We start from the raw sequence: 144,179 nt of genomic DNA, 5'->3' as shown, positions 1-144,179 counted from the left end.
TGTTAATCTTGATCTTGGTAATCATTCTACAATGTATACATTTACCTAATCATCACATTGTACACCGTAATATATACAATTATATCTGTCAATTACTTGTCAGTAAAATTAAAAAAAAATTCACCAAGAATTGGAATACATGGGGAAAATCAGCATTGAGGAATAAGTACAGTTTCAGATAAGATGACATTTAGGTGCAGATATCTAGCATAAAGTTACACATTGAGGCTAGAACTTGGGAAATTGTTAAACTGTAGAGATTCATTATAAGTCAGTAGCTTAGAAATAGAAGTAAAGTCTGATGAAGTTTGATGAGGAAGCCCCCCATTTTACCAGCAATTTCTCAAAACGGTCAAACAGAGAAGGTAGAACAAACTTTGCACAAATTATGCGGACTTGTCCAAGATTTTTTCTTACTCAGGGAAACGTTAGATAGAAATATATATATATAGATATGTGCATGTTTACAAACATGCACACAGATGTAAATGATCAATGAAGACCAAATGACTATGTTTAATTTATTGCACCATGTTCAACATGACAAATGATTAACTATAGTTTTAGTGTGCCCTCATTAAAAGCATTTCAACTGGTCTATAATAGATCCCTTCTCTCATTCTTCCATAGAGACACGGTGTTCTAAAAGCAATGCAAGTTATTGTAACCTCTAAATCTTTTTCTAGAAATTTAGGTTTCCAGTGAGATTTATTATAAATTCCCTTGGAATCACCTAACTCTCTTTTATAGCATTTACTACCCTGTAATTTTACTTTTTAAAAATTGTTGATGAATATTTGTCTCTCCCACTAACCCATAAGCTCTGAGTGAACAAGACCACGTCTGCTTTTATGCAGCATATTTCCCAAGTTCATAGAACATGGATTGGCACAATGTCAGCTCTCAGTGAGTGAGTGTTAATGAATAAATAAGCTTTTCAGGAATGCATTCATTCCATTATTAGTTGACAATAAAGATCTAAGAAAGTTACATTCATATAGTTCAGTTTTTAAAATTTAATTTTAAGAGGTAGCCACATGCCTATTTGTGATGCACAAAACATCACCATTCAAATTTCTTTCAGCCCAGTGACTTCTGTCACCTACAAGATAATTCTACTTATTTTTCTTCACCATGAAGCATTTCTTTAACTAACCTTAACTTGCTACCATTTTTATCATTGATGCCACCATATGTCAGCACCCAGGTGGTGGGTGGAGAGAAAAGATGAGAAGCTGGCTGGTACTGTTGAATCAGAGAAACAATCTAAACCTCGGGGCCCAAACCCACATCAGATGCTCTGCTTTAACATATTAATAATGATAATGATCACAACATTTATTAATGCCTTCCTGTGGCAGGAATGCCATTGAGTGATTTATATGTATTCTTAGAATTAATCCAAAAGAAAGCACTACAATTTGGAGTTGAGGGGGAGAGACTGAGTAAATGTTCAAGGTCAGAACTTGTTCAAGGTCAGCTAGCAAATTGCTGCCTTCCTGCACACTCACATCTGTTTGACTCCAAAGCTCTTGCTTTTTTTTTTTTTTAACATCTTTATTTGAGTAAAATTGCTTTACACTAGTGTGTTAGTTTCTGCTTTATAACAAAGTGAATCAGCTATACATATACATATATCTCCTCCCTCTTGCGTCTCCCTCCCACCCTCCCTATCCCACCCCTCTAGGTGGTCACAAAGCACCAAGCTGATCTCCCTGTGCTATAAGGCTGCTTCCCACTAGTTATCTATTTTACATTTTGTAGTATATATAAGTACATGCCACTCTCTCACTTCGTCCCAGCTTACCCTTCCCTCTCCCCATGTCCTCAAGTCCATTCTCTACATCTGCATCTTTATTCCTCTCCTTCCCCTAGGATCTTCAAAACCAATTTTTTTTTTTAGATTCCATATATATGTGTTAGCATACGGTATTTCTCTCTTTCTGACTTACTTCACTCTGTATGACAGTCTCTAGGTCCATCCACCTCACTACAAATAACTCAATTTCGTTTCTTTTTTATGGCTGAGTAATATTTCATTGTATATATGTGCCACATCCTCTTTAACCATTCATCTGTTGATGGACACTTAGGTTGCTTCCATGTCATGGCTATTGTAAATAGAGCTGCAATGAACATTTTGGTACATGACTCTTTTTGAATTATGGTTTTCTCAGGGTATATGCCCAGTAGTGGGATTGATGGGTCATATGGTAGTTCTATTTTTAGTTTTTTAAGGAACCTCCATACTGTTCTCCTTAGTGGCTGTATCAATTTACATTCCCACCAACAGTGCAGGAGGGTTCCCTTTTCTCCACACCCCAAAGCTCTTGCTTTTAACATTTTGTTCCAAGCGCCAATTTGGAAAAACACATGGGATGCCAGATACTACATATGAGGCTTTATTCTGAGACTGACACCTAATTGTTTAGGTGTTTTTACTGCTATATACAAGTCATTCATCAACGCATACAATGGGTCAAATCTGAACTCAGCCTGTAAATTAAGGCCTGCCCCACCTACTCCATAACCCCCCTCCCTCTCCAGTCATGTTTCTCTCTTGACCTTTCTGGAACATCCCAGCTCATCTCTCAAATGCAATTATAATGTGGCAATAAACTGCTCTTCCCTCACAAGGACAAAGCCCTTGCTTCATGAGCAGATGTGAGTCACCCCTTACAGGAATCCCTAACTGACCTGTGTTGCTCCACAGTCATCGTCCCTCTCCCTTTCTTTTCTTCTCTCCACATTTCTGAAGATATCTGTACCTTACCCTCACACAATTCATTCCCTTTTATCTATTCATTCATGTTTTTTTCGTTCTACGGACCTAGTTGGTCCCTGATGGTGATACAGATGCTGTTGAATAGAGAGGTGAGCAACCGAATGAGGACCCTTTACTCATGAAATATGGAGAGTGATCTGATTAGGAGGACCTGGATAGCAACTTCAGATAGAGTATTAGGAAAGCCTCAGAGAGGAGGGTATGCTTGAACTGAGACATAAATAACAAGAAGAAACCAACCTATGCAGGTGCAGAGAAAAAGTATTTCAAATGTCAATTATAAAGATTCTAAAGGGAGGAGGGACTTGACATGTTTGAGGTCCATCAAGAGATGCCTATAGCTGGAACACAGTGGGGAAAACAGTGGTAGAAGATGAGGTTAGAGATAGAAGCTATGACAAGGAGTTATTTAATTGCAGTGAAAGTCGCTGGAAGATTTTTGAAAGGGAAGAATCATGATCTAGTTTCTCTTTTAGAAAGATCACTAGGGCTGCTAAGTAGAGAATGTCTTGTATAGAAGCAAGAATGGAAGAAGAAAGACCCTAAGGGAGAAGTGATACAGGCTTAGATCATCAGCAAACAATGAAGATGGAGAGAGTAGACACATTAGCAATGTACGTTGACTGAGTGGGCCACATGGCTTGATGCTGAACTTAATAAGACTGAGGTTCTAGAGCAACTGGTTGGAAAAGTAGGCTATTTAAAGACTTGGAAAAAAGGCTAAAAAATAAATAGTTGGGAGCCTCGAGACTCTCAATTTAACTGTGATAGATTTGACACGTCAGTTTAACACAGAGACGGGAAGTGGAAAGTAGGATATAAGACTTTGAAGTTCAGAAGAGCAGCCAAGGCTAGAAAAACAAATTTAGGAGAAATCAGCATCTGGCTGAAGATGAAGCCATGGGACCTGTTATTGGGAAGGAATGAATGTAGTGATCCCAGTAGAGGACCTATAGAATAAAGTTCCTCAATTTTCTCAGCTTCAACATTTATATTTTCAACTATTTCCAATTACTTCAAAAGTATATCATGATATGCAGTGATGGGTAAGTTTGTTTCATGTATGGATTTTTCCTCCCCAGCGACTCTATATAAACTCTTAAAGGGAAGTGAGCTGTATTTGTTTGTTTTGGTGTTGTCCACTGTGCCTTGTTTGAATGAAAATCTGAATTGAAATGAATTAAAGTGAACTGAGAAAAGGAGTCCACGGAGTGGGAGAATTTTTGTGAGTCATTTAACAAGAACATTTTTCACTTTTATTTTTAAACCCAGTTGAAAGGATAATAAGTTTTACATTCCTAAGATGCTACTGCTTCTGCTTAGTTTAAAACAACATTTTTCTTTTTTTCTGAATCACTCTTCTCAGGATGTTCACATAAAGAGCTCTGTAATGAGAATCTTTTCCTGACTGTCTTCACTTATGAAAATGCTATTTCACCATTTCCGTAAGTACTTGGAATGAGACAGCATGAGACCCTGGCTAGTTTGAGCTCCCCCAGAAGTAGAGCCGGAGCTAATATTTGAGTGGAAGTAGTTTGTTTGGAGACACTCTCTAGAAATATGGGGGAGTCGGGAAGTGAGACAGGAAATGGGAAGAGGAAATCAAATGCTATATTATCAAGAAAAATACTACTGTGGGCAACTAGAATTTGATCTCTCTGGGAAACTTGAGGAGCAAGTGTAGAACATAGAGCTCAAGGATGAGAGAGCTCCGTTTGGCTGGCTTTGCCCAGAACTATTATCCCAGCCCTTCGCTCAGGGCTGGATGCAGGCTGCATGCTCTCCTGTGCCAAGGAGAGCCTGGGACCGAGTGATACTGGATCCCGGAAGCTGGAAATTGGGGTGTCCTGTCCTGAAAGGTTAAGTGTGAGAGGGGCATGCATGAGGCACTGACCATATTTGCTACAGTGATATATTACAGGGAATGACAGCAATCTGGTTAAATAAGATTTCAAAGAGCCAATTGATTATAAAGTTCTCTTTACAACTTAGTTTGCAAAGAACTTCTGTGCATCTTCAGCCTGGACTAGTTGTCCTTGAAAAATAAATAGCAATGGATTTCTATAAGTCATACTTTTAAACCCCTTAAAACAAATAATAATGAGAGAGAGACAGAGGAGGTGAATACTTACGGTTATAAAATTGTAACCTAATATTTGCATTTAAAATAAAACAGAAGGCAAAGCATCTATCTGGCCATTTCTTCATTTCAAGATGTAAAGATGTTAGAAAAATCTTGTGTAACAAAAATAATTAGGGAAAATAAAGTGGTAGAAGAAGAAAAATTGCAGAAGATTTGTGTTTATTTATTAATGGGTAGGGGGGATGCCATGCTCTAAATAATAAATAAAAAATACATAACTATTCTTCTTTATCTTTTCTACCACATGGCCTTTCCTTTGATCTTTGACATTCAATGTAAAGTATAGTTAGGATAATTTGTGTTTTCTTAGGAAGGAAGCACAAAATCAATGAAATGCTGCAGACAGGAGGGTTATATTAAGTGCTAGAATGGGCTCTTCAGACAGATGGGCTCATCGAATAAGGGCCAGCCACGTGGTGATCATCAAACAGAACTCATTTCCAGTCACCCTTCCTGTAATATGGGTGTGTCCATATGATGACTCAGAAGACCCATACAAAAGAGGCCCTGTACCTAGACACTGAGATTCTGATCATATGGCCAGTTGCTTCATTTATTGTATATGTGTCTCAATGACAATGATGTGATAATATTTTTAACCATGGACATTAGAAACAAGAAGGAACTATGTGGAAAGAAAGCACTATGTATATTAGTTAATAGAATTTTTGCATAACAATTAGCTGAACACTTATGCCCACTGAATAACCATGGGTAGATCACAGGTGAAGTCTTGCTGAATAAGTAGTGCTTCCACAGTCAAGGACTGGGGAGCCCTTTCTTCACAGATGACTAGAGACAAAATCTCAGCTTAGTGCTGGTTTCTTTCAGTGACCTGTGGTTTAAGTTTCTTGGGTTTCTTACAGATTCTTGCCCACCTGATGGCTTGGGCTTGCAGATTTCTTGTGTACTGTTCCCGGTCTCAGATTTGTTTCCATCACAAAATGATCTCTCCTATTACTGACAACACACAGCCTCCACTGCAAATGATATGTGAACAATTTGAGGTTACATTATCCTATGCTGACTTCAGGTTTTAATGTCCTTTGCTTATTTTTTGCACCTCGTTCTCTGGTCCAATAATGTCAATGTTCACATATCATTTTTTGCCCCACATCTTTTATTTATTTACTGTCATGTTGACCAATTCAGGTACTGCTACTACAATATTCAGTGCTACACACTGAATACACAAATTTCATACTCTGTACTGCCTTTATTCTTTCTGTTCCAACTAATACCTGAGCTATTATATTTATTATGACAATTATCAACATAAAGCCACCAGCTATATCTCAATAATAAGTATCCATTGTGTTCTGCTCTGCTTGTAACTGGAGATGTAGCCTTTATAACAAAGAAGTATCTATTTTTATTGTCCCTGTCATTTTTTTAGAGTTAGCCACAAATTTCAACATTAATACCCTTTTCTCTGTGAAACTTTTTTCCTTCCCTCTTCAAATTTCCTCTTTGCCATATTTGACTAGCAGAGAATAATTCTGAGTCTCTGCACACAGACATAAAATCTAGTCCATTTGGAAGGAGTAGGATGGAGAGAGAAACTAACAAAACCTTTTATTTTTAATTCTTCAACTCTGCATCATCATTTCTGGTCACACATAGGTATATTTTATATGTTTCTTAGACTTCTGGGCCAAATATAGGCTTTTGGAGAAAAAATTTAAATGTAAGAAAAAATATCAAAGTGTTTATCATGCACCTGATTTTGCATTTTACTTTTACAAGTGAGCAGCCTGAAATTTTCTTGCACTATATTACCATCACATTAGAGACCTGAGTAAGTACTAACTGCATGGCAGTACATTATTGCTGGAGATCTGTCTGAAGGTATTTCTTTGAATCTCCCACTTTCTTTAAGAAAAAGACTAATACATAAATCAATTTCTTAACTGGACAGCTACATGTAAAAGAATGACATTAGAACACTCCCTAACACCATACACAAAAATAAACTCAAAATGGATTAGAGACCTAAATGTAAGACTGGACACTTTAAAACTCTTAGAGGAAAATATAGGAAGAACACTGTTTGACATAAATCATAGCAAGATCTTTTTTGATCCACCTCCTAGAGTAATGGAAATAAAAACAAAAATAAATAAATGGGACTTAATGAAACTTAAAAGCTTTTGCAAAGCAAAGGAAACTACAAACAAGACAAAAAGACAACCCTCAGAATGGGAGAAAATATTTGCAAATGAATCAATGGACAAAGGATTAATCTCCAAAATATATAAAGAGCTCATGCATCTCAATATTAAAAAAACAAACAACCCAATCAAAAAATGGGCAGAAGACCTAAATAGACATTTCTCCAAAGAAGACATACATATGGCCAAGAAGCACATGAAAAGCTGCTCAACACCACTAATTATTAGAGAAATGCAAATCAAAACTACAATGAGGTATCACCTCACACCAGTTAGAATGGGCATCATTCCATCATCTTATGGAAAAACCCAAATGAACTTTTCGGCCAACCCAATACTATCTCTGTGGTTTTTGCCTTTGCCAGAATGTTATCAATATATATTGGAATCATATAGTAAGTAGCCTTTTCAGATTGACTTCTTTCACTTAGTAATATGCGTTTAAGTTTTCTCCATATCTTTTCATGGCTTAATAGCTCATTTATTTTTGTCACTGAATAATTTCCATTACATACAAGTACAACATCATCAACTGAAGGATATCTTGGTTGCTTCCAAGATTTGGCAAGTGTAATAAAACTCCTATAAATATTTCTAATGATATAAATTATCATTCTAACATCTTTTTTTCATCCTAAACTCCAGTAGATACACATATAGAAAGTCTAAGAGATCCCTATGAATAAATAAACACCAGAAGCTGGTTAATAAAAAACATATTTTTGGTACTAACCCATTTGAAAACATTTTATTTCTTTTTCATCAGAGTGAAAAAATTGGTAGTAAAAGTATTCTCTAATTTCATTTCAAATTCCAGATAACTGAGTATTTAATATATAATTATATAATATTATTTAAAGACTAAAATCAATCAAAACAATTCAAATCATAATAAACATAGTTCACCCTCTTTAATTTAGGAAACTACCCAAAGCACAATTTGCTCTATAAATTAGTTTACAGTGTACAACATGTGTGTTTTTCTAAAGGACTTTTAAAATTTTGTGATAGCATACCATGATATGTAAATTTTTTAAAAAAAATCTTTCATAAAACAATGATGGTTTGTAGAGTAAACAAAACAAAGCAAATCATCAGATCACCAATAATCTTTAAAAATATCCACAGTGAACGCTTACATAGTGTTTACTATGTACAGGTTCTGTTTTAAGTGCTTTTATAAACATTTTATTTCTTACAATAATGCAATGTGTTGATACTATTTTGAACTCGATTTCACAAACAAAATGTTGTGGTCACTCTGAAGAGATAGGATGGATCCTCCCCACCCCAAATTTGGTTCAGATGTTAAGGATGACACCACACATGCACAGAAGGTATGAAAATGGCTATAACTCACATAATGAGACTTTTTGGAAAGGAGAGAGCAGACTCCCAAGCAGCCCAGAAGGCTTGAGGGAGCAGGGAAAGGAGACTGGCTTGATGTCCTGGTGGCTGGGGTGGGAGTTGAGCTGAGGACTCTGAACAGGATTTCAGCTTCCTACCAGAGCCAAAAGAGGGGGCGTCCAGACTTTCTCATCACATTTTCTAGACATAGGGCAGAAAGAGAGTAGGGACTGGTAGGAGTTGAAAGCTGTCAGTGGTCAACAAAAATGGACTCTAATATTTTATTACAGAAAGAAACAGACTCAGTGTAGATAGCTTACTCTGGTCATAGAGCTTATAAATTGCAGATCTGGGATTAAAACTCAAACGGTAGATTCCAGCATCCATGTTGTTAACTAAGATACAAATTTTCTTCCTATATAAATAACACTTACTTACTGTAGAAAATATGGAATGTATAGATAAATTGGGAAGAGAAAAATAAAAATTATTCACACAACTCTTGGAAAACCATAGTTCTATTTAGTTTATTTCTATATTGTCCTTTAATAGTTATCCTATTTTAATACCTGTAATCTGCTTTGAATATTCCTAAATTAAATATCATAAGTTGAACCTTTTTCAGATAATTAAATATTCCCCTATGTAGTAGACAGAATTCAAAGAAGCCCCTTATGATCTCCTGCTCTTGGCTTTATGTCCTGTATTGTAGTCTCCCCCTTGAATGTGGGCACAGCCTGTGACTTGATTCTAATTAATAGAATATGACAAGGGTGATAGTATGTCACCTCCATAATTATGTTACCTTATACAGCAAGGTGCAGGTATTCTATAGATGTGGTTAAAGCATCTTGAGTTCATCAAAAGGGGTATTATCCTAGGTAGCATGATGTGGCCTCGGCCTTCCCCAAAGAGAGACACTCTTCTGCGGTCTTAGAGAAGTAAGGTGCCATGTTGAGAGGGCCTATAAGACAGCCACATGTCAAGGAAATGCAACAGCCTCTAGGAGCAAAGAGTGAACCTGGATGACAGTCAACAAGAAAACAGGGACATCTGTCCTACAATCACAAAAAACTGAATTCTGCAAATAACCCCATGAGCTTGGAAGAAGAGCCCGAGAACGGAACTTAGCCCAGACAACACCTGTAGGCAGCTTTGAGGTACGCTGAGAAGAGAATCCAGTCAAGCCGTGTGTGGACTCCTGACCCATGGAAACTATGAGATAATAAATAAATGTTGTTTTACGCTTCTAAGTCTATGGATTTGGGGTCATTTGTTATGTAGCAATAGAAAAGTAGTACATCTAAATATGTGTTTTCAAACTGTGGCACAAAATTGTATCAGATGCATTACCCTTATGTTATTTAAGTGTTTTCTATATAAATCTCAGTTTAAATTTGTGATTTTTTTTTTTTTTTGGTATAAATTCAAAGAAGTCAACCCATAGAGTTCACTGCACATATGTGATTTTTTTGTTTCCTTAAATTCAGAACACTTTATTTTAATAACAGAACTCAATTGTCCAAGGCTTGTGGTCTTGATGGAACTGTCAGTCTATGTCCCTAGTCCTTGCCTGGCCAGGGGAGAGTAACATGAGTTCACAAGACCCATCAGACTCTTTCCCTGCAATCTGAATCTCAACAAGAGAGGCACTGAAAGCCAGTGGATCTGATTCATACTTACGGTGACATTCTGATGAGACTTTTTGTGCTTCCCTCCTAACTAGATCCCCATGTGCTTGGTTTCATATTTTTTCTTAGACCTCATTGTTCAGCTCCTTCTTTGATTCCGTAAGTGCAAACTCATATCCTTCCTATCTATCTATCTATCTATCTATCTATCTATCTATCTATCATCACCTATCCAAACATACACACAGCATCAATTCTCATTATATTGGAGTTCCACTTTTGTGAATTTGCATACTTGTTAAAACTTATATGTAACCCCAGAATCAGCTCTCCCCAGCTTTTGTGGTCATTCACACACATGTGTAGAATGTTGGAAACTTCAAGTGGCCCAGTATAAATTCCCAGCTGAGATCAAACAAGGCAACACTCTTCCTTCTTCAGTTCTTATACTGTAAACAGCCTTTTCAGAGACTATATATGTTTCATGTTTTTGCATTTCTGTGCATTTTGGGCTGATTTTGGTTTAAAATGGCTTCCAACCATTAGGTTGAAGTATACTGTCTAGTATTCCCAAGCACAAAAAAAGCTCTAACGTGCCTTATGGAGAAAATGCCTGTGTTCGACAAACTTTGTTCAGGCATTAGTTATAGTGCTGTGCACCATGAGTTTAATGTTATTGAATCAATAATATAGTACATCCGAAAAAGAAAGAGGAAATTCAGTGTTCTCTATAGGAGGCTGCTCCAGAAAGTACTAAAGTAACATCTATAGTGTGTGATAAAACTATGGAAAAGTGGTTAAATATATGGATTCATGAGATGATTATGGATTACAAAAAAGCATAGTGGTCAGATTGTGTGATGCTGAAAAAATCAAAGAAATTTACGGTAACATTACACAGAGTCAGGAAAATGTTAAACCCTTCTCAGCTAGTGGTGGTTGGCTCACACATTTCAAAAGGCAATAACTGTGTGAGAAATGCTAATCTGGCAGGAGAGGCAACTAAAAAATACCTGGTAAGTGTCATACAGGAAAGGGTCATATGGAAAAAGAGGTATGCAATGGTCAGGAGACTGGCTTGTTTTATAAGAACTTTGGTAAACTAGCCTATATAATGCAAATAACATTTCAGTTGATGAAAATGTGACCAAAGTCTCACAAGAATCTTACCCTGTATTTCTCCTTGGAGCAATAGTTCAGTATTTGTTAATTTAGTATTCATATGACTTTATACAACATCACTAACATGACTAACCAGAGTCTACTGTGTGTATGTGTGTGTATATATACATGCAAATACACAAATATAATATATATACACACCTGATACATACACAGTCACATATATTATAAACCAGTGTTTTGGTTGCTGGCAACTAAAGAATTCTATGAATGCACTGGATCAAAGGCTAAACTTTAATCACTTTATACAGTTTGTCAAAGTTGTCCTTCAGAAATGAAAAAAAGTTAAGACTTTCTCAAGTGAATAAGAGTTGGGTGAATATATCACCAGTAGGTCTGTCTTACAAGAAATGTTAAACAGACTTCCTCTGCATCACTTTGAGAGTAATAATTTTATCCATTCTAAAATCTCATCCCTTGTACTCTAGTCATACCATTCCATTAGGTTCTGGTTCTGTTTCTTGAGATTCATATCTCTTTTTCATGGGATTACTTTTCTTGCATGACCGGAGATCTTTCCTTGTGTGCTAATTTTACTGGGCATACTGGTTAGGGGCAGGGTTATGTAGGAAGGACTTAATTAGGAGCTAATTTTCTGGTCACAGAATTTTCCATTTCCTCCTGGGTGTCTCCAGCTACTCAGGACATTGTCATGCCTCTCTGGCCCACAGGCCCAATCTCACTGCTTCTGCCAGACCACAAAGACCTCTACTTGGTCTTAAGCAGGGGGAGGGAGGGGAGAACTGCATGCCTCCTGGGGCAGCTCCATCCACTAAGATTCTTATCAGTTGACTCATGGTCCCTTCTTCTTTGACAGATATTGATATATCACACCTAAGCCCAGAACACCTTCTCCCACTCCACACCTCATCCCCCACAACTACTGTCTTTTTTTACCCTGTGCTGGTTTTCCTTGTAACTTGCTTTTAATCTGTGACTTCCCCCATTAATCTTATTCCATCATGTGCCACATTCCAATAATTAATTTCTGGTCTACTGAGAGAATGGCTTTTCTATTTCCAGTTCTGTTATAGGTTTTTAAAAATATACTGTTGAAAGTGAGACTACATCAAACTAAAAAACACCTGTAAGGCAAATGAAAGCATCTACCAAATGAAAAGTCCACCTATGGAATGGGAGAAAATATTTGCAAATAATGCATCTGATAAGGGATTAATATCCAAAATATATAAATAACTCATACAACTCAACAGCAAGTAATAACAATAACCTGATTAAAACATGAGCAGAAGATCTGGATAGACATTTTTCCATAGAAAACATACAGATAGCCAACAGGTACATCACTAATCATTAGGGAAATGCAAATCAAAACTGCAATGAGATATCACCACACACCAGTTAGAATGGCTATTATCAAAAGACAAGAAATAACAAGTGATGGCAAGGATGTGCACTATTGGTGAGAATGTAAATTGGTGCAGCAGTAATGGAAAATTGTATGGAAGTTCCTTAAGAAATTATAAATAGCACTACCTTATGATCCAGCAATTATTCTTCTGGGTATGTATCCAAAGAAAATGAAAATACTAACTTGAAAAGATATATGAGCCCCCATGTTTATTGCAGCATTATTTACAATAAGCAAGATATGGAAGCGACCTAAGTGTCCATTCATAGATGAGTGGATAAAGAACATGCTACCACATGGTATATTTATATATATATACCAAAAACAATGGAATATTATTCCATTTTATATATATATATATATATATATATATATATATATATATATATATATATATAATGTAATACTATTTCAGCCATAAAAAAGAAGAAAATCTTGCCATCTGGGATAACATGGATAGACTTTGGAGGAATTATGCTAAATGAAATAAGTCAGACAAAGAAAGACATATACCATATAATCTCAATTATATGTGGAATGTAAACAAACAAACAACAACAAGAACAACAAATGTCTAAAGATAGGATACAGAGAACAGGTTGTTGGTTACCAGCAGCAGAGGTGGGGGGCAAAATGGGAAGAGGGAGTTAAAATATACAAACTCCCAATTATAAAATAAATAAGTCATGGGGATGTAATATACAGCATGGGAGATATAGTTTATAATATCATATTGTACATTTGAAAGTCCCTAAGAGAGTAAATTTTAAAAGTTTTCATCACAAGAAAAATAAAATCTGTAACTATGCATAGTGAAGGATGTTAACCAGATGTATTGTGATAATCATTTTGCAACATATTCAAATATTGAATCATTAAGTTGAACACCTGAAAATAATATAATGTTATTTGTCAATTATATTTAAATTTTAAAAAATACAATACTAAGCATTTGATAAGGGGTTGTTGTCTAGAATGTATATTGAGTCAGCCATCTTAAGGCAATCCTGAAACAACTTTCTAAGTTTAAAACCATCTGAAAAAATTACAAATAAAATCAGTTTTAGATTTGACTTTTTAAAAAATATAAAACTGCTCTACATAAAAACTGAATATCTGAATAAAGTTAAAGTAATACAAGAGAGACATTTGGAATAAACTTTATAAAAAGAATTCATACAAATCTCTAAGAAACATGTTAAGTCCCAAGAGATAAATAGAGAAAACATATTAACTGGAAATTTTAATGACAAAAATAAGCATGAATAAACATAAAATACATTAAATAAAATATAAATTTAAAAGCTAAGAAATGGTTTTATATTTGCCAAATTCATAGAAAAAATGAATTTTAATGAGAATTTTAACACACTGTGTTCTAAGATAAACATTTTTATATACTACTAGTGATTATTGAAATTGAATTATTTGCCAATACACTTCAAATGTTCTAAATCTTTTTCCATTTGATTCAAATATGGAACTAGATCTTTAAAATATATTTAAATGAGGATGTTGTTTTACACAAAATTTGTAATGTAAGAAAAAAGTAAATGTCTAAAGATAGAAAAACAGTTAAGCATATTATAGTTCAACCACATTATAGTCTATTATGTAAGCATTTAAAGTTGATGTTTATGAAGACTTATTTTATGGAGACAAGCTTACAATAAGTTAAGTTTTAAAAGTACAGCATAATTATGTATATAGTTCATTTTCAACTTAAAAAATATACATGTGAATAAACCAGAAACTAAAAGGAAATTTGTGAATATATCAAAGATTTTATATTATTGATAAATGTATTTTTAATTTTAAATATTTTTTTCTGTATTTTCTAAAGCATCTGCGGTGAGGAAATAATACCCCAATGGATAGTAAGAAAAGCTATTTTAAAAATTAATCACTTGAAAAGTACTTGATTTCTCAGCATCTTTCCCTTTTATTTCATGTCTAGTAATTTCCCCCCTTTGTATTAGTTTTCTAGGGCTGCTGTGACAAAGTACCAATAACTGGGTGGCTTAAAATAACAGGAATTTATTGTGTCCCAATTCTGGAGCCCAGAAGACCAAACCACAGTGCCAACAGGTGCTCCTTCTGAATGAAGCCTGTAGGGGAGAATCCTTCCTTGCCTCTTCCCAGCTTTTGGCTGTGCCCATCCATCCTTGATGTTTATTGGCTTTTGACAGCCCAACTCTAGACTCTGGGTCCATCTTCTTATGACATTCTCCCTGTGTCTTCACATTGTCTTCCTTCTGTGCACGTCTGTCTCTATATTCAGATTTCTTCTTATAAGGACACCAGTCATATTGGGTTAGGGCTCACCCTAATAACTTTATTTTAACTTGATTATCTCTGTAAAGACTCTATTTCCAAACAAAGTCACATTCTGAGGTACCAGGGGTTAGGACTTCAACATATGTTTTGTGGGGGGGTACACAATTCAACTCATAATATTCCTGCTTGGCAAGTTACGATGCCCTGCCTATTTCTGTCTTCAAAGAAAGTATCTCTTAGCTCTGAGTATCCCTCTTAACCCTCTAGATTATCACATTGTGCTGAAATAGTATGCCGTTGCTTAGAGGCTTCTTCTCAATTAGTTGGAAAAGTCCTAATAGGAAAGGGCCTGATTCAGGGTTGGGTTAATACCCAGTAATGGCTTATGGAGTCAGGCACTAATGACAGCCTGGAAGATATGTTTCAGCACCTCGCCGATCATGTCACATAAGAAAAGTGACAAACTACTTCACCTAAAGGCAAAAGAGGAACCTGGCTCACTGGAGACAACTAAGGAAGAAAATGTTCAGTTTCACTGAGAAGTGGCAGAAATGTCATGTTGGATAATATGCCTGGTGACCCTTTAAATCGCTTCCTTAATTTCCTTCTGTGGTATTTTCCTTAGAGAAACCTCTCTTGGAAGCGGGAGTAACTGTTTCAAAGCAGAAAATAATAGCATGAAGCTACAGCCAGCTTCCTTGCTTTCTTTTCATTGTCTGCATTCAAAATATAAGACGGGAAAATACATAATAAACATGGCAATTTAGGTAATCTAATTCTCAGTAAGACATATTGAATAAGGTATCAATTAAGTACTCAAGAAATACTAAGCACTACTTATTCATGGAGTGGGTTATAGATTCAATCCTCAAGGCATCCTTCTTTATTTAGTCTTGAAAATAGTAAGGAGGAAATCTGGGAACATTGAACTGTTAATATTTTTTTTGGTTCCCCCCAAACCCCCATTCCTTTGGCAGCCCATATAAAAAGTAATGTTCTGGTATGCATTATGAATTACATTCAGGGGAGATTTTTTTATTTTAAAGCTAATATGGATTCAGTGTCGGCATATATTATTTAGATCTATATATTAAATTACATGGTAATTTATTCTCATTTATTCCCACATTTAAAATGTGTGTGCTACATGCTATTGCATCCATAGGCAGACTTGCAGGAACTAATTCCAGTTGCAATCCTCTAACAGAATCAGTCCTAAACCATTATCCCAGCATGAATTCGTGGCACCATACTAAAAGAAAATACCATCTCTTTTAGGGACGGTAATTTGGGAATGGGAGCTCTGTCCATTCAGGATCGCTATAGCAAAATGAGTGGTTTTGACATAGTGAAGATTATTCAAGTCAATCCCAAATTACAGACTTGTGTCCTGCCTCTGTAGAAACTTGTCCAAATGAAGAGCTCATGTTTGAAAATTTCCATACGTGAATTTAAGCACTATTATTATATTCAAGCCCAGATTGTATTAAAATATCATTTTTTGGTTGTTATTCTGACTGAAATATATCAAAAAATCTTAGCTCTAAGTATGATTCCAGCAAACCTGGCATTTCAAAAAGATGGTCTCAAATTCATCTGCAGGCAATCATTAAAGCTGTAAGGCAAAATTAGTGCTACATTATTCTCAAAAGACTTGTTTGTTTGTTTTTCAAAAGAATTTGTTTTGTCTTTGTTTTTCTTCCTTATTCCATATATGCCTTAATCTCTATACTGAATTCAGAGAAATGCTGCAAAATTCCAGACAGATGTCTTGCATACCTGAATTGGCCACAATTCCTAAATTGGTTCCTAGGAAACCAGCTAGGCATCTGCTGGTTTATAGGCCCAGCTTCCTCCAAGATTATTTTTCTGGTATACAATACTCTACTATCTTGAATTTCTCAGTACTTGATCGTTACTGGGATAAATAAGAATGCAGAATTTCATTTTATATTTATCTAAGAGAAGGGCTATTTAGTAGTTGTTGGCAATTTCTCTTTCTTGTGGTAGAGATATCAAATCCTAAATTTTTAAAGTTTCAGCAGCATGTACTCCCCAGATATTACCCCAAAATAAAGCAAGTAAATCACTATCTATGTTTTGTCTTTGGCTTAGGTATGGGTGCTGGTGATGGTATATTATTAATGCAATGCTTTCCCCCCGGTACATCTTTGCATCCAGGAATTTGCTTAAAGGAGAAATCTGAAAGGATCAGGAGTAGAACATACACTCCTTCCCTTTGAAGTATAAATCTTTAGAAAGGTTGGACAGACTACAGGTTGCCCCCATGAAATGAGAGCAGGGTTCCTCAAAAGAAAACTGTTTTGAGAGGAGAGGTCTGGTCCATGACCCCATATTGCCATCGAGTCCTGTGAACTGTGTGACAGATGCTGGGTTCCCTCCTTCCAAGAAACTTGGGTAGCATGAGTGGATGAGTCTCAGGATAAGAGGTTGTAGATATGAATGAAAGAGCTTCTTTATAAGAACTGAGCCTAACCCTAGAGCCAAAAGTATTTCTTCTTGGAGCTCTTGTTATTTGAATATGAAAATAAATATAATTTGTTTCCTACCCCAGTAGAAAAATGCAGCACACTAGTAATATTTAAAATAATGATATTTTCTTGCACTTTCGTAAATTGTTTCTGCATAGGAGTTTTATTTCTTTAAAGAGATTATTATCTCCCTGAGAACAAGAACCATATCTTCTACATGTTTTTGTGTTTTATGGTAGCATCATTAATTGCTGTAATTTATGAATAGTGAACACCTGATATGTAGGAGGGGGTTTGACTAAATTATATTTTCTCTTTATATGGCTTTATGGTTCATGATGTGCTTTCACACACACACACACACACACACATACACACACAATTACCTGACAACCACACAGAGAGCAGATTGGGCCAGATAAAATTGTTTCCCTGAAACTTAGGGAAATAAGGGATTTGTTCACGGATAAAGGCTTATAGCTAAGAACTGGGAGAACCAAAATTCAAACACAGATGTATAGAATCTAAATACATTGCTATTCCACTTACCACAACTGGTGGCACTCTGGTGGCCCTCAAGCCAACTTTCAGCCACAGATTTCTTTTCTCCTTTTTCTACTGACCGCTAGGTGAGACACTCTCTCCCCAGCTGACCACACTGCTCAGCACTGGAGGCTGAGCCATGTCTGGCACCCCTCAGTGACTTAGTTACTTGTCTGACCCCTAAAGACTTGACATCTGAAACTTCACCATCAACTATACAACATGGAAAACGTCTGTGTCTGCTTAGAGCCTTCCCTCAAAACAGAATATATTAAATGTTAAAAGGAAGCAAAGTAAGCAGAAAGTGAGAAGAAAGGAGAGTTATTGAGAAAGACATTTGTTATGGGAGATCCTCACAAAAGTCTCCGTAAGCCTTGATACCTCTGTGTTGTAATGCTCTTCCCTTTTTATAGAATGCAAAGGAATTACAAACTGTGATTTTGTTTTTAAACAAATAAAAAGCCTCTTAATACCCCTTTTTGAAATATAAGTAGCTTATAAAACAAGGGAAATAATTATGTAAGTCTACAATTTTACTATTATAATCTCTATTTTTTTAAAACAAGGTTATTTTTGTTTGATTTATTATATTTTTATTAGAAATTAGAAAATAACTTGCTCTTCGATGATATAAATCAAGGGAGTTATGATGGAAAATCAACAAGGATCCACAAAGTGCCAAAAGAAGGTAATGGGAAAAATGAGGATGAATTCACAACTTAGAAAGAGAGCCCACTGGCCCTGCAGGTCACACCTAGCAACAGCTACAGGGTCTAAACAGGTCTCGGTGTCTCCATCCCCAATCACTGCAAAAGCGACATCAGCCTGAGGGTTAGAATTAACTGCACAAGTAAAACCCCAATTCAGGCCAAAGCTGGAAGCAATCCCATGATAGCTTCCTATGGCTTAGCATCATACTCAATAGGGAATTAAAGAACAGGATGTCCCTTTTAGTCATTCTATATCTCTAATTTTCCTGACATTTCCCCCCTCTTCATGCTCCTTAAAGAATCAAACAAAGCTTAAGTCCAGAGAAGGGAATCACCCTTAATTTTGACAGATCTTAAAAAACAATTAATTCTCTGATTTATACTGAGGGCCTTTTAATCATTGAATTGCCTTAAATTACATCCTTTTTATTAAAAATCTGTTCCTCTGTCCTTGTCCATTCTCTCTAATTCTTATGGCATTTCTCAAGACCAGGTAAGAAGGGTCTATAAGCTTCTTAAAGAGTTCTCTGGATAAAACCTTCTTCATGTGGAAAATAGGTTGTTAAGATCTAAGATCTTTTCCTCTTCTGATGTATTCATAGTAGTTTGCTATAGTAGTGAGTTAAGAAGAGCTGTGAGGCTATGCCTGGCTCAGAAAAAGTTTTAAGATCAGTTTCAGGTCTTTTCCTTGGCTTCACAAAAAGAGTGAAGATGGGAAGGCCAGATTATTTGCCATGATCTATCACTCTGATAATCTCTCCACGTGTTTAATTCAGATGACTATGACTCAGGCTTGCTGGTATCTCGGTAAGAAACAAAGGCTAAGTGCTTGACCAGCTCTCTTACAAAGCTGACTAGCTTAGCCAGTGCTTAAGACTACAACTGTAGCATGTAAAGGGCTAGCAAGACTGAGGCTTAACCAGTTCCATCCTCCAAAGGTCTGATTTGGCAACTATAGCCCAGCAAGTCAAATCCCAATACAGAAAATTACTTAAGGGAGGCAAATGACTTTGCTGGTCATCTGACTGCTCTGTCTTGTTTTTATTCCCCCCTGGACATGATTTACATATAGGGGACAGGACACAGTGCTTGGGTAGCATCAAATGTCAGCTAGGTAGGGGCTGAGCCTAGAAGGGAAGTGGGTTGTGAAGTAGAAATTGAGGTTAAAAGGCAGTAACAGAAATTGGGAAAATCTGGACACACAAAGTAGGGGACATTTGCACTTTGGTGAGCTGAGCACACCAAATCCTGGGTATAATAAATACATTTGCCCCAAGATCAGCTCAACACAGTCCCAGACTTTCTCCTGCCAGCCCTCTGTCTCCTACCTCACACTGGATCACAGGGTTGGAGATCCTACCTTGAGCCCCAGAAGGTCCATCTAAGCCCCTGAGAGCAGCATGTTGACAACACTGAGAGAAGATATGCTTTTCTGAGCTGACCACGTGATGCTACCTCACAGATCTAAACTTGGAGTAACTGCTTTGATGGAATCTTCACTTTTAACTGTGGTAGAGAAAGAGTTTCAAGACACACACTTTGCCTACATATTTCATTCCACTTAGTACATCTCCTACTCACATCAATACATAAGAGTCCTTGCTGAATTCATTTTGATTTCCTTTTATTATTTCATAAGTATGGTTTTAAAGAGAGCAGTTTATAGGCTACAGATCCAGTACAAGACCCTGCCAACTGTTGTGGAACCCACTTTATGTGAAGCAGGGCTCTTAATATATTTGTCAGAACAAGTTTCTTGTGTCTATTTCTTAGACGATCGTGTCCAACACTATTGGAACAATGTCTATAAAATAAGTGAAGTAATGCAGATGCTGATTTACCAAGGAAAAGTAGATATGCTTTATGGTCAAATAAAATATGAGAGAGGGAGAGTGAACCAAGATGGTGACATGGTGGCACCTGAGCGCCTCTACTCCTATGGACACATTGAATGTACAGCTACACACAGAACAATCTAGGAACCAGCTGAGCAGATCCTATACATCAGACAAATGAGAAAATACCCACATTGGAACAGACAGGAAAGGTTGAGACACACTCTTGCCTTAAGCCCCCTACCCAGCCCAGCACAGCGCAGCGCCATATGACTGGGAGGGAACCCCCAACCCCCAGATTCTCCCTGAAGAGCACAGAATGTGGATTCCACATCTAGCACTCCCAACTTTTAAGACTCTCACTGGAGGGAAGGGCTCCCCAAACACCTAGCTCTGACTGCCAAGGAGGCTCACGTTGGAGAGACCCACAAGATAAGAGCAAATACACAGGAAGTTCCTCAAGGTGCTCAAGCACCTGCCACCCCTCAGGGTTCAGGGAGCAGGCAAAATCGCCTGTCACTCAGTCCTTCTTGGAAAGAGGTTCATCTGCTTACTTTAAAAGCCTGAAGGCCAGGCTTCTAATTTAGCAGGCATTTGGGGCTGACTAGGAACCTCCTTAGAGACCTGGGAAGTCAACGGACACTTCTGCCTTCCCCTGCCAGCCCACTCCTAGTCACCAGTATCTCCCTGGAAGGACTTTGAACACAAAACTGCACCCCAGCTTTTAAGGCTGCTGCCTAAGGGACGGGTCCCCAGATTGCTTCACTCTGATAGCCAACAAGACTTAATTCCCAAATCCTCCAGGACTGAGGCAAACAAAGGAGCAGTACTTACTGGGTAACTGAGCCCTCCTCATAGCTATTCCCAACCTCCCAGGGCTCAATGAAGAGACAGCAGGTAATAAACGCCCGTCTCCCAGGGGTTTCCTGAAAGGGGTGTATCTACATTCTTTAAAAGTTGCTGCCTAAGGGCTGGTTTCTAATTTAGCAGGCATCTAATTTAGGGACTGGCTGCCATCCTCCCTAATAACCAGGAAGCCAGTGGATACCTCTCCCACCTTCTCCCTGCAGCCTGCTTCAATAATAAAACCAAGTCTCCAGTATCTCCCTGGAAGATGCTTCACAGATGCATCTAACACCCCAGCTTTTGTGGCTGCCCCCTGAGGGATGGGCCCCAGGTCCCCTGACCATTCTCCCACTCATCTCCCCATACACCTAGGGCCAGCACAGAGGAAACAGGCAAAAAACACCCATCTCCCAATTTCTCATTGGAAGGAGCTTAATTAATTACATGCTTTCCCTTCTGCTGCCTGAGGGTCCAGTTTCTAATCAGCCTGCAATCAATATAGGAAAATTAGCTGCATTTCTATACATCAACAACAAACTATCAGAACCATTTACAATAGCATCAAAAAGAATAAAATACTTAGAAATAAATTCAGTCAAGAAGGTGAAAGATTTCTACACTGACGGCATTCGTGAAAGAAATTAAAGAAGACACAAATAAATGGAAAGATATTTCATGTTCAAGAATTGGAGGAAATAATATTGCTAAAATGTCCACACTACCCAAATGATCTATAGATTCAATGTAATCCGTATCAAATTCCAATGACATTTTTCACAGAAATTGGAAAAAAAAGCCCTAAATTTTGTATGGAACCCCAAAGACCTCAAACAGCCAAAGCAATCTTGAGAAAGAAGAACAAAGCTGGAGATATCATACTTCCTGATTTCAGACTATATTTCAAGCTATGATAATCAAAACAGTATAGTACTGGCATAAAAACAGACACAAAGATCAATGGAACAGAATCAAGTGCCCCCAAAATTAACACACAACTAATGGTCAACTAATCTTTGACAAGGGCACAAAGAACACAGAATGAGAGAAGGATAGTCTCTGCAATAAATACTGTTGGGAAAACTTGATATCCACATACAAATTGATTAATTCAAAATGGATTAAAGACATAAAGTTAAGACCTGAAATCGTAAAACTTCTAGAAGAAAATATGGGCGGGGGGGTAAGTTCCTTGACATTGGTCTTGGTAACGATTTCTTTGAATTTTATACAAAAAAGCAAAGGCAACAAAAGCAAAAGTAAACAAGTAGAACTACATCAAACTAAAAAGCTTCTGCACAGCAAAGGAAACACAATAAAAAGTAGCCTATGGAATGGAAGAAAATATTTTCAAACCCCATATCTGATAAGGAAATAATATCCAAAATATATAAGGAGCTCATATAATTTAATAGAAAAAACACAAATAACCCAATAAAAAAGAAGTCAAAATATCTAAATATATATTTTTCCAAAGAAGAAAATCAAATGGCTAACATGCATATGGAAAGGTGCTCGACATCACTAATCATCAGGGAAATGCAAGTCAAACAAAGAAGACAAATGCTGGTGAGGAAGTAAATAAAAGGGAATGCTGGTGCACTCTTGGAGGGAATGTAAACTGGTACAGCCTCTATGGAAAACAGTATGAAGATTCCTCAAGAAATTATAAATAGAACTACCATATAATCCAGTAATCCCACTTCTGGGTATATATCCAAAGGAAACAAAATCATTATCTTGATGAGATAGTTGTACTCTCATGTTCACAGCAGCATTATTCACAATAGCCAAAGTATGCAAACAACCTAAGTGTCTTCCTACAGATGAATGAATAAAGAAAATGTGTTATATGTATGATAAAACATTACTCAACCTTAAAAAGAAGGAAATCCTGTCATTTGCAACAGCATGGATGAACCTTGAGGACATTATGCTAAGTAAATTAAGTCAGACAGAGAAAGACAAACACCACATGACAACACTTCTATGTGAAATTAAAAAAAAATAAAATAAAAATTCAAACTCATAGAAGAAGAGGGTAGAAACATGCCTTATTTTTTGTTTTTCCCTTGCTGCTTTTAATATTTTGTCATTGAATTTAATTTTTGTTAATTTGATTAATATGTGTCTTGGTGTGTTTTTCCTAGGGTTTATCCTGTATGGGACTCTCTGTGCTTCCTGGACTTGGGTGACTATTTCCTTTCCCATTTTAGGGAAGTTTTTAACTATAATCTCTTCAAATATTTTCTCAGACCCTTTCTTTTTCTCTTCTTCTTCTGGGACCCCTATAATTCAAATGTCAGTGCATTAGTATTGCCCCAGAGGTCTCTGAGCTTGTCTTCAATTCTTTTCATTCTTTTTTCTTTACTCTGCTCCTCAGCAGTTATTTCTACCATTTTGTCTTCCAGCTCACTTATTCGTTCTTCCACCTCAGTTATTCTGTTACTGATTCCTTCTAGTGTATTTGTCATTTCAGTTATTGTGTTGTTCATCTCTGTTTGTTTGTTCTTTAGTTCTTCTAGATCTTTGTTAAACATTTCTTGTATTTTCTCAATCTGTGCCTCTATTCTATTTCTGAGATTCTGGATCATCTTTACTATCATTTCTCTGAATTCTTTTTCAGGTAGATTGCCTATTTCCTCTTCATTTATTTGGTCTTGTAGGTTTTTACCTTGCTCCTTCATCTGTGACATATATTTTTTGCCATCTCAAAAGATATCACAAATAAAGAAAATTGTAGACCTATATCACTGATGAACATAGATGCAAAAATACTGAACAAAGTACTAGCAAACAGAATCCAAAAGCACATTAAAAGGATCATATACCATGATCAAGTGGGATTTATCCCAAGGATGCAAGGATTCTTCAATATACACAATTCAATCAATGTGATACACCATATTAACAAATTGAAGAGTAAAATCCATATGATCATCTCAATAGATGCAGAAAAAGCTTTTGACAAAATTCAACACCCATTTATGATAAAAACTCTCCAGAAAACGGGTGTAGACAGAACCTACCTCAACATAATAAAGGCCATATATGACAAACTCACAGCAAGCATCATACTCAATGGTGAAAAACTGAAAGCATTTCCACTAAGATCAGGAACAAGACAAGGATGTCCACTTTTGCCCCTCTTATTCAACATAGTTTTGGAAGTCCTAGCCACAGCAATCAGAGAAGAAAAAGAAATAAAACGAATAGAAATTGGAAAAGAAAATGTAAAACTGTCACTGTTTGCCGATGACATGATACTATACATAGAAAATCCTAATGATGCCAACAGAAAACTACTAGAACTAATGAATGAATTTGGTAAGGTTTCAGGATACAAAATTAATGCACAGATATCTCTGGCATTCCTATACACCAACAATAAAAAATCAGAAAGAGGAAACACTTTTAAGGAAACACTCCCATTTACCATTGCAACAAAAAGAATAAAACACCTAGGAATAAACCTACCAAAGGAGGTGAAAGACTTGTACTCAGAAAACTACAAAACACTGATAAAAGAAATCAAAGATGACATAAACAGATGGAGAAATATACGATGATCTTGGATTGGAAGAATCAATATTGTGAAGATGACTATACTACCCAAAGCAATCTACAGATACAATGTAATCCTCATCAAACTACCAATGGCATTCTTCACAGAAGTAGAACAAAAAATTTTACAATTCGTATGGAGACACAAAAGACCCCAAATAGCAAAAGCAATCTTGAGAAAGAAAAATGGAGCTGGAGGATTCAGGCTCCCAGACTTCAAACTATAACACAAAGCTACAGTAATCAAGACAGTATGGTACTGGCACAAAAACAGAAATATAGATCAATGGTACAGGATAGAATGCCCAGAGATAAACCCACGCACATATCGGCACCTAATTTATGACAAAGGAGGCAAGAATATACAATGGAGAAAAGACAGCCCTTCAATAAGTGGTGCTGGGAAAACTGGACAGCTACATGTAAAAGAATGAAATTAGAACACTCCCTAACACCATACAGAAAAATAAACTCCAAATGGATTACAGACTTAAATGTAAGACCAGACACTATAAAACTCTTAGAGGAAAAACACTCTTTGACATAAACCGCAGCAAGATTTTTTTTGACCCACCTTCTAGAGTAATGGAAATAAAAACAAAAATAAACAAATGGGACTTAATTAAACTTAAAACCTTTTGCACAGCAAAGAAAACCATAAACAAGACAAAAAGACAACCCTCAGAATGGGAGAAAATATTTGCAAATGAAACAACAAAGGATTTATCTCCAAAATATACAAACAGCTCATGGAGCTCAATATCAAAAAGACAAACAATCCAGTTAAAAAATGGGTGGAAGACCTAAATAGACATTTCACCAAGGAAGACATTCAGGTGGCCATAAGGCACATGAAAAGATGCTCAACATCATTAATTATTAGAGAAATACAAATCAAAACTACAATGAGGTATCACCTCACACCAGTTAGAATGGCCATTATCAAAAAATCTAGAAACAATAAATGCTGGAAAGGGTGTGGTGAAAAGGGAAACACTCCTGCACTATTGGGAATGTAAATTGATACAACCACTATGGAAAACAGTATGGAGGTTCCTTAAAAAGAGAAAAATAGAACTGCCATATGACCAGCAATCCCACTACTGGTCATATACCCCGAGAAAACCATAATTCAGAAAGAGTCATGTACCACATGTTCATTGCAGCTCTATTTACAATAACCAGGACATGGAACCAACCTAAATGCCCATCAACAGATGAATGGATAAAGAAGATGTGGCCCATATATACAATGGACTATTACTCAGTCATAAAAAGAAATGAAATTGAGTTATTTGTAGTGAGGTGGATGGACCTAGAGTCTGTCATACAGAGTGAAGTAAGTCAGAAAGAGAAAAACAAATACCATATGCTAACGCATATATATGGACTCTAAAAAAAAAAAAAAATGGTACTGATGAACCTTGTTGCAGGGCAGTAATAAAGAGGTAGACATAGAGAATGGACTTGAGGACATGGAGTGAGAGGCGGAAGCTGGGGCGAAGTGAGAGTAGCATCGACATATATACACTACCGAACGTACAATAGTTGGCTGGTAGGAAGCAGCAGCACAGCACAGGGAGATTGGCTCAGTGCTTTGTGATGACCTACAGGGGTGGGATAGGGAAGATGGGAGGGAGGCTCAAGAGGGAGGGGATATGGGGACATGTGCATGCATATGGCTGATTCGCTTTTTTGTGCAACAGAAACTAACACAGTATTGTGAAGCAATTATACTCCAAACATGATCTATTTTAAAAAAATTTAGTTGTATGAGAACCACCTGGAGATCTCTCTCTTTTGAGTCATACCATAGTTTGAGAATTGCAGATTTATTAAATTTTAAAAGTTACCTTAGGTGAGATAATTTCCCTGATTGATTCTTAGAGACCTAATTATGAATATCAAATGCAAACTATGTAGAGAAAGAAATTATAAAAAATATTTTAAATAATGTATTATAACTTTATTCCATATTTCAAAGAAATAGTTATCTATATCTTTGAAAATTGAATTGCTTTTTGTAAAAATAAATGAGAAAATGCCCAAGAGTAAAACATTTTCAATGTTCTTCAACAGGGGGATACTGGTTTGGTTTTCTTGTGTTTTGTTTATTTGTTTGTTATATGTGTACATTCTTCTAAGCCATTAAAATATGAAAACTGGGGAGTTCCTCGGTGGTCCAGTGGTTAAGAATCTGCCTTCCAGTGCAAGGGACGCAGGTTCGATCCCTGGTTGGGGAAGTAAGATCCCATGTCACGGGGCAACTAAGCCCATGTTCCGCAACTACCGAGCCTGTGCACTCTAGAGTCCAAGTGCCACAACTAGAGAGCCTGTGTGCCACAACTACTGAGCCCGCCCACTCTGGTGCCTGCATGCCACAACTAGAGAAACCCGCGCACCACAATGAAAAGATCATGCATGCTGTAACTGAGACCCAACGCAGCCAAATAAATTAAAAAAAAAAAAAAAAAGAAAACTGTCTCTTTATATTTTTCAATTTACTGGAAAAATTGTGTGGCAAATTATGTAACTACTGGAAGATATGCAACTTCTAAAAGAAATTGATATGTTAATTCAATATACTGAAATATATTTTTAACAAGTAGTTATGCACTACAGAAAAAAATCATTCAAACATGCGATATGCACTAGTGATATAACACTAGTTCTGAGATATTTGTTTATTTTGTACAAATGCAAGTGTGAGAGTTTTATTCAACCACTCGAAAAGAATGTGGTTTTTTAATCATTAAGTATTAATTCAGACATATAATTTTAAACAAAATAAAATTGAATATTACTTCTTCTGTATATAATGCAGGGCTGAGCTTCTTTGTTCTTTTATATTTCAAGCTCTACTTTAACAAAGCATAGGAGGAAAGTTAGATTTAAGGATTTCTTGAATTTATAAAATAGTTTTCTTCCCAGGAACTCAAAATTACTTACATTCGTTCTTAGAAGATGTTTGTCAGGCTGATGGTTTTATTGTATCATCTTATGACTAAGATGTGCCTGGCAGAATGAACACCAACTCCTCTTGCCTTCTAATCAAAGGCACTGAGCAGAACCAAGTAGATGTCTATGGGTTGAGTCTGATTTAGTTTTAGACACAGTGAAGCTCATACATCCATATATGGAATTTTGTTTTGTGGGAACCCTGTCAAAGTAGACACCATGGAAGGATAAACATTCCATGAAGTTGAGTCTGAATCCTATATATTTAGTACTCTCCTGGGTAAACAGTTGGGTTGCCTTCAGAACTAGTGGATGGACCACTTTAGTGCCACACGAGACTCAAGGAACACATTTCACTTTCATCAAACACAATTCCATCTTATTTTTATTGTCTTATTGTTTTCATCTGTTAAGTTACCCCCAGTAGGAAGATTTTGTCACCAATGTAAATTTCCAAAGAATGAGACAGCAAACTAGTCCGTGCCTTTCATAGATCTGTTCAATAAAAATAAGTTTGATAAACACTAGATTAGCTAACATTGAAATTCTCCTGTAAACCAGAAACTATTCCAGCATAAATTCATTTAATGCTCAATACAACTCATATTATAGATTCTTAAAAAGTAGATATTGAGAGATCACACAGCTTGCCCATGGCCATAGGCAGTAAAATGCTTTCCATATGCAAGTTCAACATTGCCCATTTCCGAGTCATTTATGACCAAGGAAAAGAATACATGGGCAATTGACACAAACACCACTCTCAATGCACAGAGTGAGAAACAAAATATTTATGATGAAAAAATTAAAGAGAGTAGACATGATGTCTATGTATCAGAGAAGCAGTCTTGGACTGGGCACCTTCCATGCCAAAAGAGGGACCTCACCCTTGGCTGATTCAGGTTTTGTGGTACCTGAAGCATATTCAATTTTGGGACCCCCACTTTAAGGAAAAGATTATATGAGTATAAATAAAAATATGGGATAAAAGTACATATTTATTATGAATTAGAAAGGAAATCTCAACAAATTTAAAAAAAGTTAAACTACCAAGTACCACAAATATCACAAAATGCAGAAAAATAACACATCGGTATTATTAATGAACAACCTGATACACCTGTCTAATATTTTATATCCTACAATTTTTAGTGCATTTTCTTTGACTGACTCCTCCCATGACAACAATTTTATAATATAATTTTCTAAAAAGAGAATAGAAAGGTAATATTTAATTGCTCCTCTGGCATGGTTGATGGAAAGTTGAGTGTGTTTTTCAAAATTATTGATTCAAAAGTGTCTCCTCTGTGCTCCATTTCTTTATTGGTAATGTCACATCTGCTCCAAAAGTGCTTCTTGCCTGGAGGCAAGGTATCAGAAAACTGCAACAGCTGCTAGTTCAGCTTGGCCACATCCTCCCTGTACCATGATTCCTCCTCATGCCATCCCTCACCAGGCCATTGGTGTATAGGACATGATGTAGCCATGAAGCCTCTTCACGGTAACTTCTGAGCAGGGAGCAATGGAACAGACTCTAAACTGATTCCTTCTTCTTTAAGTCAAATATGGCGTCTGGATGCATGATGAGGTCTACCATGCAGAGATCTAATTATTGGAGGTAAAGTTGGCAGTCTGTTGAACTGGCCTCAGCCCCAGGGACACCATCATGGGACAGAGGGTGTTATCCAAGCTGGGCAGTATGTCATGCTCCCAACACCTCTTCACATCCACTGTGGAGAGGGCTCCAAGCCATGATTCATTAGCTTCCTGAGAAAGCTACCACTGACTGTAATACTTTACCTATTTATAGAGAAGTAGGAGTTGGCAAGTAACATCCCATGGATTTTGCAACAATAGAAGTTTCCTAAGCAGGGAAATGGCTTGTTAGAAAACAAGAAAATCCATGTGAGTCTGAATACAGCACTACCTTCATCCTAGAGAACTTGGGTTCTTCCACTGAACAAGCTCAGTTCTGCTAGCCGACTTTTTGCTAGGTTATCAAAACTTTAAGAGAGAGAGTTAACAGGGACATTTAGGAGGAAAAAAAAAAATCTCTCCTTAATGCTATAACAGAGAATGGGATTTGGATTCAAATAGACCATATCTGGCTCTACCACTTAACTTTCTATAAAATGGGAGTAGTACATACTATGAACAGTTGAGTGGAGATTTACTGAGATATTATATGTGCAATGACAGTGCACTGCTTGGCCTACACATTTTTAATGTTAAATCCCTACAATCTCTCCTGAACCAATCAATACCAATAATGCTTCACCTTGACCCATCAGGACCAATATTCTCCACCAGTGGAATAAGTTTTACTGCTGTAAACTTGGCAGGCAGGGTACATTGTTGAGCACTGGAAACTCAAATATGTATCATCATAGCCAACATTAAACTCTGTCCTCTTTGTCTAATACTTCATTTTTGAGCTTAAGCATGTAGATTCCCACTGGATTTGCATCCTTGCTGTAAATCTCTGCTCACTAGACTAATTCTTAATGTATTCATAATGAGGAAACTTTGTATCGATGACTTACTGACTTGGACACTTCTTGATGTGTGTGACCCCTGCTACCTTGTTCAACCCACTAAACTGGATTTCCTCAGCATTGTTGCTGGCCTGTCTGAAACCTGGAATTAGCCAAGCACTATAGCATCAAGGGGCTGGCTACCAAACTAAGCCACTTGATTTCATCTGATGCATTTGTGCTCTCCTTCCTGCTGGCTCCTGCTGCCAAGTTCTCAGCAAGTAGGAGGGTCTAATGCAGGCTCTTAAGCCACTTCTCAAAGAGGTACACAAAACCAATATGAGTAACAACAGGGTTGAAAAATATACATTAACTCTCAGCATGACTAGTTTCTACAAATCATACTTACTTGAAGAAAAATTGTAAAGGCCAAAATAGTGCAAAGAACTTTACCTTCATTATCTCTCTTATTCTTCATCAGAACTCCATAAGGGAACTAGTAAAATTATTCCCATTTTATAGATCAGGATTTGGCAAACTATGGCCCATGGGTCTGACCTGTCATCTGTTTTTGTGTGACCCATGAACTAAGGATGGCTTTTAAATTTTTAAGTGGTTGAAACATAATAAAAGTAAGAATAATATTTTGTGACATGTGAAAATTACATGAAATTCAAATTGCATACCCATAAATGAAATTTCATTGGAACAGAGCAACATCCATTTGTTTGCATTCTGTCTATGAGTAATTTTGCTCTACAAGGCAAAGTTGAGTAGTTGCAACAGAGACCCTATGGCCAGCAAAGCCTGAAATATTTACTATCTGACCCCTTATAAAGAAACTTTGCTGACCCCATTTACAGGTAATGAAGCTAAAGATCAGAGCATTCAGTAACTTACCCAAGCTTACTCTGAAAGAAAGTAGTGATGGTAAGATAAAAACTGGGTCTGATTGATCCAAGAGATCATATCTTAACAACTCTACAATGTTGTTATAATTTTCATTGTTATGGAATTTACTGAATCTCACACACAGAAAGGAAATTACATTTTAATGACTCTATAGTCATACTTTCTATCTTGACCACTGCAGATAGGTTTGGCAGAAGATGACTGCTACCACATCTATAAAATGGTATGCTGCCGAATTTATAAGGAGAGCATTTCACTTTGCTGACATCTGCATGGCACAATGAAGTTCTGGTCCTATTTCAAGTGGAATAATTGCCAATCCCCATATTATAAACACTTCTACTTCTAACCTAACTTGAAAAGCACAGCACATATGCTAGGCTTTTGGAATTGGATGGAAGTTATGGGACCATGCCCAAGAAATAATTACAAATGATTATTCAAAATTACACATTCAGTTAATTGCCAGTAAAGAGAAAAAATACTCCCTTCCTGGTTTCAGAAGCCAGAAATAGTGGCAAAAGATTCAATCCATTAAATAAATGAAAAAAAATTACATCATCATAATCATTATCTCAGAGCAACATTTTAATATCCAATATTCATTTTAAGGTCAACTTTGAAATATATTTATAATTTTATTTTATTTGCACCTTGACAACTACTAAATTTTAGATATATAATGCTAATTTTCAAGGCTGCTATTTTGTACATGTTAGAGTGCACAAGGAAGGGCATCAAGGATTAAGGGATACTGTTTTTAGGTCTTTGCAGAGATGCATAGACTGCATCTGTCCATATACTGGGGCACAGTGGCACACTGATAATTAGTATTGTGATGATACATTGACTTATGAATTAACGCATTCATAATCAGTATCACAGGCTATTATCATTGTCAGTGGTATTAGGATCTTTGGACTGAAACACTTAATCTGCATTTGTGCCACAGCTACACATTCTGGAAGGCTTCATCTTCCACTTATTATGTTGGATCTTAAGATATCTATTTTTGTGACTTGGCTGTAAAGGTAAATGGCACATCTCGGAAGAGCACTGATTTTAATAGGCTAGTGCCGACCTTAAGTGGGGAAGTAAAAAAGACAAGGCATTTTTTTTTCTAGGTAAGAAGAAAAGACATATGTATTAGAAAATTATAATGGGTAAAGTAATATTCTAAAAATTAAAGCTGTGCGTCCTACTTCCAATTTGATTTTCAAGGAGCTTAGAAGTTGCCACTCCATCCTAAAAACAGATAAAAATCTTCATCGATTGATGGGAGTGAGATGGGGAGGGATTAAATTGGGAGATTAAGACTGACATATACACAATACTATATATAAAATAGATAACCAGCATGGACCTACTGTATAACACAGGGAATTCTACTCAATACTCTGTAATGACCTATATGGGAAAAGAATCTAAAAAAGAGTGGATATATGTATATGTATAACTGATTCACTTTGTTGTATAGCAGAAACTAACACAACCTTGTAAATCAACTCTACTCCAATAAAAAATTTAAAAAATAAATAACTTTTTAAAAAAGGATAAAGTCACAAACTCTCTTGAACAGTAAGGGGAAGATGCTGGAAAAACCACTGCCCCTAGGGTTAGAGACACACACAGGTGCACACCATGTGAAGAAGCCATGCCTCAGGGGAGCAGAGATCACCATGGCAACTAGGGCCCGAGTAGGAAAACCTGAACTGGAATTGAAGACTTGCTGAAGCCTCAGTGTGGACACCTGTGAGAGTTAAAATCCAGGGGCACCCAGTCACAGGGGAGACCTGACAATATTGGAAGATTTTCCTAGAGGAGCTCAGCCAGATTCCCACAGGGAGAGTGGAAAATGAACCATTTAGAAATACTCCAGAGCACTCTGTTCTTCTTAACAAGGTTGCCCTCAGGGCAAATGAGGTCAGGAGCCCAACCTCCTGGGGTATTATGAGAGCCTAAAAAACTTGTGTAAGGGATTTACCCAAATCCAGCCCACTCTAGCCATCCTGTCTCACCTTCGGGGGAGAGAAAAACTGAGAAACACTTATGAAGTTTACAGTCCCGAGGTACAGTCTAACTAAAACACTCAGACCTGATCACAGGACTATAGAATATTTCCCTTCCCTACAACTTAACACCATGTTACTAAAGGTCTATTTACAACACTTCCTTTTACCCAGTACATTATGTCCCTTATCAAGAAAAAAAAAAATTGCAAGGTGTACAAAAGGCAAAAAACACAGTTTGAAGAAACTGAGCAAGCATCATAACCAGACATGACAGGGATGCTGGAACTATCAGACTGAACATTTAAAATAACCATGATTAATATGCTCAGGGCTCTAACGGATAAAGTACACAACATGCAAGAACAGACGGGCAATGTAAACAGGGAGATGGAAATCCTAAAAAAGAATCAAAAAGAAATGCTAGAAATAAAAAAACACTAACAGAAGAGAAGAATGCCTCTGAGGGGCTTATTAGCAGACAGGACAAGCTGAGGAAGGTATCTCTCAGCTAGAGGATCTATCAATAGAATCCTAGAAAGCTGAAAAGCAAAGAAAATAAAGATTACAAAAAAGAAAGCAAAATATCCAAGGACTGTGGAACAACTACAAAAAGTATAACATATGCATAATGAGATTACCAGAAGGAGAATAATGAGAGGAAGAAACAGAAGAAATATTTGAAACAATGATTACTGGGAATTTGCCAAAATTAATGTCAGAAACCCAACCATAGATCCAGGAAGCTCAGAAAAAACACCAAGCAGGAGAAATGCCAATAAAACTACACCTCAGTATATCATTTTCAAACTAGAGAAAATCAAAGTTAAAGAAAAAATTCTGATAAAAAGCCAGAAAAAAAAAAAACACCTTATCTACAGAGGAATAAAGATAAGAATTACATCCAATTTTACCTCAGAAACTATGCAAACAAGAAGAGAGTGGGCTGAAATAATTAACGTGTTGAGAGGAGAAACCTCAGGAGACTAGAATTCTGTTCCCTGTGAAATTATCCTTTAAAAGTGAAGAGAATAAAGATTTCCTCAAACAAACAAACAAACAAAAAAACCTTGACGGAATCTGTTGCCAGTAGGTCTGCCTTGCCTTGCAAACCTTAAAAGAAGTTCTTCAGAGAGAAGAAAAAATAATAAGTCAGAAACTTCGGTCTACTTAAAAAAGGAAGAGTATCAAAGAAGGAATAAGTAAAAGTATAATAAAAATATTTTTCTTATTCTTAATTGATCTAACAGATAGCAGTTTGTTCAAAATAATAGCAATAATGTATTCAATTACAGATGCACATATATGTCGATATATATGTGAAATGAATGACAGCAATTGTACAAAGGACAAGAGGAAGGAATTAGAATTATTTTGTTATTATAAGGTATTCACACTACATGTGAAGTGATATAATGTTGTTTGAAAGTGGATTTGAACTAGTTAGTTGTAAAGGCATTTTGTAAACTCTAGGGCAACCACTAAAAAAAGAGGAAGAAAAGAAGTATAATTGATATGCTAAGAAATGAGAGAAAATGCAATAATATAAAATGCTACATTAAAACCACAAAAGGGAGGGGAATTCCCTGGAAGTACAGTGGTTAGGACTCGGTGCTTTTACTGCCAGGCCCAGGTTCGATCCCTGGTCAGGGAACTAAGATCCTGCAAGCCATGTGGCACAGCCAAAAAAAAAAAAGAGAAAAGAGTGAAGGACAAAAATAGGAACAAAGAATAAGGGCAACAAAGAGAAAATAGTGGTAAATATGGTAGATATTAGTCCAACTGTATCAATAACCACCTTGAATATAAATGCTCTAAGTGAATCAATTAAAAGACAGAGATTGTCAGAGTGAATCAAAAAAAATGACCCAACTATACGTTATCTACTAGAAACTCCCTTTAAATACAAAGAAACATATAGATTAGAAATAAATGCATGGAGAGAAATACACCATGTTAACACTAATCAAAAGAAAGTAGAAGTAGCTATATTAATTTTAAGACAGAACAGACTTCAAAGTAAGGAAAGTTTTCAGGGATAAAGAAAGGCATTACATGATGTTAAAGAAGTCAGTTATCCAAGAAAACAAATTCTTAATGTGTATGCAGCTAACAATGGAGAATCAAACTACACCAGACAAAAACTGATAGGGGACTTCCCTGGTGGTCCCGGGGATGAGAATCCACCTTCCAATGCAGGGGACGTGGGTTAGATCCCTGGTAGGAGAACTAAGATCCCACATGCCGCAGGGCTACTAAGTCCACACGCTGCAACTACTGAGAACGTGGGCCACAATTAGAGAGCCCGCATGCCACAACTAGAGAGAAGCCTGTGCACCTCAGTGGAGGATCCCACATACCGCAACAAAGATCCCAATGAAAATCCCACGTGCCAGAGCTGGGACCCTACACAACCAAAAATAAAATAAATAAATAAGTATATATTTTAAAAAACTGGTAGAATTGCAAGGATAAACAGATGAATCCACTATCATAACTTGAGACTTCAACACCGATCAGAAACAGGCAGATCCAGCAGGCAGAAAATCAGTAAGGACATAGGTAAACAACGACATCATAGATTAACTGAATATAATTGACATTTATAGATTACTTTATCCAACAACAGCAGAATACACATTTTTATCAAGCTCACATGAAACATTCACCAAGATAGACCACATTCTGGGCTGTAAACCACACCTTAACAAATTTAAAAGAGAAATTGTACAATGTCTGCTCTCAGACCACAATGAACTAAACTAGAAATCAATAACAGAAAGATAATTGGAAAATCCCCAAACATTTCAAGATTAAACAGTACACTTCTAAATAACACATGCATCAGAGAAGAAATCCTAAGAGAAATTTTAAAATATTTAAACTAAAATAAAATGAAAACAGAACTTATCAAAATTTGTGGGATACAGCAAAAACAGTGCTTAGAGGGAAATTTATAACATTAAATGCATATATTATTAGAGAAGAAAAAAGATCAAAAATCAATCATCTATTTTCCATCATTGGAAACTAGAGAAAGAAGAACAAATTAAATGCAAAGTAAGCTGAAGACAAGAAATCATAAGAAGATAAGAAATCATAAGAATGAGAGCAGAAATCAATGAAATTGACTACAGAAAATCAATGAAATTGAAAACAGGAAATCAATAGAGAAAAATCAACAAAACCAAAGCTGGTTCTTTGAAAAGATCAATAAAACTGATATTCAAATTAAAACAAAATGCTGTACCACTACACTCCTATTAGAAAGGGCAAAATCCAGAACACTGGCAAAACCAAATGCTGATGAGGATGCAAAATGGTACAGTCACTTTGGAAGACAGTTTGGCATTTTCTTACAAAATTAAACTTACTTTTTCCATATAATCCAGGCTTTGCACCCCTTGGTGTTTACCCAGAGGAGTTGAAAACTTATGTCCACACAAAAACTTGCACATGAATGTTTATAGAAGCTTTATTCATCGTTGCCAAAACTTGGAGGCTACCAAGATATCCTTCAGTTTGTAAATGGTTAAGTTAAATAAACTACAGTACATCCAGGAAATTGAATTTTATTTAGTGCTAAAATGAAATGAACTATCAAAGCCATGAAAAGACACAGAGAAGCTTAAATGCTTATTATCAAGTGAAAGAAGCCAATCTGAAAATGCTACATACTGTATAATTCCAACAAAATGGCATTCTGGGAAAAGCAAAACTATGGAGACAGTAAAAAAGATTAGTGTTTGCAGTGATGGTGGTGAGACTGTAGAGATGAATAGGTAAAGGACAAAGGATATTTAGGGCAGTAACGTACTCTGATGATATTATAATGTTTGATATATATCATTATTCTTTTATCCAATCCCATAGAGTGTGCAACACCAAGAGTGAACTCTAATGGGATGGAATTCGGGTGGATGTCAATGTAGGTTCATCCTTGGTAAAAAAAAAACTGGTGAGTGATGTTGATAATGGGGGAGGATATGCACGTGTGAGGGCAGGGAGTATGTGAGAAATATCTGTAACTTTTGTATACACTACTATATTTAAAATAGATAACCAACTAGATATACCTACTGTATAGCACAGGAACTCTGCTCAATACTCTGTAATAACCTAAATGGGAAAATCATTTGAAAAAGAATAGATACATATATATGTATAACTGAATCACTTTGCTGTACACCTGAAACTAACACCACATTGTTAATCAACTATACTGCAATATAAAATAAAAATTAAAAAAGAAATCTCTGTAACTTTTAATGTTATAAACCTAAAACTACTCTAAAAAACTAAAGTTTTTTAAATAAGAAAAAATAAAATAAATACATATTCCTAAACTGTGCTTACTTTTAGTATATTTATCTCATTTTCTGGACAAAACTTGTTTCAAAATTAAGCTGTCTTTATATAGTAAGTAAAGCATGTGAGTCTTTGCCTCATTATACTTCCCCTCTCTTCTGAGTCTTCTTAATACTTTTCTGCATGCCTCTTTTGTGCTTTTATTATCACTCTATTTACTTGAGTCATTCTGCTGGTTCCATATATTGTAAACTCTTTGAAGTCAGGTACTGAATCTTAAAAAGGTATTTGCATTTACTGCCATAGGGGATTAATGAAAAATCATTGACTTAAATTGAATAAAATATGTACTTGTGGAAAAGTACATTATGAGGAAAGATGTGTGCTTTTGTTTGACAGGCACAGAGAGATTTTTATGTGCTACACAGTTTCTTGCGTTAAACTAATGAAAACCTGTCCACTTTTAATGTCTGATTTGCTTTCATCATTTGCAAAGACAAATATTAAATACATATGAAGTGGAGAGGAGAATTTATTTTTATGAGAGGGTAAATAAGAAGAAGGGTGAACTCCAGAGAGAAGGAAGATTAGACCTGAAAAGGACTTGCAATTCCCATGCAAGGAAGGTACAAGATACCATATTAGGAGAGTTGGAGAGAGTGCCCAATCTGAGTAGAGATTTTAGTATTATCTTCCTTCTAGGTCCAGTCACAGCATCCAAGCCTGTTCATCTCTTTCTTCTTTGTCTCTAATACTTACTAAACATTTAGTATAGGTAGAGCATTATTCTAGAAACCATAATATTTTGTATTCTAAGTGCCCTGAATTAATTTTGCTGAAGCTGATAGATAAACATGATTCTTTATTCTAATTGATGATACTAAATCTGGCCTGAACAGACTTTGTGGTTCAGACACTAATGGACATGCAATGAGTTTTGAACCATAATCAATTCATCTAGTGACAGATGAGTCAGTTCTGAAACATAGTATATTTTTCTTTCATAGGCTTTGAAAGCTAATTGTTTCAGTTCAAATTCTGATTCTACCATTTACTAGCTTCTTGTCCTTTGAGATGATTAAGAAAGTCCTGTAAGCTTCAGTATCCACATTGGGTAAAGAGGGATGATAGTAGAATTTAGCACAAAAATTTCTGTGAGGATCAGTTGAAATAATGCATTTAAAATCCCCACACATTATAAGCACTCAATAAATACTAGCTATTAATACTATTAGAATTAGTGTTGATCTATTGTGCAGCTGTCCCTATTATGGATCTCTTGACCTCTGGGGCAGACATTTTTGAATGGATAATTAATGTTGATAAGGTTTGAATTAACCGGACTTCAGTAAGCTAGTATTTGTCCATTCAGGATGCATTAAATACAGAGAACTCTGCCAAGCTCATGAGTCTTCAGTACTCTGTCTCCATACTTAACAAAGCACAGAATCACCAATTTTATGGTTTTTCTACTTTTATTTTAATTTTTTATCTAGCTCTAAATAGCAAGATGTATTCAAGTGTATTTTATATCAATAATTCATTCCTTATTTAAATTTAATCTGAATAGAATATATAAACCAACAGTACATTTTAAAAATCTAGTTCTTATCTAGTGTTAAGTCTTATAATGTCTTATAATGGTGTCAACACACCATTATATATAATATTTATTTATTTATTTATTTATATAGACAACCAGGCTATTTAATGATGTCTTTCTTTCTGTAAGGTAGTCAGATCAAAATGATCACAGTCACAGAACTCCAGAGCAATAGCAAATGAGCTCCCTTGTTATTGAATATAGTAAAACAGAAAAAGTTTCCTTTCTCAAATGGCAAAATAAATTATATTTTGATGACCTATAAATGATATGGATTACATAATTCCAAATTTTTTATTAAAAATAATATACAAATAACATTTGTCCCAATAAGACAAAGTAGTGTAGATCCGATTCCTCTCCCCTTCTAATATATACAGATAAAAATATCTCTTAACAGCTGAGCAAGCAAACCTACAAATTTGGCTTAGGTGGATATTAACTAACTTTCAACAGGTTGAAGAGAGAACCATTTTAGTGGAAAACTATTTAAGCTTAAAGATGGAGCAAGCATGATTTCTCTCTAACATAATGTCATTCATCAAACATAGGTCCTAGAAAGCGTGTGAGCATGTGTGTGCACCGAGGTGAAGGAGGCAAAACAATCCTAAAGAAACAAGTTTTAATATTTTATTTTGGTAGAATATACTATAGTTAAATGTTGTGATTTCAACATTAAATTCTGGCAGTGTAAACGTCCCTGAAATTACTGAGGCTTAAGAACCTTCTTAGAAGCACAGAAATTTAGCTTCAGTGGTTCTCATATTTCTATCCCTAGGCTAGCAGCACGAACATCATATGGGGACTCAGAAATGCACATTTTAGGCCCCCTTCCAGACCTACTAATGTAGAAACTCTAGGGGTAAAATCCAGACATCTATGTTTTCATGAACTCTCTAAGAGATTTAGATGCACATGAACATTTGAGCATCTCTTGTCTAAATCAATTCCTCACAAACGGGAGCAATTTGACATATGTGCCAAGAAATCTGGAGCAAACAAAAGTCATTAGTTTAAGTAGAATGTTTGCCATTGATGCCTTTTCTAGAGCCTTTCAAGTCCTGTCTAGTTATGTTACTCCTTTGACTCAGTTAGGGAACATTTTGTACACCGCCATGCCTCCTCCCCATTCTCTCTTTAACAAGCTCAAGCTCAGCTTCATTTTGGTCTTTAAGATGGATCTTGATTCTGGTCAGTGATATTCAGCTAACTCCAGACCCTCCCTTTGAGGTTCAGTGTCATGACGCTCATTGCCAATCTGACTCACCCTACTGGCTAGTTCTACTTTATCTGGTTATCAAATCATTTCCCTATTTCTGGAAAACAGTTTAATATTTATGCACCTCTTCTTATATTTCCACCTCTTATCCCAGAGGACAGAATGTCCATCCTAGCATGTTCTTCTGACCCCCCTTCTTATTAGCTACTCTTCAAGGCTGCATTGATTAGTAAGAAGACTAATCAGAGATAAAGCCAATAAACAGGCCACTTTTCACCAGCATGCATAAAACTGTGTGCTTGTATGAGGATGAAACATGGTGGGGCAGGAAAGGGGGGCAAAGAGAGGCAGGAGGACTGTGGGAAGCAAACAACATCCCCCTGGATGTAAGCCTTAGCCCTGCTTCTTAGCCGAGCCCTGAGTGTGGTACAGAACCAAGGCCAGCATGTCAGGTATTTCCTTATCAAAGAACCCTAGAAGGCACAAGGAATAAAACACAGAATTCAAACACTAAAATTTCACTCCCCTAAATCCTAATTTCTCAGAGCCAGCCACTGTTTTCCTATTTTGTTCTCTGAATCCAGAGTTTTGCTTGGATACTCACCAAATAGCTCCAGTTTTAGAGGAACTTAGTTGTTTTAATAAGTCCCAAAGTTGCTGGAAATTTCTATGGAGGAGCCCCCTTAGCTAGCCATAACTCTCTATGCCAACTACTTCCAGCTAAATCGGCAGTTTATATGCTTTATATGGTTCACATACCAACCTATGGGGGCCTCATCATACTCCTTGTTAGTACCACAAAACACTGAGTTCTGTGTTGGACTATCTGTTGTGGTCCCTTGTTACACCTCCAATATTCTAAGTTCTACCTCCCTCTCCTCTTTCCAGCTGGAGTAGCTACACTCTCCCCATGCCTCATTAGAAACGATTCTAGTTTATAGCTCTAGGCAGATCTTTCTTTTACAATTCTGCTATAGTTACTCAGTCCATGTCTGTTTATATTTTGAAATATAATGACTTTACTTGGCAAATAATATCAGGACAGAAGAGATCCTTCGTGAAAATGCTTCATCACCGAGCTTGTGTTTCTATCATGAAAAACCATCTGGATAAAGAGAAATTCAAGAGATGACATACTTAGGAAGTCATCAAAGCCTTCTTTTGTTGTTACATTTAGCCTAAGGCAGTTTTCTGGTTGCTACCATCTTGAGAAATTTTGGTGTGTATTATACACATTTATATCCTCATCATAAATGTGGAGGAAGTATTTAAGATACACAGACAGAATCTTGGATTTAAATAAGGGGTTTCCAGGAAAGTGCTCGGGAAAGCTCTTGACTATTTAAAACATGCAATAAACAGCAAAATAAACATATTTTCAGCAGGGGAGATTCATTTGTTTTGTGGTCACTGGTGAAAAAAAATAAGGCTAAAATCACTGCCATTTGCTCTTCTTTCCTCTCTCTCTTCTCTTGATTTCTTTTCTCTTCTCTTTTCTAGCTGTCCCTGGACAATCTTACTCACTGTAATTATCCACTTTGATTATCCACTTCAATGCAGATTACTTCCACAACTATCTGACTCTTCTCCCCTGAGCCCCAGATATACACCATTAATGGCTGCCTACAACTTAGTGTCTGAAACATAACAACTACAAATGACTCAGCATCCTTCCCTCCACACACCACCGCACACCACGCCTGCCCCTTCTTCTATATACCTTACCTCAGGTAAGGAAACTCTGCAGCCTTCCAAGCTAAAAAACTCAAATGATCAAAACTCATCCCTTTCCTTTAAGAAAAATCATATTTTTAGTTATCAACTATTTTATTCTAATTCCAAAACCTTTTCAATTTTGTTCCCTCTTCTTCATCCCCCAAGGACACTGCATTTGTTCATCACCCATTAAAAATTTCTTAGATTTCCACAGTAGCTTCCTAGTTGGACTCTGGATCTCCACGTTTCCTCCTCATCCATTTTTAGTAGCACTTCCTAAGATTAATTTTTACAAAAACAATTTTAAAGGTCATTCCAAGCTCAAGAGCCTTCAAAGATTTCTCACTGCTTCCAAGATACAGTCTAGACTTTAGCTTGGCACATAGGATGCCTTATAATTTGGCTCTAAAGCTTCTTTTCTGACATTTACTGTTTCTTCTTTGCACCCCCATAAACGCTAAAATCAAACCACACAAACCTCTCCATTGTTTTAGAAAAACACCACACCTTTTATACATTTCTATCTTTGCATATGCTTTTCCTCTGCCTAGAGTAGATCCTCCACTTTATCTTACTAGCATACAGAGACTCCACTGTGGCTTTTCACATGGGATATTAATTGTTTATTTGTGACCCCATCACTAAATTATGCTTCTGGAAGGAGAAGATTGTGCGTACACCATAGATATCCAGCAAATAATAGACATTTAATTTCAGTGAATGAATACTTAAATAAATCCAAGGCAACATCCATAGTAATTACATCCATAAATAATGATCTTAGTGATGTTAGGATAAGGTCAACAAATCAGTGAGTAGTAAATTGTTCAGGAGATACACATTTTAGGGAGGATGAAAAATCTGGAAAGACACCATTTTCCTCTTCTCTTTTTACTTGCAGAATGAAGGAAAATTTGACTCCACATTTAAAAGCAGCCCGGTGAATTCTACTTTACATCCCTATCAAAAACTAATTCAGAAATGATGTCATAAATTTCCCACACCTAATACTGAGTCAATTCCCCACGTGTAGTGTTAGGGACATTACTTCTTCTAAAGGAAATGCAGATGGTGGTCATGAATGACACAAAGAAACACATTTCGGATCTTTGATGATATTAAGGAATAATTGATAAAGGTATTATAGAAAATATCCTTAAATATTAAGGATATTATAGAAAATATCCTTAAATGTTAAGGATATTTAGAAAATATCCTTAACTTTTAGTGATACATAATGAAAACACAGAAGTGACATCTGATATTGCTTCAAAATAATATGAAATGGTGAAACAGTTAAGAGTGTGGATGATACATTTATCCATGAGTTGATGGGTGATGGGTATTCATTAAAATATTTGTCCAGGTGTGTATATGTTTGAAATTTTCTCAATAAGTTAAAAAAAATACATTTTCCATCTTGACCAATGCCTCCACAATTGTGAACAATTAAAGTGACATCAAATATTTGTTCTTGCTATTTGTGAGGCACTCTGATATTTTCTATTCTAGTCTCTCCTATTCTATTTTTAAAAATATAATTATGGACCACTAAATTTATTTGTTTTGATAGTGGGTAATGGCAAACACTCTGTTACACAGTGGAATAATTTTTCATATGTTAGTCTCCCCCTGTCCAATGCTCCCTCTAAGAGTTTTCTATATTCCACATTAATTAGTAACCACCTCATAAATCGCCCAGCATCTTAAACATCGTATCTTCTTGATGTTGCTCTAATTCTGACACATGGTTCTTGTCACGAAGTCTGCTGTAGAAAATTTTTCTAGAATTGGTCTAAACAGATGAAGATTAAGGCAGGCCATGGATAAAGCTAAGGCAACCTAGGAAAGACAATTCATGACATCATAAAATCGTTTTCCTGACTCAGAACAGGCATTTTTTTTTTTTTTTTTTGTGATATATGGCCTTTACTATGTTGAGGTAAGATCCTTCTATACCTACTTTCTGGCGAGTTTTTATCATAAATGGGTGTTGAATTTTGTCTAAAGCTTTTTCTGCATCTATTGAGATGATCATATGGTTTTTATTCTTCAATTTGTTAATGTGGTGTATCAAAATGATTGATTTGCATATATTGAAGTATCCTTGCATCCCCGGGATAAATCCCACTTGATCATTGTGTATGATCTTTTTAATGTGCTGTTGGATTCTGTTTGCTAGTATTTTGTTGAGGATTTTTACATCTATGTTCATCAGTGATATTGGCCTGTAGTTTTCTTTTTTTGTGACATCTTTGTCTGGTTTTGGTATCAGGGTGATGGTGGCCTCATAGAATGAGTTTGGGAGTGTTCCTCCTTCTGCTGTATTTTGGAAGAGTTTGAGAAGGATAGGTGTTAGCTCTTCTCTAAATGTTGGATAGAATTCTCCTGTGAAGCCATCTGGTCCTGGGCTTTTGTTTGTTGGAAGATTTTTAATCACAGTTTCAATTTCAGTGCTTGTGATTGTAGACAGGCATAACTCATTTTATTGGACTTTGTCAAATTTGGGGTTCACTGGAGAGAACTACTAAGAAATTAAAAGTTATTACTGACTTTATCCAAGTAAAAAGTATTCAAAGCAATGCTAGTGGAATGATAATCGTATTATGCTAATATTTACCTGTGCTCTTCTTTCGAGGGGACCAAATTACAAAGTAGATGTGTTTGATATTTACATACTCCTATGAAGTACAAAATATTACCATTTTCATTTAATATGAAAGAAATCAAGCACAGACAGTGTTTCTTAAAACACTCATGAAAACTTGTTGCACCTCCTGATGATCCAGACATTCTTTCTTCTTACATCAAAAGTCTACTGTAACCTGCACACCTGGAACAAAGTAGGTTCCCAGTACGAGTGGTGAATAAATAAATGAGCTAGATTATTGAAACAGTTATGGGAGAAATGTCCAATCAGACGTGTTATACTTTTCTTTGTTAACTCAAGAGTATTCCTCTGCATAGTTCTCTTTTCTGTTTTTAATGCTTTCAGCTCAGGTAATCCTACCTCAGGTAATTCTTTTCCTCAGGCAGGATACAAACTTAATTCTTTTAAGGTCGTTCTATTTTTTTCTAGTTCAATTACCTCAGGATGGTCTTTGGCTCCTCAAATCAACTGAGCCTATTCATAAGTTTCCTTTAGGATGGCCACAAAAGTAAAACCTCATCTATGTCTCATACTATCCCATTGAACCAGAATTTTCTTAAACATCGACATTTATGGTGAATGTAAAAAAAGTCAAAGTTTGCTTTTACTTAACTATTTAAAATTTTTGTTACCTACTTAAAAGTCACATTTGCCTTTAAAAGACCACTATTTAATTCAATGGCATCTTAATCTGTGATATAAGGGACATTTTTTTTCCCCTAAGGAAAATGCATTTTGAGTTATAAGTAACTTTCAGATTCCAGGTTGTATAATGTCACTAACTGATGTAATACAAATGCACCTTCAGAATATTTTACTCAAACTAAACGTTACAAAATTCTAAAAAAGTCAGCTATCAATATTTTAATAAAATAGTCTCTGTTTTTCAAAGTCACAAGTTATTTAAAATAACTACTATATTCCAGTAGAAATAGAAAGAGAGTGAGTGTATGTGATACTGTTAAGGGAAGAATACTGTCACTGGATATCAAATGTGGATAAATTATTAAATGAAATGTAATTGTTAATCCAAAAAAGTTAAGCATTTAAGAGATTATTTCAAAATTTATGGAGAAATATTTTAAAATGTGTAAAAATCTAAATTCATTATATAATAACTAAGTGAAAAACATCAGTATCAGTGGTGAAATCCAGGGTATGAAGATAAAAAATAAACAGCTTGATGCATAGATTTTGTACAAAATTATTTAATATTCACTTATTAAATCTAGTAACAAAAGTGAATTTGGAAGAATATTTGCTAACATTGCACGTATATAAAAAGTTGACTCTCTTTGGTTTATAATTTCATCTTTTTCTTTTTAAATATTCTAGAACCAAATGAATCTTATGATAAACTTTTTTTTAAAAAGACAGCATCACACATAGGTCACACATTATGTAAAACAATGATTCTAATTTATATCTCTTAGCCATAGGCACATTAAGAATCAACAGATATCCACAAAAGACAAATATCTGTGGGATAACAGTTGAATAATTGGAAAATCTTGAGTAAAGTTATAGTTGAGTGCAGCCATAGTTCAACCTCATCTGGGTCACACTAGATGCCATCTAGATTAAATAAGATATTTGTTTCCACAAATGTAGATGGCCACCATATACCCAGACCTCAACACATCGCATCAGAATTGTGGCCAATCCCAATCCCTGAAACAGAGGGACAGCAGCGTGTTCAGGATACAGGCACTTAAACTATTCTGAAAGTGTCAAGAACTACTTTGAAATCGTACCTAATTTTCTGAGTTTCTGCTTACAAACTAATGTCCTATATAGAGAGTAAAAATTGCCTCACCAAATTTTAATATAAAATTGCATCTAAGTGACATTATCTTTCCACCAAAATTAACATGGGGAGAAAAAGAAAACATATTGCTTGAAATGATTACATCCATGAAGCTTGGGTGTGTCTGTTGAAAATTCAAAACCCTGAGTAAATTATCTGAAGCATTGTATGCTTGCTCAGTCTTAACCCTGTGGAGTTTCTCAGCCTCAGAAACTTTGGAAAGTTACTGTGTATAGATGCTGACATATAGATATTTCTGGAGGAAAAAAATAGAAGGAAAATAAGAAAAGAAAAGAGGGGAATAAATCTGCCGTGAAAAAGCCCAAGCTACCTGTCACAGGTGGATGGAATGAAGCCTTAGGTTTCCAACTCTACCAGGGAGAGGAGGAACTCAGGAACTACTTAAAAGCTATCTGTGTTTCCAGAAATGATGGCAGCTGCTGTACAAAAAGGCAACAGGCTTTTGCATATAATTAAACTGATTAAAATTCTATAGTCTTTATGTAATTTCAGCTTTATGCATTTTCAGTTGCATTGCTGTAAATTTCAGGACTTCCAATTTCAGAGCTGCCTAACGACAGCCCATTAGCCCCTTCACTCTGAAAGATGCCTTATCTCACTATAACAAAGAATGGGTAATATTAAAATCAATCTGGTTTGGTTAACTCCAGATTCTCCTTTGATAAATCAGTAAATGACTATGGCCCAGAATCACAGAAGTGAATTTTTCTAAGAGCAAAATGAAAAATCTCTCTCACTCATTAAACCTCAATTCTAATGCTTTTTAATAATCTGATACTAATCTGTGAATATCATACAATTGCCAGATGACTCTAAAATTTAAAACGCTAACAATTAGAAACACTTTTCTTATTGTAACTGAATTCCTTATTTGATTATAAGGAACTACACATTCCAAAGGCCGTTTTCTTAAAAAATTCAAATTTTTTTGTAAATATATTTGGCTACTTTTCCTGTGAAAAATGACTGTTCACTCTTAATGTTTATTTTTATGTTGTTAAATTATTAGGAAGTGTGCAAATTTTCCAATCTTTTATACTCAGCTTTCCAAAACGAACAAATCCCATGTCGTAGTACTTGGAAATTCCCTATGTTATAACAGGAGTTTTAAAACCTACTTTTATGAATGATGTGAAATTGAGTACTATATTCTGGATTTGTGTATTAAAATGCTATTGCTGTACAGTTAGTTGTATATTTCTGCAACTCTTAAAGAGAGAGCAAAAGAGAAAGACAACGAAACCTTTCTTAGTTGATTGTTGTTGAGTCAGGAAATATAAACGTTGTCTCATTTAATTCTCAACAGTTTGGGTGAGGCAGGTGTTGAACACATTGGGGAGGTAATAGGATGTGACAGAGTGTTATAGACACTTTAGTACCATGACTCACTGGTGATGTGGTTTGGGTCATTACCTCTATGAGTCTCAGTGTCGCAATTATCACCTGTAAATAATGAGGACAATGGTAGCTGCAAAATAGTGCCATGGGGACTTTAGATTCTAGCTCAGGACCTGGTCTATGAATGTTAGGTTTTCTTCTTCTGCTGTCATGTATTTTCCTGTCATGTTTCTTATCATGGTTTTAAAATACTGTGGAAAATTATTTTAATGACATAGATATTTCAATGTCATTATTTTAATTACTTAGTAATGACATAGATATTAATATTTGACTGAATCTTGAATTTTGAAAACAACATGCTGCCTCATATAGCAACTTAGAAGGTGTTAAACGATATATTTAAAGTGTCATAGGGGATTTCCTTGGTGGTCCAGTGGTTAAGACTCTGCTGCAGGGGGCATGGGTTCAATCCCTGGTCGGGGAACTAAAACAAAAAAGTTTCATAGAAACACTTTCCACTTCTCAAATGATGCATTGTTTCTTTCTTTTTTTTTTTTTTTTTAATTTATTTATTTATTTTTGGCTGTGTTGGGTCTTCGTTTCTGTGCAAGGGCCTTCTCCAGTTGCGGCAAGTGGGGGCCACTCTTCATCACGGTGCGCGGGCCTCTCATTATCGCGGCCTCCCCCGTTGCGAAGCACAGGCTCCAGACGCGCAGGCTCAGTAATTGTGGCTCACGGGCCCAGTAGCTCCGCGGCACGTGGGATCTTCCCAGACCAGGGCTCGAACCCGTGTCCCCTGCATCGGCAGGCAGACTCTCAACCACTGCGCCACCAGGGAAGCCCCGATGCATTGTTTCTTGAATTCTGTTCTTTGTGGATGAAGTAAAGCCAACTTAATGTCTCTGTAATGGATATGGAGCTTTTATTTCATTACTCTAAGAAAGGCAAAGTGTATCTTATGAACTGCATATCATCATCAAATTAAGATATAGAAAGATTTAAAACTTTCAATGAGGCCCCAAGGTCATTGAAGAACCAAGCCAGGTAGCACTTCTCCTCATTTTCATCAGGGTTCTCTCAAGAAAACACTATGCAGTCAGAGTGTATTTGACACAGTATAAAAAAGAGCAAAGACTTTCACAAGCAAAACACCTAAGCACTGTCGTACTAATCTAAGATAAAAATTTATGTAGAAGTTTACATTTCCTAAAACCTTCTTTGTATTAGAAAAAAGAGAGGAATAATTCAGGTTTTCCAAATTCCTGCTGGCTTGCTATAAGTTTGAAGGAAAGAATGACAATAAAAGTTCAGCAGCTGATGAGTGGAGTGCAGTACAGGCTCCCTTTGTCCAGAGTGGAAATAAGAACATCCTGAAAATAAATTTCTATGGTGTACTTGAACTACCTGAGGCTAATACTTTGCAAACACCTCAGATAAAATAAAAAATGTGCTGTGCTATATGGTTTAAATTGTACTGTTGCTGCCCAACCAGTTCCACAGAAAAATTAATAAAACATTTATAAAATACAAGTTATCTCGTAGAATTTAAAGGTAATTAAAAACCACAAAGGCTTTGTCCTATTTTCTCATAATTTGAAGATATGAAAACCCCATAAAGACGTACTATAAAGGACTGTTGACAGCGTTATGATCCATTTTAATAAGGAAAGCATTTGCAATGAATGGTTAAAATCCATATACCATCTCTCCACCAAAGTTTCCATTTAAGACTTAAGAAGATCTTCAGTCTGAAGAAAACAATTTCATTACATTTGTCTTACCATTACCATTTAAAAATCATGTATTTATAGACATTCCATCTATAGTGTAATTAAGCACAACTAAATTTATCACACAGAACAATAACTTTACTATACATTAGTAAGTTGGTAAACACATACTTCACACCCAAAATTCCTCCCCCATAGAAATCTATTAGGATATTACAAAAAAAATCTACAATGTTCTTTGGACAAATATTTATAGCCACATTCATTTTGTATTTTAAAGTCTATTTGTAGTTACAGTATTTCATTTATTTTTGTGTATGAAGTTTCCAAACTTCTGTATAAATCCTCGAAACTTGTTTTCATTTGGCTGATATGAGTGGTAAACACCAGTGTTGTAATTAAGCATTGGGCTGGACCTGCCATAACTATTGCCCATAGTTGAGGATTTCATTTCTGGGTGGTGTGTACTGGTATTTGGCATGTTGCTTGCTGGCTGAACAGAGCTTTCAATCTTACAAAATGGCTCATAACGACTGTAAACACGCCGGTCAATTGAATGAGTTCTTATAAGCTCATCATTGGGCTTTGGTCTTGGAGAAGAAGCTGGTTTTCTTTCAGGAACAACAACTGCTTTAATCTCCTTTGAATCTCGGTACTGGATCTGCTCAGTGTTGAATCTCGGGGCAGAGGCATCTCCTGCTCTTTCCAAGAACTTGCTTTCAACTGGACCTGAAGAAGGTATAGTTTTGTTACTTTCATCAGGTGAAGAATGTATCCCCTGAGATGAACAAACTGCTACATCTTCCTTACCCTTGTGGATGCTGCCTGGAGAGCTGGATGAAGAGGAATGTTTTCTTCTAGGAGATGAATCAATTTTGGGTTCTGATTTTTTTTGTTTTTGATTCTCTTCAGCCTCAGAAACTAAAGTGTCAGAACTACTACACATTCTATAAAAGGCAGGTGCTTTATTTTTGGATAGATTTTCTTTCTTTTCTGGGGTAAGGCTAAGTAATGTCCTTAACTTCTGAGATCCCTTTTTCAAAAAACTTGGGGAACCCTTCACTTCTTTCTTGGAAGTGAGTTCTTTGTTGGGTTCTTCTTTATTCACATCAAGCAAAGCAGCAATGGAAATCGACTTGATAGCAGTGCCACTCGGAGGGTCTCTCTTGGTAACCTCCTCTTCCTCATCCTCTTCCATGGCATGGGTCACATTATGAACGCTTTTAGAACTTTTTAACAAATCCTCTTTAGGTTTTTCTGGTTGCCTAATTGGATTCCTGGTAAATGTACTATACACATAATGCTTATTATTTCCATGATTTAAATTGGCTTTCGAGTGGTCAACGAATGGGAAACTTCGCCTTTTAAGCAGATTCTCATTTTGTTGATTCTTTAGGTTTTCTGTCTGCTTATTTACAGACAAGGTTGTATATAAATAGTTGTTTGAGTCCGTGGGGCCATTTGTAGTTGGGGCTAAAACTGCCAGGTGGCTTTCGGGAACCTGTAGGGTGTGCGTTTTTGATGCCTCCGACTGCAACGGGAGCTTGGGGGTTGATTCCTGCGAGGGTTTGTCTGTCAGATGCTGTGCGCCTGTTGGGGTGTCTGGGATCTTTTTAGGCATGTCACTTCCCTGGGAACCAATGACTGTTGAATTTGAGGAATCAGTTGTACAACTGTTAACTTCCTGTTGCTCAGGTAAAGTGGGTTTAAACACAAAAGAAGAACGAAGCCGAGAGTGAGTATAAACGGTATTGGCTTTCAAATTCTCAGGACCGTCGTAGCCCTCAAACCGGTCACCTAGAGCCGATCCATTGGAATCAGGGGAAGCTTCTGAATGATCATTTAAGTAGGATTCAATTCTCCAGTTACGCAAGAATGACTTGGTGGTATGTTCAAGGGTTGGCATGCGTTGTTGCAAAAAGCGAATATGATTATCTGTCCCGTTAAAAGACCTCCGCACGTTGGAATTCCTTTCTGGAAGGTTTGTCGTCTTCCTCTGGGCAAGTCGGTCAGCAAAACTCTGGGCAGGTGTGTTCTGGTGGCCTGCATAGCCTCCCCGTGATGAGGATGCCACACTGAGACTATCTGAAGGCCTTTTCCAATTACAGGGAGCATTAGTGGTTCGATTCAGAGCCCTGTTAAGCAGCAGGTATGGTGTTGTTTCTGGCTGTTCCCCAGCATAACTATGCCTCTTCCAGTTTTCATTTATCTGACTGTGTTGATGCTGATGGATTGGACCATTAAAGTTGGGGATAAAATGAGGTTTGTATGCATGATTTCTTATGCTATATTTGTCACGTTCATTGAGAGTATATATCCCTCTGTTTTTGAAGTAGCTAGAATCTAGTTTATGAATTTTGTCTTGTCTACCAAAAAGGTTTCTTTGGCTGGAAATGGAAGCTAAGGAAGACACTGAACGCTGGAAAGTGCCATTCTCCCAGAGCGCTTTGTTGTGTTTCACCCTTGCTGACTCTTCCCGTGCAAATGAGCTGGGGACACAGGACCTGGCATAGAGAGTCCTAAATTCTTCATCAAAGGACTCAACAAGTTGTCCTGTGATTATCTGAACCATGCTGAGGTGCGCTTTTTCAAATGACCACATGTAGCTGGGAAAAAAAAAAAACAATCAAAATAGGCAAATTTTAATTGTGCTGACAATATTTAGCTCTATTAAGAAAAATGTGTCATTTAATGTCGACAAAAGAGTATTTTTGTTTATTTTCCTTAACTACCATAATTTAGAACATCTTCAGTCATTACATGCTTGCAGTACATGTCTCCCCACTCCCATATTCATATGTTAAATAACAAAGCAACACAAGTCCTGGCTTTCAATCCATCCATAATCTCAAGAAGTACAAAGAAAAGCCTGGTGTGCATTTTGCATCTCTGCCTACTAAGATTTTATGGAGTAAAATATGACATTATATTCCATATACAGCATCCTGGCAGGGTGCAGGCAAGCTGGTATTGGAGGAAAAGTTGAGAGACCTGGCCTCTGCCAAGCTGTCTATTCCACATGAACTTGGACCTCAGTTTCCTCCCGGACAGAATGAGGATAAGGACAGCATAATCCCTACAGTTCCTTATGGTCCTAGCATGTCATGATGCAAGATCGTCTGTGCTAATGCATGTATTCCATCTCTGTGGCTTAAGTGTAAGTGTAATTTAGGTGCCAGGGTTTGGAAACAGACAGGATTTGTGGCAGCAGCTTCAGCCACTAAGGGCATCCTTCACTTCACTCAGTATATACAGTAAATTCAGTCCTTACAAACCATGCCAATCAGAATGCCAATTAAGACCTTTCCATGTAGAATACAATTGCTAGGGGATTGAAGTTTGCAATTACTTTATAGTACTTTGTGGAACTTCAAATCCCTCTCCTGGAGTTTAGAGGCAACAGTTATCTTGAAGTTTCATATATAATTTTAAATCTTATTTTAGAAAATCTTGATAATGTAACATACAGAGTAACTGAGCTAAAAGGCCATTGCTAATATGTTATGTCTCAAAAAATGTACGTGATATAATGGGGGTTAATAGGAAACAAAAAGGAGACAGAGCCATTCTCCACAATAAAGGAGCTTACTGTTTATACAGGGAAGATAATAACAGAGGCAGATGGAAATATTAAAAGAATGTGCAGAACAATAATCTAAGATACATAAAATACCATAAACAGCAGTGTATAACTTAAAAATCTTCTTATTCTGATATGCTTAATTTTATCAGTATGCTTACTGAATGCATAGTATGAGAAGAATATTTTTATGTACAGATGTGTGGACCACCAGGATGACTTACAAGAAATAGTACAAAAGTGAATCATTCGAGGAATTTTCAATCCAACTGAAGGTATGAATATAAAATTTGTTAAAAACAGTAAGTAAAGGAATAAATAATCAGCTATCAAATAGAAGAAAATCCCCAGAGATGGTAAGAGTTTAGCAGTATTTTGACAGAGACTAGAAGCCTAGAAGTTCAAACTTGAAAAGTGTGGGAAAACAATTTGTGTCGAAGAAGAAATGTATGGAAAAGGAAGGAAGCAATAGTGGCTATGTTTTGGTTGAACACAGAAAACAAATTATATTTAGCTGAAATAAGAAACTATATAAGAGACTGATGAACTAGTGGGGGAAATCTTGAAAGCAAAGCAGGGAGATCACAGGATTTTTAAAAAACGTACAAAATTCTCTCTTAGTCAAATCTGTGGACAATACTTAGTATCTTCCAGGTTTTCCTATGACAATTTCAAATGAGGGTATCCAATTCAAAATTTGATTTACACACATGGATAAAAAAGTATATGTGTTTTATCTCCTCATTGTTAGTATCATGGTGTAGCAAAACACCTGTTGTGTTTTCCTGATAAAACTGTCCTTGTGACATGTGAGCTGTCACACAGTGTGTGACGTGGTGAGTACAGATGCCAGACCTCTCTAGAAATGATGGGCATTTAGCATTTCAAGAAGTTTTATGGCTAAGAAATTTGAACTAAAGAAGAAGGCATTCTGAATTTGCCTACAAGGAAAACAATGGCAATACCAGAACAGGAGAGATGAAGGCCAAAACTCCTTTACCCAAAAGGGAGTACATTTTTAACCAGTTTCTACAAAGACTGGTTCATAACAGTTCCACCAGATCCTCTTACATTTGGTAACAATAAGAAAAAGCCATAATTATTAGTCAGAAAAAAGCAAAAATGACAAGGGCTGAAAACCATCAATTTTTTTAAAAGAAGTATATTTAAAATTAACATGAAATAATAAAGAGAGTAGAGTTGTTAGATAATTGTTTTGATGAATTTTAATAATCTGTGGTCCTATGTATTCCATATTCACTTACACAAACAGTAACTTAAATTTTGCCTCTGGCTTATGATATAGATAAGATAAAGAGTTTCTGTTGCTGTTTGTTTGTTTGTTTTTTCCAACACCAATTTTAAAGTAGCTCAGTTACAGTCATCTCAACAGATATCACCTGTTAATACCTAGTAAGACAAAGTTGGTGTGAATTTATTGTTGAAGATAATCTTCAAAGTCAAGTTAAATAATAAAAATAGAAAGTACTCATTATGATGAGATTAATAAACACCATTCTATAAGTCAAGTGAACTCCCATTTTAATTAAAATTTCAATTAAAACCCCTCTAAAAACAAGTGGGTCTGACTAAATAGAAACACAAATAATGAGTCTTTAAAAGAATTCATTAATTTCAAGCACTACTTGTAATTTCTGCTCTTAACACATTTTCCTTTAAAATTCCAAAGAGGATTTTCAATATAGGGTCCCTGAGCTCAAAGAGAAATTTAGCAAATATTAACAGTTAAAACAGGCCTAAAATAGAAGCTGACATTAGGGGCTTTGGATGAATTAACTCATTTAATTCTCATGAAACAAGGTAGGTTCTATTATTATCCTCCTTTCAGAGAGGAGGAGACTAAAGGGTAACCAAGTTAAGTAACTTGTCCGTGGCCACCCCATTCAATGTGTTGCCTCCTTCTTGTGGACTTTTTAAGTTCTTAAGAGAAGAGGCAAAATTTGCCCTCACATTGTCCTGTTGACATCCACAGCTCTCCTGGCTTCCTCCTGCAGTCTTTAGTATTGAGTGACCTAGGAGTTCACGTGTTTTTGGTGTTTTTATCTGCCTATTGATATAGCCTTACTGTGTATCCCATTCAGGACCAATGCCTGGAATTTATAAGGGAGTTTGAAGGCAGCACTTATACTCTGGAGTCAGCTGGACCTAGACTGGGTTGCCAGACCTGAACTGTCTTTTGGCCCTTAGCTGTGATGTTTTGGGCAAGTCACTGAAACTTCTAGAACTTCCGTTTCATCATTTATAAAATGTAGATAAAAACAACTGCCTTGCAGAGAAGTTGTAAGGACTGGGAATGAAACGTAAGAGCCAAGCTAGAACAGAAGTAGATATATTCCACCAGTGGTACCCTAGAAAGATGCCAGAGAGTAGATCTGGGGCTGAAAAACCTTGCCTAGTGTCTACCATGGCATTTTAACAGCCAGACTCTTCAATGATTTTTCAGTAGTCCTATGATGACAACATGATAATCATCAGAGTCTCAATAATACTAAAATAAGAGCAATCCATTAGGCAGGTTCTTCAAGGTGACACACACCTTCTATTTTTATGAACAATTATTATGCTTCATACCGTTTTCATAAGGAACAAAAACACTTTTAGCATTATAGAGCTTTAGGAAACCTGAGATATTAGTCAACTCTCTCATTTTGGGGAGGAAGAACTTGAAGCCCAAGGAAGTTATGTGACTTGCACAACTACTTCACAGCCAGAACTGAAATTCAAGTTTCCAAGCTTTTCATGCAAGGGTTCTTCTTTTATTTTTAAGAAATAACTAAACAGATTACATTAAAACTTGAAACTCATAAATTCTATAAATGATTGATAATACTGGAGGTAAACACAATGATCTTACCTGTAGGAACCATACATAACTTTCTGGCAGTCAATTAACAAAAATTTCTGTTCCATTTTTCCATGAAATTTTGCTCCTGTTTTGGAAAGATAATCTTGGCCTTTTACTGTCCGCACTCGGATATTCTAGAATTGCATGTAAGTATAAAGTAAAAATTATGGCTAGAAAGGGGATATTTTGAAAAGTAAAATATGTCATCATAAAAACTTAGTAACCAAAAAAGTACACATGAAATAATTTTTTAAAACATATAACAACAACAACAAAAATAGTGAAAAGCACATTTTAAAACACCACCCAAAAAAGAAGTACTCAAGGAAAATGGTCACTTAAAATAATGTATTTTAACATAACTTATATCATTTACACCGGATGGTTCTATAAGTCACTTAGGGTCCTACTGCAAGAGCCCTTCTCAGGTTATAGTAGCATGATAACAAAATAACTAAGATTAAAATCCACCTGTCTTTTAATAAGTCAAACATCACTGAAAACACTATGCTAAATGATTGTGACAAGCAATATCCGCTGAATGAAAGAATCACTCAAGCCAGTCGTTTCAAGGTTGTAAATTAATTATGACTGGCAGCAAAGTTAACTCAGAAGCTTAAGTGCCCCACCATCAAGAAAAGCATCCTATAAAACCATCACGAAGATGGTGAAGTCACAGTCTGAAAAGTACAAGGGACCCCTTCTGTGGTCACCACCTTAAATATATGGTGTACATTTAGAGTAATATAACTTAACATGCCTTACATTCAATGACTGAGATAAAGATAAAATAGTTGAAGAAAACAAAACAAAGCATGAAATACTTACTCTGAGACGTTGAACTTGACAGCCTTGTTTCTCGGTCATACATAGGAAATGATTAAAGTTTGACTCATCAAGCAGAATGTACACAGATATCCTTCGAGTTGATGCCTCCACTATTTCTTTGAAAATGTCCACGTCTGTAAATATATCCATCACTAAAGCAATGACCTGTTAAAGATAAGAAAATGAAACAATTTTAGGTACCCAATAGAGAAAGATCTAGAAATTGCTTGCTTTCAGGAAAAATTAGACAAAACAGAAAATAGTTCAATGCATAATATATATATATATATATATATATATATATATATAAATGTATACACAAATATTTGTGCAGTTTTCTAAAATAGAAGATAGAAAAGTATATTGAAAATAAACTATATACATATTTGTAACACTAAGTAATTTCATACTAGCTTTAAGTCAAAGAGAATCTTCATTTCAGTAGAATGTTGAGTGAAGGGCAGATCCAAATCATGGCAATCAAGGTTGCCTGTAGGGTGAATAGAGGGGACAGGTAGATAGAGGGTAGAAATTGGTGCTACAGTTTTCATGGGAAATATTTCCAGGGAAAAGCAAGATTTCTGTAACTCGTTGTTAAGAATAAAAGTCTTGGAGAACTAGGACAGAGAAAAAAGTCTTCTAGAAATAGAAATATAGCTAAGAAAGGACCAAAGATAAGAAAGGGTCTAAGAAGACTTGAAGACCAGAAAATTAAATACATATGCTTAAAATTAGCTTAGCAGACAGAACAAGTAAAAGAAAACAAAATGGACAAAAGATATGATTAAAAAGGTAAATGCAGAGAGAAATATCCTAAGGAACAGACCCCTAAAATGGAGAGAGTCCAAGTTAACTGTTGGAAACAGAACCATTATTGCCTTCGAGAAGCAGCGGAAGTGAAATGATGCTGAAAGAAAGGGAAATCATTCTACTGACTATATGCCAGATGAGAAGGACAGAATCCCTGCCCTTTGTGAAGCTTACAAAGTGGGGGAAGAAACCACAAGCAATACAGAGAAGAGGTAAATTATGTGATAAGCTATAAGATGATGTTTATTGGGAAAAAATTAGAGCAGGATAAGGGGGAATCACAGTTCCCTGGAAATTGAGAAGTAGGGGTTTGGGGCTTTCGGGGTAAGCCTTTCTGAGAAAATGTCCTTTGAGGAAGTCCTCAAGATGGATATCCTGAGGAAGCATGTCCCAGGCAGGGGGACCCAGCAATGCAAAGGTCCTATATCAGGTTCAAGAAACTGAAAGGGCAGAAATAAAACAAGAAAGGGAGAAACTAATCACAATGCCTTGAAGGCATTATAAAGACTTCAGTGGTTTTTCCTGAATAAGAGTGTAAGCTGTTGAGGGTTATTATTGAAGTAATAATATGGTCTCATTTATGTTAGAAAAGGATTGTTCAGGCTACTGTGTTAAGAACAGACTTTAAGGCTGGAAGGCAGGGTGGAAACAGGGAGGCCAGTTAGAACTATTGGAGCAATTCCAGTGGGAGGTGATGGTGGCCAGGACCAGATGGTGCTGGTACCAGCCACTATCAGCGATGAGGAGAAATGGTCAGCACTGGATATTTTGAGTCAAAAGGACTTCTAGATGAACTGAATATGGGATGTGGGAGAAAGAGGGGGAAAAAGAGGATGACTGTAAGATTTTTCAGCTCACCAACCTGAAGGACAGAGTTGTCATCAACTGAGATAGGGGAGGGTACAGCTACACTAAATTTTAGGTAAAAGACTGAAAAGGCAAGTTAAGTTTGAGGGACTTGGATATTCAAGTGGAATACTGAGTAGGGAGGTCTAGGCCAGAGCTGTCAACTGGGTGTTGTAGTGTAGAGATGACAATTAAATCCAAGTCATCCAGGGAGACTGGATGAATAGTTAGGAGATCTAGTACAAGAGGGGCTAGCAAAGGAAGACTAAAAGAAGGGGCATCCTGAGAGGCAAGTTAAGACAGGGTATCAAGAAGAAGGGTGCCCTCAAGAGTGTCATACCCTATTGCAAGGCCAAGTAACATGAGGATTAAGCATTCATAGGATTTAGTAATATACAGGTTATTGATGACTTCACAGTGTAGTTTTAGTGGAGTGGTGAGAGCAAAAGCTTTCTTGGGAGGGGTTTAATGGGTTTGAGAGGACAGATACTGAAAGTAGCAGGTATAGGTAACTCTTTTTGAGTAATCTGGCTACAATGAGAAGCAGAAAAATAGAACAGTAGCTGTGGGTAAAGCTGGGTCAAGAGAAGTTGTATTTTTTGTTTTGTTTTAAGGTGAGAGAAATAACAGCAGGTCTGTGTGCTAATGAAATGCTCCAGTAAAGAGTGAAAATCAGTGATGCAAGAGATGGTGGGAGGTGGGATGGGGAAACAAGGGATTTCTGGAGGAAGGCCTTTGAGCAGGCAATACAAGACAGGATCTAGTGTAAAAAATAATTAGAGCACAGGGAATAAAGATCTGCAAAAGATCATTGTACTACCAAGCCAGAAGGCCAGGTACAAGGTGCAGGTGCTGGTGGAAGTACAGATGTGGTGGAGGGGCTATGAACGTTCTCCTCTGAATAATGCCACTTTCTCAGTGAAATGGGAGGCAAGGTCTTCAACTGAGAAGACCTTGGATTATGGAAGCCACGTTAGCGGTATGAGGAAAGGGGGTTAAGTAGTCAGCTAGGAGGGTAGAAGAGGGAACAGACTACAGAATATAGTATGACTGCAGGGTGGCATTAAGGACCCACCAAATCATAAATTTAAAATCAGACCAGTCAATGTGGTTGAGAGCTATTCTCTCTCACCAAGGAACAAAAATTGTCAAGAAATGAGAAGGAAAGAAATGTCCTGGGAATAGACACACGGCAACAACAGCTAGGATAATGTACTGGATACATTGCAAGTATGTTAGAACATGAAGAAGGTCATGGATAATATATGATTTAATCCAATAAGATGTTAGAACAAAATACTGGGCCATGTTCAAATTATACAAGATGATGACATTCTTTAAACTACCAGTGAAACATACTTCAATCAGATTTTCTTTAGGAAGAACAATTTCAGTCACTCTAATGGCCTCATGTGATCGTTTCCTTATTTATAAATGGTATGAGGTGCCAGGAGAAGGGAGAAGCTAGTGAGAACAGCCTCACCTGTGTCTTGTGCATATTCTCTATAAAATCAAACATGCAAAAAACCTTCAATCACATCCACAATTATTAATGAATGCATTTATATACAATAATGAGTGATGTGATGGTGTATGGACATTGAGATAAAGAAATGAAAATGTCCATTTTATAAACTTATTTTACAAAATAACTTTAAAAAACATATGTCTGGAGCAGTCTAGCACTAATTTTTTTTTTAACTAGAAAGGAATTTTTTAAAATAAAGAAACATTATTATACTACATGGTATTCTTTATAAAAAATTAATCAGTATATCTAAAGAATTTATTTTTAATTTGTCTGATAGTCTCCTGTAACAAATTACTTGAGACTTTGGAAATGAACAAAAACTCATGACCAGATAAATAAAGTGTTTTGTTTGTAAAAAGTAATTGAAGTCACTCAGCCAATGGAATATTCTAGCACATAAAAGGAAGAACAAATGACAGTCTCTCTTGCATGACAGATAACACAATGCCTCAGGATCCGGGAGACCAGAGTACACATCTTTGACAAGTTTATGTGATGTCAATGGAGTCAGGTACCTTATCAGGATTTCTGGTTCCCAGCACCCAGTAGATACCTTGAAAACTTATATAAAGTCTACAGAAAATTTCAGCTGTGCCAAGAAAGGCAAAATAAAATGTAGCCTTTTTTTAAAATTTAATGGTGGGTTACATTCATGGAAAGGAATGATAATTAGAAATGAGGTATGCCAAACCTGATCTGAAGGTGTTACACTCCTAGCTAGTTAACTAAATCACACTGTGCTGTAGAAATAACCACAATGACCATATATAATGAAATAAAAATGATATACCTGATTAGTACAAGGCTTTTCAAAAAGTACGTTAATTGATTTCATAAGTCAATACAGAAACCAGTTGCATTAAATGGTATTCATTAAACTACCATGTTATATAATTTTAAACTTCTTCTCTTGCTTCTTCATTAATTACTGTTTTATTCTTGTTTGATAAATTGAAAAAGTAAACAAGCAAATGCATTCATCAGCAACATGAGACTTAGAAAACTTTCAGGAAGATATTCTGAGTGACTTTTAAGATTTGAGTGAAACTTTGCATCTTTTAGTAGTTTCAGAGAAACTGATTCAAGGATATGAGTTTCCACTTATTTTTCTCAGGGTAGTAAATTTTCCTTAAGTGTCCTAGACATACTGAATTAAAATAATATAAACAGTGACAATAAATTTATGATAACTTCATGATACAATTTAAGCCCATTTAGGAAAGTAAATAATGAGTTGTTATGTAATTCAGAGAAAGGGGAAAAAAGCTCTAATTGTACAAGGTTGTTAGGGTGGGTACCCAGTAGAATGAAATACACCACCAGGGCTTCATGAATAAGCCTTAAATAATGAATAAAGATTATTTTTAGTCATCCAAGCTGGAAGACTAGCATTATAGAAATAGAGGCAAAAATTAGAATGATGGTAACAGTAATATTATAATAAATGTTTATTGAATTAACCTAAAGTTAAACACAAAGATTATCACACTTATGAATATGGAACAAATTTACTTAGGATTTATCTGCATAACTGCTATGAAGGATCTTGAAAATCTGACACATGTTTAGATTTGATCTTGAGAGCAATATAAATCCTGAAGAGGAAAATATGTGCACAAAATAGTATCTTGGGAAAATGTATCTGATAGCAACATTCATACTGAAAATATCTAAACTCTAATGAATCATATTGACTAAAGAGGATCATGAAGCCCTCTTTTTATGATAATGTTATAAGTGCAGTGAAATATTTTTTAAAATGTGAGGCAGAAACCAATGACAAGAAAAATGAAAAGTATGATAGATTTGATAGAAAACGTTCATCACAATGTTGACACTGAATTACTTGCATTTCCTTAGAAATATGCCTCACCATCTTCAGAATTTTAATTTTGAAACCCATACTGTTTTTTCCACTATAATCCATTAAGATAGAACACTATTAGCAATATGCTTTTATATGACCTAGATACTTAAAGAAATGTAAGTATACCTTTGGTTAATGATCTGTAGTCACAGAACTGTCAGTATTACCCTCAAAATTGAAAAAGTGAATATTATACCTTTTATGCTTCAAAATACTAAGCACGATTTGAAAGGATTCGGACTTCCTTGGTAATTGCCTACATATATACAGGAGGATTTACCTTTTTCCAACAGAAGGAACTCTAATAAGGAGTTCAAATTAAAAAAAAAATCAACAAAGCTTTTTAATAACCGTATCTATAATAAAATTCAACACAACTAGAAAACCTTAAGAATTGAGTAATAGAAATCAAGGGAAATGATCACTTAGGAAATATATATCTCTGAGTCTGTAATGCCTGTTAAAAGCAATGTGCTAAATGGATTTCAGAAAAAAGAGAGCCTGATATTAAGAATAAGTGCTTTTGGTCCTTATCCTTCTGCAGCTTAAATAAAAGTATCCATTTTGTGTGAAATTTCATATATAATATATTGTATGCACTATAATATTGTTTAGTAAGTTTCAGCTTTACATTATGAATGCCATAATTTTTGCACATATATAAGCATCTATACTAGTAGCTAAATTGATATCAACTGGTTTGGTCTGCCATAAATTGTGTAACCTTTGGAAAGTCAGTGAAATGATTCTGAGTCTCACTGACCTCTATTATGTATTAAATAAATCACAGACGATTGTGTGTGTACCAAGTTCTAAAATTCTATGTTTCAGTAACTATTCATTCACTCCCAATTACCCAACAATTGGATTAAAACATGCATTGTACTTAGCTTGTAAAAATCTCACCTACCACGACCTGGTGAAAGTGAAAAACAAACAAAAAAAATCCTGGGTATTGTACTAAAATTCAATAGAAGATGTAAGGGGGAATGTTTGGGCTGTGTTATGGCTACAACATAAATCTGTAGAAGTAGTACATATGTTTGACAACGCAGAAGAGTTGCATAATTATGGATATTTCCCTCCCTTTCTGCATTGTGTTACATGATTGAAAGTACTTATACACCAGTATTATGGACTGAATGTTTGCGTCTTCCAAAAATGCATATTTTGAAATCCGGATCAGGCTTAAAAGAAACAGCAAGAAGAGCCATAGTCCTTTTACTGATTTCACAGTTCAACCCTCTTACAAGTTCTCATTTCCCCAGCACTTCCAAAAAGTGACTTCTCCTGAAACTTGGCCTGACAAGGGTCCTGAGCATGGGCCCCCAAGCCAAGGTGTCAGAATCTAGATCTTGGCAAACTGACCAAAGTAACTTGTTTTCCTGAGACTCTTAGGAGATCTCCTTTAATCTGTAGCATAACTATCCATTGGCTTGGAATAACTATTATCTTATTTAAATTTTTCCAATATAAAGGGACATCTGTCAGGAAGAAAGGAGTGAAGGGCACTGCAGGTGGAAAGACAAAGAGGGAAGAAAGGAATAAGAATCTATTACTAGTTGTGTTGGGAAAATTGTAGAGTAGCACTTAAAGGGGAGGAAACGTTTGGGTAACAGGATCTGAAGCATTAAGAATACTCACCAGGAACAGCATTAGAACCCATTTTGTTGGGACATGGAAATCTGCTGAGGAGGAGTTAGCCATAAGGCTAGAAAGATTAGAAAGGTCAATTTGGCCAAGATTGTAGAGGGCAGCCCTTGCTCGCCAGGCTAACTACAGATTCCATAAGGCACAATGGGGAAGCATGTAAAGCTTTTCACCAAAGAATTATGTAATTGGAAAAATACTTAAGAAGATTAATATGTTAGTATACATGGGATGAGTGAGAAACTGGAACACCTACCAGCAAGTAGAGGAGTTAGGAGGTTTCAATCCTAATGCAGCATAAATGTGTAAGATCCCAATGTGAATGAAGGCAGCAGGAATAGAAGGAAGGGAGGTAAAGCTGCAAAGGATGACTTGACAAGACTCAGTGGCTGAGTGCTTGAGAAAGACAACAGAGAGAGGATAGTCAGGTCTCATCAGGTATTAGAGACCTAAATTACATGGAAAATTATTGTACCATTATAAGAAAATTTAAAATTTGAAAGGAGTATTTTGTATATAAGGAAATTCAAAACAACGTGATAAACACCATGCTAAAAAGTTGTACTCTGTTTTTCCTATCTACCTATTTATCTATTCATCCATCCTTTCATCCATGCTTTTATAAAATTAGCCATTGAAACTTAAGTGTTTTTAGGCATACAGGAAAAGTTGGGTGGACCTCAAAGGAATAAAATAGGAAAGAGGTAATACAGTTGATGGCATACAATCTCAGTGGAGTCAGAATGGGATGGCATGAGCAGAGGAGGAAGAGTTTGCCTTAGAATTAGGTTCTACGGATGTGCTAAGACTACAGGAAAGAAGAGAATGAGTACTAACTGCAAGAAACATTTTGATGGTGTATAGGGTATTGTGAGAGGAGAAAAGGGAAACAGATTAGGTGACTGTCACTGGATGCCCTCAGCATACACTTCATGGCTGGGGGTAAAGCCTTCCTCTGCGGCTGTGGTTAGTGAAGGCTCAGACTGTGGGCTTGCATGGGAATGAAGAAGGTCCAGAACAGTTGCTCTGAGGAATACAGTACAGAGTTAACAGGAAATTAAAAGTTATGCAGTATAACAGTGAGAGGCCAACTGAACTTTTTTTTTTAATGTAAAGTTGAAATTGACTTTTTAGCAAGTTTTTGAGAAATTTTCCATCAACATTCAACAAATGTCAAAAGACATTTAGGTAACAGAGAAATTTCAATACTGACTAGGTATTTAATAGTAATGCTTTTCTTAGGTTTGATTATTTTTTTTAAAAAGCCCTTATTTTTTAGAGAATTATATTGAAGCAATTACAGATGAAATGAAATAATCTGTTACATGTGATTTTCTTCAACTTAATTCAGCAGCAGTGGGGGATACGGAGGAAACAAAATTGAACACAAGTTGATAATTAATGAAACAGGGTGGTGGGTACATGAGGAATCATTATCATATTCTCTCTTCTTTTATGTACGTTTGAAAGTTTCCAAAGCAAGATGATAAGTAATCAAGAAACTATCTAAACTTTCACTCCACCCATCGTATTCCTTCTCACTCTTTTCTATTTTTATCTTTTTAGCTCAGATATCATCCTTGCTAAATTTCCCCTTTATTTTTGTACTCCTTCTTCCTAAGTCACTCTTCAGTGTTTCCTTTACTTCCACAAATATCTGTCCCTACGTATCTCTCTGATTCTGTCATTTTTCTAGCGAGGTGAACTAAGAGAAGAACATAACCTTTTTGAGCCTCAAATTTCTTATCTATAAAATCAAGTGAATAACTCCTATTCTGTAGGAATGTTGGGAAAATTGAGATGCTGTATATCAAGTCTGTAATAAGTGGCCCATGGTATAGGATGTTACACAGTATAAGAACATGGCAAAGGATCACTGAATAGTTGCTACTATTAATAAAAACGTGGGTGATAACAGAGCTTGAAGAATAGACATTCTGTTATATTTGAGCAAAATTTTATAGTCCCTAATTTAAAGAGATGAGTAAAATGTTTCACATGTTTCAAGCCATTATTTTCTTAATTTATAGCATTGGCCTTAACCAAATATTCCCCAATAATTAAAACAGCAATTACAACAAAACAGAACAAAACTTTCTATTCATGTTTTAAGAGGCTGCATTCTTTACTTGAGCAATAACTGTGTTACTTTAATGTCAACAATTAATTAACCTGACATAAAAAAATCAAACATACCACATGGCAAAAATACCACAGGTCCTATTTATTCAATAGTAATTTCTATCTGGATAAGAAACTTGAATATCAAGGTATCAAGGAGTTACACAGAAGTTATGAAATATTGCAGTAGCATTTTTGTATTTAGTATAAGTCTTTCCTATGTCTTTATAGTCAAGTTATATGCACCTAATCCTCTGTTTATTTAACTCTACTACTCTCTTTCTCTCTTGGATAATTTTTTTCACTGTTAGCTTCTGAGAATTGTGTATTATTTTTCACTTTGATGCCTGAAAGTTGAAAGTCCACATACCTTTGGTGGTAGAGAAGAGTCATTCTAAAAGCTAAGAGACAGGGGAAATAATTTAATTTTCAGGGGCTCATCAAGCTAAATTGAAAAACGTTAACCGCATTACCTAGAATATTTCCTGAATAATCCCTCTCCAACACACTCCAGGTTTCTTAAGTATTTTGAACACCTAATGATACTCATTCTATTCAGATAAACAATATACAGACACAAAACAGCAAATGTTTTTCAGTTGGGCGACGGAAACAAGACACAGATTTCCTATTTTACTAGCAACTATGTCATTTTCAAGTCTTCATTAATATGATTAAAATCTCATTGTGAGGGTTTCCCTGGTGGCGCAGTGGTTGAGAATCTGCCTGCTAACGCAGGGGACACGGGTTCGAGCCCTGGTCTGGGAGGATCCCACATGCCGCAGAGCAACTAGGCCCGTAAGCCACAACTGCTGAGCCTGCGTGTCTGGAGCGTGTGCTCTGCAACAAGAGAGGCCGCGATACTGAAGAGGTCCATGTACCGCGATGAAGAGTGGCCCCCGCTTGCCGCAACTAGAGAAAGCCCTCGCACAGAAACGAAGACCCAACACAGCCAAAAATAAATATAAAAATAAATAAATAAAGATTACTATTAAAAAAAAAACTCATTGTGAGAATCTTTCCTTTCTCTGCTGAGAAAATTCTAAAGTATAATTTATTTATTTTTCTTATATAGGTTCAGAAGAAGGAACTTGTCAGAATTCTAGGTTGAAAGTCTGTTTCACTTTATTACATATTTTATATCTGAAATTTGAGGTTTTATCAAAAGGAAACTGTCTTTATCAAAAGCTGAAATAGCCACATTTATTCCAAACATTTTTATTAACTTAAACCAAATTGTTTTATCTGTAAAATTAAGAAAGATCCATGTCTTTACATATCACCCTTGATTAATATTCTACATAAATATGTTATTGAAAAATAAAATATGTTTCATATAACTATATCCTCAAGCAGCTGGTAAAGCTATAGATTTTGGCAAAATGGAAATTAATGATTAAACAAGAGGAATAGAATGAGATGAGGACAAAAGAGGAGAAAAACTATACAAAAATTCTCTTGGAGTAATACATTAAATTTGGTTATTATACCAAATTTGTAAAATGACATTTGAAAAGTCATTTAAACTCTAAGTATTTCCAAAGGCCAAATAATTTCATCTTTTACATATAAGGACACAAATAATATTAAAAAGGTACTTCCATTCTAACAAAATTCAAGTAGGAGTTTCAATCTGGGCCAGTGAAATATATATATATTTTAAGTTATTTATTATTTATTTATTATTTATTTTTGGCTGTGTTGGGTCTTCGTTTCTGTGTGAGGGCTTTCTCTAGTTGTGGCAAGCGGGGGCCACTCTTCATCGCGATGCTCGGACCTCTCACTATCGCAGCCTCTCTTGTTGCGGAGCACAGGCTCCAGACGCGCAGGCTCAGTAGTTGTGGCTCACGGGCCTAGTTGCTCCGCGGCATGTGGGATCTTCCCAGACCAGGGCTCGAACCCGTGTCCCCTGCATTGGCAGGCAGATTCTCAACCACTGCGCCACCAGGGAAGCCCTGGGCCAGTGAAATATTTTTGAAACAACTTAAATATGCCTGCAATTTAGGTTTCTTGAGACTTAATTTTTGAAAATAGATCAAATGGCAAAAGAAAAGTACACTGGATAAGCATTAAAACATTCAGATAAAGAAAAAAATTATCCAAATCATTAAAATGTGAAGCAGTTCAATAAGAAATCTAAACTTAAGCTTTTATTATTGAGCTGATCAAAGGCAACAGAAAGCCTGCCGATTGATAAGGAGACCAAAGGAATCTGTCCTCTGAGAGGATTGTAGAAAAGGGGTATGCAGAACGCTCTCATGAATTTAATGAAATGATAGGAGGGAACACTGTCAATGACATATTTAGTTTCAAATTAAATTAAATTAAATTAAAGAAATTAAAGTTTCATGAGAATCTAGAAAAGATTCCCAACCACACTTTCTCAGATAGGCTAATTATTCAGTTAAAAGATCATCTCACAGTTTTTTTAGACATTATGTTAGATTACTCTTTTTTACTTTGAAATCAAACTTCCTAAGTAAAATTTAGGAGCATTTCTTTCAATTCTAGTATCTGGATCAGAAAGTAAACAAACAAGTGGTTAGCAACATTCTTATGACATGAAAAGAATGTATAAAATATTTTTCATAATTAGACACACACACATGGGGAGGGGAGAGGGAGAGAGAGAGAGAGAGATTGATCGATTATCTGTCTCGTTCTCTCTACCTCCAGGGGAAAAATTACAAAGAACAGACTAAGAAAGGAAAAATTGCAACAATTTCACAATTATGCCAGGGACAATGACATTTTCTTTTCTTCTTGGTATATACATATTTTTACAAAACTGACATTATTTATGTAATGTGTATGCCATATATTTGTCATTCTAGACAAATGCCTCCTCAAAAAATTAAAAATAGAACTACCATATGATCTAACAAATCCACGCCTGGTTATTTATCTGAAGAATACAGAAAGAATAACTCAGAAGGATATATGCATCCCTATGTTCCTTGCAGCACTATTTACAATAGTCAAGACATGGAAACAACCTAAATGTCCATCAACAGAAGGTGTGATATACATGTACAATGGAATATTACTCAGCCATAAAAAAAGAATTAAATCTTGCCATTTATGATAACATAGATGGACCTAGAGGGTATTAGGCTAAGTGAAATAAGTCAGAGAGATAAAGATAAATACCATATGATATCACTTACATGTGGACTCCAAAAAAACAAAATAAATGAACAAACATAACCAAACAGAAACAGAGTCATAGATACAGAGAACAAACACGTGGTTGCCAGAGAAGAGCAGGTTGAAGGGAGGGACATAGATGAGGGGGATTAAGAGGTACAAACTTTAAGTTAAAAAATAAATGAGTCACAGATATGAAATGTACAGTGTGGGGAATATAGCCAATAACTATGTAACATCTTTGTAGGGTGACAGATGGTAACTAGACTTATCATGGTGATCATTTTGAAATGTATAGAAATATCAAATCACTATGCTGTGTACCAGGAACTAACATAGTAGTGTAGGTCAATTATACTTCAAAAACAAACTCATAGATTTTCGAGCTGGGCAAGACGGTGGAAGAGCAAGACGCGGAGATCACCTTCCTTCCCACAGATACATTAGAAATACATCTACACGTGGAACTGCTCCTATAGAACACCCACTGAACGCTGGCAGAAGACATCAGACCTCCCAAAAGGCAAGAAACTCCCCACGTACTTGGGTAGGGCAAAAGAAAAAATAACAGAGACAAAAGAATAGGGATGGGACCTGCACCAGTGGGAGAAAGCTGTGAAGGAGGAAAGGTTTCCACACTAGGAAGCCCCTTCACGGGCAGAGACGGCGGGTGGCAGAGGGGGGAAGCTTCGGAGCCACGGAGGAGAGCGCAGCCACAGGGGTGCGGAGGGTAAAGCAGAGAGATTCCCGCACAGAGGCTCGGCGCCGAGCAGCACTCACCAGCCCGAGAAGCTTGTCTGCTCACCCGCCGGGGCGGGCGGGGGCTGGGAGCTGAGGCTCGGGCTTCAGTCTGATCGCAGGGAGAGGACTGGGGTTGGCTGCGTGAACACAGCCGGAAGGGGTTAGCGCACCACAGCTGGCTGGGAGGGAGCCCGGGAAAAAGTCTGCAGCTGCCGAAGAGGCAAGAGACTTTTTCTTGCCTCTTTGTTTCACGGCGCGCAAGGAGAGGGGATTCAGAGCGCCACCTAAACGAACTCCAGAGATGGGCGCGAGCTGCGGCGATCAGCGCGGACCCCAGAGACGGGCATGAGACGCTAAGGCTGCTGCTGCTGCCACCAAGAAGCCTGTGTGGGAGCACAGGTCAATCTCCACACCGCCCCTCCGGGGAGCCGGTGCAGCCCGCCATGGCCAGGCTCCCATGATCCGGGGACAACTTCCCCAGGAGAACGCACGGCGCGCCTCAGGCTGCTGCAACGTCACGCTGGCCTCTGCCGCCGTAGGCTCGCCCCGCATCCGTACCCTTCCCTCCCCTCCCCCCGCCTGAGTGAGCCAGAGCCCCCGAAGCAGCTGCTCCTTTAACCCCGTCCAGTGTGAGCAAAGAACAGACACCCTCAGGCGACCTACACGCAGAGGCGGATCCAAATCCAAAGCTGAACCCCGGGAGCTGTGCGAACAAAGAAGAGAAAGGGAAATCTCTCCCAGAAGCCTCAGAAGCAGCGGATTAAAGCTCCACAAAAAACTTGATGTGCCTGCATCTGTTGAATACATGAATAGACAACGAATCATCCCAAATTCAGGAGGTGGACTTTGGGAGCAGGATATATTAATTTTTCCCCTTTTCCTTTTTTTGTGAGTGTATATGTGTATGCTTCTGGGTGAGATTTTGTCTGTATAGCTTTGCTTTCACCATTTGTCCTAGGGTTAGGCCCGTCTGACTTCTTTTTTTTTTTTTTTTAAATAAAAAATTTTTTTTCTTAATAAATGTTTGCTTAACAATTTTTTCCTTATTTTCTATTTTTAAAAATTAAAAAGTTTTTCTTAATAAGTTTTTTCATATTTTTTATTTTAAAAAATAAATTTTTTCTTCTTAATAAATTTTTTTCTTAATAATTTTTTTCTTATTTTTTATTATAAAAAATGAATATTTATTTTTAAAAATTAAAAAAAAATTTTTCTTACTAAATTTTTTCTTAATAATTTTTTCTTATTTTTATTATAATAGCTTTATTTTGTTTTATTTTATTTTATGTTATCCTCTTTCTTTCTTTCTTTCTTTCTGTTTTTTCTCCCTTTTATTCTGAGCCGTGTGGATGAAAGGCTCTTGGTGCTCCAGCCAGGCATCAGGGCTGTGCCTCTGAGGTGGGAGAGCCAACTTCAGGACACTGGTCCACAAGAGACCTCCCAGCTCCACATAATACCAAATGGCAAAAATCTCGCAGAGATCTCCATCTCAACATCAAGACCCAGCTTCACTCAATGACCAGCAAGCTACAGTGTTGGACACCCTATGCCAAACAACTAGCAAGACAGGAACACAGCCCCATCCATTAGCAGAGAGGCTGCCTAAAATCATAATAAGGCCACAGACACCCCAAAACACACCACCAGAGGTGGACGTGCCCACCAGAAAGAGAAGATCCAACCTCATCCACCAGAACACAGGCACTAGGCCCCTCCACCAGGAAGCCAACACTGAACCAACCTTAGCCACTGGGGACAGATACCCAAAACAATGGGAACTACGAACCTGCAGCCTGTGAAAAGGAGACCCCAAACACAGTAACATAAGCAAAGTGAGAAGACAGAAAAACACACAGCAGATGAAGGAGCAGGGTCAAAACACACCAGACCTAACAAATGAAGAGGAAATAGTCAGTCTACCTGAAAAAGAATTCAGAATAATGATAGTAAAGATGATCCAAAATCTTGGAAATAGAATAGACAAAATGCAAGAAACATTTAACAAGGACGTAGAAGAACTAAAGAGGAACCAAGCAACGATGAAAAACACAATAAATGAAATTAAAAATACTCTAGACAGGATCAATAGCAGAATAACTGAGGCAGAAGAATGGATAAGTGACCTGGAAGATAAAATAGTGGAAATAACTACTGCAGAGCAGAACAAAGAAAAAAGAATGAAAAGAACTGAGGACAGTCTCAGAGACCTCTGGGAGAACATTAAACGCACCAACATTCGAATTATAGGGATCCCAGAAGAAGAAGAGAAAAAGAAAGGGACTAGGAAAATATTTGAAGAGATTATAGTTGAAAACTTCCCTAATATGGGAAAGGAAATAGTTAATCAAGTCCTGGAAGCACAGAGAGTCCCATACAGGATAAATGCAAGGAGAAACATGCCAAGACACATATTAATCAACCTATCAAAAATTAAATATAAAGAAAACATATTAAAAGCAGCAAAGGAAAAACAACAAATAACACACACAAGGGAATCGCCATAAGATTAACAGCTGATCTTTCAGCAGAAACTCTGCAAGCCAGAAGGAAGTGGCAGGATATACTTAAAGTGATGAAGGAGAAAAACCTACAACCAAGATTACTCTACCCAGCAAGGATCTCATTCAGATTTGATGGAGAAATTAAAACCTTTACAGAGAAGCAAAAGCTGAGAGAGTTCAGCACCACCAAACCAGCTTTACAACAAATGCTAAAGGAACTTCTCTAGGCAAGAAACACAAGAGAAGGAAAACACCTACAATAACAAACCCAAAACATTTAAGAAAATGGGAATAGGAACATACATATCAATAATTACCTTAAATGTAAATGGATTAAATGCTCCCACCAAAAGACACAGACTGGCTGAATGGATACAAAAACAAGACCCATATATATGCTGTCTACAAGAGACCCACTTCAGACCTAGAGACACATACAGACTGAAAGTGAGGGGATGGAAAAAGATATTCCATGCAAATGGAAATCAAAAGAAAGCTGGAGTAGCAATTCTCATATCAGACAAAATAGACTTTAAAATAAAGACTATTACAAGACACAAAGAAGGACACTATATAATGATCAAGGGATCGATCCAAGAGGAAGGTATAACAATTGTAAATATTTATGCACCCAACATAGGAGCACCTCAATACATAAGGCAAATACTAACAGCCATAAAAGGGGAAATCGACAGTAACACAATCATAGTAGGGGACTTTAACACCCCACTTTCACCAATGGACAGATCATCCAAAATGAAAATAAATAAGGAAACACAAGCTTTAAATGATACATTAAACAAGATGGACTTAATTGATATTTATAGGACATTCCACCCAAAAACAACAGAATACACATTTTTCTCAAGTGCTCATGGAACATTCTCCAGGATAGATCATATCTTGGGTCACAAATCAAACCTTGGTAAATTTAAGAAAATTGAAATTGTATCAAGTATCTTTTCCGACCACAACGCTATGAGACCAGATATCAATTACAGGAAAAGATCTGTAAAAAATACAAACACATGGAGGCTACACAATACACTACTTAATAACGAAGTGATCACTGAAGAAATCAAAGGGGAAATCAAAAAATACCTAGAAACAAATGACAATGGAGACACGACGACCCAAACCCTATGGGATGCAGCAAAAGCAGTTCTAAGAGGGAAGTTTATAGCTATACAAGCCTACATCAAGAAACATCTCGAATAAACAACCTAACCTTGCACCTAAAGCAATTAGAGAAGGAAGAACAAAAAAACCCCAAAGCTAGCAGAAGGAAAGAAATCAGATCAGAAATAAATGAAAAAGAAATGAAGGAGACAATAGCAAAGATCAATAAAACTAAAAGCTGGTTTTTTGAGAAGATAAACAAAATTGATAAACCATTAGCCAGACTCATCAAGAGAAAAACGGAGAAGACTCAAATCAATAGAATTAGAAATGAAAAAGGAGAAGTAACCACTGACACTGCAGAAATACAAACGATCATGAGAGATAACTACAAGCAACTCTATGCCAATAAAATGGACAACCTGGAAGAAATGGACAGATTCTTAGAAATGCACAACCTGCCGAGACTGAACCAGGAAGAAATAGAAAATATGAACAGACCAATCACAAGCACTAAAATTGAAACTGTGATTAAAAATCTTCCACCAAACAAAAGCCCAGGACCAGATGGCTTCACAGGCGAATTCTATCAAACATTTAGAGAAGAGCTAACACCTATCCTTCTCAAACTCTTCCAAAATATTGCAGAGGGAGGAACACTCCCCAACTCATTCTACGAGGCCACCATCACCCTGATACCAAAACCAGGCAAAGATGTCACAAAGAAAGAAAACTACAGGCCAATATCACTGATGAACATAGATGCAAAAATCCTCAACAAAATACTAGCAAACAGAATCCAACAGCACATTAAAAGGATTATACACCATGATCAAGTGGGGTTTATTCCAGGAATGCAAGGATTCTTCAATATATGCAAATCAATCAACGTGATACATCATATTAACAAATTGAAGGAGAAAAACCATATGATCATCTCAATAGATGCAGAGAAAGCTTTTGACAAAATTCAACACCCATTTATGATAAAAGCCCTGCAGAAAGTAGGCATAGAGGGAACTCTCCTCAACATAATAAAGGCCATACATGACAAACCCACAGCCAACATTGTCCTCAATGGTGAAAAACTGAAACCATTTCCACTAAGATCAGGAACAAGACAAGGTTGCCCACTCTCACCACTATTATTCAACATAGTTTTGGAAGTGTTAGCCACAGCAATCAGAGAAGAAAAAGAAATAAAAGGAATCCAAATCGGAAAAGAAGAAGTAAAGCTGTCCCTGTTTGCAGATGACATGATACTATACATAGAGAATCCTAAAGATGCTATCAAAAAACTACTAGAACTAATCAATGAATTTGGGAAAGCAGCAGGATACAAAATTAATGCACAGAAATCTCTTGCATTCCTATACACTAATGATGAAAAATCTGAAAGTGAAATTAAGAAAACACTCCCGTTTACCATTGCAACAAAAAGAATAAAATATCTAGGAATAAACCTACCTACGGAGACAAAAGATCTGTATGCAGAAAATTATAAGACACTGATGAAAGAAATTAAAGATGATACAAATAGATGGAGAGATATACCATGTTCTTGGATTGGAAGAATCAACATTGTGAAAATGACTCTACTACCCAAAGCAATCTACAGATTCAATGCAATCCCTATCTAACTACCACTGGCATTTTTCACAGAACTAGAACAAAAAATTTCACAATTTGTATGGAAACACAAAAGACCCCGAATAGCCAAAGCAATCTTGAGAACGAAAAATGGAGCTGGAGGAATCAGGCTCCCTGACTTCAGACTATATTACAAAACTACAGTAATCAAGACAGTTTGGTACTGGCACAAAAACAGAAACATAGATCAATGGAACAGGATAGAAAGCCCACAGATAAACCCACGCACATATGGTCACCTTATCTTTGATAAAGGAGGCAAGCATATACAGTCGAGAAAAGACAGCCTCTTCAATAAGTGGTGCTGGGAAAACTGGACAGGTACATGTAAAAGTATGAAATTAGAACACTCCTTGACACCATACACAAAAATAAACTCAAAATGGATTAAAGACCTAAGTGTAAGGTCAGACACTATCAAACTCTTAGAGGAAAACATAGGCAGAACATTCTATGACATAAATCACAGCAAGATCCTTTTTGACCCAGCTCCTAGAGAAATGGAAATAAAAACACAAATAAACAAATGGGACCTAATGAAACTTAAAAGCTTTTGCACAGCAAAGGAAACCATAAACAAGACCAAAAGACAACCCTCAGAATGGGAGAAAATATTTGCAAATGAAGCAACTGACAAAGGATGAATCTCCAAGATTTATAAGCAGCTCATGCAGCTTAATAACAGAAAAACAAACAACCCAGTCCATAAATGGGCAGAAGACCTAAATAGATATTTCTCCAAAGATATACAGATTGCCAACAAACACATGAAAGGATGCTCAACATCACTAATCATTAGAGAAATGCAAATCAAAACTACAATGAGATATCATCTCACACCGGTCAGAATGGCCATCATCAAAAAATCTACAAACAATAAATGTTGGAGAGGGTGTGGAGAAAAGGGAACACTCTTGCACTGTTGGTGGGAATGTAAATTGATACAGCCACTATGGAGAACAGTATGGAGGTTCCTTAAAAAACTAAAAATAGAACTACCATACGACCCAGCAATCCCACTACTGGGCATATACCCTGAGAAAACCATAATTCAAAAAGAGTCATGTACCAAAATGTTCATTGCAGCTCTATTTACAATAGCCAGGACATGGAAGCAACCTAAGTGTCCATCATCGGATGAATGGATAAAGAAGATGTGGCACATATATACAATGGAATATTACTCAGCCATAAAAAGAAATGAAATGCAGGTATTTGTAGTGAGGTGGATGGACCTAGAGTCTGTCATACAGAGTGAAGTAAGTCAGAAAGAGAAAAACAAATACAGTATGCTAACACATATATATGGAATCTAAAAAAAAAAAAAAGGTCATGAAGAACCTAGTGGCAAGACGGGAATAAAGACACAGACCTACTAGAGAATGGACTTGAGGATATGGGGAGGGGGAGGGGTAAGATGTGACAGGGTGAGAGAGTGGCATGGACATATATACACTACCAAATGTAAAATAGATAGCTAGTGGGAAGCAGCCGCATAGCACAGGGAGATCAGCTCGGTGCTTTGTGACCACCTAGAGGGGTGGGATAAGGAGGGTGGGAGGGAGGGAGACGCAAGAGGGAAGAGATATGGGAACATATGTATATGTATAACTGATTCACTTTGTTATAAAGCAGAAACTAACACACCATTGTAAAGCAATTATACTCCAATAAAGATGTTTAAAAAAAAAAAAAAACTCATAGAAAAAGAGATGAGATTTGTGGTTACCAGAGGCGGGAGATGGGGTGTGAAGAGGGGAGGAGGAATTGGATGAAGGTAGTCAAAAGATACAAACTTCTAGTTATAAGATAAAAAATATAAGGGATTCAATGTACAACATGATAAATATAATTAAGACTGCTGTACGTTGTATATGAAAGTTGTTGAGAGTAAATCCTCAGAGTTCTCATTACAAGGAAAAACTTTTTTTTCTATTTAATTTTGTATCTATATGAGATGATGGGTTCACTAAACCTATTGCGGTCATCATTGCATGATGTATGTTAACTCAAATCATTATGCTGTATACCTTAAACTTATACAGTGCTGTACATCAATTCTATCTCAGTAAAACTGAAAGGAAAATGTATATAAGCCACTATGGATGATTTCAATACATGCATAAATTATATGAGATATGAAAATTATGGCTAGATTTTTTTTCTTAAAAAGTATAGCCAAAAAGTGGTTATTTTAAAAATCCATCTCATTAATTAATTTCAAAATTAAAAATCAAGTAATCAAAATAAACCATATGTTCATCCATAATAAAATATATAGAATATTTTAAATAAGACAGGTTTCAGAGCGTTTAAAGGAGTTCTTCTTGGTGGCAGAACTGTGCTCTAGGGATATTTCTCAAAATGGAAGAATCTCGCCAGGTAAGGAACCATACTGCAAAAGTAAAAGTAGAATGGCTCATGAAAGAAATTGCTTAGTTTCTACTAAAGAAATGGAAGAAAAAATAAAGTGGGATGAGGGTATAAGGGATTTGAAGGTCAATGAAATCACTGACTACAATTCTATTAGTAGACTATCTTTTACCAGAATCTTTGCCAGCATTTGCCAGGCTTTTTTTTTTTTTTTTTTTTCTCATGAAATGCCAAGAAGGCAGAGATTTCCATTTGGTCAATAAATGAGGTAGCAACAGCTGCCTCGTATTTCACAAGTGTCAAAGTCCATTAATTTTTTTCTTCCTCCAAATTTTGGTAAAGGAGAGCCTTAAATAAGTAATGGTAATTTTTTTTTTATCCCTCGAGTGGATTTTCTTTCATGACAGGTTCTATGTCACATCTGTTCAATGCCATTCCTTTGATAAAAATCATATGGTGACTCAAGCTAAATATGTCATCATAACATTTATGTCATTAGGTCTCTTTTCTGAGATTCCTTCAAATCTTAATACATTCTCTGAAGTTTGGTCCTGTGTTTAACTGGAACCTTGCATAGAATTAAAAAAAAAAAATCATTTGTTGAGCAAAGGCATGAATTAAATCAACTCTGACCTCTGAAGTGCTTTCAAACTCTGAGATACTATGCTTCTTAAAAAACGACAACAACAAAAAAAACTTCATAAAAGATTCCCTTTGAAAATATCACTGAGAATTCTTCTCTACTTCTTCCGTCTCATGCCATCGGCTCCTCATGCTGCAAGCTAATGAGACGTTAGACACAGAAGTTGAAAATCAAGATCAAATGGGAGTAAAGAGAATAAGGAACTGAAGAGAACTTCACTGGGCTATGACATCACTCAGAAATGTCAGTCACACTGGCGTCTTCTACTTGTATATTTCAGTAACATTGAACAATGCTTTGGAGTCATTTGGTTGTCTTCCATGGTAATGTTTCCAAACGATTGAGATCAGTAAATAAAATTACGCTATCTAAGAAAAATAACACATTCTTAAATAGCATTTGATTGAATAAAACAATGATGGGAATAATCTTCAGTTTAATTAAAAATATAATAAGACTAATCTAGATAATGGCTTTACTACTCAGAAGAAACAACAAAAAAAGGCTGGAATATGTTTCTAACATTTGTGTTTTTTTTTACCACTAACCAGCATTCAAGAAAAGGCACTGCCTGAAAAGAGATGCATAGCACATATTAAAAAGTAAGCTTTACTCTACAGTTATGAGTAAAGCTCATAACTGTAATGAGCTTTATATTTGATGCTCCTGTTTACCCTAAACACATTACAATAATAGAATATAATGGAAATGGTCACTTCATAAAACAGGATGAATTTTAATATAACCAGAAAAGAATGTCTAATCAAAAAGGTTCATACATATACATTGAATGAAAGAGATTGCATAATACTTGCCATACCTGTGAATGGATATTTCAGTATGTGGTTATTTAGTTATAATATTTTACCAGGTCTTAGAGATAATTCTTAGCAACATTATACCAAATCACCATATATATAAAATCACCTATTAACTGTGGGAATAATCAATAACTTGTTTTGCTTTGACTCTATACTAGATTGAATTCTAAGTCTAGAAAAAAGTTGATTTTTTTCTTAATTTAAATTTAGATGATAAAGTCAGATAAAACAGATAAGGAAGTATAAGCAGCTTCTGGCAGGAAAGAGCTCTCTACAGGGGCCCCTTTTGTCTTGTCACTAACCTTACACCAGGCACCCCCATGCTCTACTCATCTCTGGCCCTGGCACACCTTTCAAACCTTAATCACACAATACCTTGTCCAATCTGTTGGTTCTTTCCATAGATCAAAGAAGTAGAAATGAAGAAAAAGTAATTAACAGATGACCAGATCTCTTCCCTAGCTTCCCCTTTAGTAATCCCGAGAATGAACAGTGTGAACAAGATAGCATCTAAAGAAAAATCACAAGAAGGCAATAAGCCTGCATACATGCCTATACACAGTGGGGTATGGTGACCAATCTGATGCCCTATCCCAGTGATTAACTGAGATTACTTCCTGTTTCCCTTTAAAACTTTCAAGGTTGAGCAGAATCTTTGGAGTTGGTTTTTGGGGAACACGAGTCCACCTTCTCCCCAGACTGACGGCATTCTGATTAAAAGAAACTTTCCTTTCTACCAACATTTCTCTCTCTCTCTCTCTCCCTCTCTCTCTCTCCCCCCACACACACCCCCATTGATTTTTGAGCAGTAAGCAGCTGAAACTGATTCGGTAACAAAATCACCAGCTTAATTCAGCCCATGTACGTTACCTATATGGGATCATTGTCACAGGTTCTGGTACTTTTTTCTGCTCTTAATAGAATAAATGACCTAGCTTATTTCTAAACTGAACCAGACATTCTGTACTTTGTGATCTTTTGAAAATTCCATTTAAATGGAATTTCAATTCTCCATAGAGATAAAACAGGAACATCAGTTGAAACAAGTCTCAGATTTTCAGTTTAATCCTTTCAGCACAAAGACACACCCACGGAGAGCTTCATCTTAGAACAAGGGAGGGAAGCTGTTTTCTGAGGCGAGAATCCCAGGCACCTGGTCATCGTGGCACAAGCTGGGAGAGGCACAGCTGGAGCCCACAGTGATTTCAATCTGCCTCACAGCCTTCCATTTTGTCTGTGGCCAATAACCTGTCCTTTTCTCCACCTCTCACTCTCACTTTGGGTGGAAGCACAGAACTTTACTCCGAAGCAGGTGACCTTGGAGCATGGCTGGCAGCCACTCCCCAGCTCGGCCACTCCTGCTTCCCATGTGGCTGCTGCCTCTGGGGGTCTTTTCCAGGCTTCCCCAGGATGTCCTTCATTCTCCTTACAGGTCACTAATGTCCCCTCCTCCACCCTCCCCCTCCTCTTTTCTCTTCCTCCCTCTCATTTTCTTTTTTTCAATTGAAATATAGTTGATTTACAGTGTTGTGTTAGTTTCAGGTATACAGCAAAGTGATTCAGATATATATATATATGTATATTTTTTTCAGATTCTTTTCCATTTTAGGTTATTATAAGATATTGAATATAGTTCCCTGTGCTATACAGTAGGTTCTTGTTGTTTATCTATTTTATATATAGTAGTGTGCATATGTTAATCCCAAACTCCTAATTTATTACTTCTTCCCTTTCCCTTTTGGTAACCATAAGTTTGTTTTCTATGTCTATGGGTCTATTTCTGTTTTGTATATAAGTTCATTTGTATCCTGCAATCCCTCTCCTGGGCATGTATCCGGAGAAAACCATAATTCGAAAAGAGACATGCACCCCAATGTTCATTGCAGCACTGTTTACAAAAGCCAAGCAACCTAAGTGTCCATCAACAGATTAATGGATAATGAAGATGTGGTACATGTATACAATGGAATATTGCTCAGCCATAAAAAGGAATAAAATAATGCCATTTGCAACAACATGGATGGACCTAGAGATTACCATACTAGGTGAATTAAGTCAGAAAGAGAAAGACAAATATCATATGACATTGCTTATATGTGGAACCTCTCATTTTCTCTTGGTCTCTTTTTCCCTCTTTCTCTGTTTCCTTAGATATACATGTTCTTTGCTTCTTTTTACTGCTTGGCTTCCCCAAAAGTCAGTTTTTGCCTCCCACAGCCACTCTGCCAACATTGGCTTGCGTGAGGCTCCTGGAGCCAGAGCTACACTCTGGTTCTCACTCTTTCCTGGCACCACGGCTCTAGTGCTAAAGGTGTCTACTGACTCTGTCTCTGAACCTCAGTCTAATGTCTTAACAGCCAGAATCTCTTTGGCCCACCCATGGAACAAACACTGAAGTCTGAAATGAGCAGAGGTGGGGTCTCATCCATCTGCTTATTTTTAATTTAAAAAAAGTGCATTGAGCTCTCATTCTTTGCCAGACGCCAAGAGGCATTAAATCCAGGCTGGAGGAAGGGGGCAGGGTCCAGTGGAGGAGTGTTTATCTTATCTTAGAAAGGAGTGGGGAGGCAATAATCAAGGTTAGAACAAGATGTAATCTTTGGACAACAGTACTTCTAGGTAGAAATGGTAATATCTGTGAATTCACTCAACAGGGTCCCTTAGGACTTTTGGAAGATAATGCTACTCACTGCTTTTGGACAAGTTTTGTTTGCTCAGCTGGACTTGTTGATAACTGTCTGCATATCAGCATATGTACTGACCATCACTCCCTAACACCATTAAATATCTGAGAAGACCAGCTAATCATAGACATTTTAGAAGAGAGAGAAATAGTCTTTTACTTACGATTTTTTAAGAACACTGACTTATTACTTAACAATTGGACATTGAACAATATGTAAACAAAGACTTTAAACTTTGTGATTAGTCATAGGAGCCTTAAAATAAGAAGCAAATATCTTTGCCAAATGGAGTGAGACAATAACCATCTAGGGTGCCCAGGACAGTTTCAGCCTAACAAAGAACTCTTCCCCTGTCACACAGGATAAGGGTTGACACTAATTCCTCAGTGAGGAGGAGCTGGGAAGTGACATTAGAACCTACGCTATGCATGCACGATCCATAAGCATATAGAGCAATGATTCTAATATTCACCTGGAAAATAAAATGTGAGTACATAGAAAAATTCAAAGAAAAGGGTAATTGAAAGTGTACTCTTATGCTAGAATAAATAGTATGCTACTGGCATATAAAAACTAGACCAGTAGAAAGAAATGGAGGAAAAATAAAGAAGAATGAGTTAAAATATATACTGTAATCAAGATTCTGTTAAAGATGATTTTCAAACAGTTAAGAAAGAACAATGTTATTACATTAATAGGGTTAGAAAATAAGAAAATAAAGACTAATACCCCAATAGAAAAATGACTGAAACCAAGACACGTGGCCAATAAACATATGAAATGTAGCACCAAATCTCAGTAACAGACAGTATTACAAATTAAACTGTCATGTTTTACCTATCAGCCTGTCAAAAAAACTGAAGTGATTGACAGCACTCCATGTCGGCAGGTGGTGAGAGAAAATCTCAGCAGTAGTGTAAATTGAGACAATTTTCCTAGGTGACAATCTGGTAACGTTCTTAACAGTGAATGGGTACCAAACCACATCCTTTTTCCCACCAGGGCAATTCCCTGGACTCATCCTAAGAGAGACGGTACTCAAAGGTAGAGATGTACACCTTCATGTTAAACCCTGCACTCACTATGACTACACACATCTGTAAGCAGCCTACATGCCCAATAAAGAATATGGCATTATAGTACATCCATATAATGGAAAACAGTGGTGAAAATAAGCCAGGTTCAAAGCAGTTTGTAGGATATAAACCCATTGACTGAAATATAGAGAAATATATACATAGAAAAAAATCTACAACTATAATCACCAAATTTATTTCAGGTTATTTTTATTGTCTTCTATCTTCCTCTTATTCTGGTACTGTATTATTATAAGTGAGACCAGTTCTATTTTTTTGATTATCAAAATATATTTGTTTTAAATATTTATGAAATCAAACTATATAATTTTCACCTTACATAGTGGGAGTTCAGTCATTCTGAACAAATCGTCTTGTTTTATCCTAAAGGGTGAAGTTAAAGAGCCCCTCAAAATGCTTGTGTACAGAGAGAACAAATATAGTAACCAGCACTCCTTGAAAAATTCTGTCCTAATGAGACTTATTTCTGCCTGAGTGTGTGAGCTACAGTTTATACATAGACAAGATTTTGGACATCACTAGTAGACAACTAGAAATAAAATGAAAGGACAATTTGACTCTTGTACAAAGTAAAGGAGGTTTGCCCAGAATTCTACAGTTCTTTTATCTTAGAACCCATACAAAAGTTTTGGAAATTGTCAAAAACAAGATAACTATAATGATTAAGAAGGGCATGTAGCCTCCCCAATAATAATGACAAACTGACAGAATTCTCAGAGAGACTAAGATCATAGTAGAGCTGAAGACTAAATCATGGCAGTCAATTCCTACTAATGAATCCCCAGATAAGAAGAAATCCTGTATGATAGATATTGGACTTAGGAAATGTCTACCTCTGGAAGTTGGCAGAGTCAAAACAATGGAAATATGATCCAGGATTCCTAAAAGTGCATTCATGATTTGTAGATTCAGAGCTCTGAAATAGAAGGTGGGGGGCACTTGGGGACATTGTCTTCCATTTTGGGGAACAGGATTATTTTATGTCACATCATGCACTTGGATGTCAATGTCAGGGACAAGACACAGACACAGGACACAATGTTTGACCCAATAAGGCAACCCCTTTGCTAGGAGGTGGATGAAAGAAGAAACACAAAAACAAACGTATGGTTACCAAAGGGGAAACATAGGGAGAGGGATAAATTGGGAAACTGGGATTAACAGAAACATACTACTATATATAAAATAGATAATCAACAAGGACCTACTGTATAGCACAGGGAACTCTATTCAATACTCTGTAATAACCTACATGGGAAAAGAATCCGAAAAAGAATGGATATTCAGGTATATGTATAACTGAATCACTTTGCTGTACACCTGAAACTAACACAACATTGTAAATCAACCATACTCCAATATTTAAAAAAAAGATATAAGAAAAAATAATGGTAATAAACTATGAAGAGAATTTTTTGCACCAAAAAAAAAGAAACATTTTACACCCAAAAAAAACAAAACCAAAACCAAAACCAAAAAAAAAAAAACTGTGCTGAAAGTGATTCAAGCAAATGGTGGCAAATTCACAAATCATGAATGAAAATGAAGTCAGTCTTAACCTCCTTAAAAAAGAAAGACCCAGGGCTGGGAAGACAGCTGGCTTCTAAGACTTGAAAAGGAGGCCAAGGAGGGATGACTCCTGGACTGAAATATAGTCTGTCAAATCAGGTGACTTACCTCACCAATGACACACCTGTCACTAAACAGCATCAGCCTGTCAGAGCTAAAGTGCTTAATTACCTTAAATAATTTCTTTATAAATCTGGCTAATAAAAATGAGCTGAATGTAAAATGCTGACTTCTCTTCAAAGTCATTCCAAGGTAGAACTTAGTGCCTCAACAGCCTAACTTCAGCAGCAACTGTTGTTTCTTTCCTTTATGTTCAATATTAAAGGACTGAATAAAGAAAGCAATGCTATTTTTATGAGAACCTACATAAGTTATTTTATTAACTTTCTATATCATGGCAATGCTGTGTCACCACAACATTTTTAAAAACTTCTTCAGTTGAGTATATGATGCGTTATATATTCTTTCCTATGACAGGAAATTCTTTAACATAACGGTTACAGGGGATAAGATGATTGATCATCTACTTGCTTTATTGTAACAGGCTTTCACCATATTTGTTTCAAGAGGATAACAATACACATTTTTTTATAACGGTGAGCAACCTTGTAAACCTGATACAGTATTACTGACTGAGATTCTATATTGAGCTACATAGTTACCCAGTTCCCCAGTCCCGGTGGTATTTTCAGTCTAGGAAAACGTGGTAAATGTATTAAGAGGAGAGCAACAGAACACGAGGAGGATAGCCTAAAAAGCAGGATCAATATAAATTGAGTTCTGAGACGTGTCATCTTTAACCTTCAGGCTTCTTCTTTGTAGACTATTCAAGAATACTGATTTGGTGAGATATATAGGCAGATTCTCAATTCTTTTCACACGTGTCAACGATAGCTTTTGTTGCCAGCAACTCAGTAAATCAGTAAAGTTGACAAGTGCCAAAGAAGTGTCATGATCTATTGAAAAAATTAAATTTTGACCTATGATTGCCCTTTAATATCCTAATACACAATTAGAGATGCTTTGAGTGTTGAGTATGCCAGTGCGGTTACACGTGTGGTCCTGCACACACATTTCCCAGCCATTCTTACCAGGTCAATGGGATGGCCCATCATGCTCATCAGTTTTGGCATCTCTCAGTTTCTTGCTTTTTAAAAGAACTTATTTGAGGCATGCTGCCATTTAGCTGCAAGCACAGAGTCAATTCAGCCTCCACAATCAAGCATTTTATTTGCTATGTATATTTGTTATACACATGTATAAATATATACATATATATACATACGTTGTCAGTGACATGTGCTTTTTCTCCCCTGAGTCATCAACATTTACTTGATTGACAGCAAAGACAGAATCTGTGGCACCAAAACTATTATTTTTATGAATGCTTCACTTGAGTATGTAAAAATACAAAAACTGTTTTATTTTTGGTGCTTTTTAAGTATGAAACAGAAATCATACCAACTGCTGACTTCGTTCTTCAATAGCACTCTCACTTTTTCTGCCTCAATATTCTTTAAGAATACCACACTCCCAACAAGTGAAAACTTTCTTTACACATGGAGATTCCTCCCTCCCCAGGCTGTGAATGAGCACTTTGAAAAGGCCCCCCACAGATTCTGCTCTGCTGCCAAATGGGTGGGATAAGGCTGGGGATGCCTCACTCTCTTCCCATCTCTCCATCCACCGAAAGGCAACGATCTAAAGAGAGGTAAGTTCTTTGCTCCTGCTTTCAAGTTGTGCCTTGTATTTACATGAAGATGCTAAAAGCTGTAAGCCCCACCATTAAGGTGAAGTATGTTACAATATTAATTACATGAATAACTTTGTGTACATAATTGCATTGTACACATCAAATGTGCATTTTCACAAAATCTTAGTTGATTTTAAATGTGATACTGCATTTTGTAAACATTTATAAACTATCATGGGATAAACTCTTTTAACCTGTTTTATATATCAGGTTTGATTTTTGTTTGTTTTAACCCAAATCGTTTCATTTCATTATGGTTAAAAAGTGTGCTCTGGGTCATTTGGGTCCTGGAGCTCAATTTGTCTTCAGTCACCAAAATCTGAGCATGAACATTTGAACAGCATTCAGTTTGGCAATTTTCCTGAGCTTTTGAACAGAACACTGACAGACCCAAGTAAAGAGGGCACTGGAATTATTGGGTATGACAAAGGATAAAATGTGTATTTTGAATCAGGCTTCCAGTTGCTGCATTTACTACTACATCCTAAAATCTCAGTGCAAGTTATCCTTGCATGCAATTTCTAAAATGCTGAAAAAAAGAAATGTTTGGTAAAACCGTGAACCTATTCTCCCATTCACACAAATGCTGTATGTAATGTCTATTTAAAATATAATAATAAGGCTTTCCTAATTTGTACTTTATCAATTTATACTGCTGATTTCGGATTTCATGGCAAATCAGAACTCACCTTTCTATTTCTCATTTTTGTTTAAGAAATATGCTGCACATTGACTATGTGCTAGGTATTTTAAAGTATACAAGGTAAAGTTCCTTTCTCAAGGACTTTAAAGTTTAGTTGGAGAAACAGAGGCATAAACAAAGATTTGAATCACAGCAGGATTAAGGGCTAAAAAGATGTGCATGGGAGCATGGAAAGTAATACTAAGAGAACCTGGGAAGTTCCGGAAATGTTTAGCAGAGATGGGTTAACTAAAACATGAAGGTAAAGAAGAAATCGATAGGAGAGATGACTGTAAAAGAACAGAAGAGAGGTTCCCACATCAGTCCAGATAAGAGACCATGCAAACCTGAAGTTGAGCAGATGACACTGGGCACTTGCACATCTTGGTGAAAGAACCAACAGGTCTTGATAAAAATTTGGATGGGGGTAGGGAAAGATACATGAGAGAAGGAGTTAAAACGATTTCAAGGTTACTATTTTGGGTATTTTGGGGTTTTTTTTAATTTTTATTTTATATTGGAGTATAGTTGAGTTACTGTTTTGAATGCATGTTAAGATGGTGATACAGTCAGAAAATATAAATGCAACATCTGATTTGGAAGTGGGGTAGAGATAGGAGTTCAGCTGGGGAAGTACTAAGTTTGGGGTGCATGGGACACTCAGGTGGCAATGTCCGGAGATGCTGGTATGAACTGGTGATGGGCAGCATGTCATTCTTCCTGGCCTTTTTCCCAATTCTCCACAAGTAACAAATGACCTACAAAGACCAGGCATCTCTGTGTCTGAGTCTCTGCCAAGTATAGAGCATCTCCGAGCCTGCTTCACCTGAACAGAGCTAGCGATGAGCCTCCCAAGGACTCCTGTTCTTCCTGCACTGCTGCGGGGCTGGCAGAGAATTCTTCTCTGAGCTAGAGACAGCCTGGGAGGAAAGAGCACCAGACAGAAGCAATAGGCAGGTTTAACTATGTCAGAAGCTTCTGGTTCATTTCAGGTTTAATTACCAGGGGATATACAGAGAATGCCGTATTGGATCCTTGGAAGCCCTTTTTAAGACAAAAACATTTCGCTAAATATCCAAAAGGGGAGGAAGAAAATAACATTAGCCTCTCTAAGAAAGGCCACCCTGAGTAGAGGAAGGAAGGATGTTTTCTTTATTCTGGTCTTCTCTTGGGCCCAAATAATTGATTATTTTCCTTGAGTATGTTGTAATTACAACACCAAAATTCCTTAAATTTAAAGGTTGCTAATTAGGAAAATAGTACGGGTACTATATCTATTTTATGCAGGTCTAATCCCTACCTGCTAGCCAAAATCATTGCTGGCTGTGAACTGGTAGGCATGTGACCTGCTTAATTCTTCTTCTGGCAGATGCCTTAGTGTTACTTGCATGTCTTTTTTTTTTTCCTGTCACATTATCCTACTAGTTCAGACAAAAAGAGAGTGACTAGAAGTTCCAGAATATTCACCAATCGAAAGCTTAAACACTTCGACCTGAATTTGACAGCTAACTTAACAGTTAGGTTTTCATGTTCTTTTGTCTTGTTCCAGACATCTGCAGAATTTTTTAACATGAAAATTCTTATTAGAATTTCTGTCAAAAGCTGTAAGAAAATTTTCTGAGTCTTCTGTCCCTATATTCTATTTGTAGAGAACACGATAATACATAAGTACATGTCATAAATTTTAATCTTATCTAAGGGCTTCCCTATTTATAACATTTAAACTACTCAGAATACACAGCTATGCAATCAAGGCTTTCATTATCAGCAAGAAGATTACAAATATTATTTCAGATTAATCATGGTACCCAAAGCTGTTTCCCATCTGTGGCTTCCCTACTTTCCAGGTGGTGGTGTTTATTTTCTATTGATAATAGTGGTGGTGTTGATAATTTTCTATTATCAGGTCATGTGATGGGTTACTCCACACCAGTGCAGCAGCAGTATTGGCTGGTAAAGCTGTCCCAGGTCTGCTGAAGGTACTAAGTAGCCTAAAGGGTCTCAAAGAGAGGACCTGGGAAAGAATGTAGCAGTGGTGACTAGGAAAATAATAACAATAAAAACAAGAACAACAAAGACTCAAGTGAAGGAAACATAGAGACAACATCTAACTAAATACTAACAGGATGATGTCAAATGTAATTTTATACTATTTTGCATTTGTACTGTTTCCATACAACCTCTTAGAATCTAGACCTGACTATAATATTAAATTATGTTTAATTCTTAACAAATGCAGTTGATTTTTATTAAAGAAGATCCTTCCAAGGATTTTGAGTAACATGTATAAATTCAAACCAGGTAAATTTTCCTGATAGTTGTTGAAATGTGACTAAATACCAAAATATTTTGTTGTTTTTATCCTATCAATTTTAAATTGACAGCATTCTTAAATACAGAATAATCTTCCCTGATATACACACTACTATATATAAAATAGATAAACAATAAGGACCTACTGTATAGCACAGAGAACTTTATTTAATATCTTATAATAATCTGTAATGGAGAAGAATATATATATAACATTATATATATATAATGGAAAAGAATCTGAAAAAGAATATATATATATATATAAAACTGAATCACTTTGCTGTACACCTGAAACTAACACAACGTTGTAAATTAACGCTACTTCAATTTTAAAAATGGTTAAAAGAAAAGAATAAATCCTCCCTGACTTCTCAAGCATAGTATACTGAATATAATTTAAATCTGATATTATTTAAATGTACTCTAAGACAATGACAATTTTAAAGGTTGTTGGCAGAGACACTTGCTATATTCTAAGGCCTTATGAGGCTATGCTTATGGTATTCGTTTGTATGCTTCTTACTGTTTCTCTCTTGCTATCAGGATGTCAAGCTAACACTTTCTTTTCTTGTCAGTGTGGCTCCTTGTATTCTAACTTGATATTTGTAATTTGATCTGGGTTTGGAAAGAAGATCTAAGAGCTAATTTGAATTTTGTATAATATAAGGGACTAGGAGGCCTGTTCAACCAAAAAGCTATCATTTTTGCCATGTCTATTTTGGCTGTTCTAGGGCTGATTTGTTTATTTCTTGGTTCTCTGCATCATTCTAGATGGTGGTATAAACAGGCGGCCACATCTGGAAAGGTAACATGTTGGTGTATACTTTAGGTTTAAGCAATTGATAAAGTATAAAGTATTTTAACCAGTGATTTTTTTTAGTCTTTGCAATTGGTTATTGGTTTCAGAACCCATTTTTCCCTAATTTTGATGAAGCCTCTCAACAGAAACAACCATTATACACTACATTTACAACACACACAAGTAAAAACTATGAACGTGAACTTCACACGTTTATTTTCAGAATATATGATGCCTTGATATGTGAGTGTGTGTTAAAATTCTCTGATGCAACAATCGTGTTTGAACACAAACTGCCTGAGAAGGTAAAAGTCAGAACCACAAACTGGTACATCTACCTGAGGATAGGAAAAAAACACCTGTGTATTATAAAAAGATATGTACAAATCTCAAGGAAGTACAACAAAGTATAATAGTATTTTACGCAAGGCTAAAATTATAAAAAACTGAAGGGATCCTGATGTGGTATCGCATCTCTCCGTTCCCAGGTCCGTTTCCAAGAAAACACACCTGCCCCAGGCAAACCAAAGCTTGTCCTGTCCAGGCTCCATTATGATCATCTCTTCAATATCCCTTTGTAATGCGCATTCTCACTCACCCACATTTTGGATGTTACTGTTGTTGTTTTCCCACACCCCTTCTGAGTTACAGAGTCCGTGGCAATAAAGTATTTGTAAATGCCCTGGCAATAATTAGGTTCCAGGCTTGGAACTACCATGCTAGCCGTGGTCAAATTACTTCACTTCTTGAAATCTCAGTTTCTTTTCTGAAAAATGTGAAAATAAAGCATACCCCCCAGTCTTTTCAAGGATGAAATAAAATAGTCTTTTAGGCATGTAGCATCATACCTAACACATAGGAAAGGCTACGTGGTCGAACTGAGGTTCAAAGCCAGGCAGTTGGGATCCAGGGTTCACGTCCATGTTCATCATCCCTGCCCTAAGCTGACAGATACATTTGCATATTCTGAAGTTTCTTTCTGAAAGGTATCACATCAGATTTGTCCCTGCTTATTTCTAATAGTTTTCTGGCCAAACAAAGCCATTCTTCATGAGCAGCCTAAATTCCAAGGGTCTCCTACCATTTCTAATATGTCTACTGAAAACTGAAGAAAAAGGTTTTGTATTCTATTCCAGTAAAAAACAAAAACGTTAATTGAAACACCAGATGGCTGAGGCACACCCCTGTAGAGTTCTGTTTCTTAGCTTCCGTAAGATGACACATATTTTTAATTAAAATCTCTTCAAGTATGTTCTCTCAAATATAAGACATGACACTTGCATAAACTATATTGTATTTGTACCATTTTTGGCATATGTGTGTTTTTTTATTGGCAGACATCACACACATATGTTAAGTTACAGAAAGTAGATTATATTTCCCTAATTTACCTATAACTATCATCCCAAACAAAATCAAGAGACTCATCAGTATCCAAATAGACTACATACACCATCTATCAGGAAAAAAAGTGCTTCTAGGACTTGGAGTTTGTAAATTCTGGGCATATCCATTGCTTCCTGAATTTAGATATGGAACACTGGGAGAGCCGTTTAAATCACTGGACACCAGTCACCGAAGGCCATTGGCTACATACGCCACAACACTTACGGGATTCAAGTGCAAAAGACACGCAATTAAATATGAGCCTGGAAAGAACTCTTCTCTCTCACCCTTAAATTAACCCCCTAAATTAACAGACAAATATAAACGTCCAAATGGAAAAGAACAGTTTTCTTCATGGAATAATTAAAGACTACTGTTCTCTGACCACCATAAAACACACTGATTCAGATTTGAGTAAGGTGACAAGAAACCAATTATCTTTTAGCACTTGAAACACTTAAAGTAATTAGAATGTCAAATCACTTCCAGAATGGACAGGAGTAGAATGGCTACAGGAATAAACATTGAGGCCTCACATATATTCACATGTGCACGAGAAAGGACTGCTTGGAGGTTCCTTTTATAGTTCTCTTCATATAAATATTATCAAAGGAGAATCTTAGGTGCTAAACTTTAGAAGGTGTTTATAAAAAGTCACATTCCATCTACATCACTTTGTTCAGATATTTGACCTTTGATTTAATTTAGAAATTGGTTCTGTATGTAACTTGATTTAGTAGAAGCAGAATATTTTAATTGGTCCATAGATGTTGGGCATATATCAAAGCTGGAAATGTGAAACTTGTGATGCTGAGAATGTCTTTTAAGAACCACTAGTTGATGGCAAACATCATCTCTAGAACCAAGATATAAAGTGTTAAGTGGCTGAACTGATATCAGAAATTTGGTTCATATTATAAGTGCTGATGTATTTTACACAGTTTATTAAACAGTTTAGACTTGTAAAAATTTGCCCTAATACACCAACTATAAAATATTATTAACAAATAACCATGATACGAACAGTGTGTGTCAAGGAACATCTCAGTGGTATAAATCAAAAGGATTCTCAGGAGTAATCTCATCTTGTTAGTTCAGATCAGGCTTCCTATAATAGTTATCTATCGCTGCTTAGCAAATTATCCCTAAAATGTAGTGGCTTCACACAACAAACGTTTATTATCTCACAGTTTACATGGGTGAAGAATTTGAGAGCAGCTTAGCTGGGTGGTTCTGACTCAGAGCTAAGGTTGTAGTCATCTGAGCCTGGCTGAGAAGGAGTATCTGCTCCCAAGGGGGTTCTTGGTTCCTGACCCCACGGGCTTCTGTATAAACTGCTGGGGGACCTCATGACAGAGCTTACCCCAGAGCAAGAAATCAAAAGAGAGTGAGAGGCAAGCAAGATGTCTTTTAAAACCTGGTCTTACTTCTGCCATGTTCTATTCATTAGAGGGAGTCACTAAATCTAGTCCACACTCAAAGAGAAGGGAATTCAAGCTCCACTTTTGGAGGGAGGACTGTTGAAGAGTTGTGGACATATTTTAAAATTAGCACATGTAACAGTAAGATGTGTTGCCCAAAATGTACACAGTATTAGTAGGTAGAGATGGAGAACAGTAGTTCTGGAAGAAGGAAGGACAAAAGCAAATATTTAAAGGCAGAAAATGGTAGATGTCAAATCTAGAAGGCAGATTCTGAATGTGGTCATTGCTTCTGTGGCACTTGAAGAAAGCAAAGACACAAAGGTTTGTAATCAGAAAAGGATGACATTGATCCTTCTGGCAAGAAACCATAGGGATACTGGAGAAAGCAGAATTGTTAGGTAGCAAGATGAGTTAAAGGGACTGTTGCAATTAACCATGAAAAGTTGGGAGCAGAACTTGGGCGGTAGCAATGGAGAGAATTAGGAGGAGGGAGACGTGGCTGAGGTCCAAACCTCAGTGCCCGATGACAAAACTGGAAGCGTAACATGAGAGAGGGATGAATCATATGTGATTCCAAGGTACTGCGGCCTTGGTATCTAAGAAAGTGATGATGCCTTTCACAGAGAGAGAAGACAGGAGAACACATTTAAGGAGCTTCATAAACTTCTAGCTACTCTTTTGGACATAATCGCATTTGAAAGTCCAGTGAGCCGTGTAGGTAAAGATGTCGGACAGTCAGCTAGAATTAAAGGGCAACGTTCAGAAGACAGTCCACACCAGAGTTGTAAAGAGCAGGAGGTGTGGAAGTGGAAAGGGACACCAAGGAGTAAAATGCAGAGAACAGACCCAAGGGCTAAAACCTTTAAAACGTTCACTTTCAGGAGATGGAAAGAGAGCTACCAAAGGACATAAAGAAACACTATGGCTTCCCTGGTGGCACAGTGGTTGAGAATTTGCCTGCCAATGCAGGGGACACGGGTTCGAGCCCTGGTCTGGGAAGATCCCACATGCCATGGAGCAACTAAGCCTGTGCGCCACAACTACTGAGCCTGCGCATCTGGAGCCTGTGCTCCGCAACAAGAGAGGCTGCGATAGTGAGAGGTCTGAGCATCGCGATGAAGAGTGGCCCCCGCTTGCCGCAACTAGAGAAAGCCCTCGCACAGAAACGAAGACCCAACACAGCCATAAATAAATAAATAAAGAAAGAAAGAAAGAAAGAAAGAAAGAAAGAAAGAAACACTAGAAGTACAGGAAAAGAATGAAGAGAGAGAAATATCATAGAAACCAATGGTAAGAGATGAAAGGTGACCAGTGCCTACAGAGAAGTGGAGGAGGCTGAGGATTGTTAAAAAGTGGCTGGCGTGTCTTGACCATGTGGACAACAGTGGCCTCTGAGGCACCGGGTTAGAGAGGAACGGAAGACAGACCCAGACTGCAGAGATTAGAGGAAAGAGCAATAAAAAAACAGAGACCCTTGATGGAAAATACTCCCTAAGAAAGTAAAATGATTAAAAAGTAAGAGAGAATGGTAACGAGATGGTAACAGGATGGAGGCAAGCAACCACTCAGTGTGTTGTAGTGGAAAGCAGAGGGAAATAACTATAAACACAAAATAAAGATATAGAAATCAAAGTAATAGAACTTCAGGGGACAGTTAAGATCACGGATTTTTTTTTTTTTTTTTTTTTTTTTGTCTGAAGTAAACAGGAGGTTAGGAGAGAGGACAGCTGATATTAGGCTTTTGAGGGGGAAAAGCTGGAGGTGGAAAGTGATTCACTTAGAAAGTCTTCACATCAGGGATATTTATCCAGGGAAGCAGCTCTTGGCCTCTGAGTAGTAAAGATGTTCAATACAGTTTTAAATGCTAAGCCCCGGGGCTTCCCTGGTGGCGCAGTGGTTGAGAATCTGCCTGCCAATGCAAGGGACACGGGTTCGAGCCCTGGTTTGGGAAGATTCCACATGCTGCGGAGCAACTAAGCCCGTGTGCCACAACTACTGAGTATGCGTGTCTGGAGCCTGTGCTCCGCAACGAGAGGCCGCGATAGTGAGAGGCCCGCGCACCGCGATGAAGAGTGGCCCCTGCTTGCCGCAACTAGAGAAAGCCCTCGCACAGAAACGAAGACCCAACACAGCCAAAAAAAAAAAAAAAAAAAAAAAAAAGCTAAGCCCCATAATAAACGTGTAATTAAAAATATTCTCTTGTCACTGTTTCTTAATATGAGATTACATAAGTTGAATATACTGTGACATAGGTTACAGCAATCTGAAGCAGTTTCTTCAGCAGTAACCAGGAAACAAAAAAAAAAAGAAAGAAAAAGAAAAAAGAAAAAAAAGGACTTTTTCTACTTCCAGGCTGAAGGGAGAATTTCACATGTGTAATCAGTGAGTGCACTCTTTGGGTCACATTTCCTGAAGTGGTATTTTTAAATAATTGGGCTCTCAATTCCTTTGATCTTACCCTTAAAAAGTAAAACTGTGTGGACACACACGTTAAACGTGAAAATAAGCTCTGGGAAATCTGTGACTCTGAGCTCCAGGGATTTTGCTACTGTGAAACTATGCAAATAAATCCTAAAAGCCCTGATGACTGAATCAGAATGGGTCTACTTCTACAAACACATAAAAAGGCAGCTGACATGATAACCTTTTATTTTAGAAGTGAGCTTCATGGTTTTCCAAATTGGATTGTTAACGGAAATAAATTATTTGAAATGTAACTTAGAAAAAGACTGGTGTACTTGGCTCATTGAATACACTTATTTTTTGAATGTGGCAGATGTTTTTTGAAAAAAGGTGAAATGAACATACATCTGAAAAAATTAACACTACATTTTCCCAAACTTTATGCTTTCTAGAATATAACTTTGACAAATATAATGCTATAAAATTCTTGTATTTGGTTTCACTCAGGGCCATTCATTTCCCTCTTGATGTTTTGAATAGAATCTGGCATTATATACTTCTGTTTAAAAAATTAGGTTTAGGGGTCTGGGCAAGATGGCGGAAGAGTAAGACGCGGAGATCACCTTCCTTCCCACAGATACAGTAGAAATACATCTACACGTGGAACTGCTCCTATAGAACACCTACTGAACGCTGGCAGAAGACATCAGACCTCCCAAAAGGCAAGAAACTCCCCACGTACTTGGGTAGGGCAAAAGAAAAAAGAAATAACAGAGACAAAAGAATAGGGATGGGACCTGCACCAGTGGGAGGGAGCCGTGAAGGAGGAAAGGTTTCCACACACTAGGAAGCCCCTTCGCGGGCGGAGACTGCGGATGGCGGAGGGGGGAAGCTTTGGAGCCACGGAGGAGAGCGCAGCCACAGGGGTGCGGAGGGTAAAGCAGAGAGATTCCCGCACAGAGGATTGGTGCCGACCAGCACTCACCAGCCTGAGAGGCTTGTCTGCTCACCCGCCGGAGCGGGCGGGGCAGGGAGCTGAGGCTCGGGCTTCGGTCGGATCGCAGGGAGAGGACTGGGGTTGGCTGCGTGAACACAGTCTGAAGGGGCTAGTGCGCCACAGCTAACCGGGAGGGAGTCCGGGAAAAAGTCTGCAGCTGCCGAAGAGGCAAGAGACTTTTCCTTGCCCCTTTGTTTCGCGGCGCGCAAGGAGAGGGGATTCAGAGAGCCACCTAAACGAGCTCCAGAGACGGGCGCAAGCCGCGGCTATCAGCGCGGACCCCAGAGACGGGCGCGAGCCGCGGTTATCAGCGTGGACCCCAGAGACGGGCATGAGATGATAAGGCTGCTGCTGCCGCCACCAAGAAGCCTGTGTGCGAGCACAGGTCACTCTCCACACTGCCCCTCCCGGGAGCCGGTGCAGCCAGCCACAGCCAGGCTCCCGTGATCCGGGGACAACTTCTCCAGGAGAACACACGGCGCGCCTCAGGCTGCTGCAACATCACGCCGGCCTCTGCCGCCGCAGGCTCGCCCCGCCTCCTCCGTACCGCTCCCTCCCCCCGGCCTGACTGAGCCAGAGCCCCCGAATCAGCTGCTCCTTTAACCCCGTCCTGTCTGGGCGGGGAACAGACGCCCTCAGGCGACCTACATGCAGAGGCGGGTCCAAATGCAAAGCTGAACCCCGGGAGCTGTACGAACAAAGAAGAGAAAGGGAAATCTCTCCCAGCAGCCTCAGAAGCAGTGGATTAAAGTTCCACAAACAACTTGATGTGCCTGCATCTGTTGAATACCTGAATAGACAACGAATCATCCCAAATTCAGGAGGTGGACTTTGGGAGCAGGATATATTAATTTTTCCCCTTTTCCTTTTTTTGTGAGTGTATATGTGTATGCTTCTGGGTGAGATTTTGTCTATATAGCTTTGCTTTCACCATTAGTCCTAGGGTTAGGTTCGTCTGTTTTTTTTTTTTTTTTTTACTTAAAAAAAATTTTTTTTCCTAATAAATGTATTCTTAATAATTTTTTCCCTATTTTCTATTTTTAAAAAATTTAAAAAAAATTTTTAATAAGTTTTTTCATATTTTTTATTTTAAAAAATTAAAAACTTTTTTCTTAATAATTTTTTTCTTATTTTTTATTATAAAAAATTAATAAATCTATTTTTAAAAATTAAAAAAAATTTTTTTCTTAATAAATTTATTCTTAATAATTTTTTTTTCTTATTTTTTATTATAATAGCTTTATTTTATTTTATTTTATCCTTTTTCTTTCTTTCTTTCTATTTTTTCTTCCTTTTATTCTGAGCCGTGTGGATAAAGGCTCTTGGTGCTCCAGCCAGGCATCAGGGCTGTGCCTCTGAGGTGGGAGAGCCAACTTCAGGACACTGGTCCACAAGAGACCTCCCAGCTCCACATAATACCAAATGGCAAAAATCTCCCAGAGATCTCCATCTCAACATCAAGACCCAGCTTCACTCAACGACCAGCAAGCTACAGTGCTGGACACCCTATGCCAAACAACTAGCAAGACAGGAACACAGCCGCATCCATTAGCAGAGAGGCTGCCTAAAATCATAATAAGACCACAGACACCCCAAAACACACCACCAAACGTGGACGTGCCCACCAGAAAGACAAGATCCGACCTCATCCACCAGAACACAGGCACTAGGCCCCTCCACCAGGAAGCCAACACAACCCACTGAACCAACCTTAGCCACTGGGGACAGATACCAAAAACAACGGGAACTACGAACCTGCAGCCTGTGAAAAGGAGACCCCAAACACAGTAAGATAAGCAAAATGAGAAGACAAAAAAACACACAGCAGGTGAAGGAGCAGGGTCAAAACACACCAGACCTAACAAATGAAGAGGAAATAGGCAGTCTACCTGAAAAAGAATTCAGAATAATGATAGTAAAGATGATACAAAATCTTGGAAATAGAATAGACAAAATGCAAGAAACATTTAACAAGGACGTAGAAGAACTAAAGAGGAACCAAGCAATGATGAGAAACACAATAAATGAAATTAAAAGTACTCGAGATAGGATAAATAGCAGAATAACTGAGGCAGAAGAACGGATAAGTGACCTGGAAGATAAAATAGTGGAAATAACTACTGCAGAGCAGAACAAAGAAAAAAGAATGAAAAGAACTGAGGACAGTCTCAGAGACCTCTGGGAGAACATTAAACGCACCAACATTCGAATTATAGGGGTCCCAGAAGAAGAGAAAAAGAAAGGGACTGAGAAAATATTTGAAGAGATTATAGTTGAAAACTTCCCTAATATGGGAAAGGAAATAGTTAATCAAGTCCTGGAAGCACAGAGAGTCCCATACAGGATAAATCCAAGGAGAAACACACCAAGACACATATTAATCAAACTATCAAAAATCAAGTATAAAGAAAACATATTAAAAGCAGCAAGGGAAAAACAACAAATAACACACAAGGGAATCCCCATAAGGTTAACAGCTGATCTTTCAGCAGAAACTCTGCAAGCCAGAAGGAAGTGGCAGGATATACTTAAAGTGATGAAGGAGAAAAACCTACAACCAAGGTTACTCTACCCAGCAAGGATCTCATTCAGATTTGATGGCGAAATTAAAACCTTTACAGACAAGCAAAAGCTGAGAGAGTTCAGCACCACCAAACCAGCTTTACAACAAATGCTAAAGGAACTTCTCTAGGCAAGAAACACAAGAGAAGGAAAACACCTACAATAACAAACCCAAAATATTTAAGAAAATGGGAATAGGAACATACATATCGATAATTACCTTAAATGTAAATGGATTAAATGCTCCCACCAAAAGACACAGACTGGCTGAATGGATACAAAAACAAGACCTATATATATGCTGTCTACAAGAGACCCACTTCAGACCTAGAGACACATACAGACTGAAAGTGAGGGGATGGAAAAAGATATTCCATGCAAATGGAAATCAAAAGAAAGCTGGAGTAGCAATTCTCATATCAGACAAAATAGACTTTAAAATAAAGACTATTACAAGAGACAAAGAAGGACACTATATAATGATCAAGGGATCGATCCAAGAGGAAGGTATAACAATTGTAAATATTTATGCACCCAACATAGGAGCACCTCAATACATAAGGCAAATACTAACAGCCATAAAAGGGGAAATCGACAGTAACACAATCATAGTAGGGGACTTTAACACCCCACTTTCACCAATGGACAGATCATCCAAAATGAAAATAAATAAGGAAACACAAGCTTTAAATGATACATTAAACAAGATGGACTTAATTGATATTTATAGGACATTCCACCCAAAAACAACAGAATACACATTTTTCTCAAGTGCTCATGGAACATTCTCCAGGATAGATCATACCTTGGGTCACAAATCAAGCCTTGGTAAATTTAACAAAATTGAAATCATATCAAGTATCTTTTCCGACCACAACGCTATGAGACTAGATATCAATCACAGGAAAAGATCTGTAAAAAATACAAACACATGGAGGCTACACAATACACTACTTAATAACGAAGCGATCACTGAAGAAATCAAAGGGGAAATCAAAAAATACCTAGAAACAAATGACAATGGAGACACGACGACCCAAAACCTATGGGATGCAGCAAGAGCAGTTCTAAGAGGGAAGTTTATAGCAATACAAGCCTACATCAAGAAACAGGAAACATCTCGAATAAACAACCTAACCTTTCACCTAAAGCAATTAGAGAAAGAAGAGCAAAAAAACCCCAAAGCTAGCAGAAGGAAAGAAATCATAAAGATCAGATCAGAAATAAATGAAAAAGAAATGAAGGAAACAATAGCAAAAATCAATGAAACTAAAAGCTGGTTCTTCGAGAAGATAAACAAAATTGATAAACCATTAGCCAGACTCATCAAGAGAAAAAGGGAGAAGACTCAAATCAATAGAATTAGAAATGAAAAAGGAGAAGTAACCACTGACACTGCAGAAATACAAACGATCATTAGAGATTACTACAAGCAACACTATGCCAATAAAATGGACAACCTGGAAGAAATGGACAGATTCTTAGAAATGCACAACCTGCCGAGACTGAACCAAGAAGAAATAGAAAATATGAACAGACCAATCACAAGCACTGAAATTGAAACTGTGATTAAAAATCTTCCACCAAACAAAAGCCCAGGACCAGATGGCTTCACAGGCGAATTCTATCAAACATTTAGAGAAGAGCTAACACCTATCCTTCTCAAACTCTTCCAAAATATTGCAGAGGGAAGAACACTCTCCAACTCATTCTACGAGGCCACCATCACCCTGATACCAAAACCAGACAAAGATGTCACAAAGAAAGAAAACTACAGGCCAATATCACTGATGAACATAGATGCAAAAATCCTCAACAAAATACTAGCAAACAGAATCCAACAGCACATTAAAAGGATTATACACCATGATCAAGTGGGGTTTATTCCAGGAATGCAAGGATTCTTCAATATACATAAATCAATCAATGTGATACATCATATTAACAAACTGAAGGAGAAAAACCATATGATCATCTCAATAGATGCAGAGAACGCTTTCGACAAAATTCAACACCCATTTATGATAAAAGTCCTGCAGAAACTAGGCATAGAGGGAACTGTCTTCAACATAATAAAGGCCATATATGACAAACCCACAGCCAACATTGTCCTCAATGGTGAAAAACTGAAACCATTTCCACTAAGATCAGGAACAAGACAAGGTTGCCCACTCTCACCACTATTATTCAACATAGTTTTGGAAGTGTTAGCCACAGCAATCAGAGGAGAAAAAGAAATAAAAGGAATCCAAATCGGAAAAGAAGAAGTAAAGCTGTCCCTGTTTGCAGATGACATGATTCTATACATAAAGAATCCTAAAGATGCTACCAGAAAACTACTAGAGCTAATCAATGAATTTGGGAAAGTAGCAAGATACAAAATTAATGCACAGAAATCTCTTGCATTCCTATATACTAATGGTGAAAAATCTGAAAGTGAAATTAAGAAAACACTCCCGTTTACCATTGTAACAAAAAGAATAAAATATCTAGGAATAAACCTACCTAAGGAGACAAAAGACCTGTATGCAGAAAATTATAGGACACTGATGAAAGAAATTAAAGATGATACAAATAGATGGAGAGATATACCATGTTCTTGGATTGGAAGAATCAACATCGTGAAAATGACTGTACTACCCAAAGCAATCTACAGATTCAAGCAATCCCTATCAAACTACCACTGGCATTTTTCACAGAACTAGAACAAAAAATTTCACAATTTGTATGGAAACACAAAAGACCCCGAATAGCCAAAGCAATCTTGAGAACGAAAAATGGAGCTGGAGGAATCAGGCTCCTGGACTTCAGACTATACTACAAAGCTACAGTAATCAAGACAGTTTGGTACTGGCACAAAAACAGAAACATAGATCAATGGAACAGGATAGAAAGCCCAGAGATAAACCCACGCACATATGGTCACCTTATCTTTGATAAAGGAGGCAAGCATATACAGTCGAGAAAAGACAGCCTCTTCAATAAGTGGTGCTGGGAAAACTGGACAGGTACATGTAAAAGTATGAAATTAGAACACTCCCTGACACCATATACAAAAATAAACTCAAAATGGATTAAAGACCTAAGTGTAAGGCCAGACACTATCAAACTCTTAGAGGAAAACATAGGCAGAACACTCTATGACATAAATCACAGCAAGATCCTTTTTGACCCAGCTCCTAGAGAAATGGAAATAAAAACACAAATAAACAAATGGGACCTAATGAAACTTAAAAGCTTTTGCACAGCAAAGGAAACCATAAACAAGACCAAAAGACAACCCTCAGAATGGGAGAAAATATTTGCAAATGAAGCAACTGACAAAGGATTAATCTCCAAGATTTACAAGCAGCTCTTGCAGCTCTTACAAAAAAACAAACAACCCAATCCAAAAATGGGCAGAAGACCTAAATAGACATTTCTCCAAAGAAGATATACAGATTGCCAACAGACACATGAAAGAATGCTCAACATCACTAATCATTAGAGAAATGCAAATCAAAACTATAATGAGGTATCATCTCACACCGGTTAGAATGGCCATCATCAAAAAATCTAGAAACAATAAATGCTGGAGAGGGTGTGGAGAAAAGGGAACACTCTTGCACTGTTGGTGGGAATGTAAATTGATACAGCCACTATGGAGAACAGTATGGAGGTTCCTTAAAAAACTAAAAATAGAACTACCATACGACCCAGAAATCCCACTGCTGGGCATATACCCTGAGAAAACCATAATTCAAAAAGAGTCGTGTACCAAAATGTTCATAGCAGCTCTATTTACAATAGCCAGGACATGGAAGCAACCTAAGTGTCCATCATCGGATGAATGGATAAAGAAGATGTGGCACATATATACAATGGAATATTACTCAGCCATAAAAAGAAATGAAATGGAGGTATTTGTAGTGAGGTGGATGGAGTTAGAGTCTGTCATCCAGAGTGAAGTAAGTCAGAAAGAGAAAAACAAATACAGTATGCTAACACATATATATGGAATCTTAGGAAAAAGAAAAAAAAAAAGGCCATGAAGAACCTAGTGGCAAGACGGGAATAAAGACACAGACCTACTAGAGAATGGACTTGAGGATATGGGGAGGGGGAGGGGTGAGATGTGACAGGGTGAGAGAGTGGTATGGACATATATACACTACCAAATGTAAAATAGATAGCTAGTGGGAAGCAGCCGCATAGCACAGGGAGATCAGCTCGGTGCTTTGTGACCACCTAGAGGGGTGGGATAGGGAGGGTGGGAGGGAGGGAGATGCAAGAGGGAAGAGATATGGGAACATATGTATATGTATAACTGATTCACTTTTTTATAAAGCAGAAACTAACACACCATTGTAAAGCAATTATACCTCAATAAAGATGTTTAAAAAAAAAAAAAATTAGGTTTAGGGAGTTCCCTGGTGGTGGTTAGGACTTGGTGCTTTCACTGCTGTGGCACCAGGTTCAATCCCTGGTCGGGGAACTGAGATCCCGCAAGCCACGCGGCACAGCCATAAAAAAGAGGGAAAGAGAGAATATCACTAAAAAATTAAGTTTAACAGAAATTGTTAAAATATAAAAGTTATATGTATAAAATTTATATGTAAACTTCGCTACTTAATATATATAAATAATATATTGCTATACATGATACTTATAATATTTATAAAGCCATTTTTAAAAGATACACACAGTTATTTTTTTTAAGGCTTTAAACCTAGGAGCACTTAAACCCTATTAAATTTCCCATGGAGTTAAACATTTATAAGTGTGCTTTAAGAAGTCTCTAAGATTTTAAACATGATGAAAAGTATGTACATATAAAACATATGTAAATATGAACATCTATCCTTACACAGATAGAATATTTATACATAAATGTATTCTCACATGTATACTATTTTTAAGTAGTATTTTAAACACAAGACTACCATTTGCAGTTCAGATAGACAAAACTTCATGAAGATAATGGTTGTAATAATGAGTTTGATGATGTGTACTGCATGGAAAAATGTTGGAAAAGTAAGGTATGAGGAGGAAAAATAAAATATAGGATGGTCTCCATTCATAAACATGTTAGAAATTCTTAAAATAAGAGAAAAATAAAAAGTCTTTAACTGATTCACTGAATGAGTAATATTTATATTTCAGTACTAGACATAAATTTTAAACATTTTTTTCTAAACTTTAAAATAGTGATAGCTTACCCTTTATTTTTATTTTCAATTCCATTAATATATATCTAAGATATGTGTAATTTTTTTCTCACATGCAGATTTTGTGATATTTAATCATACTAATTCATTCTAAATTAAATGAAAGGGAGTCCTCTAATACAAGACTATGATAGCTTACATTAGACCAACATTCTTACTGAAAACAATAAAGGCTAAAAAACAAAAATAAAGGCAGCCAGAATTTGTGGAGCCAAGATCATAGATAAAGTAGAAACAATGAGGAAAGCCAAGTGTTTCCTGCCACTTTTTCACCTAATATTTTTTCACATTTGCCAATTCACACAGCAAGGCACTGAGGCCAAAGCAGTAAGCTGTGGTGAAGAGTTTTTAGCAATTTCAGAGGGATGAAGAAAACGGAAACTGGATTCTAGTACCATCAATGCAAAAAGGACTTACAGACACCTGATCACAGAGAAAGGGGAATCATGATAAACTGAACTCAGGATTCCATGCAGTTATTGCCCTAAAGACATTTGGCAAATCTTAAATTGCTCACTGAGTAAAAGGATGAGAAACAAAAGAGAAGAAAGTTGATAAGAGGGTAAAGAGCTTAAGAAAGCTTTTGAAAACCACATTAGGAAGATAAAAATTGGAGTTGAGATTCTTCCAAGAAAAAGAGGCTCCTCTAAATACCTCCAGTGAAATCCTAGAAGAGTTACCCTAGAAGGAGATGAAAACTGGAGATAGCCCACTATTCTGTAAGACTAAATGTCATCCTCATACCCCAATCCCTGTATGGAATAGGTTGATTTACCCTTACTTTAACTGTCAACTTAAAGAAAACTAAATCCTCTTTAGTGGAGATTACACTGCAACTTTTCATACTAAATATTCAGCATTCAATCAAAAATTCCAAGCATGTAAGAGGACAGGACCAAATGACCAAACACCAAGAGGAAAAAACAAAACACAGATAATAGAAATAGATTTATAGGTGATTCAGATACTGGTGTCATCAGAAACAGACTTTAAAATAACTTTTATTAAGGCATTCAAGAATTATATGGCTGTTATACCCTGAGAAAACCATAATTCAAAAAGAGTCATGTACCACAATGTTCATTGCAGCTCTATTTACAGTAGCCAGGACATGGAAGCAACCTAAGTGTCCATCGACAGATGAATGGTTAAAGAGGATGTGGCACATATATACAATAGAATATTACTCAGCCATAAAAAGAAATGAAATTGAGTTATTTGTAGTGAGGTGGATGGACCTAGAGACTGTCATACAGAATGAAGTAAGTCAGAAAGAGAAAAACAAATACCGTATGCTAATACATATATATGGAATCTAAAAAGAAAAATAATAATAATAGTTCTGAAGAACCTAGGGGCAGGACAGGAATAAAGACGCAGACATAGAGAATGGACTTGAGGACATGGGGAGGGGGAAGGGTAAGCTGGGACGAAGTGAGAGAGTGTCATGGACATATATACACTACCAAATGTAAAATAGATAGCTAGTGGAAAGCAGCTTCATAGCACAGGGAGATCAGCTCGGTGCTTTGTGTCCACCTAGAGGGGTGGGATAGGGAGGGTGGGAGGGAGACATAAGAGGGAGGAGATATGGGGATGTATATATATGTATAGCTGATTCACTTTGTTATACAGCAGAAACTAACACACCATTGTAAAGCAATTATACTCCAATAAAGGTGTTAAAAATAAATAAATAAATAAATAAAAATCCCAAACCTAAAAAAAAAAAAGAAAATTAAATGGCTGAAAAATACCAACATCAGAATTAAGAATTCAACAGTTGAGTTTAATAATAAATAATACTCAAAGAAAGGATTGGTTAAGACTTAAAGATACCTATGTAGAAAATATCCAGAATGAAATATACAGAGAGAAAATTATGGAAGATACAAAAATGAATATGAAATATATGGGATGTGTTTAAGTAAAAATAAACAAAGATGTATACACCAGCAATTAGAATTCTTAGGACAGGAGCAGAAATAGAACAGGAGGATCAACATTTGAAGAGATGCTGGCTGAGATATTTCTAAAGCAACAGAAAGACAAGACAGATTCAAGAAGCTCTACTATGTCAAGGAAAAAAAAAATTAAAAAATAAGTACTCATCCAGGTACATCATATTAAAGCTCCTGAAAATGAGACATGAAAAGGAAGTCTTAAAAGCAGATGTAGAAAAAAGATACATTATCTCTAAATAAGCAACAATAAAAGTCTTTACAACTGCAATGATAGTTTGTTTTAAAAAAATTTCACAGCAAGTACTGTTTGTATTTCATGTTATATTCAACATTGTAATGGAAGACCTAGCAATGTAGTAAGGTAAATCAAAAATATAAAAAGTTACATGGATTGAAAAAGGGAAAATAAAACTAGCATTAGTTACAGATATGATGATATATCTAGAAAATTCCAAATAATCTATACATAAACTATTGGAATTAATAAGTGAATTTATCAAGTCATTGAATCCAAGGTCAAAATATGAAAAATATATTGTATTTCTACACACTAGCAAAGAAGAAAAAATTAGAACATAAATATTCAAATATTATTTCTAATATCAGAAAAAACCAAATAACCATTAATAAATCAAACAAGTGATATGTAAGACCTATATACAGAAAACTACAAAATCTCACTGAAAGAAAGTATTTATAACTATAAATGTAGGAACATATGTCATTCATGGATTGGAAGATTCAATATTGTAACATTTAATTCTGTTCAAATAGTCTACAGATGCAATATAATACCAATCAGAAGCTGAGATTTTTCTTTTTAATTGACAAGATGATTCTAAAATTCCTACAGAAAAGCCAAGGATTTAGAATAGCCAAGGCAATACTGAAGAAGAACAAAACTAGAATACTTAGGCTACCAAATAGAGAGGCTTACTATAAAGCTATAAAAACTAAAACACTGTGGTCTTGGAACAAGGTTAAGAAATAGATCAAAGGAACAGAATACAGTGAGAAATATACTAATATCAAAGTGGTCACTTAAGTTATGACAATAGTGTCACTGCAGTACAGCATAGAAGGGATAATCTTTTCAATAAATGGTGCTAGGTCAACTAGATAGTATTTCTACAAAAATTAAAATGGACCCTGACCTCATATGACACACATAAATCAATACCAGAAGGATTTGTAAACCCAAATATGAAAGACAAAATAAAACTTCTAAAAGCTAACAAAGGAGAACATCTTCTTAATCGTAGGTAGAAAAATATTTCTTCCATGAAACTCCAAAATAGCTAATCCTAAAATAAAAAATAAAAAATTGAGCTACATTAAAATTAAGAACCTCTGTTTATCAAACAAACATACCATATCAGGGTGAAAAAGTAAGCCACAGAAGAGATTTGCAAGACATGTATCTGACAAATAATTAATATATGGCATAAAAAATTCTTAGAAATCAATCTTAAACAAATAACCTAGTTTAAAAAATAAGAAAAGAATGGGTAGAGAACCCTGAGCCCTATGACAGAATGCAAAACATATCTCATCTAAAATCCAAAGGACAAGTATAAAGGTGACAATATCATAAGAGCAACTAATCAACATCTGGCAAGAAAATTGATCAGGGCTCAATGTAGCAAGTAAAATTGAACATGGATTTTAAAAGATGAATGGGAGGCAAAGAATATGGAAAAGGATGTTCTAAGGAGGGGAATAATCATGTAGAAAATTAGGAAGCAATAAGCTGCCATGCAAGGCCCACAGAATGGCAGTAAGTAACACTGCAGGGTCAAGTGACAGGAGGGAAGTGGAAGGAGATAAAGCACAAAGGTGAGGATGCAGCAGGAGCCACCTTTAACAGGAGAAGCCTCATATACGCCATCCTTGTCGACCTGGACTCTATCTGGTACATCATCAGGACCCGAATGTAATAGGACCTGTACAAAAGTGTCCTGAGAATTCAGTGGTTTGCCTGATAACCAGCATGGAAGGTCTATCAGGTGCTCTGTTTGGGCTCAAGTACCAGCAATGCCTACTTCACATCCTAGTATAAATTATTTAACCTCTTGGTTCTTCACCAATGAAAGGAGGCAACAGAGGTGCCTACCTGAGAGAGCTGTTGTGAATATAAATATTAATACATAAAAAGAGCTTAGCACACTGCCTGGCACATACCAGCCAATAAATGCTAGATAGTATTAATGTCATGAACAAATTTAGTTCTCCTTCCCAGTAGAGAAGCAACGTGATATGAGTCTGGGAATGGAAGACCCCTGACTATGATCTGTACTGAGAGTTACTAATCAGTTGGGTGACTTCGCACTTTTGGACTTTCTCAATTTCCAACTGCTCATTAGTAAAAAGACCACATGGTCACTAACCTGAGATTCTTTTCTTTTTTTAAGTAACTGCTCCCAAATTTCAGCAGGCTTGAGTATAACCATGTACTGTGACTCAGATACTGACTTTTTCCCATGATTATGGATTTTCCAGTAGCACATATTGGATTGATATTTAGCCAAATGGCAATGTTTTTGCATTTTCACATTTATTTACTTGTTTAAAATATTTGTTTGACTTCTTAGGGGGAAAATTGATAGGTGATGATTAATAAGACATTAATACAGCCCAAAGGAAAGAAAATGTACACTTACTGATTTTTCTGCTTTTAAAGCTTCGAGATTAATTATTGAGTAGCTAATAATTATGCAAAAATAGTTATGAGGCTTTCTTCATTTCTAAATTCTAAAGGCTTTCTAAAGGAATATTACTGGGAGATGCTCATCATATCAGCACTGGTGTGCTGAGGGATGGGAGGAGGGTAGGTACGGGTCCAGGTAGCAGGGATCTGCCCTGCCTGCAGCAGAGGCTGCCCTGGTGAGAAAGAACACATTATCCCTGATAATCTTTACAACTGCCAGCACACGGTGTCATAAAAAAGCAGACTGCCTTTTAGTCAGACTTATTGTTTTCAAATTCCCAAGAGACAATGAACTTCCTTATTACCTGTACCCAAGCAGCCTCCACTGCCCCTGTTCTATATGCCTTTGCTTATCAGCACAGGAAATCAAGTATTTTATTATGGGGAAAATCCTAAGTGGAAAAAGCAGGAGGCAAATTGTTATACATAATTTCAAATATGATCTCAACTATATTACATGCAAACATTCTATTTCAGCGATCAAATATTGGGTGCTCAGAGATCACTCACACACACACACACACACACACACACACAGTTGTGTGCACATGTACTCCTCTATCCATCTATTTATATCTTAGAGGGAAGAAATTTTCTAAAGTTTATTTTCTTAACGCTTTCCTGTATTTTCCCCCATATTTTCTATAAGGAATAGGTATACTCTGATAATAAGAAAAAATAAACCTTTATTCTATGCAATCATTGAACTAGTAATCTGTCTCTGCCAGCAAATATTTTGAGGGCATTTCAACTACATCAAATCTTTTCTACTTTGAAACTTCAGGAAATATCTCTATAACACTCTGATACATAGAGTAAAAAGGTGGGAAAAAAATCCAGACACTTTGTAATACATAGGTCACTCAGGTAATGTCCATATACCCTCAACCTCTTATCTACACATCTCCCAGAAATCTTTTAGCACATCCCCCAAATATTAGACTCTAAACCACTTGAAGTGTTTCTTTTTCTACTTGTATGACCTAACAGAGTGTCTTGAACATAGCAGGGATTCAATAAGGACATAAAACTATATATAGTATAGTATGTAGTTGAAACTTTTTATACAGAAATAAATTTTATTGACTTAAAATATTAAGACATTTTAAAATAGCTTTAAGGGCCCCCCCCAAATCACCTTCTTTAGGACACAGAATTAAGTAGTTATAATTTTCTATTCCTGCAGGAAATTGAAGGTATATTCTCATTTCAAGAAGATATCGTCAGCTCCAGGCCATTATCAGCCTGTTGGTGAGCATTATCCCAACATATGCTACAAACTGTTTTATATTTCCCTCTACGTTTTAACCAACCAACAAAATGTTAATATGTCCAAGATCGGATGTAATGGTATTACTCAGAAACATTTCATGACCTCCCACTGTCCATATCCACAAAGCTGGACTGAAGGACCTTCACAATTTGATCTCAACACACACCCCCCACCGCCTTCCTTTTTTTCCAGCCCCACTCTACTCCCCCCACATTCCCTGCTGTCTAAAATATCAAGCTCTCCACGGTACTTCTACTCCTCAACATGTATGACCCAAGGTGACCTCTGAAGAAAGTGAGGTCCCAAAGGCACCCTCCCAGTTCTTGTTTTTCCCCTCACCTGACCAGCACATGGGGTTGCTTAACACTTGCCTTTGGGAGGCTCTGCTTCTCAGCAGGTTATATAACCTCCTGCCTTATCAGGTCCCGGGTCATCATCCAGCCAGTCTTCTTATCTCACAATTTTTATTTACCTACTTCGTTGTATCTGAGTCTTATCCAGGTACCTCCTAGGCCGTCCCTCACCGATGAGCTCAGGACCAGAACTATTTCCAAGTCCAGCCACTCTGGATGTAGATTCTAATCTGAACCCTAATCTCTATTTAGACACATATGTTGCTCTTGGTGGCTGCCGTCACCAGTCAACTATCTCAGGGCTCTGGTGAAAATGATAACTTAAAAGCCTCTGTGCCTTGGTCTCTGCCTGCTTCCTGATTCCAACTCTCTCATGACTCTGAGGCCAACCTCAAAGGACAATGCCATAATCCCAGTTGCTCAGGCCAAAAATTTGGGGGTCATCTTATATTCTTCAACTTATTTTATACCCCACATTTTACTGCCTTCAAAATATATCCAAAATCTGACCAGCACTGCTACCATCCTGGTGATCTAAGACAATATCATCTCACATTTGAATTATTGTAATAGCCTCTGTTATGCTTATTCTTGAGCCCCTATAGTCAATTTTCAATACTGCAGCCAGATGTGTCCTTTTAAAATAAAGCATATTTCAAATTGATCATGTCTCTCTTTTGCCCAAAATTCTCCAGTGGCTCCCCATTTTACATGGAGCATAAGCCAAGGTCTTTGTAATGGTCCATGAGGACCTCCATGATACCTCTTTGAACTCACCTAACTCATCTCCCCTTTGCTTTCTTGGGTCCAGGAACTGGCATCCATACTGTTCCTCTAACAAACAAGAAGGCATGTCCCTGCCCTAAAGCTTACCCTACGTCTAGTCTTCTCTGCCCTCAAAGAGATGCAAGGCTCATTCCTTCTTTCCTCAAATCTTGACTCCAATGTCACTTTCTTGATGAGGCCTCTTCTGAACACCCAATTTAAAATCGCAAACTAACCTCTGCCACCGCTCTCAATCAGCCCTCCTTACCCAGCCATATTTGTGTTTTGTTTTTCTCCATAGCACTTCTCATTTATTACGCTTATTAAAATCTAAATCTCCCTATTTGTCGGTAAGCTCCATTCAAAGATAGGGTTTCTTTGGTACTTTATTCTCTTATGTATCCTCAGAATTTAGAACTCTACTTGACATGCAGCAGACATTAAGTAAATATTTGCTGAATGAATGAGTAAGTAGCTTGCCATACTTGTCACCTGTTAAGACTGGCCAAAGGTTGGCTTACCCAGTCATAGTTGAACACAGAAGAGGCCAGAGGACAACCTCATTGACTGCCCTTCTCTTACTTCTTTGAATGTCTCCTTTATTTGAAACTCAGAGAACCCGTTTCTTTTCAGTGCATCCCGATTTAGTCTGCATTCTAGGTGCTACACCTCATCTACATATCATAACCTTCTGTCATTTCCAGTAGGTCACTTCTGATCTCTAATAGTAACGCCACAATGGCTTTGTACCTGGCCCATTTAGAAACCAGTACTTCCACATCCCCACCAACTGGTCTCCATCCCAGACCCTCTCAACCAGGTCTTCTAAAACCTCCATTTGGGAATATGCAGCCATTAATAGTTTCCAGTTATGACCTTTTAGATCATTACCACTGACTTAGTCATACCTATCACAAGAAAGCAGATTATTCATCAGTAAAATATGGATAATAAAAGTACCTATTTCACAGGGGGGTATGAAGGTCAGTTTAAAGTACTGCATGTAAAATGCTGACCAGTACATGACACATAAGTGCTCAATAAATTATGTGTTCCTGTTATTAGATTACATAAGATAAATCTTTTACTCAAAATCAGATGTTAGTTCCAGTCCTGATAATAAAAGCAAGGTTTTTCAAGATAATTTGAAGAGCGACTAGTTGAAAGACATGAATGATTGATATAAAAGTATATGCCACATGATGAATCTGTGGCAACTACAGGAGAATAGGCAGAATCCTTGAAATACAAACGTCAGTCTGGTGTGAGAGCCACCCTCCTCTCAAAAGGGTCCCCATAGCAACCCCCCATTACATTTCACATCTCATTAGGCGGACAGATAAGCTAAAGAAAGTTATATTCCTTTATTCTCATGGAAATTAACATTTGATAAGATGCTTCAATGTGTACCTGAGATCCTAAGCTTATCATTCCATTCAGCTGCAAACTACATTTTATGTATAACATTTTAAACAAAGATGCCTACAGAGTTCTCTTCATCCTTCCTTCGGCTTCCTATTGGAATACTACTTGCCCCATTCTCCTGTGCAGGGTTATTTTTCTGGCTTGGCCCTAAAGGCATCTGAGTTTGCAAAACTGCTAAATTCTATCCCTATGAACTTTAAGTATTATTTAGACATCAGGAAAACTGAATGTTTTACGATCATGTTTTATGATTAGCTTTGCCATTCCAACAAACTACTAAAGGTGTATTATCAGAAAAATATTACACACTTCAGTAAATAAATGTTTTTTTAAAATTTTAATACTATCACAGGAAGGAAAATGAGTAAACAAATTATCATAAAAAATAAACTGTCTACTTCAGAGACCCCAGAATACAAAGAACTAAATTTTGTCCCATGGTCAATAACAGGCTCTCTCAAAGTTCAAGAGAAAGATTGTACACACCACATGCAGTCCCTATAGGAATTGCTTCTCACAGCTTATTTTGGAAAAAGAAAAGAAAAAGAATTAAAGAGTACCAAAAGGTAAAAACTGAGAACAGAAAATGGTCTTAAAAACATTTCCCTTAATCAGATAAATCATGCACACTCTGAAATAATTCAAATTTTAAATTGTTTCTTTCCAACTATTAACAGAGGTATAGGTTAATATCACCAAGGCGGAGTTTCTGGTAAGTTTATTGGCCCCTCTAAATAATTCTAAGTTTTCTTTTAAAAAGTAAACTCTTTCCCAAATTGCCACTTTCAAACGAAAATCGGTTAATAATGAAAATCATGGGTGATTTTAGACTTTACCTGATAAGACATAGTCTGGTAAAACATCTGAAACTCATAAATCACACATGACTTTAGTATACAAACCAAGCTGGAGGTCTTATATAACAATTTTTTTATTTTTTCATACACCAGATTTTTTGCTTCCACAGAGCAGAAAAACAGCCCCTCTATCAGGAAAGCAAAGTTTTTTAATCTAAGACTAATTATGGTAGACCTTAAATAATATACCTAGTATTACTTTTTGAATTACATCAGAATATTTAGTAAGTAATAATAGTTCATAAACTCAGAGTTACTTAAACCAACTTTTGACCCTAAATGGCAGGTCTATAATAAATATGAACTTTAAAAACTTACAAAAACTTGCTCTTCTTTTTTATAAATATGGAACCCTTGTATAATGTCTTTATTTAAAAATCTAATAAAATTATCACTTTTAAAATTCAAGATGAAAATGGAATGACTACCTTTTTTCCTCTTGGTCTACAGAATGTTCCCCTACCTCCACCTTAGCTTTTCACCAGAACTCTGTATCTTTTCAGATCTTTGGTTCTTTATGTAAGAAAGCATGGTTTAGAATTTTTTCTTCAACTCTGAATAGCTGTCCATAAAAGAGATGCCTCACTCTGTATGACAGACTCTAACTCCATCCACCTCACTACAAATACCTCCATTTCATTTCTTTTTTATGGCTGAGTAATATTCCATTGTATACAGAGTGAAGTAAGTCAGAAAGAGAAAAACAAATACAGTATGCTAACACATATATATGGAATCTAAGGGAAAAAAAAAAAAGGTCATGAAGAACCTAGTGGCAAGATGGGAAAAAAGACACAGACCTACTAGAGAATGGACTTGAGGATATGGGGAGGGGGAGGGGTAAGATGTGACAGGGTGAGAGAGTGGCATGGACATATATACACTACCAAATGTAAAATAGATAGCTAGTGGGAAGCAGCCGCATAGCACAGGGAGATCAGCTCGGTGCTTTGTGACCGCCTGGAGGGGTGGGATGGGGAGGGTGGGAGGGAGGGAGACGCAAGAGGGAAGAGATATGGGAACATATGTATATGTATAACTGATTCACTTTGTTATAAAGCAGAAACTAACACACCATTGTAAAGCAATTATACTCCAATAAAGATGTTTTAAAAAAAATAAAAAGAGATGCCTTTTTTGCACATCCTGCATATAAAATTCATACATCTAAGTTGTCTTCACAGTGGGTCTTATTTTCAAATATACATACTTATGTTGAATCAAAATTTTCCCATTTTGAACTTTCTAAGCAATAATACTGGGAAAATGCTATGTAGATCGCTAATGTAGTGTACATAATCACCACAATACTTCAGAAATGGGTTTGAGTCATTTCACCAACAGCTAATAACCATGGCTGGCATTCCTGGTAAGATGCTGTCTTGTTAGATACTGGACTTGGTCATTCGTTGCTCTCACTTTTAAAGAAGAAATGCCAAATCACAGTGATGCAAAAGTACAGGCTGATAAAACAAATACCGTATATTAATGTATGTATGTGGAATCTAGAAAAATGGTATAGATGATCTTATTTGTAAAGCAGAAATAGAGACACACATAGAGAACAAATGTATGGATACCAAGGGGGAAGGGGGGGTGTGGGAGGAATTGGGAGATTGGGATTGATACATATATGCTATTGATACTATGGATAAAATAGACAACTAATGAGAACATACTGCATAGCACAGGGAACTCTACTTAATACACTGTAGTGACCTAAATCGGATGGAAATCCAAAAAAGAGTGGATATATGTATATGTATAGCTGATTTATTTTGCTGTACAGTAGAAACTAACCCAACATTGTAAAGCAACTACACTCCAATAAAAATTAATTTTAAAAATACAGGCTGATGGATTTTTTGACAAAATAAAGGTCTGGAGTAATGTAGTAAGAGGAAAAGTAGAAGGAGGAGAAGAAGGGGTCGCCATCATCTCAACACCACATGCAGGGTATTAAACATGTGGAGGTGTCATGGTAGATATGTCAGCCAATTCATTCCACTCTCGCAAAGATCCTATGGAGTATTAGCATCTCCGTTTTACAGATGAGAAAACTAAAGCTCAGAGAGTTTGTAGTATAATGTCTAGTGCAAACAGCTGTTTGAGTTGGGATTCAACCCAGCCCTAACTGACCCTGAGATTCAGAGCCTTCATGTCATTCCATGAAGTCTCTTTGAAAAAGAGCATTACTTGAAATTGGCAATTAAAAGAGGCTGCAGCTTCCCGCCTGTGAAAGTCATCAAGTCAATCAAGGAAACTCAAAACTCTATTTTGCAATAAGGGTAAAGAGCATCTTATTTCCTCTTTCCTCTCCCTTAAGTAACTGTGTTAAAATCATCAGGGTTATTGTTAGTAGTGGAGGATAGGAGTAGAGAACCAGGAGTTTGGCATAGAGAGAGTATTCCCATGCAGACACAGTGAGAGTTAACATGGTAAAGTCAGTACAATTTTAAAAAGATTTTTAACAAGATCTCTCACTCTCTTTCTCTGTCTCTTTCTCTCTCTCTCTCACACACACACTCACACACACATATAATGCATTTTATTCAAAGAAAAGCTGTTCAAATTAATGTCACAGGATACTAATGTCATTAAATCTTACTAAGCAAAAGCTATTTTTTGGAAGAAACTAATTTTGACTCAAATTTAAACAAAGAAATATTCACATGAGTGTTGGAATAGGGAGGGTGCAGAGAGGAAATTCTTAATAAAAATTGGGAATATCAGGAGAGAGATAACCCTAGTCTAATAAGGGCACTGACGAACACATAAATATTGCTTAGCTGGGCAGGATATGGCTGCAAAGTAATAGTGATGAAAGTGGCATACTATGACACAATAAATATTATTCATATAATGAACTAACTAATTCAGTATAACATATTGAAATAATCTTGAGGTGGTAAGCGCTATTAGAGATTTGGATAAAAACATTCGATTTAAAAAACCCTAAAATGCTTTGCTTCATGTCTTTCATTAAACAAGTGACAATACCTGTGGTGTACAATGACTTGTTCAATCCATAACTAGTTAGCTGTCAAGCCTCTAGCCCAGTGCTACTTTTATAACACCCATCAAATCCCAGGAGAAGCCCCCATCATTAGTCCGCCTTCCCTTTTGTGGCAATGGGCCACCTGGTGGTAAATGTTTCTCTGTATTACTAAGAATTCTGAGGCCATAACAGACACGGCTAGGAACAGTGACTCGGGGAGCAACCAAGACCTGAACTCAGGAGATGCAGGACAGAGCACCTAAGGAATCACTTCTGCCCTAATTCTCACTAGACTTTTGCTTATGTATCTTCTCGACTCCATATTTCACAAGAGTAAGAGTCACATTTCATGGAAGATGCTAGCCTAGAATTAGGAAACAGAGAGGCCAACAGCATTCTGGTTAAACATTTACATATTCAAGATTATCAGAAATGATTACTTTAGGGATATTTATCACTGAGTGGACAGAAGAAAAATGACTTTAATGAAAGATGACTTTTTAAAGTAATTAGAGGGGACATTTTCATAAGAGGTAGTCGCAGTAATTAGGAATAAATTCATATATCATCTTGGGAACACCTCTTGAGAGACAGATAATTACCTGGGAAAAGTCTTGCTAGACGCTATCAGACTTTATAAAGCTGAACCAAATTTAATTATGTCAACCACATAGTGAAAAATAGAAGGAGGTTAGGAAAGAGCCAGTAAATAAAAATAAGACCATTTTAGGGCACAAGGTATTACCTGTATTTCGATTTTCCCAAAGGAAAGTTCTCAAATAGCCAAATAAGCAAATATACAAAAGAAAAAAAAAAAGAAAAAGTAAAGAAAAAGGAAACAAAAGAAGAAGAAAAAACATTTCTCTGAATAACCTGTAAGTGACAACTGGCAAAAATGAAATGAACAAATACAAACAAATCTATGGATTTTTGAAATATTATAAAGATTATATTCTGCTTATAAAAGCAGAATGATTCAGAGATAATAAAACAAATGCATATAAATTAATGAATTCAAAAACAAAATATTTTCAGTGGTTATGATCAGACTTCAAATGTTTAGACCTCTAAGAAAACTGCTTTTGGCTTCTTATTATTTTAAGATTTTTTTTCTCCATTTTATGACATTTATTTTCATAAGCACCTTATCTTAATTGCAACAGAGCAGTGAAAACGAATTTAAATTCTTCTCTGAGATCGTTTCCCGGATTCTGCTTTGCTGGTTCCTAGCTCTACTTGTTATGGCCTCATAGCTCCATAGAGTTTCATAATGTTGATTAACAAAAGAATTTCACAGAGGCAAAAACCTTTATTCTATTCACTAAAATAAACATTATTCAAGTACTTTATGAAAAAAAAAGATCATCCTCTTCATACATTTCATCCTGTCATGACAATTCATTGAGAGTTACCAATAAAGAGAATTTGTCCTCTGAAAATAGTTCAGAAACAAGAAGTTTATCATAATAACTAACAGGCTTGATTCTGAAGGTTTACAAGAGCCTAACTTACCTGCTGAATAAATGATAGTCATGAAAAGCAGGCAGAATATTTAAAAGGCAACGTGTTCCAAAAAGCTGGTATTTCATAATAATATTTGCTCTTCTTATTTTAACATTTTTCACAGGACCTTGTTCAGTTATGGGCTAAATAGTCTAAAATTTTGTAAAAATGTGGTCAATAACTTTTTCTTCTCTGGAGTATTGGATCCTTCAACAATCTTTAAATTAACATAGTGACATATGAAGAAATTTCCAAAATATTCGCAAAATATACATCCCATGCATTTATAGCCCATTTAACCTCAATATTTATTGCATCTGGTTAGAAACAAACACATTCTCCAATGCTTTTGGGAAAAAAAAAGGAAAGAAAACCACTAAGTAATCTATTATGATTTATATTCAGTTTCAATATACTCAACTTATAAAGTTCAAATAATTCTCTTTCTTTGAATTCAGCTTGGATATGTATATACAAGGTAATATACATACCTTGGGTGTGTATAAAGGTAGAATTCTTTCTTATTTTATGCCACTTAGATTTGGTGAAAGAGAAGCAAAGCATTACATTATTGTTTTACAGTTTGGACTTTGAGTTCCTCAGCTTGCTAATTCAAGTAGGAATTCTAAGCAGACGATGACCAGGCAGAGGATATTACTTTTAGAGGCTCACTAAATAAATAGCTGCCACATTAGAAAGAAAAATACATCAGAAGGTCATGACTAATGTTCAGTTTCCAGTGAGTGCTAGCCCAAGAACTCATGCTAGCTCCTGAATTTCATTTTGTGCCACAGAAATGCAATGCCCCATAGGAGATTAGCTGTGGTGCAGGCTGATGAACTCATAACTACTGTTTACCATAATAACAAATATTAAGCTTCACTGATGTATTTTTCAATTTTCAGTTAACACTGTAGTTCAAAAACGTATTGTCTCCCCAAACAGAAATTCACAAATGTTTGTACTTGATATTTGTTGTTTTACCTTTACAAGGACTCATATATTTTCTTGACTTCTGTTGTTTCACAAAATACAATTGTATACTTTGTTCTCAGAGCATAGGATAGTCCAGTTTTAAAAATCCTCATGGTTCAATTCAGAAAATTGAACTGACAGTTCAATTCATTCAATGAAAGTTTGGACACCTACCGTGTACCTGATTCTATAGCTAATGTTTAACAACTGGAATAGATTCGTGCTTCCTTGATGTAACCCTGCTAAAGGAGTTAATATGGTTACAAGGTCAGGTTATTTGAGCTTAAAAGGTCCAGGGAAAAAAAATCACTTTACTTTTGCAAAGCCTGAGTTTGACAGTAGCCTTGGAACACTGTGTCTTCCTAATGTGAAAGGGAGGCTCTTAGTTGCCTGTCTTCCAAACTACCATGTCCCTGTGGGTTTCAAGGGTCTAATATGTCTGCACTTCATAAAAGCATGCTTTCCCAAGCATCTCTGTGTCTTGTTGACATGAAAGAAAGCAATGCTGTGTATGTGTGCATCCCAAGGCCCCTTTTGGATCTAAATTTCTATACTGTATAGTATCCGTAACTAAGAAATAGACACTTCGTAGCTAACAATCATAATTTTTTGTTCATACATTTTAAAACTCAATAAACAGCCTGGGAAATTTTGTTGTAGTTTCCAAAACACCCATCATGGTGGTGAGTACATAGAAAACTCGCAAGAAACTTTATTAGATTGATTAAAAGAACATTTCTACAGTTTTACCTGAGTTCTAAAATAGAATTTCTGAGATTTATAAACCAATATAAATATTTAAGAGAGAGTACAGAGGCCCTAAAATGCTAAGCACCTCAGGACTTTACTTCAGAATTTTACATTATCAAGCCTGATTTTTTACTGTTTTCACACAGCTTAGGAAATAAATAAGAAAATCTATGTTTTATTTTATAGGATAAACTATATCCAGAGCAAGAATTAGGGCTCAGTCCTGTTAAGAACAAAGAAAAATTCACCAGATTTGCCAACTACATATTTCCTTTCAGAGATTAAGGAAAATGTAAGTGATTTAGGCTACGAATACATCAAATCATCTCTTTTCTGGTCCATACACCTCAGCCTTCATGGGTGAAGATCTCTCATGTACGTGACGAAGAGAAGGAAATCTCCACCTGTAGCAGGAACCCAACACCACTCTCTCAGATATTTACAAGATATGGGAAGTACAACCTTCCTACGTATCCATATATATATTTCCTGAAACAGGCATGGTCTATAGATATAGAGACTCTTTTATTAACATATGTCTGTTATACTACTATGGTGATTTTCCACATTTTGAATTTTTCATTTAGAAATAGAAATATTACCTTTCTTGCTTCTTTTATCATCTTCCGAATGGTTTCCTTAATTGTAAGTAGTTGTGCTCTTGGTGGATGAAAGAGGAGGTCAATGTGGGTCCCCCTTAAGAGTCCAGGCATCACATACGGCCAGCCCAAGTCAAGATTGGGAGCTTCCACATCAGACTCAACAGGCCAGTAAGTCCCTGAAGATGAGGTATCATCACAGAAATTATCAGTACCATGTGCTGTGCTTTGTGCCACTTTTTGAACATTTTTCAAAATATAATTAATTTCTTCCTCGGCTAGAAAGCCTGACACTCGTTCCTTGGCAAGAAATTCTTGGTATGCATCTAACCCCTGTTCAATCAGCGTGTCCACAGCTACTCGATACCATTCCTTGTAGTGAGGTTCAATGTAATTGTCTAATTTACACTCGTCATTCAAGGAGGAAAGCATTGATGAGTTCTCCATACTTGCAAACCTTTGACAATGGCACTTTCAAATGTCCATTCGTGCAGGGATGAGAGGTATCTGGGTATTTAAAAAGAAGGAAATCAAGAACAGTTAGAATTCTGTAATCAAATGTTTCATAATCCATGTCAACTGTTATTTTTACATTTACTCATAAAAATGAGTACCAGTAGCTCAATATGACATACATTTCATATCCAAAGTAGCAATAATAATACCATAATTCACATATCTATCACAAATAAGCTAAACAGAATCCCATTCACAGACTGCTAGCTGATATTCCTTTTCCAAGTTACCTCTAACTTTAGTTTCTCATCTAAGGAAATACACCTTCCTTCTCTGATATCCAGAAAGTCCATCCTTCTTAACTTTAATCTGGGATTACACATGGTGTGATCAGTTTCTTTTTGGTTTTAAAATATTTTAAAATAGAATTAGAAGAAAACCAATGCCTGGCCAGCCATTTATATAAATCTTACTGAGTACTTGTTATACCTATATCCTGATGAAATATAAAAAGCACAGAACACTTGTCTTCCAGGAACTTATTAATTAGATGAAGAGGCAAAATGTACACACAAAACTGTTTGTTACCACTTTGAACAAAGACATATATTGCTAAGGGCCAAAATGAATACTGTCTGTAGTCAATGCTTTCAGAATAAAAGCAAGTAGAGATCAATATGGAATAAAAGAGTTACAGATAGCCTTGCACAGGAGGTGGGTTTCAGCTGAACCTGGGGCAATGAGTAAGAATATGATCAGGTGGAAAGAAGGCATATTTTCATCCCACATAAAAATGTAAAACATAAGCAAAAGCACAGAACAGGTATGTGCTTGGTACATTCAGGAGTTAATTTAAAAAAAAAAAAAATCTTGGTCTGCTGGAAATGAGGATCCTTGTATTAGGGGTAGGAGATAAAGTTGAATAGACAAAATGGAGCCAGGTGTGGAGGGCCACTGGAGACTGTTGTGATTCAGCAAAACTCGTGTTTAAAACAATTAGTCTGGCAGTATCAGGGGAGTGGAGGAGAGACAAGTAGCTAGGAGAGTCTTTCAGAGTTCAAACTCTCAGTGAGGACGTGACAATAATATTCAAGTGATGGTTCAAAGCATGAACTCCTGAAATTTGATGGCTTGACAACATATAGGTGATAAAGAAATTCAGGACATCAAAGGCAATTCAGATTCCTCTTAGGAATTAAAATCTGCCTATCTGAGCTCACGCCCCATCCCTCATGCCCACAAAATGTTATCTGTTCCATAATTCCCTGCGTGAGATACTGGACTGGACCTTATCTCAATCAAATAAGGGACTTTCCAGGCTTCTGAAGTCAGGATCTTCATTGTGTGGATTCAAACAAAGTACAACCCTATGATGTGCTACAAGCACAAAAGGGCTTATTTGACCAAAAACATCTTTGTTAGTGGCCCTGCCCTAGTTTACAATTTTCCACTTCACTCAGACTTTTTGGTCTCAGGTTTACCAAAAATCAAATCTGATTTGGGAGGGTAACCCAGGAAGCCATCATCATTTATCAACTCCTTACCTGAAAATATGTAACAAGAATCACTACTCATAGACAGAAGTCATGAAGGAATGGACAATAAATAGGGCCGTGAGTTTTGCTGGGGGAGAAAAGATCAGAAAAAATCCAGCATATAGGAAGGCAGAGATGAGGAGTGAGGAAAATACACGGTACCTTACATTACTATTTTAGTGCAGATAAGCCTATGTCCATCCCTAGGCTCAGAGTTTTTACAGAGAAAATCTAGCAGTAATGAAAGCCTAAAGAGTAAATCTGATACAAAAATAAAAACAGAACATGTTCCTTTCGGTCTCCTGGAGGGTCCTCAGCTTGAGCCATAACTTGATCCAGGCCAAGGTGACTGGACCTGTCCCTGGGTCCCAAGACCATCAGGCTGTGCAATGTGGCATCTGAGTTCTGGGCAATAGTGTCTTCCTGCCCCACATGGTATTATGGTGGAGCCTTGGGTAATACACTCTCACTCCTCCATGGGCAGAAGGAGGAATAAATACCAAGCTGTCTGCTCGTGTGAGAGATATGGTATGAAGAAGTAAAATTTGTTTCTTTTATTACCTAATTACATTTAACTTAATCTATTGACATGCACCAGGAAGCCAATGAGGAAACTTTCATAAATGTCTCAGTCTTGTATAAGGTGCCATCTTCTTTCGAATGACATTTTATTTGAGTCCAGTGGTTCTCAACAGGGGAGATTTGACCCCACCCCCATCCCAAACAAGAACAATGTCTGGAGATGTTTTTAATTATAAGGATTTGTGGGGAGGGTGCTACTGGCATTCAGTGTGTAGGGGCCAGGGATGCACAGGACAGCCACCCATAGTAAGGAATTCTCTGGTCCAAAATGTCAATAGTGCCAAGGCTGAGAACTCTTCATCAAGTTGCTCACTTCCCATGCATGATATCATACTACTAATTGATGACTTTTTGGTGTTCATTACAGTTCTCTTTGGCACATAACACTCATTTTTAACAAAGAAATAAGGTTTTTATTTGCTTGAGAAGATCAATCCATTTGATGAAAGTATAGTTCCCTAAGGTTTAGTGAGGTGTGGTTCTCATTTGATAATTCCAGTCCATGAAGGGACAAATATCCAGTGATCACATGAAAATCACACAGATTATTTGTAATTGTTAAAAACAGTAGGTAACTGCTGATTGTTCATAACAATCCCAAGTTTTTTGAGCACTCATTTTTAAACTTTTAAAATTTAACTTTTGAATTCCTATAACTTGTGATGTTAACTGCCTATGACTTATCTGGAAATTAAAATGCATAAAGTGCTTTAAAAAACTATATTAATTTCTGAGCTTTACCTACGCAAATATATACTCTGCAACTATAAAAAATTTATTCTTGAACTATGTGTAAGCTGAGAAATCATAAAGATCGGAGAGATTAGGAAAGTAAAATAAAACTAGGAGGATAAACTGAAAAGTTAATTATGAAGGAAAAAACAATTGAAAATGAGAAAAAAGCAAAACACTACAGGACTAATCAAATAGCAAAGCCAGAAATGATGCAGAAAAACACACCAAAGGAAAAATGCAACAGCCATAAACACTGAAGTTGAGATATGATTTATAAGGGTTAAGAAATAAATACACTTGATTTGTCCTGCTGGAGAGAGGCTATCTTTCAATGTCTAGAGATATCCATTTATTGCAAGAGGTATTTACAAGGGATACTTGTAAAGGAGCCATCTACAAACAAATTTTAATGGAGGAGAGCAAGGTAATGGCACCTACATAAACTGCTACTGCAATAAAATAGCACCAGTATTTAGTTATAGACTTAATATAATACTTTCAAGAGTTCAATTATTAAATATTGGAAGGGCTATAATTGAGGATAAAATGAATTGGGTGTACCTTTAAACATACAAAAAGCATTATTTAATTCATAACCATTAAAAACTCCTAGAAAGTATATTCTTTCAACATACAGGATAGAGTTAATAAGTAGAGAAAAATTAAATCTCGCCATGATATAAAAGCTGAGCAGAGTGCTAGGCTCGGCTGCTATTTAAGTAACTCACTCCAGAAAAAGAGCCTTGGAAAATACATGATTCAAATCCAGGCCCCCAAACCACTACACACTGCATTTGATATCAAACCTTTAGTGTAACTTGCGGGAAGTATAAATTCCAAATGTTAAATCTGTAAATACAAAAGCTATAAACAAGGTATAAAATAATAGATTTCAGTGCATGGGCCACTCTGAAAAACAGTCTGGCAGGTTCATTTATAAAACTGAATATAAATACGCAACTAACACACGAGGCAAAAATTGCACTCCTGGGGTTGATCCCAGAGAAATGAAAACTTATCTTCACACAAAAACTTGTACATGAATGTTCATAGCAGCTTTATTCATAATAGCTCTAAACTGGAAACAGCTCAAATGTCCTTTGCAGGTGAATATTATACAAACTGTGGTACCCTCATACCACGGAACATTAGTCAGCTATACAATGAACTAACTTCTGATGCCTGCAGCAACCAGGATGAACCTCACGAGAATTATGCTGGGTGAAAAAAGCCAACTCCCAAAGATTCCACGCTGCATGATTTCATTTATAAAACAGTCTTGAAATGACAAAGTTATAAAAATGATCAGATTAGCGAATGCCAGGGGATAAAGAAGGGGTGGATGTGGCTATAAAAGGGCAACAAGGGGCATTTTCATGGTGATGGAAACTTTCTGGATCTTGACAATATCCACGTCAATATACTGGGTGTGATACAGAATGACAGTTTTTGCAAGATGTAACCGAGGGAAACTGTGTAAAAGATAACAACGAATTCCTCTGTATTATTTCTCTCAACTTCATGTGAATCTACAATTACCTCAAAACAAATTATACTGATGAGCAATTTCATCTGCCTTGAATAGAAAACAAAAACAAAAACAACACATAGCTGGGAGGGTGAGAGCTTGTGTGCAGGCTCACACCACCAGGTTCAAAGCCTGCTTCCCAAATTACAGTAAGTCCCCTACATAACGAACCTTCAAGTTGTGTTGAAGATGCAAACGTGGGTTCCATCAACGTCAGGCATGAGTGAAATTGCAGCTTGCCCTCTGATTGTGTTAGCTGGGTACCTAGGCTAACTTTGTTGGACTTACAAACAAATTGGACTGAGGAATGCACTCTCGGAACAGAACTCGTTCATATGTAGAGGACTTACTGTATTGTGAAGCTCTTGGACAAGTGACCTATGTCCACAAGCCTCAGTCTGTGTGGGTTACCGAATGCAAGTTCATGTTCCTGACCCCCAGTGAGGCCAATCAAACTGAAACATCAGAGTTTGGAGCAGAGAAAGGCTTATTGCAGGGCCCAGCAAGGAGAACTGGCAGCTTGGGTGGCTCACACTCAAAAACCCCAAGCTCCCCACAGGGTTCCAGCAAAGCATTTGTAAAGGCCAGGTGAGGGAGGGACATCTCAGGGAATGTGACCATCTGATGCACAGTTCTCTGATTGGTTGATGGTGAGGTACCAGGGTGGTGTCACAAGCATTAACAATATCAATCCTTAGGCTCCAATAGGTCTAGGGACTATGTGGTCATGGACATCAAGTAGTTACTTTCTTCTATTTGGTGGTGGTTTTTAACATCTGAAAAACTCAGGAAATATGAGATGCTATTATGGGGGGGTACTTCAGAGAGGAGCTAAAGCAGAAGATAATGGGGGAGGGGTCTGTCCCAGGAAGGCCCCATAGGGTCCTGCTCAGTTACATGTTAGTGGCATTAGGTCATTCTAAGGAATAAATGAGGTAATACCCTTAAAATATTTAGCTTTTACCATAATTATTATTATACTACTCTTCCTATTTTACGTTTTAACAATCTGTTAGAGTATAAACACTATAAAGATACAAAAATCATTTGTTCACAAGAGTCTTTTAGGATTCAAAAAAAGGTAGTGTATTCTGTCATCCCATTAACAATGTTATGCACTGTTTTGTCAACTGCAGTATTAAGCAAACAGCCAAACCTAGTCTCCATTTGTTTATGGTTTCTGATCTAAGAAAATTCATTGAAAAGACTTCTGAAATAAGAGGTCAGTGAAAAAATGCTCCAAGGAGAAATTACAAGCTTCTTAAATGACAGATAGTCTGAGGTTATGATTATTTCATGTGCAAGCAGCTGGCCCCAAATCAGGACTTTGACCGAAAAATACCAAACACATCAGAATTGCCAGTGTCTTTGAGGTCCTTTTCCCAACTTCCGTCTGAGGCTGTTTCTATTCAGCTATTGAATGCTGTTATGAATTCAATTGTGTCCTCCAACAAAATATGTTTAAGTCCTAACCCTCAGTACCAGTGAATGTGATCTTATTTGGAAATAGGGTCTTCTTTGTAAGAGACAGGACATAGACAAATACACAGGGAGAACTCCAAATGAGGACAGAATTAGAGATTGGAATGCTAAGGATTTCTGGTAACATCAGAGCTAAGAAAAAGCCACGGACAGACTAACCCCTAGAGCCTTCTAAGAAAATGAGGTTCTGAGGAAACCTTGATTTCAGACTATTAGCCTCTAGAACTGTGAGAGAATAAACTCTATTGTTTCAGGACAAAATTTGTGGTAGTTTGTTATAGCAACACAAGGAAGCTAATATAAACACACATAGGATTGTCTTTATTTGTAAACCTTAAAGAATATAAAATAAAGGAACTTAATAAAAAATTAATTTACCCTCCACAAGTAATTTCAAGTGTTTTTCTAGTTTATGTGGTATTATAAAACCAGTTCTCTGACATAACTTCAACGTTAGGCAAATTTCACTAAGGGACATTTTATAGTCTTTCAAATATTGAGGAAAAAATGCCTCATATCACTCTTTCTTGGGGCAGGGTGAGAACTGACTCTATGATGTGTATCAAAATGTCTACTTACAGAAGATGAGAAAATGTTTTATAAAGGATTGTTTCAGAACATCCCTGTCTTATAAAATCATAATCTATGGTAGACCACTGTTCAAAATCATATATCTCTTCTTTGCTCAAATTTGTACTTGCCAAGATAAGTTTGACTCTGATTATCAGAAATTTAAGATGACAATTAAAACATTAAAGAAGTTACTGTTAAATTAAAAATTCACTGTAATACTGAAGCTGCCAAGGACAATCTGATGTCTAATTTTGGCATCCAAACGTATTAGGAGATTCTAAGCTGGCTTCATAATAACACTTACAACAAAATGGTCCAGTATCCAATAGCACAGGTCACAGGCTTCCACAGAGCAGGCCAAGGAATACGTGCCTGCGTGGCACACGCAATCAGAGCGTGGGTGTAGATGTCTCCATACGTGGGTCACCAACAGAATCACCCATCTTATCAAACTCATGAAAAGCACAAAACTAAGCAGCTCCAACTCATTTTATAAATCCCAAATGAAAATTCCATTTGCTCAATATCTAATCATTTATTAGTTTCCTTAATCTCTTTTAATTGGGGATAGAATGATGATCACTTTCACATCAAAATAATTGCAGGGTTTGTTTATATTGGCTGTTCTTCAATATATTTGCACCCCCAGTCTAAACTATAGTTCAAATGTAAGAAAATAAAGGCCACCAATTTATGTTAATGACATTAAAACATAATCATTCACTACCATTTGGAAGGATTTATTGAGTAATTCCTGTAAAGAAATTTGTAGGAAAAAGAATAAACACTTTACTGAGAGAACATATACTTAATAGTCAAACTGCAGAGGATTACTCTATGCATGGCTTAAAATGCAAGAGAAATTAGAGTAAAATTACTCTGACCAATATCTAACTTGTTCCTGAACTGTGTTTTATTATGATATTAGTACACCAGAAGCTCCAATGGATGGAACAAGGTCATCCTGATGGGTTGTAACTTGTGCCAAAATGCTCCATCTCTGCCTGGTCCTGATCAATGTGTGTAACAAGCATTTGGACCAATAAATAGAAAAACATTGATACAGTTTACGGAATTGAACAATAGCATATATATTAGATGCCAGAATCAATATTCAAAATGAATTCAAAATGATCTTAAGTAGTGAAATATAAATTTATTTAAATTTAATGAATCAACTGGATAGGATTAAACTCAATAAAATAAATTTTAAAGTTTGAATTTACATTTAAAACTAGCTATACAAGTATAGGATGGAGGAAGGTTTGGGAGCAGATTATGTCATAAAGAATAGTTGAATAATTGGAATGTTTAGTCCAAAGAGAACACAAAGATAGGCATATTAGGGTAGTCTTTAATTACAAGAAATGGTGAAGCAGAATTATTTTAAAGGCAAGTGACAAATCACAAGTTGGCTCAGTGACCCAGAGTGGGAAAGACGGCCCAGGATTTGACTTCTGCTCTGCCACATACTGGTTGTAAGACCTAGGTCTTCATTATTTCAGGGCTCCAAACCGCGTGTTCCTCACCACGAAAATGGGTAAAATAACAGTACTGATAGCAAAGGGTTTCTATAAAGACTAAATGAGATAAAAGCTTTACTCTATATCAGCCATAAAAACTGCTAAAAATGGTGACGTAGTCATATAGGAAGGAGTTTTATTTAGTAATAAGGCTCTATTTCTCTCTTTCTTACTGAGAACCCTCTTTCTGTATGTAATCAAACAGAGGACATATTTTTGGATAGAGTCCTATAATGTGTCACAAATTGGCTTCCCGTGGGACCCTTTGCTTAAAATTTTAAGATGATACCTGGGATACCCACAAACTCATGAACTTTGTTTGGAAGCAAGGAAGTGGTTAGGAAAGCGTTTCTTAGTCAGGTGTAACAAAGACCTGCCTACTATGCCCTGTCCTGGATTCTCCAGAGTCAGCCTTCACAGTTTAGCTTCATTTTTTTGAAGTTAAATAAACAACATTATACACAAATGCAAAACAAATGAACAAAAAACCCAAGAAAGTCAGAAGGTGTCTCTAGTAGTTTTAATAGCAGGCAAAAATGCTTCTGTTATGATGCTATATGGACAACAAGCAGGCTACCAAACTACATAAGAGCAAAATTATAACTAAAGAAAATTCATCCAAAACCAAAAGGAAACACACACATAAAAATGAGAGTGCTTGTCTTAGAGTGGTGGTTCTATGGGCGATGTTTTAAAACTTCTTTACACGTTTCTGTATTTGCCAGATGTGTATCAATGAATATGTATTGTTGGCACTGGGGAAAAAGAAAGTTGATAAAAGAAGTATTCCAACAGTTATTTTTGACTTTAGAATGTCCTCCTCTTTTTTTCAGTCATGTGTTAAGTTGACTGTAATAGGTAATTTAAAACTCTGCATATAATAATTATTAGACTCTGCAGCCCAATAATTATTACAAAGCAACACATGAAAAAGTACAAAATGTCCAGAAAATAAAGCTATGGTCACAGGGACCACAAAGAAAAAAATAAAATTAAAATAACTACATGTGGTTAACGAGGTCTTAGTAAGTAGCTCAGAGATGCACAGTGTCATCCCCAACTCTCAGGGGTCAGGACCAGAACCAGGACAAGGAGTGCCACAGCACTCGTGGCACCTGTTATCACATCTGATGCATCAATCAAAGGCCTTATTTGCTATACCTCCTTCACTAGACTAGGAGCTCTGGGATAGGGGAGACTCTCTGTTTAGCACACTCATTAATGCTCAGGATGGACATAATTGTTAAATAATAAGCTAATCACATACTGCCTTAATAACTCAAAGTAAGAGAACGAGAGTTGATTAAAGTATGATAGGCCAAAAAATGCCGAAGTATAAATTTTTTTATAAAACGATAATACCCATGCAGAACTTTTAAAGATTGAAGCAACTACTTGTTTATATTAACTAGAGGTTAATTTTTTCATAATACAAAATATTACCCATTTGTAAAGCACTTTTAAGAAAATAATTAGAAACCCAGTGACTGCTGTAAGTCATTAAATAAATCTAGAGATCTCTATCAAAAAACACAAACACTTATTTCAAATGAGCACTTTGTCAGGAGAATGGAGATGTTATCAAGTGTCACTTGGGGATTCTAACAAAAATTTTTCTTACTTCACTCTATATGACAGACTCTAGGTCCATCCACCTCATTACAAATAACTCAATTTTGTTTCTTTTTATGGCTGAGTAATATTCCATTGTATATATGTGCCACATCTTCTTTATCCATTCATCAGTCGATGGACACTTAGGTTGCTTCCATGTCCTGGCTATTGTAAATAGTGCTGCAGTGAACACTGTGGTACATGTCTCTTTTTGAACTATGGTTTTCTCAGGGTATATGCCCAGTAGTGGGATTGCTGGGTCATATGGTAGTTCTAGTTTTAGTTTTTTAAGGAACCTCCATACTGTTCTCCATAGTGGCTGTATCAATTTACATTCCCACCAACAGTGCAAGAGGGTTCCCTTTTCTCCACACCCTCTCCAGCATTTATTCTTTGTAGATTTTTTGATGATGGCCATTCTGACAGGTGTGAGGTGATAGCTCATTGTAGTTTTGATTTGCATTTCTCTAACGATTAGTGATGTTGAGCATCCTTTCATGTTTTTATTGGCAATCTGTATATCTTCTTTGGAGAAATGTCTATTTAGGTCTTCTGCCCATTTTTGGATTGGGTTTTTGTTTTCTTGATATTGAGCTTCATGAGCTGCTTGTATATTTTGGAGATTAATCCTTTGTCAGTTGCTTCATTTGCAAATATTTTCTCCCATTCTGAGTGTTGTCTTTTGGTCTTGTTTATGGTTTCCTTTGCTGTGCAAAAGCTTTTAAGTTTCATTAGGTCCCATTTGCTTATTTTTGTTTTTATTTCCATTTCTCTAGGAGGTGGGTCAAAAAGGATCTTGCTGTGATTTATGTCATAGAGTGTTCTGCCTATGTTTTCCTCTAAGAGTTTGATAGTGTCTGGCTTTACACTTAGGTCTTTAATCCATTTTGAGTTTATTTTTGCGTGTGGTGTTAGGGAGTGTTCTAATTTCATTCTTTTACATGTAGCTGTCCTGATTTCCCAGCACCACTTATTGAAGAGGCTGTCTTTTCTCCATTGTATATTCTTGCCTCCTTTATCAAAGGTAAGGTGACCATATGTGTGTGGGTTTATCTCTGGGCTTTCTATCTTGTTCCATTGATCTATATTTCTGTTTTTGTGCCAGTACCCTACTCTCTTGATTACTGTAGCTTTTTAGTATGGTCTGAAGTCAGGGAGCCTGATTCCTCCAGCTCCATTTTTCTTTCTCAAGACTGCTTTGGCTATTCAGGATCTTTTGTGTTTCCATACAAATTGCGAAATTTTTTGTTCTAGTTCTGTGAAAAAATGCCATTGGTAGTTTGATAGGGATTGCATTGAGTCTGTAGATTGCTTTGTGTAGTGTAGTCATTTTCACAGTGTTGATTCTTCCAATCCAAGAACATGGTATATCTCTCCATCTGTTTGTATCATCTTTAACTTCAAAGTTTAAAGTCTTGTGTTTTTCAACAGAAATAGTGATACAAATTAGCTGTAAAGCATGACTCATTTCACCTCTGTTATTAATGTCAGTTCTATTATTAAATGGATTTATTTCAGCAGGAAGAAAGGATTCATTCTGTGTTTAAATGAATTATGATTACAGACGTTTGGTATATCATTAAGGTGAAACTGGCATGGACTATATATTCCAGAGCAGCCCGGAGAAGTTTAAAAATCCACATTTTTTTTTTAACAACGTGATAAAACACAGCAGTGTGAGGCTTCAGATTATCCAATAAATTATCCTGTTACAAAGCCAGATTATGGTTTCGAGGATTATGTAAATCTCTCCATTCTAAAGGTACGTAAAACTTGCACGTGAGTCACTTGGTGGCCGTCTGGGTTATCAGACCGACTGGGGTGTCACAGGGCTTGTGCTCAAGTGACCCTTATTTTACTTAATAACGACCCCAAAGCAAGAGGAGTGAAGATGGCAATTCGGAAACGCCAGAGAGAGGATGTAAAATGCTTCCTTTGAGTGAAAAGGCGAAAGCTCTGTACTTTTCATCAGGAAAGAAAAAAAGGTGTGTGCTGAGGTTGCTGAGATCCACGGGCTTAGTCAGTACAAGACTGGCACTTTCTTCTAGATACCTTGAAATATTTACGAGAATGTGTCTACTTTAGGAAGAAGCTAGAGCCATGTGGCTGACAGGGTCTTGGTGCTCCAGCTGGGTGTCAGGCCTGAGCCTCTGAGGTGGGAGAGCCGAGTTCAGGACATTGGTCCAGCAGAGACCTCCCAGCCCCACGTAATATCAAATGGCGAAAGCTCTCTCAGAGATCTCCATCTCAACACTAAGACCCAGCTCCACTCAAAGACCAGCAAGCTACAGTGCTAGACACCCTATGCCAAACAACTAGTAAGACAGGAACACAACCCCGCCCAATAGCAGAGAGGCTGCCTAAAATCATAATAAGCTCACAGACACCCCAAAACACATCACCGGATGTGCTTAGCTAGCTATATCACAGTTGAAATAAAGTGATCCTCTTTTATTTTCTCCCAGAAATTCCCCCCAAAAAAATGTGATTGGAAAACTAGCCCATGCTAGTTCAGCCCTTATACTGATTTCTCACTATGCTTCTTCATTGGCTCCTCTAACTTGTTTATAAAACAACTGCACACATAGAAATTAATCAGGTCTAAATAAAGAAACACATTTTTAAAATGTGTAAAATGCTGCTGGATTTGTATAATGGATTCTAGGTCTTGTGGATTTCAGGGAAACAGTAACCTGAGTTCCCTGTGATCTCTCTTTGTAACTGTGCTTTAATCTCTCTGACCGTGGTTCTAACCTGGGAAACTGTAATGACAAGCAATCCCTACAACAATGTACATTTTCAAGTGGAAAGACCCTGGCACTGTTCTGAAGGTGTGTTATCACTGGTTACATTATCAAAAGCTATCTTCTCTGTGCTTCAGTTGTAACCATCCTCTGTACAAATCAAGAAAGTCATTCACATGGAAAGTATACAAAATAAACAACTATTGAGAGTGTCCCCCAGATAATGGTATTACTATGCTGTGATATTAAAATCAAAAGTAACAATTTGTTTCTTTAACTCAAATCATTAATGATTTCATCAAGTCACTTACTCCACATGTGATTTGTGCACACACCTACTTAAGATGATCTAGGGCTCCTGTCCCAAATTTCTGGGGAATCATATTTGGGATCCAATGGCCTTGAATAGATTTTATGCTCTTTTCCCTTTAGGTTTCTTGTCCTAACTCTTCTACATACAAGATACAACCTGCTAACTGGGAGTAAGTCTACTCTATAAACAAAACACAGGATTTAATATAGTTTGAAGACACTGTCTTAATAACAGGGCTCTGAATTAAGGCTTTGAGGATGTACCAGATGTGACTGATTTCTCACGGAATACCTTTAGATGTGAGTGTACAAGAACTGGCCAATTGCACAAACAAATGCTTTTGTAATAAAGCACTTTTCATGTTACTTTCAATGTTTAGAGGCTGATGTTTTTTGCCTCACATTAATAGACATGGGAATTGTAGACATAGGCTATCATTTCAATTTTCTTTAGTATCATTTTTCTATTGAGATTTTAAAAAGAAAGATTCAATTATATGTATAAGTGGTCCCTTAGTTCTTTTGACCTGTGACTTTTTCTGCATTAGACACTGACACTCAAAGTAACTCTTCTGTGATAAATCCAGTCTTTAATCCATCAACTAAGAAATATTTCAATTTACTGCCCAGTAAGGCTGTCAGCATGTCAATATGCAGTTTCAAAACATCGTTACCCTCTTTTTACTGTCTTATTTGCACTCTTATTTGAATATTTTATTCCAACTTGAACTTATAAGTTTTTGAAAAATAGATAAATGAAAGTCTCCATGGTAGTGATAAAATGCTTATCTAATAAATGGAATATAATCAAGGCAAAGACAGAAATGATTGGATATGCCAAAGGAGACAAATCTTTAGTTTTAAACAGATGATCATTATACACCTGTTCCATTAGGAAGGAAAAGAACAAATTTTTAAATGCATAAAATGCTAGAAATGTATTGTTAAATATTGTATTTAACATTAAAGTGTAACTGGCAATTTTATTTATATTTTGGTTGTCAGAGAATAAAATTTCCCTTGTAATGTGTTTTTTTGATATAATTTGATTTTACAGATTTTTAGAAACATATAATGTACCAAAGTAGAGACCTGTACTGATGGAGATGACAGATGGAAATGAAGAAAGATAAATAAATAAATAGGTGAACAAATGGAGAAACAGAAAAACAGAAGTAGGGAATGGGAGGGCTGGACAGAGAAAAGATGAAAGGTGAGGTAGCAAAAGAAAACAAGAGAAAGGATGAGATGGAGGAGCAAAGAAAGAAAGAGAAGATTGAGGAAAAGAAAGAAAAGGAGGAGAAGGAACGAGAAGGGACAAAGAGAGGCCAAAAAGGTTAAATGGACAGTAAGACTGGAAAGCAAAGGAACGGTTGAGACTGAAAAAAAACCCTGAAATCATTGGGAAACACCGTCAACAGTTCCTTACTCTGAAAACACCTTACCCTTTTTTTCACTTTTCTCAAACCAATAATTCAGGAGTTACATTTATTTGAGAAAAATACATTTTTTAGAAAACATCAGGAAACAGCTATTGAATGAGTCAGATGATACTGAGTATTTGGAGCAACGCACTGTTTAGAAGTGAAGCCATCATTGCTTGTGCATGTATATAAAAGACAGCCCAGACAGACATCCCATGGTGAGCGACTCTATTACAGCCATTGAGGTGGAAGATGCCGCTTTTTAGTGCTCTGAAAACTGCCTATTCTTCCCCAAGTGAGTAATGCTTATACAATGTGAGAAGCAACGTGATAATAAATAGAGAACTAAAACCCTTTGAAATGAAAGTTGGACAATAGAAGTGGAAGTAACGAGATTCCAGTGATACCTTGGGGAGACCTTAGTTAACACTATTTTATGGTACCCTCAATTAAAAGCAATCACAGAATTTCAGAGCACAATGGGATAAACCAGTGATCATGTATCCAAGCCCTTTCACACCAGTGAAAAACTTGAGAGGTTGAGAGAATTTAAATACTCCGTTCAAAATCACCACTAAATCAGGTCTGCTAATGTTCAATTTCACAAATGATTAATGAACATATACAATATCTGCTGAGATCTTCACAGTATGAAGGAAATACTAAGTAAAGGGACCTGATCCATTAATATCTGTTTGTACTTATTAGGTTCCTAACTGTGAGCTTCCTGAGATCCAAGAACAGGATCTTGTTACCCTTACATTTCCCGGAGTAGAACACATTGCTTGGTGCATAATTGTCAATATATATATGTTGAATGAATGGATAGGGCACAACAGCACAAAGTTATAACCTTTACACAACATGACTGCACAGCTTTTGTATAAACTCTTTAAAATAGGCCACTGCCTACTGGCTGTCATTTATATACATGCACATGGAGGTTACACCAGATCCTATGCCAGTACTCAAGAGGCTGACCACTACCACCACCTTACCTTCCCCAAGGATTGGCAGAGTCTACAAATTATTTGACACATAGCTCAAAAGATAAATGGCACGTGCCTTTTGGGGAACATCTGGGCTCACTCCAAAGGACAGTGTAAAAATAAAACAAAATACAAACTGGGTAGTAATTAGATGTCCCCCGAGGAAAAGTTCCGCATATTAAGCCATGATCATGTGACTCAAGCACTTTGCAATGTAGATGTGTCCAATGGGTGAATATCCCTTATATTGGTATCATCTCTCCAACCCAGACTCATCTTCCTGACAGCATCACAGCTACTCAAAACATCTTTTACCTCCCTGATCCCCCGTCCCTACCTCCTACGCATGCTAGCATCCTGACTCCTTAAAAACCCTCCTTCCCAAATGGAAGCCAACTTGCTCCCATTCAAGTTCACCTCCACACATACCCTTTCTACTGGAGCCCACCATCCCCCCCCCAACCCCGTCCTGTGTCAGCTGCCCACAGTACTCATCTCCCATGATTGGCAATGCCAATCCCCATGGGTTCCCGACTCTACCTTGTGGGCTGGGATAGGTACCGCAAACAGTGCCAAAGTCCACTGGCCCACCTCAGGAGGAAGGAAGAGTCATCTGAAGGCTCCAGAAAATTTTCTCAGAGAAATTGGTGGTCAGTGGATTTAATTCTTGATGGAGCTTAGGTGCTATTTGTATAAAAGTTAACCCATGGAACCCCTAAAATCCATCATTTAGAATTCTGTTTCCATGGTGTTGGGGGTTGTGGAGTGTATTCTGATTTTCAAATGATAAATTCACCAACAAAGTTCTAAAATACACTTCACTTCCAAATTAGATATAATTAAGTAATCAAAAGGACATTTTTAACACTGTGTTTAACAGATGCTGTGAAATTGTGAAACATCCCTGGGACACACATACTCGGCAAGTTACAGAAGGAGACACATGAACTTACCTAACTAGCTAAACAAGGGCAACTTGTAACTTTACAAATAATTAGTTAAATTAAGCTAAGTGTGGGGCCTGTTCAAAAGGTCTCCTCCAACCAGATTTACATTACAGAAGAGGCCTGATTTACTGGAATCACATTTTCACTGCAAGATTCACAGGGCCCTGTTACATCCTGGAAACTCACAGGTGTATAATGTAATGGAACCGGAAGCAAGGAGGTGAGTTGTTTCTGGTCAGTAAGTCATGGTCAAGAAAAGCTCCACCATAAACTGTAAAGGGTCTGCTAGCAGGAGGGGATGTACTAGAAAGAATAACCATCCCCCAAAAGTTTAGTCAGTTACAGTTAAAGTAACAATCTCCAGAGAGTAACAACAAAAAACATCACTGAGTCAGCAGCAAGAGGTGTGGTTTGTCTCCATGTACGCAACCCCTTTCAGCAGTTGTTCAATGGGTGATACTTCCCACAATACATTCTGAGCGTCTGGGGTCTAAAACGTGCCAGCTTGAAAGGCAGGATCCACCCAGCCCCTAAGGCAGGCTCTGCAGGGTGCCGCCAGCATCCTTCACAGGCATGTACACCACGTGTGCCATAAGCTCAAAAGCAAGGGGTGAAATTTGGACTGGATGGAGTGGGGGCCTCTATCATGCTAGGAACTGCAGGAAGACAGGGAGAAATCAAACAGAACCAAGACCCGCCTCACCCCCACCCCATCCGGATCCACGCCACTCTTGTTCTTTTGTTATTTTGGAAAACCGAAAAGACCAGCTTCCTCTTCTGAGCCCCTTTCATCCCTGTTCCCTTTCGTATTTCTTGTCAGGACTGATTCAGCCTCAGTCATGGATTTCCCTCGGGCTCCTGCCTGTGTTTGGGATGAGAAAGGGAAAGAGCGGAGGTGCCTGCTGGTAACCTAGCATTATGTCTATCAAGTGGGAATCTGGAAAGGAGCTGCTGGATATCAGCGTCTGGCCTTGACTGCTGGCTACCAGCCCCACTCTTTCCTAGTGTTCTGGCCTCCTTAGCTCTAATCTCCACTGCTGGGGCTGAGACGCTATAATTTATAAGCACATCCCTCCGGGCACAGTCTCCATGCGGTCCTGTGTTCCCAAATCTCCAGTCTCTTCCCTATAAAGCATCACTGTCTCTTCACATACCCGTGATTCCAACTACTAACATACATACATTATCTTCCTCTTCACCCCACCCCCCCCCCCCGGCCATATAGGTAATAATTCTCCCAACACGACACAAAGAACAGACCTAAAGTCTCCATGTGACTTTCCAGGAGCAATCCCCTCTCCTTTTAAGGCCACCACCACCCCGGAGCAGTGGTTCTCAAAATCTGATAGGAACCAGAATGACCGGGCGAGCTAATCAAGGTCACAGACCCAGGCTCAGGGGAACTAAAGTTTGAAAAGCACAAGTCCGGATTAATCTGAGAGCAGAAGTGGGGTCGGACACAAATAGGAGAGTGTGTCAAGGTACAAACTTTTATTTTCCCTTTTGAGTTCTGTTCCCCACGCTGGGTCTAAAGGACACCCACGCCCTGTGCAGCCGCGGTCCCCACCTTTTCCCAAGCTCCCCTCCTCCATCCAGCCGCCTTCCTCCCAAGGAGGCCTCCAGGACTCTCCCCACCGCCGACCCCAGAGCCAAGAGGAAAATGATCCAAAGTACACCGCGAGCGGGGCCTGTCCCTCGGGCACCGGAACCCAGCTCGCCTGAGACTGAACTTTTCAAACTTCCACAAGACTGAACTTTTCAAACTTCCCAACTCACTCTTACCCACACGCTAACGAAAGAAAAGCAGATAAAAGCAGGAGACTGAACTCTGCACGCCGGCGACTGTCCGATCCCGCGCGCGCTCCCCGGGGAGGTTCGCGCCCTCCTCCTGGCCGGCCCCGGGCTGGCCGCGGTGCCCGCCCCTGTGGCCCCCCGCCCGCCGGGGAGGGGAGGGGAGGGGAGCCAGGACCCCACTTACCGCCGGGAGCGTCCCGAGCCGCGCGCAGCCGCGCCCGCGCCAAAGGTTTGCGTCCCAGGAAGCGGAGGTGCGGAGTCACCTGCGCGTCAGGCGCGTAGGGCAGCTCGGTCCTGCCCGGGCCGCGCCTCCCGGGCCCAGGTGCCGAGCCAGCGAGGGCGGGGTGGGGACGGGCTGCAACAGGTCCCAAGCCGGGTCGCACCGAAGCCCGCGCAGCCAGCCAGCGCCCCGGAACCTGTCTAACTCAGACCTCCAACCCTCGGCCCTCAAAATAGAAAGCCTTTCTTTCCTGTCCGCCCTCGGGGCTACCAGCAACTACAAGTCGCGACATCCCAGCCGGGCGAGCAGAACCCGGAGGGCGGCAGCGCTCACCTGGGCAGGGGTTGGGCTCACGGAGCGGCATTCAGCTCCCATCCCCCGTGCGTCCCGGGCTCAGGAATGCGCGGGGGCGGGGGGGACCGGCTGGGTGAGAGCCGGGGTGGTACCACCCCCAGGGAAAGGATGGACTCTGCTCCAGGGAGATAATTCCCATCCGCGGCCCGCAATGCAGACCCTACCCCACCGCCCGAGTGTGTCCGGGCTTGGAGGAGAGCAGGAAATGGAAAAGTGGAAGACACATTGCGTGTGAATTTATCTTTTTGTAAGAAAGAATTTTAAGTATCATCAAAGATGTGGGACTGACTTTGCATTGTCTTGATTACTGATTTGGATGAAAGGAATACCTGCACGAAAAGCAGGTCACTAGGTGGGTGCTATGGAGCAATGTTATGGACATAGAGACACTATCATTTGGTTTTAATATAAAATAATTGCAGCAATTAATGAAATTAATTTTATATTTTTTCTTCTACATCTCAGTAAATCTGTCTCGAGTGTTTTTAATAATTGTATAATCACGTCGTCTTCAAGATTAGCCATTTGCAGCAAATGTTAAAAATGCAGCCTAGTAGGGAAAGAATGAAACTTAGGAAAAATAGGCGTATTTTAAACTTCTGGCATGATGTGTCAATTATCATAAGCTGGAATTGACTTTTTAAATGACTTTTATGGCTATTTTGCCCTGAATAAAACACTTGAGGAAAATGCTAAACTGTTGAGATTTGAATTAAGTCCTGACTGATGAGTAGACACAGGAGAATGAAATGTACATATTCTAGACGTTGAAACAGAGCAAAGGACAACGGTGGAAAGTAAAAGTAAGTTCCAGCACATCACAAAGCTAAATTTCCAGATTGTGGTATCTGCGATCTGAAGTTTCTTCAACAGCATGTGCAGAATATTCTTGTTTTACACATTTAACTTCTTTCTTCTGTTTCTGCTAATTTCCATGTCTCACCTTTTAATATTTTTGCAATCCTGGTCTTCATTTTTGGCATGAAATCTTCTGACTCACTCAATCCATGTTCTCTGTGTGGATCTTCATTTGCTGGTGTTCAAAAATAATGCTGCATTAAAAGAACAATATTTATGAGCATTTCGAAACTATTTTCATAAATATATGCTTATCCTATTTAAAAAACAACAAGAACATTTAGACTAAAATTAAAAGGGGCCCGTGGGAAGTTGAATTTTATTAACATATGCATTCGTACATAAATCAAGTGAAATCTATATCTACTAAAATGTTAATTATTCAAAGCAAAAGAGAGGAAAGTATCAGTAGAGAGGAAGAATCCATTAAGGGCGCTATGCTAAGGGCTTTCCATCCTTAGTGGGATGAGAGAATGTATAAAATTGACCTGACACCTTAAGTATCCTGCAAGCTAGGTGAGGAAAGAGGACGCATGTACCGAAAAGGGAGCTACTAGCACAAGGCAGTAGAACTTTAAGTGGAAAGGCTCTGTGTGCTTTACAGGTAAGAAGAAATGATTAACTGCTTAGATTACTGGGGAATGCTGACAGAATAGAAATGTTGGAGTTTGCATTGGGTCCTGACTGATGAGCAGACTTGGCAGAAGATGGAAGTTGACATATAACTAGATGTTGCAATCGCAGACGAAAGGTTAGGGGTGAGAAAGAAAAAGTGAGTTCTGGGAACCTACACAGCAATAGCCACATGTGGCCATGGGTGTGGCAGGGCTGCACTGGAAGGTAAGTTTAGGAATAAAGTGTAGAGATATTTCCTCAGCCACAGAATGATGTCAGTGTTATTTACTGCCTAGGATTGGTGTGAGAATTATGAATTAGAAATAGTACGTGTAAAACCCTTACCATAGCACTGATATGTGATGCTAAGTGGCCACTATTATTATACTTGGGCTCAGATTGTGAAGAGCCCTGATTGCAAAGCTGCAAAGCACAGACTTGGTATTGACTGATGGTGAAATAATGACTAATCTAACAGTTGATGCCCTTTAGGATAAATTCTAGGGTGTGAGGAAGAGCAGTTAGGCCAGCTGTAGTGTAAAAAGGGTGACAAAGGTAGCAGCAGTGACAACAGAGAGACCAATTTGACAGCCAATGAGACTGAAAATCAATATCCTTTGGGGTCAGAGTGGATGTGGAAGTTCAAGGGTTTGAAATAAGAAATAACTGGAGCTGCTAAAAGTTATCAGTGGAGGGAAGGAAAGAAATAAACTAGCCATGTATGTGAAAAGTAGAAAGAGACAGGAACAGGGTCACGTGGAATTTATTTCTGAGATGTTGGGGACCTCTCTAAGTCTATAGGCACTCAGGGAAAGATTGTGGAAAGGAAATAGCAAAGGACAGAAAGAATAGTGGTAAGGAACAAGAGCCAGATAGTGTGTGAAAGCACACATAACCCTCAGTCTTTCCATATGAAAACTGCCTAATACATTCTCACCTCCATGATTTTTTTAAACAGATAGGTTAGATTGAAAACAGGAACTAAAAGTAGAATTTTACAAATAATACTTTTACTAAAAAGATGAGTGAGAAGATGGCATGCTTGACTAAGAGGCTCCCAAGACAATATTTATTGATCAGACAGCAAGTCCATCTTCATTGCTTCTTTACCCCATTCGACAAAATTTAGGCTGAAGTCCAAGAACAAAATAGTGGCAATGTTAAATTACACTCAACAGATCTTGATCTATCTCCCACATTGAGTTCACATGCACAAGGAGATTCAAAAGCAGTATCAGTTTTTTTTTTCTGATCCTCAACATATTTATAATTTAATTGAGAAGACAAACTATACATATATGAAATAGAATAACACAGAGTAACATACAGATGCACAAAAACATTCATAAAAATAAAAGATATAGAAATCATAGAAGAGAAAAAGCAAATAAAGTTTATTGGAAAAGAGAATTATATTCTTGGTCACATTTTTTTTTCTGACTGTTTATTTTGCTTTTAACAAACACGTGTAACTTCAAAACTTCTTAGAAAAATGATAAGAAGCTATTTCAGTGGGTTACCAGATTTCAGTCATTATTTGTAGACCAAAGGAGCACTAAGCTTCTGGTCCTTTCAAGAGCTTTAAAATAAACATTTTAGTGAACTTCAAGGCAATGGCTTCCAGGCAGATAAAGCCATTGATACAGAGAGAATGTCACATTTAACAATAAAAAAACAAGTTGTGCTTATCAATAACATTTTCCCTAAGTACCTTAGGGAACGTTAAGAGCAAAATTCCTTATCAGTGTTGACAAAACCTGCAGCTGGATGAATCATCACATCAGTTTAACTGTCTTATGACACATTTCATGTATGACTACTCTGGAAATCATTGAAATGAACTTCATTTTATTTATGTGCCACATTTAAATTGTTATATAAAGTATTATGTAAGTGTCATTAATTCAACACATATTTATCAACAGTTTTCTGTAGGAAAGGCATCATGTCAGGCACTAATTAGGGCAGAGGGTGGAAAGTTAATAAAGCATAGTAGATATGCCTAGGAATTATCTATGTTTATCTGAATCTTTGACATTTGTGTGTATGTTTGTGTGTGTGTGTTCATGTGTGTGTAAAGATGGAAAAACTTAAATACAATTTAAAGTCCAAAAAGATGGTATGATTCTTTGTGAAAAGAGGTACGGAAACAAATATAATTAAATATTATTAGGTACATATGTAGATTAATAATAGTTTTTTCTGGGTTTTTTTTCCACTGCTAAATTCTTTCAAAAGGATGGGAAACACATTATTATACTTTGTGCTTCCTTCATTCTTCAAAATTAATGTTTAGTACTGTGTAATTACTTTTTTTAATCTAGAAGTATCTATAAAATGTTAGATAATTTTTTTTTTTTTTTTTTTTTTTTTTTTGGCTGCGTTGGGTCTTCATTGCTGCATGCGGGCTTTCTCTAGTTGAGACGAGCGAGGGCTACTCTTCTTTGTGGTGCGGTGCACGGGCTTCTCACGTTGGTGGCTTCTCTTGTTGCGGAGCACGGGCTTCAGTAGTTGCCGCACGCGGGCTGTAGAGCGCCAGCTCAGTAGTTGTGGCTCATGGGCTTAGTTGCTCCGTGGCATGTGGGAATCTTCCCCCGCCAGGGATCGAACCCGTGTCCCCTGCATTGACAGGCAGATTCTTAACCACTGTACCACCAGGGAAGTCCAAGGTTAGATAATTGTAACAAATTATTTTAGTAAATAAGGTAAAGAGAAATTAAATGGTAATTAAAACACAGAAAACCATCACCTTTTATTTTTAAATCGCTAAACTCATTAGATCCTACCCTCTCATGAATGCATTTTCTCTTCCTCTTGGGCAGATCAAATATGGGAAAATATTAGGTTGCTTACGTTTTTCATGACACACACAAATAACTTTAAAAATCTTGCCAGTATTTACTAGTAAAACACATAATCATCAATGAAGTAGAAGGACAGAACATGTAGTGATGCTGATAGAAGATATTTGATATAATCTACTGATTATTAGAGTTACTAATTTTTAATAAATTTCCATTAGTGTTTTGTTACCAGTGTTTGCTAAGGTATATGAAAATTGTCCAGTTTAAATATCTTTTAAAAGGCTTCACCTAACTTCTGAAAAGTCATTAGCTGTTTATCATTGTTATGGATGAATATGAATAGCTGTCTTCAAAGGCATTTTAGAGTGGCAGTATGCAACAGCCATGATCACCAATGTTATTAACATAATCACGGACATCCACTGTTATCCTATGTTGTATGAATTAGAGGCACGGCAGTAGCGATCATTTTAGTTGTCCTCAGGGTCTCTCACTACCTGGACTGGATTTCACAGAGGTCGGCTGAGGTCTGGGATATAACTTGTGCTTTTGTGATTAAAACAATGAGAGGAGAGAGACAGAGAGAGACAGAGAGAGAGAGAGAGAGGAGAGAGGAGCAGCAGCTAATTGCCAACTCCAACTGCCTTTTCTGGAAGATCTAATTTGGGGATGTCTGCAATCCTATATCACTGTCTCCCAGATCATGTTTATTTGCACTTCATGCCTTTGCCCACGTCTGCTCAGTGGATCCCCAGCTTGTGATGCCCTCCTTGTTCCTTTCTGCCTCTCTGCAGGATAACCATTGCTCAAGACCCATCTCTATTCCTACTTTGTCTAATTCTAGCTTTGACTAGTGTAGGCTCTTTAAAATGCAAAAGACTTAATCCCTTTACTACTTCTCTGCCAAAAATATGCGACCTTATAACATACCTATCATTGTTTTCCAGGGCTGTTACTGAAGTCTTCTGGTATAATTTAACCTTCCCAGCATCCTGTCTTCCAATCAGATCAGTGGTTCTCAGCAGAAGGAATACGAATCCATAGAGGATGTTTGGAAGTGTTACAATGATTGAGGACTCTCCTGGCATTTGGTGGGCAAGAAACTGGAAAGGAATATGTCCTGCAATGGGTCCAGCACAATGGAAAATTCCCCCCTGTACTGTGCAAGTAACTGCAGTCCTGCTACATAATGAGGGTGAAAAATCCATTAATTATTACCTAAGACTAGAATTTCTTCCTTTTACATACAAGAATTGTTTGCAACTAAGTTAATTTTTGCAAGTAAGTAATTCTTTTTTACTTGTA

At 37.1% G+C, this 144,179-nt stretch overlaps 1 protein-coding gene across 2 annotated transcripts; it reads right to left on the bottom strand.

Moving 5' to 3' along the window:
* Positions 1-49,684: 49,684 nt before the first annotated feature.
* Positions 49,685-138,268, bottom strand: FAM83B (family with sequence similarity 83 member B). 2 transcript variants are annotated; one of them, XM_061195177.1, is made up of 6 exons: positions 138,208-138,268; positions 119,789-120,292; positions 56,918-57,082; positions 56,099-56,223; positions 50,454-52,249; positions 49,685-50,372 (listed from the first exon to the last, which is right to left on the bottom strand). In XM_061195177.1, the coding sequence occupies exons 2-6, from the start codon at positions 120,230-120,232 to the stop codon at positions 49,945-49,947; spliced, it is 2,958 nt and encodes a 985-aa protein (XP_061051160.1). In that variant the 5' UTR covers positions 120,233-120,292; positions 138,208-138,268; the 3' UTR covers positions 49,685-49,944. The 2 variants fall into 2 exon arrangements, with proteins under 2 accessions (XP_061051160.1, XP_061051159.1); XM_061195176.1 differs by having other exon boundaries at positions 49,685-52,249.
* Between the last annotated feature and the right edge of the window lie 5,911 nt (positions 138,269-144,179).

Source organism: Eubalaena glacialis, chromosome 7 (genome assembly GCF_028564815.1).
Source record: "Eubalaena glacialis isolate mEubGla1 chromosome 7, mEubGla1.1.hap2.+ XY, whole genome shotgun sequence".
Taxonomy (NCBI): domain Eukaryota; kingdom Metazoa; phylum Chordata; class Mammalia; order Artiodactyla; family Balaenidae; genus Eubalaena; species Eubalaena glacialis.
This window is presented reverse-complemented; position numbering and strand designations above follow the sequence as displayed.

Coding starts and splice junctions, on each gene's coding strand:
- FAM83B (XM_061195176.1), bottom strand. CDS start 120,232: ATGGAGAACTCATCAATGCTTTCCTCCTTGAATGACGAGTGTAAATTA. Junction 56,224..56,917: donor GTCAAGTTCAACGTCTCAGA/GTAAGTATTTCA, acceptor ATGCAATTCTAG/AATATCCGAGTGCGGACAGT. Junction 52,250..56,098: donor GTTATGTATGGTTCCTACAG/GTAAGATCATTG, acceptor TTTTTTTCCCAG/CTACATGTGGTCATTTGAAA.